The sequence below is a fragment of the Cupressus sempervirens genome, chromosome 4 (assembly GCF_028749045.1).
Source record: "Cupressus sempervirens isolate cs-2001-9-10 chromosome 4, ASM2874904v1, whole genome shotgun sequence".
NCBI lineage: Eukaryota > Viridiplantae > Streptophyta > Pinopsida > Cupressales > Cupressaceae > Cupressus > Cupressus sempervirens.
In genome coordinates this window covers 373003892-373148070 of record NC_143121.1, presented here as the reverse complement: position 1 = coordinate 373148070, position 144179 = coordinate 373003892, and positions in this window count along the sequence as shown.

Here is a 144179-nt window from a genome sequence, read left to right as displayed (position 1 = left end):
AAATCTTATCATTACTATGTCGTTCATTTGGAAAATGATTATGCAAAGGGTAAAATGTATGTTCTAATAGATTACCTTTTTGTTACTTGTTCTTGTTTCATTTATGCTTTCTAGTCTATTAAGTCTACTCATAGGACTTCCCATGACTTGTTTACTTTGTCAAGATTGACTTTGTAAACAACTACGACATCTCCTTCAATTCTACTTCTAATTTTTCTTGCATTTAGTTCCTCCACTATAATAGAGCTGGTACCACCTTTTACTTTTGACCTATAAATCTTATCATTACTATGTCATTCATTTGGAAAACGATTATGCAAAGGGTAAAATGTATGTTCTAATAGATTACCTTTTTGTTACTTTTTCTTGTTTCATTTGTGTAATCTTTGTTTTTCTTTTAGTTGCCTCCATCGTGTCCTGTAATGAGTATTAGAAAGATGGAAAATTGTATAATGACAGTATTGGAAAATGAAAACATGGAGAATTTGATTAATTAATAAGATCTAGTTAGTGTGTTTGTCAATAGCATTGTGCAATAATATGTGCACTTTCGATATATAGTCATTCGTCTAATTATCTTTTGGTTTGCAAATTGTACTTTTTTTTGTGTCTTAATCAATTATCTAGTTATATTGCATGAATTTGCATAAATGTGGAGAAGTGGTCTAACCAATATGCCTTGGATTTATAAATAGAGTGAATGCTTGATGTTCTACTTGACCAAATGTGATCAATGAGTGGCCTATTTAAACTATGTGATTGGTTGAGAAGAAACTTAAGATTGTGGTTTTTCATGTGACTTTTTATAGTTTGTGTTTTCCTGTTTGATGACAGCATGTCAATGTTGAAATCTCCAAGGACATAAATGGTGCTATTTGGGTCTATTTTGCTCACTATATTGTCTATTGCATTTGTTATCTCTATTAGGGGAGCATTTGGTGTTGTATAGATATTGTAAATGTTGAATAGATTGTTTGTGTGAATTATTATTGATGTCATTGCTTCAACATAATTTGAAATATGTTGTGTTTTTCTAGTAACTATAATGTTTTTTCTTGTCAATGTCATTATCCATGTATACCATGTATTGAGTAATAGTTGAATTGTGAAAAGTTAACATTATCTTCTATTATTTTCATATGGACTTCTTGCAAGCATATTATATCACATGATATAATTTCATTGTCACAGACTAGGTCATTTGCATGTGCATGTAGGTTTCTAGTGTTTAATGTGCATATGATAAAATGTAATGTTGTTTATGTACAAGTATTGTTATTGTCAAATTGCCAATGTGCAACTGATTTCAGCCGTTCCATTTCAATGTTTATTTATGGGTTGAATCTAAAAAAATTAAATGTAAAGAGTGTTTAGGAGATACAATCCTTCCATTTTTCTTGTATGTGATAGAGCTATATAGGTTAAACCAAACCATGTTGTCTAATACCAGTTGGATCGAATACTACCTCGTTCATCATTAGACCTTGCGATCGACAAATTATATAGACACATGCAAGTTGAATAGGAAATTGTTTCCTAATAGTAATCTTTTTTCTAGATGAAATTTTTTGTATTGGCCTTGTAATGTGTAGAATTGGATCTCAGTCTTTTGGTATATCATCATTATAACATTGTTCATATTTCACTCTTTTTTGTTGACCTATGTTTGAATTAGTAAATTTAATCCAGAAAATGTCAAAGTTTTCATTTTTGTATATGCTTTAAAGATTCCATCAAAACCATTCAGTAATCAATCTTGTGTATTGTAGTTTCTTGAGTATATTTTGACAATGACATTTGGCTTTACAAGAATTTCAGGAGGGAGAGATGTTGTTTGGGCATATAGTTGTATGGAAGTAAAGTTATCATTATATTCATCAAGTAATTTTAGTACAATTATGTCTCTTGACAAATTTGTTAGTTTTTTATATTATGTGTATCTACATCATTTTTCCTATAGAATAGAAAAGGTAGAGCTGGGTTGTTTGGGATTGCTTGCAGACATTGTTCATTAAAGTAATCTATATCGTTACTTGTTTGTTGACCTATGAAAACTCTACTGAGAGTTTGAATGAATCACTAATATCTTTGTCTCATTGTCATTTGCAATGAATAACATTTGATCTTGTCTTGCTAGAAATTATAAGGTTATAAATCTTTCTTTGAAGGCCTATTGTCAAATTCAATAGAGTCAAGAACAGGTTGTGCTTGGTAAAGGTCTCCACAAAATATTTTGTCTAAATTGCCAAAGTATAAAGTTGGCCTACACATAATGTATCTTATATGCTTATCTACGCAACACAAAAATGTTGAGCCTACCAAAGAGATCTCATCTATTAAGAGCACTCAAAGTTGATTGTAATGTTTTGACATTATGTCTAATGTATCCCTATTTAGAGGTAAGATTTTTGATTTGTTGAAGGGAATATGAAATGCTGAGTGCAATGTAGCATCGCCAATATTATATGATACTTTTCCTTTATATGCAATAGCTATTCATTTTGGTTTATCAGGATCACTATCTATAGTGTTGTTGTACAAACATAAAAATGCTTGACAAATGAGTTTTTTTGTAAATGTCTTCCCACTGCCTACTCTTGTAGTGAGAAATAAGTTGATTGGAGTAGTAATGTTTCTTGTTTTCTTTAGGATGATGTCTTTGACTATTGTTTGTTTCTCCTTGTTCAAAATTGAGTTTTCAATTAATTGTGGATGCTTTCCTATTTCAAATGCACAATATGATAGATTTCCAAATTTCTTGGGTGCATTTGTTTTAATATCTACACATATGTTGTAGAGCTCATTGGACCTTTGCTTCTTTGTAATGTCATTTTGATCATTTTTTTTTCTAATAATTTAAGATTAGTTTCATTTTCCTCTTTACCAATGTTGCCCCATGTGCTATTGACAGTTTTGTAAAATTTAGATAGATTTATCTTGATTGTCTTTTCATGATGAGTATATGTTGATTCCCAAGAGTCATAATTTTGCTTCAACATTGACTCATTATCCATGAACGAGATAGTAGTTGTTCTCAACAGTAGTTTTCAAGACCAGTGTCTATTGTAATTCATGAACCATATTATATTTGGTTTTTCCTTTCATTTCCTTTGGAAACCTCTTTACGTATATTTAGAAAAAAAATCAACTAAACATATGTGCGATATACTATGAGGGCAATTTAAGTAGTAGTCTAATAGGGAATTCACCATAACATTTTTAGAGTCATCAGGCTCATTGTTTAACTCTTTGACAGATTTTAGTACAAATATTCTATCATTGTCTCCTCTTGTATCAATGAATATACATTTTGGTGAGCTATAATTTAATGGAAGTGACAAAACCAAATGCACAACTTGTTGTGCTGACATTTGTTGCAAGTTCAATAGAGCATTTCCAAGCTTACTTATCATTCATATAGCATCTATATTGTCTCTTTGATGGTCATCTCATATTCTTTTGAATGCACCTGTCATAGACTTATCTACTTTTCCCATGTATGAGCTATAGTACATTATGGAAACATATGCATTCAGGACAAATTATACATTTGTGTTAGCTCTCCATAGAGTTGGCATTTGAATTGAAAAACTATTATTCCATATCTTAGATGGTTTTCTTCAAAGGAAAAGGGTGGGTTTATCTACATTAGACCTTAGACAACTGATATAATCATTTTCTGAAATGTCAATGTCTACTAGAAAAATTTCAAAACTTATTCTTGCATCATATTCTAATGTTTGCAATACTGACAAAATTTGGGAGACTTTTGCATAGATACTATCAGTTTTTTGAGGCAACGGTTCTAGTATCATTGTATTGGGTAGTGGAGGAATTGGTAAATTATATCTACATTTTTTCTTTGAAGATCTCCTACATTGTCTTGTATGGTGATGCTTGTGGAGAGCAACTAAAGTAGGATGCAAGTGGTTTGAACTACATGCGATATAGTTATCAATAAATATTGTGATTTCATTGTTTCCATTATTTCCAAAAATTCGTGCATTATCAACCCATAGAAGTAAATGGTCATGCTCATTTCCCCTATTCTGAAATTCAATAACTAAGAAATAGTCAACAACTTTTCCAAAAAAGGAGTTGTCTTCTAGGATTAATTTTTTGACTACATTAATTCTATGTTGATAGTATTATGCATAGGTCACTAGATCTCATTTGATTAATAAGTACTTATTATTTTTGCTAGAGGAAAATGTCTCATCATTTTTGTATCTTTCTTGACATAAATTGTGGAGGTATTCAAGAGTGGTTGTAAGAGGTTCCCAATTATGTTCTACAATTGTAAATGTGATAAAAAAGGTTGGTGGTCCAAGTTGTTGAATCATTGCAAAAATATTTTTTTCAAAGTTGTGAATATAGTCAGGAGAAATTCTAATTCTTTTGAAATCAACATATATCCAATGTCAGATTTTAAGATCTTTTCTAAATTTGGTTTGTGTTTTACTTCTTTCACAAGAAGCTTTCTTCCTTTTGATTGACCTTTTCTTATTCTTATCCATATTGTAGACATATTTTGGTGTATTACTATCTTAATTATTTTGAAAAAAAAGATTAGTTGTGTGAAGAAAAAAATCTTGGTGACAATGTTGTAGTTCCCATTGTGCAATTTTTTGGTATGATAAGTGCTTGACAATATCACCATTATGTGGCTCACCAAAGAATACTGTGGGAAAATTCATCTCTTCTACATATTTGTCTTTGAAAATTTCAACTAGATAACTATCTCGGTCGGGAGCAATTTCTATAATTTTATATTGCATATTTCGTATACAACTAGATTTTGTATATCCATGTATGAATGTTTGATTTGGAATGTCATTTTCAACATCGCTTTGTGCATCAAAATCACTAGAGTTATTGTCATCAATGCTATTGTCATTACCAAAGTCTTCTAGCAAGTGTATCCAATTTTCATTTATTTTGACATTTTGCAATTTGTATAGTGACGTGTTCCTCAATTTGTATAGAGCTTACATTATAACAGTTGGCCTTACCATTTCTTTTTTAAATTCATTTTTATATTCCAAATGTCTCTTCAATGAGATGACAATTGTTGAAGTGTTCAAAATAGATTGTGGTAAAGCATCTTGGACAATGTTCATGTTTACATGGACATTTATGATAGAGCCAGTGAGGCCAACTTGTACTCTCTTATAACCTAGTTCCCAAATTTGGGCAAATGTAATTCTTAGAGACACTAATCTTTCTTCTAGTTGACTTAAGACTCTGACATGCTTCAAAGATTTATTAGTTCGTATATTTTGAGGAGTAGCATACTTTGGGAGAGTAAATTGTTTAAGACTCAAAGCACACATTTGGCAGACATTGTCATTGTATATTTGATGTTCAAATTTATCAATTTGTAGTATGTATTTTTTTGTTTTTCTTTCAAATGGACCATGCATTTCTTAAAATGCAACAACTGACAAATTGTTCAACAATAACTAGGTGTGTCTTCTATTGTGAGTTTAAATTATTCTATTGGTGTCAGACTTGTTCTATATGTCTTTATTTTTAATTTTTTTGTAATGTAGTAATCTTGTGTTTTGTCTTTTATGTTAATTTTGTTCTTCATTAGTTCTATGCATTCAATGTCTTCTCTATCCCCCCCCCCCCGTCTAATTGCTTTCTTGATCTTTCATAGACTAGATGTCTTTTCTATACTCACAATCTCCTTTTTCTCATTTTCTTTCCAACCATTGCAAGTTGTTGCAAATTCTTTCAAAATTATGTTGTTCAATGGATAAAGTTTACTATTTTCTCTAATCATTTACTTTAGTTTACATAATTTAACACATCTTGCAATTGACTATACATTAGAGACCTTATATAGTGGCTCAAAATGTCCATTTAGAGAATTTCTATCATGGAAGAGGATATTGTATGGCTCTATGTCAAGATTGTGATTGAAGTCTAGATGTTTTTTCCCTCTAGTTATTGACCAAACGCGAATGCAAATGTTCAACCACTTTGATATCCATTTGATACAAAATATATCACCCCAGAGACCTATTTCATCACATGGTTCTGTTGGTTTTGTAGATAGTCTCATTCTTTGCAAGTAAACATTGGGATCTTGTATATCGTGTACTTCCTTCAAACTCTCAGGATGCAATTCAAGGTTGTATGAACAATTCGGGAAGAAATCAATTGTTCCATTATAGAGTTCAGTTGATATATACTAGTAATTGAGTAAGACTTGTATTGAATCAAACAAAAAATCACCTACATTGTATTTAAATGAACTTAGTCTACATAGTCCCTTGCTTTCCAAAGTTTTGTCAATATCATATTCCTCCTTTTTTTTTTTCAAAAAGTAGATCCTTCAACCTCCATTGTAGTCAACTATATAGATTATAATGATTTGTTCATCTATTTCTTTGTAATTTGTGAAGACTAGCTTATCAAATTTGGTTTCCTACAATTTGAAATTGTACTATGGTTTGTTTCTTTGGTAATTATATTTATATTTTTGGCATTTATTTATGTACAAAATTATTTGAAATTTTTTTTAAATATGCAATTAAGTTGTGCACACAAAACCAATCTCCACTACAAAGCATAAATTGAAACCTATTGTTAGTTGTTTGAATTTTATATGATATTTTCAAATTATTCTATATACCAATATGTTTTTCATTGGTCGACATATTATTTTTCAGAAGCACACACAATAGTATTATAGAAATGATAGAAATATTATAGAAATGATAGTATTATAGTATTATAGTAATATTATATTTTTCCAAAACAAACTAAGCTCTTAATTTTTCAGAAGCACACACAATATTATTATAGAAATGATAGAAATATTATAGAAATGATAGTATTATAGTATTATAGTAATATTATATTTTTCCAAAACAAACTAAGCTCTTAATTTTTCAGAAGCACACACAATATTATGATAGAAATGAATTTTTGAATTGGAAAGGAGAGTTTAAAGTTCTCCATGTTATCATTTATATAGAAATAGTAAATAGTAAATTGTAAAACATAATATAATCAAACAAGAAATTTGAAAATCCCTTGATGTTTTCTTACATATAAGACAACCCAAAATTTAAACAACAAAAACAAAAACTCAAATTTTGAACTTATGTACAAATGTTTACCATTTGAGACTTATGTAGCTCTATTCATTTTAGTTCTTAGTTTCCAATGACCTTGATTTTTTTCTCCAAATCCAAAAGCTTCCTCTTTAAGCTAGAAATTTCTAGCAAATTTTTTTGGTAAGATAAACAATTTGTAGGTTCCCCTTTGCATGCAGTTTCACATTTTACTAGCTTGCCTACTTTCAACTTGTATTCTCAACTTCATAGCCATTTACCATACACGATTCTTGTACAATATTTTGAAGGTTCCTTTCACCATTACTTTGACATATACCCAATTCTAGCATTTTTGACCTTTTGAAAGGTGTAGCCGAATTTGAACACAACTGGATGTTTTGCTCAATTCCTACATGTCATATAGTAGACTATTACAAACTCTATCTAAAGTAATTGTATTCAAAATTTCTCCAAATGATTCATTTGTATATGAAGAAAGCAACATAAACTAAAAGTTCACATGAATCATACCACTGCATAGTGGAAATTGTTGACAAGTAGAAGCTGCATCTATCAATATATTCATGCATGATGTTAGCTAGCTATGTCTACTGACTTTGGATCTAGAAGAAGAAATTGGATCAATTTGAGATATTGACAAAGATTTAACATGGTTGTTGTCTCTAAAACTGTCCTTTTTACAACTCTCTAACTCATGCTTTGGCATAAATCTATCAACAACATTGTCTAATAGTTCCAAATATCTACAAGTATAGAATAATAATGAAGCATTAGGTACAATATTTGTGCATTTTTGAGTATATACTTTCTCACTTCTAAAATCCATTGGGCTTGACCCCTTTTCACAATGTTGACCATCAAGCTTACAAGGAGATGACAAAATAACCATAGAATCAACTACCTTATTAGGACTAATTTGACAAAGCTTATTAGATTGACTTGTAGAATGTTCCAAATATCCAATGGAATGAGAAACTAATGGAATGGAACTTGTACTTCTTGTACTCTCTAGCTTAGTGTTATCCATAGAGACCATTGGTTCAGTGAATTTTTCATCTCCACACAAGTTTTTGTCAAGTGCTAGACTGTTATAGTTTGAATAAGGCAGTTCTTTGTTTCCTCTCATCATAAATGTAACTCTTACATATGCAAAGGCTACTTCCTTAGCTGTTGCAAAAGTCCCCAACCAACAACGTTGTTTGGTTTTTGGGTCCCTTATTTCTGTAGCGTAATGCCCCTAGGGACATCTTCTTACACCTTTGTACTGTCAATAGTTGGGTTGCTCACTATAGTTGTTTGATGATATATGTCCATAATCACACATGTACTTGTACTTCTTGCACATGGTACATGTTGACTTTTCCAATATATTACTCATAACTGAAATCAATTCTAGAATTTAAACAAACATTTTAAGAAAATGAAATAGGAGATAACTATCAATTATATGTGACATTTATATTTATATGTTCCCTACAAATTTAATTTACATTTTCTCTACAATTATATAGTATCTGAGCACCATTAGTAGCAACAACAAATTCCACCAACTTTTTGTATTGTACTGTGGAGCTTATTTTACTTTTAGTTCTTCAAGCTAGTAAAATTTCTCTATGATATACAATATCATGTAAAATAATATTACATTTAAAGCCAACAATACAATGAATACAAGAGTTTTCTCCACCTTGAGAGATAGCACCAAAATAATCCATATTTTTATTAGCATGATTAATTCGAGGAGACACATTTTACTTTTAGAAACTAGGACCTTGAATTGTAAAGACAATAGTTGTATTTCAAGGTAACTAGCCAAATTCAAAACCACTTATGTGTCTGCATGGCATGACCACCCTACACCATGTGTATTTAAACTATGCATTAATAACTACAATATGTTGATGACTTCAAAGAAATCAAAACTTTAGAAAATAAATAAAATGAAGACAACTTTAAGATACAATATTTACAAAATAATTAGTATTCCACTTGCAATTTATTGACAAACAATGCTAGTTACATGACTAAACACTAGTTACTACATATATTTTTTACCATGTACAAATATACATCATATGGTCATTTAGGAAAACCATTTTTTGTGTATTCTTTGACAACTTATACAATCTCCCTACTAGAGGACACGATCTCTAAGCAATTTGTGGGTACATAGGTTAAAACTCCAACATGAGACATATGAATTTGTAGGAATATCATTGCATTGCAAACATCTGAAATGTGACCCACAAATTGTTCAAAAAAATATGAACGTTGTGCATGCAATGCATGATCTAAAATAGATTTGTACTTACCGCTACTCATAATTTTTAAGGAATTATAGACACAAGTTGTAACACCACAAGAACTTAGAGATTCAAGGGAGAACAAGCCACCTATGGGAGCATTACTCATCTCAATTACGTACGCATCAATGTATGCATCATAGTCTTTAGGAGGCCTAAAGTAATCCTTTACATATGCATTTGCCATTTTCTTTACAATTTCCTTATTCTCGAAAAGATCCATGCAATTGGTGAGGAATTTAGAAGTAATGTTTGCATAAAGTCTTGATCTAGATTTGTTTTCCAAGAATTACTCACCAAGAATAATGCACAATAACTTGTTAACATTTGGACATTCTATGATGAGCACATTTTCCAAAGTTTGTGTTTCAATCACACCAATAATTGGACATTCCCACTGAGCACTTGGAGTAGGAATATAAACTCAATCACACATTCTCAAATGTAAAAATCTATCACAATTTGCTACATAATCAGATAAAAACAATATGATGTATGATATCTATCATTTTGTTAAATTTTTCAAATATAGGCTCTTAAAATTATATGCAACTTTATATTAGGGAGTATTGCGTCTAACCCTAATGAAGAATACAAATATTTTACAACAAAGTTTAACGCTAAATTTGTTTTACTAATAATTGAATAATTTTAGACCATAAAAATGTTATAAAGTCAAGTAGTAAGATAGAAAATATAAATTAGAAAAGTGATGATATTTTTAAATATATAGTCAACTTAGCACATATCAACATAATATATGAATACTTATGCTTGAAAATAATAAAAAATTGTCATAGTCGTTACTTTTTTTTACGAAATCAATTTGCAAAAAAAATTAATATCACTCTTATATTATTGAAAAGAATAAAGTCATCAGAATTTCCTATAAAAGATGATACGGTATTTTAAAGATTATAATTGAAAAAATGAATAGCATTAATGATAGTTATATTTTCAAGATTTTGTATAAATCATATTTTTAAATAAACCTATTACTTTAATATGACATTCCTATATAAAGCCTATTCTAAAATATATACACATATTTTATTTTCTTTTGAATTGCTAAAATATATATCCCTAAGAATTACTTTAAAAAAAACTTACTAAGTCTTAAAATAAATGAATAAATTAGAATCTATAAAGATGTATAAAATAATGATTACCAATTCTAATGGTAATCTTTATTTCTTATATTTTAATCTTACATCATTTCTTTTTGGTCTAAGAATTTAAAATTTAAGAGAATGACACATAATAATAATAAAAATTGTATTGTTTAAATTATATTAGTCCAAAAAAGAAATGAAAGGATACACTCTGGATTAAGTAAGCAATACTTCAGGCATCAGTTACTATCACTGTAATACTAGTTTTGACATAAATAATCTTAAGGTTCTTTGGGAAAATCATTTGCAATAAATGGTCCTGAAGCCTCTCAACTATTACCATACTTGCCCAAGTTAGGGCTCCAAATGAAGATAGGCACTTCATACACTAGTTATTTCATAGTGCTATGTAAGTGTGATCAGATCAAAAGACTCAAATTTAGGAAGGTAAAGGGGTTCCTCCATAGGAGAGTTTAGGAAATGGTTGTAAATGTGTTCGTCCTTTAATTAATAAGATGACAAACATAAAATCATCTTCTACTTCTACTACCTTCAAATTTTTGCTCAAGGCATGCTTTGAACCCTAAAACCAGCCCTAAAGTTAAAATAGGGAAAAAAGCCTAATACAACCATCAAATTCTAGCCCTCGAGGAAACTATGAAAATCAATGATAGAAATAATCTTTGCTACTAGTGAATGAAAACAATATTTCAATTGAAAATTATATTTAGGCTTTAAATTGTATTCTTAATTTTTATACTTATTAATTGCACTTATACTGACACTGCTAAAAGACTGACCGCGTTGAGCAAGTTCATCCAAGTTGTAGGCATGGCAACATGTATGGACAATGGGTGTTGGACATAGGCATGGTATCCATTTTAGTTTAATTGCCTGCAACTTGCAGGGTCGTGCATTTGAATTTTTGTCTATCAAAATTGAAATGAAACACATATGCCATGGAAGGACATTTACTAACACATAAGGACAATATCTCTCATCATTAAATATTAGAGATTGGGTTTTTCTTCACATCTCTTTAAAACATGGATGTAAAAGGTGTCCCTATTTTGCATGGATTTTTAACATTGGGGATGTGGGTCATTTCACCATTGAGTTTGAGTGAATCACTTCATGTTTCAAATTTTCCACAAGGTAGATCAGATTTTGATATGCAAGTGATATAAGGTCTATTGGAAATCCAAATTGGGCCCAAAGACCACAAGTTTATTTCATAAAGAGTACTACTAAATTCACTCTTTATTGTAGACCACAGTAAGGTGGAGCAATTATGATATTCAGAGTACTACTAAATTCATTCTTCATTGTAGATCATAGTAAGGTGAAGTAATTATGAAAATAGGTGAAAATAGGTGAGACAATTTTAGCTACAGAGGCAACTATAGCATTGTAAACACACTACTTGCTCAGGTGACAAAGAAAGGGGACGTGTATTTTGTTGAAAGGCTCCTAAAAAGTGGGCTACAACCCTCTAAAACAGATGACAAAAGAGAAAAAATAGCATTGCACCATGCGCCAAAGCTGTGTGATGCATTGAAGGGACTTGATATTGTAGCAAAGCCACTTTTGAAAGAAAGTAGTCTCGCAAACATCGTTGACTAGAAATAGAGAACTCCTGCATAGAGCCACTTTTTGTGGAAATGCGAGAATGGTGGACTCCTCCTCCTCCAAAAAAAGGAAAGTCTGAGATCTAGGGAAGAGAATGACCAGACTCTGCTACACCATGCACTTGTGTGCAAGTAGCAAAATGAAGAGGTTGTTCATGTTTTGATTTCAGCGAAGGTAGAAGATAGTGTTGAAGGGAGACCTTGGTTGGTAGGTGTGAAGGACAATAATGGAAAAATTAATAAATGAAAAATAGTTATTGGAATATGCATTCCTAAATTAAATTACATGACCATGGATAACTACCAATAGTTATAGAAAATTATGACATAACTGAATAACAACAAATGATTCAAAATAGAGAAAAACACAAGGAAAAGGATTTAAAATGGAAATACCTACCTTACAGTTGTGTACGTTTTCAAACAGGATAATTGATTGATCATAAGTTGTTTTCTACAAGAGAGGCAATGCATAAAACCTTTCAATCAACTTGTTAGTCCAAAAATATAAAGAAGGAAACTAAAGATAAATGCATTTGAATATTCAAATTGAATAAATAAAAGTGGATTTACTAAGAACAAATACCTTTCTCCCAAAGTACCAAATTAGATTGTTTCACAATCATGCTTCACTTTGTGAAAAATCCAACAAATACGTAAAAAATGTAATGCAAATAGGTTTTAGATTTAAAAAATGCATCATGTTCTCAATAGAAGAAATATTTACCTACAACAACAACAAAATTCTCAAAGCACTACTTTCTGCAAATTGATATCAAAGCAATGTATAGAACAAATAGCATCTCTCTTTAAAGACAACAACTATAAAATTAATTTGACTATCACCATCATAAATGAAATAGTCAATGCTCAACAAGTAACACTCCCCTATGATATGGTTAAATGTGCCAATGTGCTTAAAAGTTTTCTTTGATTAAATGTGCCAATGTGTGGAACAATTGCTTCAAGACATACTCTGCTATACAAAAAGTAGAGATGAAGATGAGAATGAAATTTGTATCCACAAGAAATTTGACATGTAATTGATTTTTATCTAGAAAAAAAATGAACATTGATTACAAAATATGGAAGAAATCTATATTGACGTACTACAAGGCAGTTACTTTTAACTTTAGCAAGCCAATAATTGTACCAAATACTACTGTTGGCATAGCTTTATTAACTTCTTACAGGATTTCGCAAGATATAGTAATGAATACCAACATTTTAGGTTATAGACTACCTATCTAAACACAACCTACACTTTATTATTATTACAAAAAATAAATAGTATGCAAAAAAAATTGTAATGGCACAATGACTATTCAATGTACAAACCAATTAGAAAGAAGAAAAATACATATTTTCCTATTTCTAAAAAAAAATTGAAATTCAAAAATTACAAAAGAAAGATCCATAACATTAATTATTTTTTCTCATTGGTCAAAGAGAAATGCAAATAGCATCTAGTGGATGTTTTAGTTTCCTACCATTCGGCAAGAACTAATAATGTTTCTTTTATCTAAATTAAGTAGTTTAAATAAATAAAATAATGCTTAATTAATTTTGATTTTACTGCAAGTATATTAGGTTAAGAAATAACTGATACTTATGATGTTCAAGCGAAGGAATACATGTATTTAGTTTTCAAAATATTGATTAAAAGTAACTATTGATTTTAGCTCTTATGAGTAGAAGAGCTGGTTTGGGTTATGTACTTATTTTTCATTAGACCTATAATTGACTATGAGGTTCAAATTCACATGATATACGTGATTTGGAGAGTGTACATCTCCAAAGGAATACACTTGCCTCAACTCATCTCTCACCCTTTTCCAATGTAAGACCAAGGTAAGGTAGACTAGGCACTAGGCTATGTCACAAGGATATTGTAACGCTCCAAAAGAACAAAATAAAACTAAACCATGAGCAAACATAAAGAACCTAAGAATTTTTTTTTTAATCATCATATTGCCAGATCAAGTACAAAGATTGAATAATTCTCAGAATTGTAGACCTCAACGTAAAATAATATATCATCTAAATGAATTTCCATAAAGATGTCTATACATAATGAGTTCAGTACAATATTGATGAACATTATCATTCAAAGATGCCTAGGTCCAACAAATGAATTTTACAAGTATCAAATTTAGTTCAAGAAGTAACTTCAACAGTCTTCCTTCACACTAGTTATTCAACTTGAACACCTAAAAATTACACAAACATGCAACACAACACACAAAGGGCTCAGTACACACTGAGTTAAAAAGCGTAGTCCACTTGCATACATGTCAGAATACACACACACACACACACACACACACACACACACACACACACACACACACACACACACACACACACACACACACAAAACCTTAATGCATATATCTAACCACATAACATAGTGCAATTCTAATATTACTATGCAAGAAGTAACATCTTCTAAACAATGCAAAATTAAACTCGCACTAAGAATAACCAGTTAATGAACCATATATATACTAAGGTGTCATCACTATGGTGCTAAGATACTACATTCGTATATGGTAAACCCTTAGACAACACATAGTGGGATTCTCTATAATACTCGTGAAATGACGCAATAGAGACCTGCCTTGTTCTCCGTACTTAACCCTACTGGTTTAAGTCCTAGGTAAGGCCAATTATCTTTTATTTATAATTAACCCTCCCAATTCATTTTTACATTATCACTGAATTTAATTAACTAAATAGAATAAATTGATATTTAGCCACCTCGATATACGTTCACTATAGCTATCCTTAAAATACACATTAAACAGATATTCTAAGAATGCACATGTAACTAATAACAAGTTAGTTTTCTCATGATATTACATTCTTCATCTTTTAAAACTCTCATCTTCTACTGTCAAATTTGAAAGTAAACTTAGGTTATTTCAATAACAGAAATAAAAACTACAATATTACAATCTCATAAATCTAACTAAACTGCTACAAAAGTTTAATTACATTTACCAGTCGTAGTACTATACTACTTATCTCTACTATTATAACAAGCTAAGCGTATCCTTTGAATTGACCAAGATAATAAACAATACACCTATGATAATCTTACTTCAATTGACAAATCTTCAAACATATATCATAAATCTGCTTCACAAAAAGAAATACTTACATTTCAATCACAAACTAAAACATATCTGTATGTAAAGAATTCCGTTTCAAACACTTAATCTCTAAACAATCCCTAAATTCTATAAGGTACTTCATATCCTAAACTAAAAATAATTGAATCCAAATGCAGCCAAAAGATCCTTGCAATATCATAGGATATTCAAATATCTGTAGAGATTTTACCACTGTTTAATAATAAAATTCCACCTAGTTTTAACTACAATCAGCAATTATCAGGAAAATAAAATATAATATCTGAGATTAATTCAAAATAAACTTCACCAATATGCAAAGTAACTTACATCATGCTAATAGCCAGAAATAATTAAGATGTAAATCCCTAAGCTAACAGAAGCACACAATCTCTTCACATAATGATTTTGTCGATATAACAGCATCTATCTATACCCATGTTTTTGAAAAGAATGCCTTATTCATTTGCAACTAATTTCACAACAATAGTTATTAAATTATTGGATAAATTATGCTGTCGCAGGAAATTCCGTATTTGAACCAAGCTTTCTTTTAGAATTTTTGACAAAATGTCATTTCCAAAACCATCACAAACCGTTTGCAAAGTTATTGTTTTCAGTAAATAATTTAACCATGCTATCGGATTCGACATACTATTCTCATTTAAAAATAATGACAAAACCCTCATTTTTTTTTTCTCATTAACATCATAAAACAAAGTAACTGTCATAAAGGAATTCGAAGTAACAATGTCCAGACAGAGTATCAGTTATGATTCATAAATATTTTTAAACATTTCATTACCCATAAAATTTCTATGCAAATAACATGATAATTTAACATTGTTATGGTTTCACATTATCCATTTGACAAGATGCCTCTGCCCTTGACAGCAGACACAAGCCCATTATTTTAAAGCATACTCAAGTCTGAGGCCAAGCCACTCACATTTTGTTATAAAATAACAAGTAAGATGAAGGTATGGGTTCTCACAAAGCTCATACCAATGGAAGCACAAAAACCTATTTGCCATTAACACAACAACCAGCATGCTTACTGCCGCTACCGTATGTTTCTCACCAGACTCAACCTGGAGGTAAACATATGTTTGGGGCAAAGCCAATTAAACATACATGAAGCAACATCCAGTTATATTTCTCCATAACTTCCACATTCAAAGGTGGATATATGCAAAAATATGCATCACACACAGTGCCATGCTCTGCATATACTCATCCTTGAATGTAAATTTCACAATATGTAAATCTAATAACTACTTACATTATGCTAAATGAAAATAATATGGCATTTGCAAATAGAGTGAAAGAGTAGGGTAAGAAATTTCCCCCTACTTGTAAAACTTAAGATGGAAGATTGTTCTTCAATCCAACTTGGTGCCAAAGCCCCAAAAGCAGAATCCAAAATCGAAAGCAAAATCTACAATGCTGAATCACACAACTCACAAAAGACTTCACAATGGGGTGAAGCAGAAAACCCATAAACAACAACAGCCAACTTTTGAGGAATAACTCCATCGAGCTAAACCTAGTATGCAAGTTTACCTTCCAACCAACTCCCATAAAAATGCCGATATCTTAGCACAAAGTCACAGATGTAAAACCAAATAGAATAATGTGGCCGAGAACTCAGCCCACAATCTGCAAAAACCCAAGTCACAACACAAAATGGCCGACTTAACCATTGGTGCCATAAAACCCCATAACAAGCATTTGTTACACCATAAAAATTTCAGTGCCATAAGTTCGGCAGTACCAAGTCCACCGCCATGAATTTGGCTCAAACAAAATAACTATGTTTTCCTCCTTCTTTGGAATCGATACCCATTTAGGGTTACATTAATGCTTAATGCTTAAGAGGTGATTTAACTTTTTAAAACAAATAGAAATGTATATGCCAACCTCCACTAAGGTGTTAGACCTTTTAACAAAAGAAAACACATACATATATATATATATATATATATATATATATATATATATATATATATATATATATATATATATATATATATATATATATATATATATATATATATATATATATATATATATATATGAATGCAAACTATGGTTCCCTCAAATAAAAAGTTAATATAAGTCATGAAACAAAACCATCTCAAGGGTTAACATGATATAATTATTTAATCCCTGTATAGTTACATATATGAAAGTACAATGAAGGATTTTGAATGCATACAACATATTACCATTTAAGTGTATCTGCAACATCAAGTTAACATACAACATGAAACAGAATGCAGAAAACAAAGAGTTAAAAACATAATAACATAATCAATAATCTATCAACATGCAATCAATGATATGCCAAATTCAATTCATAAAATCCTAAATCAAATTTATTGCTAAAAACATAGTTCTTCACAGAAAATACGTTCAGCATCAGTCTCATGATTCAACAATAGTATTATAACCAAGTTCTTCAGAAATTCAAACATAACATCAGAACAAAATCTTATAACAGCAAGGTCCTAATTTGTAGAAAAACCTAAAGTAGTGGTCAGGCATGACACCCTCCCCCACTAGGTTTCAACTTTCTCCTGGAAGTCAGTAAAGAAGAATGGATGAGTTGTTCTCATCATTTCAGTGTCCTCCCAAGTAGCAGATGTTTCATCATTGGAGTCCCATAGGACCTTTACCTACCTTATTTCTCTCCCTCTTAAACTCATAGTTTTGCTTTGAATGATCTGCACTGGTTCCAGCATGATTTGTCCATCCATAATCTGCAAATTTTTCCAATCAAGAACGTGAGCAATATCAGGTTTATACTTATGCAGAACTGAAACATGAAATACATTATGAATGTGTAAAAGACTCGATGACAAGGAAAGTTTATAGGAAACTGGTCCAACCCATTCCAATATTTCAAATGGACCCAAAAATCGAGGTGCTAACTTGGATCCCTTTCCATAACAAATTGGAATTTTATGCAGTCTTACCCAGAGAAACACTTTATCACCTACCAAGAATTGATGGTCAATTCTATGCTTATCAACATATTTCTTCTGTCTATCTTGAGCAGTAATAATGTGCTCTTTGATCCTTTATACTTGCTGCTCCAAATCTAGCAACATATCAGGTCCTAAAAGAGTCCTGTCCTCCAAATTATCCCAACTGAGAGGCGTCCTACAAGGTCTACCATACAATGCTTGAAATGGTGCCATACTTATCAAACTGTGATAACCATTATTATAAGCGAACTCTACCAAATGTAGATACTCCTCCCATTTATTCTGTCTATCCATTACGTACATCCTAAGCATGTCTTCCAGAATCTGGTTGACACGTTTAGTTTGTTCGTCTATCTCTGGGTGATAAGCTGAACCAAATTTCAGCTGAGTACCTAACTCTCATTGCATGGATCTCCAAAGAGAAGATGTAAACACTGGATCCCTATCAGAAATAATCTTTTTAGGAATACCATGTAACTTAACTACTTGCTCCATATATATCTTGGCAATTGTTGCTGCATTATAGGATGATCTAGCTGGGATAAAGTGGGCTACCTTAGATAAACCATCCACTACCACCATAATAGCATCATGCCTACGAGCTGTAATAGGCAATCCAGTAATAAAATCTATAGAAATGGTGTCCCATTTCCATTCTGGTATATCATGTGGTTGTAAAAGTCTCGCAGGGTGCTAATGTTCAGCCTTAACTCGCTGACAATCCAAGCATCGAGCCACAAAATCTGCTATGTCTCTCTTCATTCTAGGTCAATAATAATGCTACTTAAGGTCAGCATGCATTTTCTTGACACTCGGGTGAGCTGAATATGGTGCTTTGCGGGCCTCAAACATAACTAGATTTCTCAAATCACCCGACTCAGGAACGTACACACTCCCTCTAAAAAGCAGTAAACCTTCAAAATTTACTGAATACCCCTCAAAATGCCCTTCCAAGATGCTGCCACTGTCAATAATAGCCTTAACATCCTGAAACCAATGATCTGTGGAAATGTTCTATAAAATTTTATCCTTAAGATCCACTAGGATCAAAGAAGATAATTCATGTTGCCTTCTACTAAGTGCTTCAGCAACAACGTTCTCCTTCCCTTGCACATAACTAATCCCAAAGTCATATTCACACAGGAACTCCATCCATCTTCGTTAAGGCTTTGGTGATCAGTATGTAACTCAAATCGTTGACCCAAAAGAAAATGTCACCACTTGGTCAAAGCATGCATGATCGCTGCAAGTTCGAGATCATGAGCAGGGTAATTCACCTCATGACTCTTAAGCTTTCTGGACTCATAAGCTATAACACTTCCTTCCTACATCAACGCTACCCCTAAGCCATCCAAAGGTGCATCAGTGCAAACCACGAACTCCTTAGCTAATTTAGGGACTGCCAGAACGGGTGCACTGGTCAAACATTCCTTAAGTTTTTGAAATGCTACCTCGCACTCCTCTGTCCACGCAAATTTCTTCCCTTTTCTCTGAAGAGACATGATAGGATTCGCTATTCTGGAAAAGTTTGACACAAATTTGTGGTAATAGCTTGCTAAGCCCATTAAACTTCAGACCTCAGACACATTCGCAGGTGTTGGTCAATCTACAATAGCCCAAATTTTGGATGGATCTACAGAAATTCCATCCCCAGAAATGATGTGACCTAAGTAACAAATCTCTGACTTGAAGAATTTTCACTTCAAAGGATTGGCATACAATTTGTTCCTATGAAGGCACTCCAAAACTTTCTTTAAATGCTGGTCATGCTCCTCAACAGTGTAAGAATACACTAAAATATCATCTAGAAAAACCACAATGAACTTATCTAGGAAAGTTCTAAGCACACCATTCATTAGGCTCATAAAGATAGAAGGTGCATTTGTTAACCCAAAATGTACTACCATGAATTTGTAGTGCCCATACCTGGTGCAAAAAGTTGTCTTATGAATATCAGCTTCCTGGATTCTAAGTTGATGATATTCGAATTTTAAATCAATCTTTAAAAAGACTCGAGCACCCTTGACTTGATCAAACAAGTCATCAATTCTAGGAAAAGGATACCTATTCTTAACAGTGACCTTGTTTAACTGTCTATAGTCTATACAAAGTCTTAAGGAGTTGTCTTTCTTCTTGACAAAGATTACTGGAGCACCCCAAGGTGATACACTAGGACGAATCAAACCTTTCTCCAAAAGCTCCTCCAACTGAAATTTAAGTTCAACCACAAAGAACCAAATCCCCTCAAATGCATAAACGTCCATCTTACTTTCACGTTACTCAAGTAATGGTGTAAGATAAAGCACTGCTCAATATTTAGCAGCCAAGCCTCTGCTGCTGTACCTTGTTCTGTACCATAAAATAGCAACCCTTTTACCTTGGAAAGATCCTTGAGCTAAGCTCTAGCCACTGGATCATCCTCTACAAGAAGATTAATACCCTGCATAAGAGGTACCCACACATTTGCACCCCCACCAGGAATCTGGTTGTTAGTTTCAATATTATCGAGATGTTCTAGTATTCGTTGAAGTACCATAGCTTGATCTGCCTAGTTATCTTGATTGTTTCCAACCCCGACATTCTGATCAAACTGATCATGCCCAACATTTCTCTAGTGCCTAGGACCTCTACCATGGCCCCTGCCTCTACCTCTGCCTTTGGCAGCAAGATCATCTTTAGGAATATCACGACCTCGAGTTTCTCTAGTAATGGGAGGCATGATAACAACCTAAAAACAATTAACTGTTAATAACGCATCAAAGACGAGAAAAACCCTAAAACCCATAAGTCCTGGTTAATATAACCGCGCTTTGATACCAAATGTAACACTCCAAAAGAACAAAATAAAACTAAACCATGAGAGAACATAAAGAACCTAAGAATTTTTTTTTTAATCATCATATTGCAAGATCAAGTACAAAGATTGAATCATTCTCAGAATTGTAGACCTCAATGTAAAAGAATATATCATCTAAATAAATTTCCATAAAGATGTCTATACATAATGAGTTTAGTACAATATTGATGAATAGTATCATTCAAAGATGCCTAGGTCCAATAAATGTATTTTACAAGTATCAAATTTAGTTCAAGAAGTAACTTCAACAGTCTTCCTTCACACTAGTTATTCAATTTGAACACCTGAAAATTACACAAACATGCAACACAACACACAAAGGGCTCAGTACACACTGAGTTAAAAAGCGTAGTCCAGCTACATACATGTCTGAATACACATATATATATAAAACCTTAATGCAGATATCTAACCACATAACATAGTGCAATTCTAATATTACTATGCAAGAAGTAACGTCTTCTAAACAATGGAAAATTAAACTCGCACTAAGAATAACCAGTTAATGAACCATATATATACTGAGGTGTCATCACTATGGTGCTAAGATACTGCATCCATATATGGTAAGCCCTTAGACAACACATAGTGAGATTCTCTATAATACTCGTGAAATGATGCAATAGAGACCTGCCTTGTTCTCCATACTTAACCCTATTGGTTTAAGTCATAGGTAAGGAAAATTATCTTTTATTTATAATTAACCCTCCTAATTCATTTTTAAATTATCACTAAATTTAATTAACTGAATAGAATAAATTGATATTCAGCCACCTCGATATACATTCACTACAGCTATCCTTAACATACACATTAAACAGATATTCTAAGAATGCACATGTAACTAATAACAAGTCAGTTTTCTCATGATATTACATTCTTCATCTTTTAAAACTCTCATCTTCTACTGTCAAATTTGGAAGTAAACTTAGGTTATTTTAATAACAGAAATAAATACTACAATATTACTTAATCTCGTAAATATAATTAAACTACTACAGAAGTTTAATTACATTTACCAGTCATAGTACTATACTACTTATCTCTACTATTATAACAAGCTAAGCGTATCCTTTGAATTGACCAAGATAATAAACAATAAACCTATGATAATCTTACTTCAATTGACAAATCTTCAAACGTATATCATAAATCTGCTTCACAAAAAGAAATACTTACATTTCAATCACAAACTAAAATATATCTGTATGTAAAGAATTCCGTTTCAAACACTTAATCTCTAAAAAATCCCTAAATTCTATAAGGTACTTCATATCCTAAACTAAACATAATTGAATCCAAATGTAGCCAAAAGATCCTTGCAATATCATAGGATATTCAAATGTCTGTAGAGATTTTACCGCTGTTTAATAATAAAATTCCACCTAGTTTTAACTACAATCAGCAATTATCAGGAAAATAAAATATAATATCTAAGATTAATTCAAAATAAACTTCACCAATATGCAAAGTAACTTACATCATGCTAATAGCCGAAAATAATTAAGATGTAAATCCCTAAGCTAACAGAAGCACAAAATCTCTTCACATAATGATCTTGTCAATATAACAGCATCTATCTATACCTATGTTTTTGAAAAGAATGCCTTATTCATTTGCAACTAATTTCACAACAATAGTTATTAAATTATGGGATAAATTATGCTGTAACAGGAAATTCCTTATTTGAACCAAGCTTTCTTTTAGAATTTTTGACAAAATGTCATTTCCAAAACCATCACAAACCGTTTGCAAAGTTATTGTTTTCAGTAAATAATTTAACCATGCTATCGGATTCGACATACTATTCTCATTTAAAAATAACGACAGAACCCTCATTTTTTTTTTCTCATTAACATCATAAAACAAAGTAACTGTCATAAATGAATTTGAAGTAACAATGTTCAGACAGAGTATCAGTTATGATTCATAAATATTTTCAAACATTTCATTACCCATAACATTGCTATGCAAATAACATGATAGTTTAACATTTTTATGGTTTCACACTATCTGTTTGACAAAATGCCTCTACCCATGATATTTTAAAGCATACTCAAGTCTGAGGCTGAGCCACTCACATTTTTTTATAAAATACCAAGTAAGATGAAGGTATGGGTTCTCACAAAGCTCATACCAATGGAAGCACAAAAACCTGTTTGCCATTAACGCAACAACCAGCATGCTTACTGCCGCAACCATATGTTTCTCACCAGACTCAACTTGGAGGTAAACATATGTTTGGAGTAAAGCCAATTAAACATACATGAAGCAACATCCATTTATATTTGTCCATAACTTCCACATTCAAAGGTGGATATATGCAGAACTATGCATCACATGCAGTGCCATGCTCTGCATATACTCATCCTTGAATCTAAATTTCACAATATGTAAATTTGATAACTACTTACATTATGCTAAATGAAAATAATATGGCATTTGCAAACAGAGTGAAAGAGTAGGGCAAGAAATTTCCCCCTACTTGTAAAATTGAAGATGGAAGATTGTTCTTCAATCCAACTCGGTGCCAAAGCCCCAAAAGCTGAATCCAAAATCAGAAGCAAACTCTACAATGCTAACTCACACAACTCGCAGAAGACTTCACAATGGGGTGAAGCAAAAAACCCATAAACAAAAACAACCAACTTCTAAGGAATAACTCCATCGAGTTAAACCCAATATGCATGTTTACCTTCCAACCATCTCCCATAAAAATGTTGATATCTCAGCACAAAGTCACAGATGTAAAACCAAATAGAATAATGTGGCCCAGAACTCGGCCCATAATCTGCAAAAACCCCAAGTCACAACACAAAATGGCCGACTTAACCATTGGTGCCATAAAACCCCATAACAAGCATTCATTACACCATAAGAATGTCAGTGCCATAAGTTTGGTAGTACCAAGTCCACCGCCATGAATTTGGCTCAAAAAAAAAAACTATGTTTCCCTCCTTCTTTGCAATCGATACCCATTTAGGGTTACATTAATGCTTAATGCTTAAGAGGTGATTTAACTTTTTAAAACAAATAGAAATGTATATGCCAAATTCCACTAAGGTGTTAGACCTTTTAACAAAAGAAACCATCTCAAGGGTTAACATGATATAATTATTTAATCCCTATATAGTTACATATATGAAAGTATAATGAAGGATTCTGAATGCATACAACATATTACCATTTAAGTGTATCTGCAACATCAAGTTAACATATAGCATGAAATAGAATGCAAAAAACAAAGAGTTAAAAACATAATAACATAATCGATAATCTATAAACATGCAATCAATGATATGCCAAATTCAATTCATAAAATCCTAAATCACATTTATTGCTAAAAACATAGTTCTTCACAGAAAATACATTCAACATCAGTCTCATGATTCAACAACAGTATTATAACCAAGTTCTTCAGAAATTCAAACATAACATCAGAACAAAATCTTATAATAGCAAGGTCCTAATTTGCAGAAAAACTCAAAGTAGTGGTCAGGCATGACAGATATCCTTATCATTAAGAAATAAAACATTGATTTTTTTAACATAATTTTTTGATACAAAGTTAATGTTATAGTTAGAATCTTTTTAAATTTCTAAGACATACAAATAATTCATAAATATGTTTTTTTGTTGGAATGTGAAGTCATCGTGGATGGTTGAGTCATCAATTGGGGTTGATTTTCCATTGAGACTCATCTAGTTTGACATTTAGGTGCAAATATTTTTGAGACTAACTATAAATAGATGGTTTTATAAGTACATTTACTATAAATAGTAAGTCATTTTTGTGGCTTACCAAAAATAGTAATTTTGACAAGTGTTGTACATATAATTTTACGAGTCATATTATTAAATTTAATAAGTGGTTTGTAATTAGGAATCCACAACTCGATTGTTATATGAAACTTGAAGTCATGTTTTGAAGGACAATTTGAACATTATTGTAACTATAAAGTTCTTAAACAATAAATTTGAAACATGTGTGCCCATGACTTTTTCTCTTGATATAATTTTACTAGCTTTACAAAGTAAAATTATGTGTTGTATATTTTCTCTTCTTTGCAATTTTCTACACTAATAATTTTCATTACATGTTTCATGTCAACTCTAATGATGAATGAAAAGGATTGGAACATTGGAATTTAAATATTAGAGTCACTTTTGAGACACTTTGGATTGACCCAAGATATGTAAAGGCTCTAGTTTTGAGGCAACGATAATTTTGTTGGTAAAGAAATAGATATAAGTATGAATGATAAATAAATAGAAAATATATAAAATACGTATAAGTAGGGTAAGATAAGTTTGAAAGCATAGAAGTGCATGTATATAGATGGAAATTCGATAGCAATAAGAGTTAGGTCATGAGAAATACTTATTACATGAGTGTGACACTTGCTAATAGGGACAAATGTTTGAAAATTCAAGGGAAAAAGAGTGTCAAAAGTGGCTACATTTTATTTTCTTGAATTTGTCTAAACTTGAACTTTAACAAAACAAAAATATATGCCTACACTAGAATCTAGAAAACACCATAACAAAAAGTGTAGTATCCACATCTAAGTTTTAATCATCTACAACATTTTAAAAATGATTAAAATCAAATAGTTCAAAGTATACGCATTAAAAACATATTTTTTTATTTATTACTAAAATGCCACATAGTATCTAATCTATGTTTCTTCTTATTTTGGTTTAAATGTGTACACCCACATTTGGAATTTTTGAAAGTGGATGTATTTTGAAATTTTTGATAATTGTATCACAAGAGTGTGTTATGATGAGAGCTATTTATGCCCCATTTTTATGTGATATTTTAACCTTTTATATGCCTTCAAGCATATTCTAATATTATATTTTTGTATAATTCCATACGAGTCTATCATTGTACACTACATACAATTACTTATATATAAGTGGTATTTACTACATTTTTTTGATAAATATGGGGAATAAGTATAAACTTGTGTCACCTTTTAGGCTAACTTTGTAGGTCCATTTGAATAGGTTTTAGGTGAAGGGGTTTTAGCTGAAACATGTTCAACTATACACATGTGGCACCAATTGTATGTAATGTCCCGCCCAAAAATCCTTGGAAAAAAGGATATAACATACACTAACATTTTTTTTTTGTTTGAATAAAGCATAAACACATGTATATATTAATCATAAAGATTGAACAAATGAAAGACTTAACCAAATAACTAAAGATCCCCAAGTGTTTCATTACTTACAAAATGCATACTTTTCCATCCAGGTGATTAATACTACAATTTATTAACCATATTAACATTACATGAGATGTTGACTTTAATAGCCAAATACAAATTCCTAAATGATTAAACATACAAAGTTCATTTCTAGGCAAAATGTAGAGATAACATGAAATTTTTTCTAACCAATCCAAAAGTGTGCGATCATCGATATATTTTGACTTGGGAAGCTACAACTTGCAAATGGGTATCTGAATAACCAAATAACATACTTTGAAAAAGTCTCTAAATGCTTTATGTCTTGTTGGGTCTCAAAACTACAACTTGGGAAATATAATTTCAAATACTTATCAAATCCTCTATTCTTTTGGTTTTGTTATACTAAGGAAGATGTACCATTGCATTTTACTACTTTCTAAGAAGATTTAACTAAATTGTAACACAATCCCATACTTGAAAATGCACTTCAAAATTATTACCAAGCACTTTTTCTTTTTTAAAGAAAATAAAATCTATCATATGTCAGTCCCTTATCCATTTCAAACTCAGAGTTAACATCCTCCAAGGATTCAAGCATTTTTACAACACAGTCTAGGGATTTTATGAACCATCAACCAGAAAACCCTATCAATGCAAGCAAATTGTATCTATAGTATTAACCAATCTAATTGCATTTAATCATCTCAGAACCAAATAGATAGGAAACAACCAAACAACAATTTGTAATTGCTACCTATTTACTCTAACTAATACCACATGAATTTAATTGATTGCACATGTTTCAAAGGTGATGATTAAATTTACCATTTAATTATTGTAACATATAGAAGTTAAAGAAAAGAAAACACATTGCATCCAAAATATAAAAAAGGGTTTGCATATTACAAATTCATACACACACACGTGCACGTGCACACACACATATATCTACATATACATATATATCAACATCTACATCTACATTATATATATGTTTGTGTGTATACATGTATGTATGTATGTATGTATATACACACACATGTATATACATATATATACACACAGATGTACATATATATATACATATGTATATGTATATATGTATATACATATATATACATATATACATATATATATATATATATATATATATATACATATACATATATATATACATATACATATACATATATATATACATATACATATATATATACATACATACCTATATATATATATACATATATATATATATATATATATATATATGTATACATATATACATGTATATGTATATATATATATATGTATACATATATATCTATATATATGTATATATATATGTATGTATATATGTGTGTGTGTGTGTGTGTGTGTGTGTGTATATAAAATCTATTATACATATAGATATATATTATATACATACACACCCACACACACACATATATAATTTACATCATTTTCATATATATATATATATATATATCTTCAATGTGCTCCTCAAAGTTAGTGGGTCCATTTTGAAGTCAACGAAGAGGGCTTGAAGCTTTACTTTTTCTTGTTCTTTCTCAAGTATAGCCACATCCTCTTAGAATTAGCAAAAATAATTTGTGAAGTCACCATAAGAATGGTCACAATATATTTTTTCTCTTCGTTTTCTTCTTCATTAAATTATGGTTGAAGAACAGGACGTGGGTCTTTGTTTGAAGATTCTTCAACCATTAGGAAACCCATCCTATTCATTAAGATATCTATTTGAGGAAAGAATTGACATGTCTATACATCTAAATAATATTTCTTCATTAACCCCTATCTACCATAAATGATGAAAGATGTTTTAATGGAGTGCCTATCCTTAGGAATGAAATTTACAACGCACCACCCTTGACATGTCATCCACCTATTATTAAATCTTGTTCATCATAATTAATGATCTTATGTTCAATATACATTATAATCTACTATAGAATATAATTGTTGGCACAATTTAATCTAATTTGATTTGCACCATCTATTTACCTTTTTATCACATGCTACCAGTTAGAGAAGTGACACCTTTGAAGTATCGCAATACCGTTCTACTCCTTTTTTGTGAAATATATCATATCACTATATTAAAAGCTTAAAAAAGGCTATCCTGTGATATAGTGATGGTCTCTATTTGTGTGTGCACACTAATTTGGTGTACAAAAAAATGGACACCACCCCACAAAAATCTAGATTTTTCGATAACCCGATCAGGTTCCTTTGAATTTCAAAAAGACACTAACCTTGGTTATCAAGCCTAGTGATAATTCATTAAATAAAAAATCAAAGTTAGTTTTTATGTTGTATAAAACTTGATTAGGTTTTTAATAAAAATATCTTCTTTAAAACCTAATTAGATTTTTCATAAAACTATCTTTTTTAAAACCCAATTGGGTTTTAAAGAAGGTAATTTATTTTACCTTGCATGCAAGTTTGGCATTTTTAACACTACAAAGCATAGAGAAGCAGCAAGGGGATCCATTAAAAAGCCATAAATCGGTCAAGTTTTGCCAAAATATTACTTTTTCAGTGTTAGAATCAATTTGCAACAATGACACCCCATGAACAAGGTATTTTGTCAATTATTTTATCATTTATTTTTGTATTTCTTAATAAATTAAGGTTTGTAATTAGTTTTTATTTTATTTTGTAAATTTTTAAATCAGATGCTTCAAAGAATCCAAGAAAATGACATAGAGCTATGTTATGGTTACACAACACACGCCCCATTTTTTACTTCAAATATGGGACCCCCATTCTTTTTTCATTCTAGATTCAAACATCCTAGCTTTCAGATTAAGGCCTCTCCTCAGGGGTCTTGATAATTATGACATCTAGTTTATTAGTTGGAAAGTCTTTGAGTTATTTTTTGATTTATTTTTTCCTATGTTAAGGATTTTTGCATAGGTGCACACTTGTACACATACACAAATGCACAACACCCTTGTCCACTTTGTTTTTTCACACCTTGAGCATGTGTGCACTTGTGCACCTACACATGTATGCTTTTCCATTAAGGCCAGTGGACCCTAAATAGATATAAATATAGGGGGGTTCATTTTATGCCTATTTTTTTCAATGAGCCTCTAATTGCACATGTCTATAAGTGCTTTAGCATGCAAGTGAACAATCTTTCTTCTTTCATTGTCTATCTCCTTTGCACATGTGCACACTTGCACACTTGCACACTTACACATGTTTGCAAGTGCACAAATTGTGCACTTCCACCTTCCACATCCATGGTATGCATCCATTACAATCAATTGCACCTACTATATAGTTGTGCACTTGTGTAGGTGCACAACCTATGCACTTCCTACACCATGTCTTCCCCACCTCTTTTTCATTTCTTCTTTTACAAATGTTTCATAGGTTGCACACCCATGCAACCTGCACACCTCCCCTCTTTTATGTGTTTTTTCTTTCAATTATCCTTCTAGTCTTGCCAATTGATTTTTTGGTGTATTTTAGAGTTTTAATTTTTCCTAAACTTTTAACTAAGAAACTAACAACATCTTTTGATGTAGGTTATAAAGGCATCCTCACTGTCAATAACAATAAGATTTAATCTATCCCTCAAGCTAGTGACTTTCAAATTTAAAGTTTTTAAAAATAAGTCAAGGTTCATACACCTCCATTTTGAAATTGAAGATAGTGAATTGGGTCAAATAGATAGGAACAAATTCTTGGTCATTTGCAAAAAAGCACATTAGATATCTGAGATGATCTCTTCTTTAATTCAAAATGGGCTTAAAAATGTTGCATCACATCCTACTTCAGTCCAATCATCACAATTAATCATGACTCTCATCAACCTCTATGTTTCCAAATGAAAGAGTGGTGAAAAGAAACATAGAACAGATTGTCTTGGATATTAGGCGAGACAACATACAAAATTTATTTCCCTTGTCTATATGAGATGAGTACTACATGATCTTGTATGAGAGAACTAAGAAATGGTATTGAGAGAATAAGGATAAAGTTGATGATATTATATAGAAGAAGTACTTAATTGCCTAGACTCTTCACAATAATCTTGATGGAGTCAACATGACACATGGTTATATTATAATATATTTTGGATACTGCATCATGTTTCTAAGTAGAGTTATGGGTCTCCTTGGTGTTGACCATTTCAAGACTTGGATTGTACACTTTATTGAGAAGATAAGAACTAGAGCTAACAAGATTGACTTGGATGATCTCATATGTATTTTATTGTCAGCAAGGAAGAATATTCTGGACTAGCTAGTAGCTAGGAAAGGGAACCTACAAGACCCAAATGTATGACCATACATAGTGTACCCATAGTTGGTACATAAGAAATTACAGAAGGAAAGCCTTGAATATGTGATTGTAAATGACACATTCATTTTTAGTTTTCATAAGGTTTATAGAATAAGATTATGAAAAGAGGATGTCAGTGGAGGCATCTACAAAGGTAACCCAAGTTGGGGCCTATTTTATCCAATTTAATACCTTCACTTATATCTAGGTAATGACTAGCATATCCTTATGCCAAAAGAAATTGCCTCACCATCCTTCAAACAAGTTGATTCTACTAGAGGTAAGTAGGAAACCAAGATTGACCTATGATAGAATCATAGGTAAGTACCAAAAAACATGGAAATGACCTATTTTTTGGATTAACGTTAGACAAAAATAATAGTTACATGCAAATATAAACAATACCATAAAATAATAGATTGCACAGAAGAGAACACAAGACACCATGATTTAACATGGTTCACTCAATCCCTAGGCTATGCCCACCAACAACAAGTCCAATCTTATTATTATCTAGTGATTATAATCTACAATCCCTTATAGCTCAATACTGCCACAAGAAGCTACAATATCACCATTACATTATGAAATCCCTAACCCTAAGCCTTTTTATACAATTTTTTTTACCACTTACAAAATTAGGGCTAGAATAGGTCATCCAATCAAAAAATAGAAATTGATGCCTTTTACAATATAAGATCATTTTTGGCTTCGAGGCCACTGCCCCCCAAAACCCTCATGGGGGCATTGCCCCTTGACACCACCCTATACTGTGACAAGGAACACACCTAGGGCATTGCCCCTTGAACCCATCTTGGGGGTGCTTCCCCCAAACCCCTATAGAAATAATATGGGGAAAAAATTGTACCAAATCAACCTTCGAGTCAGATTAGGCTCCACATCACAAAACCTATTTGCATAGGACCTTATGAGGTCAGGGAGAAGATATATATTATCCCTTATGAGATCTAGTGGAGGAAATATCCCTTAGAAGAGTTCCTAGTGGTTTGCCCATATTTTGATCCCACGGACATGTTTAAGCATGTTATAAGATGTAGGTTTGTCCCTAATGCCTCCTGAAGACCATAAGATCAATTATGTGGATGACAGTGATGTTCGTACTAGGTGACTACTATAAGATGGCTTTGGCTCTGGCAAAAAACTTTTTAGGGTTTCATATATCCATTAAAATGTGGAATAAGGATACTCCTAATATCCTTGATCCCTCTTACACTAAGGATAAGATATTTGACTAAACAGTGATGAATGCAAAGGAGAAAAAAGAAGAAAATGATGATCTCTAGAATTGTACTTAACATGTGGTCAAGCTGAAAAATGGCTAGTTTCATAGACCCTTCCCACTAGATCCATTGTCAAAGGTACCATCACTCAAAGTGCCAGCATGACTAAATAAAGGGAAAGGAGTTAAAGTAACTTCTCCTATATGGAAGTCATCATCTCTGATGAGGCCATTAATAGTGTACCAACATTATTCTTCCAAAGGGATAAAAGGAGAAAGAGTAAGAAGAGAAATTTTATGGTAATTGAAGATGAAGAGAATCTAGAAGAACCCCAAACACAAGAAGAGGTCACCCTGTTGGTCCTAAAGAAGAAGAGAACATAGACTATAGTGAGTAAGAAAAATGAGAAAGGTTGAAGAAGATGATAAGTAGCACTATTTCACCCTCTATGCTCAAGACTATATTGGAAGACTTAGAAGAAGGCAAAGAGGATCTAGTTGACTGCATGCCTCTTGATAGGAGAAAACACTCAACTAAGGAAGAAAAAGAAAAGAAAAGGAGAATAAGTCAAACCCAAAATCTACTAAACACATAAGAGAAATTTATTCAGATAGAATAATCCATGGATCAAGAGAGGGAGGGTGGGAAGAAGACTACAAATGGGAATGAATCTAATATGTTTTGTCTTTTAGATTTTTAATGCTAGTGGGAATACATTTGGAGGAAATAGAGATAAAGGATACACTATGCAAGGATCCAAAAGGAAATGACCTAAGTAGCATTCCTCTTTTTCCATAAGTATAGGTAGATATACCTCTACCACCCTTGAGAAAGCTAGAGTTGCCACCTCTGCCTCCTTTGGAACATGACACTATACTCATGCATCCTCCTATTGTAGAAGAAAAAACTCAAGAGATAGAGGGAGAGGTAGATACACATCAAAGAGTTCCAAAAGCAAAAATAGAACAAATTATTGCTAGGGAGAAAACTCCTTCAATAGTGGTGCCACCTCTATCTCCTCTAAATAAAATAATAACCATGCAAGTAGCAAAAAAATAGAGAGTGGAGAAAATTCTAGAGAGGAGCATAGAGAAAGGTAAAGGGTTAGCCTCTATGACCACCCATTCACCTCAACAACTAGCATCCTCACATGGTACATCTCCAAATTGGTTATCCTCAATAGTACATTCCAAGAAAATGACATATATTAGTCAATAAGTTTGAAGGTGCATCAACTTTGATTCAAGCTCTATAGATTTTCATACAACCACAAGAAGATCACCAATAATTATCTTTTTTGATGAGGGATAACTAATCTAATCTAGTTGTAGAAGTGGCTATTCCTCTAACACACTTAGTTTCTTTGAGCATAACTCTATAAGACTACCACATATAGGAGACTATACTGGGGAAGCCCACCAAGGATTTATGGGAAGTTTTTGAACATTCACCACACATATATATATGTGAAATTGGGGCCCTCTGATCCTCACATACACTTCAACATGGTCATTATTTGCGAGATCATCCTAAAATAAACATTGTATTGTTTATCCAAAAATGATCAAATAAAATGACCTATTGCCTTCTAACTAGAAGGATTTTGTCTATTTTCTCTCAGACCAAGAAGTAGGCAACTAGACCTTTTAGGATAAAGGATTTTATGCAACTGTATGACCATGCAATTAATCTAAATGAGAAATGATGTTTAATCTAAGAAATGAAGAAGCATAGTATGCTAAATGGATACATATTTAAAATCTAAATGATATTACAATGAAAGAAATAAAGCTATGAAAATGTGAGCAAAGTGATTAAGAATTTTAGCATAAGTTCAATGCAAATTCAAAAATTCATCCTCTATAATGAGGAATGGAGAGCTTCTTTTATAGAATCCAAGAGGTGATCAACAGTTGAGATTAATTAGAATGGATGGTCAAGATTGAAGACGAGAGCCATTCATAAAGGAAACTTCCTCATGAAAAGGGAGTTAACTAGTTCCTTTTTGAGTGAATATTTAATTTAATAAAAGAGAATAAAACCTCATACATGGGTAACTTTAACTAATTAAATAATTAAATTCAATAATTAAAAAGAGAAGATATCTTATTAAATTAAATGTATTTAATTCCTTTGTATATTAGCTAAAGAGGTAATTTTAATTTAATTAAAGTAGAACACTTATATTTAAATTAAATTAAATCAATAGGTTTATGTAGCTAATTTGAGTTGATATTTAGGAATTAAATAAATAATATGATTAATGTAGATAAGGATTTTCTGCATTTGACACCTAGGTTGAGTAGCAATTATTAAAATTAGAATTGCCTAGTAAAATAGGACTTAGGAATAATTGAATAAACTAAAGTTGGTTAATATGGCAATGTGCCAATTTTGGGGTATTACATCTGCCCCTCTTTGAATGAATGTGCGAGCAACACATTTGATTCAAAGAAATTAGAAATATAGATCAAGAAATGAGATTGGTTTTGAAATTGATGATACAGAGACCAATTGATTAGCTTTTTAAGGCTATCTCCAGAGAAAAATTTAACCTTAAGGGATCTAGATAGAACAACTAGATACCAAAGTTGATTGCATAAAGATTGTCAAATTTTATAGAATTGTTCCTAGAATGAGACTCAATTCTTAGGAGTTGGGGTTTAGACTGTCCTGATACCTATCCATTAAAAGATGACAAGATTAAAAATGATTCATAGAATTATCCCTAGAATGAGGCTTAATCCTTAGAAAAAGTTAGGATTATCTCCAAATCAAAGCTTAATCCTTAGCAAGAATTTGGAATTATCTCTAGAACAAAGCTTAATTCCCTAGAGTCCAAATAGAACACATAAATACTGGTCCATAAAAGATAGTAAGATCCAATCATGAGTCATAGAATCATCTTCAGAATGAGGCTTGATCCTTAAGAGCCAGGGTTTAGACTGTCTTGATACCTATCTATCAAACTTTGACTAGAAATGTTATAAGATGTGATCAGCTGACCAAAAGATGAGATAGATAACATAGACCTTAGATAGAAGGGAGCAAGATGCCCTGAGTGATGAGGACATAATATTTATATTTAGTTGAAATTTAGATTCAATAATGTAATCATACTGCCCCATCGAGAGCAAAATCAAAAGATGACACACCAAAAATGTGATGTAACATAGTATGTTAAAAGATACTGAAGAAATCTAAGGTTTAGAAGAACATAAAAGAGATCAAAATGATCAAAAGAAATAAAGAAGAGATTAGAATGATTAGAAGAATTTAGAAGAGATCAAAATGATCAAAATAAATATAGAAGCCAATTTGAAGTGATTTCGAGTTCTAAAAGATTAATTTTGACCAAAGTTTTACTAGATTTGGCTTTTTCTAGAAATTTTGGAAAATTTGAAGAAGGTATCATTTGAGAAGATTTCAAGATGCATAAAGTACAAAAAAAAATTGGACTACACAAGTGTTTGATCGCGTCAATCCCAAAATTTTAAAATGCGATTTTGAGCTATTTAAGTGTGTCAGATTTTGAATTCAATCTCGAAAATGGATTCAAAGCAGTCAAAGTAGCCAAGAGGGTGATTAATCAATTAGTTGTATAGCCATGAAGAAACATGATACTTTGAAGAAGCCAACAATCCCACATCACAAAGGATGCAAGTAAATCAATGATTGAACTTATGCAAGTAGAATACGCAATGTAGCCCTATGCTAGATGTAACCTTAAACTAGATGCAACCCTAGGTCTAGTTACCAAGCTTCAAAAATATTCATCACTGGGCATATAGAGAAACCCCATACATCATACAATTCCCACTGATATTGCAATCATGGAAATATGAATAGGACATATGTTCTAGTTTTGTCAAGATTAAATGTAAGCATTCAAGGCACAAGAAGCTAGAATGACTAGAACATTTTCCCCTTTTAATATAGCAAGTGAACATAAGCATCAGAGCATAAATGCTAGGATGACCAGAATGTTTCTTGCATGTAGACACACCAAACACATGGGAGATATCTCTTATGCTAAGTAATAAGTAAGTATTCTATCTGTAATGACCCTTATGTCCATAACCTAAGATAGAAGTTGCCATATATACTCATAGTGAGTCGTACGTTCACTTAGCAAGACAAGTATTGGTATTTACTGTAGCATAAAGAGTTCACTCCAACAAGAAAGGAGAAGAACCAACCTCATTGATTTATCCATATAAAAGGAGTCAAGGTACACACAACCATCCAATACAAGATGGAGGCTCTTATAGTGGACACCCCATTTATATGTATGCCTTAGATCATTGGAACTAAACCACAAATAGAAAGAAAAGAAAAGATCATGCCCCTAGTCCTTGCTTCTTTAGTCAAAAATGTCATCATCGAGTCACTCGAAGAGACATGATAAAGTAAAAGAAAAACAAACAAAGAACATCTCAGCATATCTCAAACAAATTTAGCATTTTGAGTTCATTTTCTATGTTGTAGGATTGATGTCAAGTGTCAATGTGAAAAACATGTATAAAATAAATCTCTTTAGTAGGGTGACAATAGTAGACAGACACAGTTAGAATAACTGGTGACTAAAGTCAAAGAGGAGTCTTCAGTAAGAAGAACCTTGGTAGGAACTGAGTGACAGTAGACACAGTTAGGAAAAATGGTGACTAGCGTGAGAGAGATCTTCCATGAGAGGAATCTCAAAAGTGACACAAGCAGTAGTAGGAAGATGTAGTTACAATAATTAGTGACTATCATGAGAGATGTTCCATGAGAGGAATCTCAAAAGTGACATGAGTGATAGTAGGCAGATGCAATTAGAACAACTAGCGACTGACACTAGAGAGATGTTTCATGAGTAGAATCTCTAAGTGACATTAGTGATAGTAGGAAGGCATAGTTAAAATAACTGGTGATGGTCACAAGAGAGATTCCATGAGAGGAATCTCAATAGTGACACAAGTAACAATAGGCAGACACAGTTAGAACAACTGGTGACTATCACAAGAGATTCCTATGACATTGTAGGGTGTTGCCCCCAAGTTATGACAAGATTCAATCCATGGATACATGAGTGAAAGGAAAAAACTAAAGTATGAAAGCAATTTTACATGATCCAAAAGATGCATTGTAAGATATAGCATTGGGAACAAGAGGTGCCTATTTACTAGGTTTTCACCTTCTTGGTAGAAATTCTATTTTTGCTATCATGATGCCTATTTCCAAGTTTCCATCAATGACACTTTTCTTTGTTTTTCGATTTTTTTGTATTTTTCTCTTCTTCTTCTTTTTTGTATTTTTGTATTTTTCAAATGTTTTTTGTATTACCAAGACACCTATTGCTAGGTTCTCACCAAGATAATGATTTTTTTAAGGACTTTTTGCAATTTTTGCAATTTTTTTTTAGGACATTTAAATATATACAGAGAGGTTCCGTGATCAGATCAGCTATAGAACCACTTTAGGTGGAGAGTGTTGATGGGCTCTTTGAGCAGCTCTCCCTCGTCTATAGAAATTTTGTAAGCACTAGATCCAAACACCATAGTGACTATGTACAGACCAAGCCAGTTAGGTTCAAACTTCCCCTTTTGTACTCTTTGTTGTTGATTCTTAGGGTTTTCTCTTAGAATGAGATCATCCAGTTGGAAGTCACGTGGCTTAACTTTCTTATTGTAACTTCTAGACATACATTATTGATAAGCTTAGAGATGACCACACACCACTTGCCAACATTCATCTAACAATTCTAGCTCTTGAAGCTGAGCTATTCTATAGTGTTCATTAGTGATGAGGCCCTTCATGGAGATTCTCAAAGTAGGAATCTTGACCTCAATGTGAAGCATAGCATCTGCTCCATATACTAAAGAAAAGGGTGTTGTACCCATTGGATTTCTAATACTTGTTCTGTAAGCCCATAAATATGGATTAATCTGAAGGTGCTAGTTCCTTCCAGATTTACTAACTGTATGATGCAAAATCTTAAGGATCACCTTGTTGGATGCTTCCACTTGACCACTACCTTGGGGGTAATAAATAGAAGATCAATGTTGCATGATTCTAAACCTTTTACGTAACTCCTTAAGATCCTTTTTTCTAAACTATACTCCATTGTCAATAATAATGAAGGAAGCTACACCATACTTGCATATGATGTAATTCAAAATGAACAAAGCTACACTTTTTCCATTTGCTATGGAAAGAGGGACTGCCTCTACCCACTTAGCGAAGTAGTCTATAGTGGTAATGACAAACTTATGTCCATTTGAAGAAGATGGGTGAATTTGACCCACAAGATCAAAGGCCCGTTGTTGAAATGGCCATAGTCTAACAAATGGAATTAGATCTCTAGACAGAACATGAATTAGATTCCCATGGATCTGACATTTCTTACATGACTTAGCATATTTGATCGCCTCTTGCTCCATATTTGGCCAATAGTAACCAACTCTAATAAGTTTACAAGCTAGTGTCAAGCCATTTAAGTGAGATCCACAAATGCCTTCATGTACATCTACTAAGGTGTGTTTGGACTCATCAAGTTCTAGACACCTAAGAAGTGTTCCATTGAGACCTCTCTTAAACAAGTCATTAGCAATAATAACATACCATGAAGCATTATGGATAAGGTGATGCCTTTCATTTTGGGTAAGATTTTCTAGAATGGTTTGTTCATGTAAGTAAGAGAATATGTGGTGGTAGCAAGATGAATCATGTCCTACAATAGAAAAAAAATCATCCTAGATTTGAGAGATTCATAGGTAGGGTTTCCACCAAGAACTCATGTCAGAGATCATTTTTTGGCATCTGTAAGAAGGAAGCAAGAGTAGCCATGACATCAGCCACTTTGTTGTCTACCTGAGGAATCTATTAAAAAGTGATGTGAGCAAAGTATTTCTTCAAGTAATCCACCATGCTATATAAGGAATCAATTTCTCATCCTTTTTCTGATATACATCATTGACCTGGTTGATTATAAGCTATGAATCACCAAAGATGTTTAATTGATACACTCTCTATTCAACTGCAATCTTCATGCCATTAATGAGAGCTTCATACTTTGTGATATTATTTTTACAAGGAAACTAGTGCTTGTATGCCTTACACAGTGAGTACCTCTGTGGTGTAATGAACAAGAGTCTAGTACCCGATCCTTGTTGTGTGAATGAACCATAGAAGAGCATCATCCAAGTTTGATGTGTAATTTTTAGAATTGATTCATCAAGAAAGTCAATGTTGAGTGGAAAAATACTCTCCATTGGTGCTTTTGCTAATTGATTAGCAATTGCTTGTCCTTTGATAGCCTTTCGTTCAACATACTGATTGTTAAACTTTCTTAGTATCATGAACCACTTAGCCAATCATCCTATTAGAGCTACTTTACTGAGTAAGTACTTTAGTGGATCAATTTTAGCAACAAGTCATGTAGTATGAGAAAAAATGTAGTGTCTCAACTTTTGAGAAGCAAAGACAACTACTAGGCAAGCTTTCTCAATGATACTATAATTCATTTCATAAAAAATGAGCGTGCGACTTAGATAGTAGATAGCTCTTTCTTTGTTATCATTATCTTCTTGTGCTAGCAAGATACCTAGAGATGATTCTGTTGCTAAAATATACAAGAGGCTTCCTATGAATAGGAGGCATCAAGATTGGTGGATTGGCAAGGTATTACTTTATTTGTGTTAAGCTTTGCTCACAATCTTGACTCCAGTTGTATTTCACATTTTTATGCAATGTCTTGGTAAAAGGTTGTGACCTATCTGCCAGATGTGAGATGAATCTACGGATGGATTGAAGTCTACCTTGTAAGGCCATCATCTAACTAATATTACAAGGTAGAGGCATGTCCATGATTGCTTGAACTTTCTCTGGATCAACCACAATTCCTTTTGCAGACATAATGTATCCAAGTAGTTTCCTAGATGTCACACTGAATGCACACTTCTTGGGTTTAAGTCTCAAACTAAACTTTTCCATGTGATCTAAGATAGGTCCCAAATCTTGAAGATGAGTATTGTGTTTTTCACTCTTACCTAAGGTATCATCAACATAATCCTCAATTTTTTTATGCATCATGTCATGAAAAATTATAGTAAATGCCCCCTAATATGTAGCACCAACATTTTTCAAGCCAAATGGCATCACATTCCAATAGAAAGTTCCCCATGCACAAGTGAAAGCAATCTTTTCCTGATTTTATAGTGCAATTTTGATTTGATTATAACTAGAAAATCTGTCCATGAGTGAGTACATTTCATATCCTACCATCATATCCACTATCATAACAATGTTGGGGAGTGGAAAATCATCCTTTAGACATGATAAGTTTATATCTCAAAAATTTGTATAGACTCTAATAGATTTGTTATGCTTGGAGACTGGAATGATGTTTGATATCCATTCAGCATAATCAACAGCTCAGATGAAACCAACTTTCAAAAGCTTTTCTAGTTCAATTTTGACAAGAAATGCAACATGAGGATGCATTTTTCTAAGTTTTTGTTTGCTTGGTTTAACTCCTGGTGTAATGGACAAGTGATGCATTATGAGATCAAAATATAATCCTAGCATGTCTGAATATGTCCATGAAAGTTTTATCTTTTCTCTTGGAAGAAGGCAATGGATTCTTCCTTTTCCTCTAGAGACAATGACTGTGCAAGATGTATCATGTGAGGATGTTCTTCTATTCCCAAGTTGACTAGTTGTGTTGGTCCTATCAACACTAATGATCTTTCCTAAAAATGACTAGGAAGTGCATCAAATATCTCATCTGTAGTCACCTTTGAGAGGTTTTCACCCTTGGATACATCTTCTATTTTTACCTTTTTATGTTTCGACACTGCCATAATGTGGTTTTCACCATCGAGCCTTTTATTTCTTTTCTTTTTGATTGTATGACTAAGATATTTGATGTCATCTTTAGTCATTTTGATAATTTATTCATTGGTGGAAGACGTTATAGGTTCAACAGCATTTAAGTAACAGGAAAGAGCATAGTCATTCTGGAATGTAGGGACTTCACTAGATGCATTAGAATTCTAGTATATGAGCTTGGGATAGGTGAGTGAAAGAGAAGTGATAGGTTTAATAGCATTCACAATATAATCATCAAATTCTTTGACAAGTAATTCAAGACCTAGAGCAGCTTTTTTTGTAAGTGTGTTCAAATATCTCTAAGTTCTAACATCATTAATTAAAGACTCAATGACACTAGTTGGATAAGACTCATCCGACCTAACCCTAGACACTTCATCGAATTCAAGGAAGTTTTCATAGACATGAACTTGATCTATATCTTTGTTTGTAGTTTCCTTTGAGAGAGAGTCAAATTCGTATTCCTTAGAATCTATGCTACATGGTGACAGACTATAAAATTCCCCAACAGTGATAGGTACAAACTCTCCATCATCTAGATTTTTACAAAGATACTCAATGTATAAAGCATGACTAAACTCTTTTGGCTCTTGTTGGGTATTATGTGAATTAGTAGTATCATTAGAAGAATCACCATCACCATCCATGGTGCTGAAACTTGGTATAAAATCATTAGGTTTAGTAAAGAATTTAGCAAGATCATTAGGAATGGGATAAGGATAAGGATCCTCATCATCAACATCATCTTCATGATCATTAGACTCAACTTGTGACTAATTTTTAGATGAATTTTTAGGTTTTGGCACAAATATGTTGTTCCCTAGATGGAACGCAATCTTCTTGAAGCTTAGACCAAATGTGTCTCAGTTCCTCCTAGCTATCGCTTTGGCCAGATCAATTAGATCATTTTTATTACATCCAATAGGACTAGTTCCCTTGTAGCCAAAGTGTTTCATGAATTTAAGACTCAGACCATACTTCTCTTGAATAATTTCACAAGACTATTTTATGAGGTCAACTGGAGTTTCTTCTTTATAAATCCATGCAACAATAGCTCTATTTTCACTTTCCTCCCCAAGAGGGATAGGAGCTTTGAAAAATGTACCATTATACTTGGTTTGAGGTTTCAACAGAAAAGGTCTCTTTTCTTCAGAGGGTCTCATAATGACAGGGTGATTTAGGAAGAGATGTTAATGATAGAATAGGTTTCACTTGATATTCATCCATTCCAATTTCTTTACGCTTTAGTGACTGCTTGATTTGATTCATCTGTTATCATGATAATCTATAGACTCTCTATTAGTAGATATGAAGTTTGTAGTAGAGTTCAACATGTTATAGGTATAGCTAGTACTTGTAGGTATAGTGACTTCAAAGCCATTAAATGGAAACTTTAAGCATTGATGATAAGTGGAAGGTACAACCTTCATCTCATGTATCCACAGTCTTCCTAGCATAATATTATAAGATAAGGGAATGTCCAAGACTTGACAAGTGACATCATTTTTGACAAGACCTACCTGGAGAGGTAACACAACAAGACCCAAAGATTTTTGCTTGACTTTATCATACACATTGATAGTTATCTTGTGTCAAGGGTCAATAGACTCTTCAAAATATTCTAATTGTCTGAGCAAAGTAGTAGAGACAATATTCAAACCAGCTCTGTTATCGATAAGCACATGCTGGACATGTTTCTAGTGTATCAAAATCTCAATCTATAGAGGTTCATTATGCGGGTGATTCAGTGAATTATCATCTTCCTCAGAGAAGGTCATATAGTAAGGTGAAGTCAAATGACCTACCATAGATTGGAACCTCTCAATATCAAGATCTTGAGGGAAACTTGCCATAGTGAGGGCTTTGTCGAGAATCTACCTATGAGTAGGTGAGATTTTGAGTAGTTCAAAGATTGTGATTTGAAAATTTTTTTTTTGTAACTGATTGAGTATGCTGTAACTAGCAAGTTTTGTTCCTTTGCCGGATGGACCAGCAAGAGGTTTGTCTTTGTGTTGTTCTATCTCAAGAGTAGAAGGCACAAGGCCTTTGAGTACTCACTTGGCACAATCATGTGTAACAGCATTGGCACAAGTTTGTAACGACTTGATTTTAGATGTGTTGGAAGTACGACTCCGTAATACAAATGGTGTCTTAGGTTAAGTTTTGTCTTGTTTACCCTTGATGGTGATAATGTCACAATACTCAACACATACTAGTTCAACCATATGGACTATCTCATCATCATTGTTAGAGTATGTATAGTTGACCTTTTTGTTAGGCTTTGGTTTCAAGTTTTCTCCTTTTTTGTATTTAGGGAATGGCTCCTTTAAAGCCTTGTGATCTGAGTTCTTGTTATGTCCATCCACCACAATGCCACCATCATCGATTAAATCTTGGATTTTCTAATGCAACTTGATATAGTTACTAGTTTTATGACCTTTTTTTTGGTGGTATTCACAAAATGAAGTTTCATTCCACCATGGTGGTTGTGGTTGTGGATCATAAGGACAAGAATTGTCCAATGGAGAAATGAGTTTTTTTTGTAACAAGGTCTTGTAAACCACATCCAAAGGTTCACCAAGAGGTGTAAAATCTTGTTTAGGGCATGCAGCCCATGAGTTCCTTGGTTTGTTTTCATATGTCTTAGTGCTAAGAGGAGGTTTCTCAACATTCTTGGATGCTCTGAGATTATCTATAAGATTAAACACTACCTTGGCAGGTATAGGAGTAATGTTGTCAACAACTCTTTCATGTACAACCTCTCAATTTTTTTTCACATATCTAGACTTGTCTTTATTAGAGGTTGACCCTTGTTTAGTGTCCTTTTGAAGGGTTATTTCACCCTTTTTGACCATAAATTCCTTTATCCAAATAGCTTGTGTGATAATGTCTTCAAAGGAATGTGGACCTTTAAGTTGAAATCTATGCCCAAAATTAGGTAGGAGGTTATCCATAAAGATGTCAAGTTTCTCTGTTTCTGTGATTTTGCATGAGTATTTGGTGTAAAGTTGTCTCCATCTTTGAAGGAATGTGAGGAAAGGCTCTCCAACTCTCTGTTTAAGGTTGCACAAGTCTTGAATATTAACTGGGTGTTGTATGTTGTGAGAGTAATGTTGGACAGACAAGTTAGCAATTTTATCGAATATTTTGATACCAAGGGGAAAGTGTGAAAACCACTCCATAGCTTGACCACCTAGACTTATTGGAAATAGATGCATAAGATATGTTTGATTATGCATAAATTCCATAGACAAGGCTCCATATTCTTGCAAAATGATCTTGGGGATCAGTGGTTCCAAAGTATTTATCATACTTAGGCAATTCAACTCCACTTGGAAAAGGAGGCATGTTTATACTCTTATCAAAGGGGAATGCACAAAGAGCATCTAAAGTGTACATTTTTTTAGGTTTTTCTTTGTCACTCATTATTTGAGCTAGTTGGTCTTGCATGATTTTTAGTTGTTTTTACAATTTGGAAGTCTCAAATTCCTCTTCATGTGTAATGATAGTTTCAATGTTGAAATGATGAGGCAACTTGATTTCCTCTTTGGCAAGTTTGAGAAACTATTTCTCTTTCTCTTCATTAAGCAAGATTTCCATGACCTTTTGGAAGTTTTTGTCTTTATCACACTTTAATATATATTTAGTAAGTATTTCCACCTTTTCCTCATCTTCATCAGTATAAGGGTCTTTCTCTTTGTCATTCCTAGGTTGGTCTTGGTTTTAGCTATGTTCACCATGTTCAAGTTTATAATCAATCATTGTAGGAAGGTGTTTAGTTTCCATATGTTGTGATTGGAAAGGTCCCTTGTAAAAAAAATTAGAAGTATTGTTTGGAGATGTGGGACCTTTGCTAGTTTTAGGATCCTCTTGATACAAGGGGTTCTTGGTTTTTTGTAAGTTTATATAGAAAATTCTATAGACTCAAGGTGATCTAACGGTGAGGGGGATTGTGAAGATTCCCCACTAGATGAACTAGAGATAGACTGTGTATGGACTAAAGAGTGATCTCTGTCATGATTAGTACCCCTAGCTCCACCTTGTCTAGATCTTTGGGGATAAAACACATTACCACTTCTTGTTTCCATAGTCATAGACAAGGACAAAAAGTGAAAGTTTAAACAAGGACCACACTAGAACATAGTCTCAAAAACAAAGCAAGATAAGGGTACTGTATACTAAGGTACGAGTCATCTGAGTAATGACTAGAACAACCAAAGATTACGACTATCATGACACAGAGTATGAAAAGCACCAAAGACCAAAGAAAAAGTGAACAAGAGACAAGACTAGTTTATGTATAGGTCACAAGCCATTAGCTAAGTAAGAAGCCATTGTTTGACATTGTTTACAGATAGAAAAGAGGTAAAATGTTGAAGATAACAGACTAGATTTAGAGCTCAAGTAGTTCTGATAGACAAGATACTAAATTTTGAAGCAATTACAAGTTTCAAACTATTCTAGATAGATTGTTGGTTGTTTTGATAGATTTTAGATAGGTAGTAAGACTATTTTCAAGTTTTGGACAACATTTTGGTTGTTTTGAACAAGACAATTGGTTTTCAAATAAGCATAGGAAGCAAGTAGTAGTTTCAAACAACCCAAACAAGGACAAAGCAAATCAAAGGGGTGGAGGAGTCTTGACATTTAGTTTGTTTGAAATGTTTGGACAATGTTTAAAGACTCAATAACAAACATGCTTTTATCCCTAAAATAGAAAATTAGTAGAGAAGGAAAAACCTTTGCCCCACAACTAATGTGCATGTGTGCACCTCACATAGTCATGTCACCTCATAGAGGATGCCTATGTTTTTGGTGTATTCAAAGGGCTCAATAACATATACGCTAAATGAACACCCTTGTGGCAGGAGTCAAGCACATATACCACCTTCCAATGCCTAGTTGCATGCCTATGGTGAGTTCTATAGAAGAGATTCTTCCCCCTCCTTGCACAAAGATTATGCCTCCTTTTGGAGGTAAACCAGGTAGCAACTAAGAGGTTTTTACTTGGCTTCCATTCATACTAATCCCCAGTGGCTTCACAAGCAAAGTTGAGGCTAGCAACCCACACTAGCATTTGTAAGTGCACACACTTGACAAGGAAGACTTGGGCCGAGGCCGACCAGTGTAGTTTACAGAGCCTCTTCTTGATATGTGATATTAGAATGAAGAAGAGGAAATTATATGGCTTTGGAGTCTTTCAATCAACAAAGCTTCTTTATTAGCATGAGGTGGAATCTCTAGCAAAAGGAGTGTGCTTACTTGGGTCATCCCCAGAGGTTGGATCACTCTAACAAGCCCTCTAAAGGATGACTCAGACTGGTGGTTCAGATTTAAGGGTCAAAGTTTCTGATTTCCCTCAAGGGGAAAGAGCATACTCCTCTACCTCATTTCCTTGCCCAAACATGCAAGACATGTTAGTCACTGAGTTAGCTTAATCGATCCCACCTTGGCCTATTCCAAGGCTTTGATCCCTTAAAATTAAATCATCATCTCTTCATTAAAGGCTTTGTTTGGGAGAACCACTAAATTTCTTGCCTCCCTTGGATGCCATCTTTTAGAGGCTTCTAGATTTTTGATTTACTGTTGGTCATGACCTCCAAGTGGTAAAGAGCATATTCCCCTATCCCCCTATCTTGTACCTGATGAAGTTCACAAGCCCTATTTATACTATGTGTGAAAAGAAATAAAAGAAGACACAATGTTTATGTGGGTTTGAAACAAGTCTTTGTCATGCGTATTTTTGACAAGCATCCTATATTCACATAGTTAGTATATGTTTGAATTATTTGGATAAAAGGTGTCTTTGTTAAGTGTCCTACAAACCTCTATTAAGCTATTGAAAACTAGAAATCCAAGTGAAAATGCTTTAGAAAACACCATTAGTCAAATAGAAGCTTGACTATGGGAAAATAAAATTTAACTTTTTTGTTCCTTTTTATACCCATAAAACAACTTAGAAAAATTCAAAACCTATGAAAACCTCAAAAGTCAAAATTCATTTTATAATCCTTTTTTTTTTCAAATATATTTTTTTAAAAATGTCCTGTAAACCATTGTTAAGATGCAAAAAATAAAAAGAAATTAGAAATAAAAATAGAAAAATAGAAATACAAAATAAAATGCTTTAGAGAAAACTATTAGTCAAACAAACATCTTAATAAACTGGAATCTAAAAAACCAGATTTCGCATTGCTGTTGCAAAATTTTGTGTGAAATCATGCATAGACCCGTGCAAAGAAATGATGTCCACCATGTGAGATTCTGCATGATTATGCATTTTTTCACTCGAGAAACTATAGAGGAAGACACAAAATCTTCAGGTCTTTGCACAAAAATTAGATTTTTTGCACAAAAATCTAGAAACCTATACAGATAGAATAATAAAAAATGTAGAAAATATAGAAAATGAGGCCAAAAAAATTGATTTTTTGAACCCCATGGTGGGCACCAGAAATGTATATGCAAAATTGGAGGCCTCTAATCCTCACATACACTTCAATATGGTCATTACCTATGAGATCATCCCGAAATAAACATTGTATTGTTTATCCAAAAAGGATCCAATGGAATGGCCTGTTGCCTTCTAACTAGAAGGATTTTGCCTATTTGCTCTTAGACTGAGAAGTAGGCAACCGGAAATTTTAGTACAAAGGATTTTATGCAACTGTATGATCATGCAATTAATCTAAATGAGAAATGTAGTTTAATCTAAGAAATGAAGAAGCATAGTATGCTAAATGGATGCATATTTAAAATCTAAATGATATTACAATGAAAGAAATAAAGCTATGGAAATGTGAGAAAAGTGAGTAAGAATTTCAGCAAAAGTTTGATGAAAATTTAAAATTTTATCCTCTGTAATTAGGAATGGAGAGCTTCTTTTATAGAATCCAAGAGGTGATCAATGGTCGAGATTAATCAGAATGGACGGTCAAAATTGAAGAGGAGAGCCAATCATAAAGGAAACTTCCTCATGAAAAAGGAGTTAATTGGTTGCCTTTGAGTGATAAAAGGAGTTAACTAGTTCCTTTTTGAGTGAATATTTATTTTAATAAAAGAGAATATGACCTCATAAATGGATAACTTTAACTAATTGAATAATTAAAAAGAGGAGATATCTTATTAAATTAAATGTATTTAATTCCTTTATATATTAGCTAAAGAGGCAATCTTAAATTAATTAAAGTAGAACACTTATAATTAAATTAAATTAAATCAATAGGTTTATGTAGCTAATTTGAGTTGATATTTAGGAATTAAATAAATAATATGATTAATGTAGATTAGGATTTTCTACATTTGATACCTAGGTCAAGAAGCAATTATCAGAATTATAATTGTCTAATAAAATGGGACTTAGGAATAATTGAATAAACCAAAATTGATTAATATGGCAATGTGCCAATTTTGAGGTATTACAACATCCATCTCATAATTTAGAATGTAAAGTGAAATAGATGACTACAAATGTTCATCCATAGCATGAAACAAATAACACATAACACAATAAGCTTATTACCTAGAAACCCTCCAATGAGAAGGTAAATTTGGAGTGGGGATGATACTCACAAATCATCACTATTGTAGTTGTAAAGTGTATCGAATGATGGTTACAATTGTTTGATCATAAACTATGATCTACCTTGTGAAGGTATGCCCTATTAAAGACTTACAAAGATTGTTAAATCTTACCCCATTAAAGGATTTCAACACCCTACTAAAAGTGTGCCTTAATAGAGGACTTAAACTTGCAATAAAACAAGCACTTGGTTAAGAGATTTACACAAGCCTATTAAGACTACTCTGTTAGGAGATTTTCACTAATTCACCTATTAAAATGTTTCAACATTGATCCTTCAATTAGCACCTCTTTTCTCAATATAAGATCTTCTCTTTCCAAGTAAATCCTTGATCCTCTTGATTAGATATGTCTCCTCTATCCTTTAACTACTATGTTCTATTCTCTCTAACTAATTGTGTAATTCATAACATTATTGCAACCTCCATAGACACCATGAATGCTCTCTACACTTAGCATGCCTCCTTCTCTTTTCATTTGCACACCTAAACCCTTTATGGTTTTCCCTCCTCAAGAAGACTTAAGTGAGCTAGGGTTAGGTAGGAATCAATGATTGTGATTCATCCATTTTGCTGCTTAATATATCCCTTTTTCTAATTGGTTGCATGTACCACATAAGGATTCTCAATATACACTTGTACATATCTTTAGTTGGCCCAAAAATGGTTTACATAGGATTTTGTGCCATTACAAACAAGTATGCCAAAAATTATTTACTTGGCACTTGAAAACTCTTTAGGGTTTTCCCTCAAGAAGACTTAGGTGATCTGGGGTTAGGTATGAATCAAGGATTGTGATTCATCCATTTTGCTACTTAATACATCCCTTGTTCTGATTGGCTGTATGTACTACATAGGGATTCTCAATATACCTTCATATATATCTTGTAGAATCATAAAAAAATCCTTAAGTCAGCCCAAAAATGGTTTATATAGGAGTCTATGTTATTACAAACAGCTATGCCAAAAATTGTTTACTTGGAACTTAAAAACTTTGACCCTCGACATTCACTATATCCTTAATGTTGTAGCTTGGTTCCTAAATGACTTGGCATCCACAGTTTTACTTGGTATCTAAATCACTTGGCATATATGACTTGCTCAACACTTGAGTGACTTGGCACATACCATTTGTTGGTACTCGACACTAATTGTGTATTGCTCAACATACTCTACTTACTCGATACATAGTGAGTTATGTTAAGTAATGACCTAAATGTTTTGTCACTACCTTGTCAAAACCAAAATGAGATAAAAAATCTCCCCCTTTGACATGAATGGTAAAAATACTTTTTCATGCATATAAAACCTAACTTATGTGCATAACTAAGATAATCTATATGCATTACTTGGCTCTCATACAAAATTAAAAAAATTTGCAAAACTGATGACATGACTATTATACCTTGTTGCACCAAAATTTTATAACTCCCTTTAAGTTGATATTTCCTTTCTGTAACTTAATTTTGTACTCTTTTTGAGTAAGTGTGTGATCTTTTTTTGTCTCCTATTTCTACATGAGTACTCTCCTTGACTCAAAATTGTACTCCTCTTCATTGCAAAAAAGTTAATCCCCCTTTTTTGACACTTGTTCCATTTGGGTGGTACACTAATAGTGTGTTGGTCCAAAAATGATTTGTGGATCTCCATAATTATCTTCAATGTTGCATCCTATTTATTGCATGCTACCTCTAGAGAGTGGTATTGAACATCTAGCTAGGTAGCAAGGTCAACTAGGCCATCATCTGTTGATTGTTGATTAGATTTCTACATCAATGTTTTAGTGAAGGCTAGTTTCTTATGCAATACTTCCATCTATGGGGTCAACATAGAATGGATACTAATTAAGGTAGCCCTTATGTTTGCATCTTATGTTTGTAGTTGGGTTAGCTTACCTTGAGTATATAGTAGTCTCTGAAAATGAGTCTAGCTTTGACTAGGAGATAGTTTCAATGTTGTAATAGTGGATTGTAGATCTTCTTGAAGCCAGTAAATAACCATCCATACTTCTTGTGTGAATAAATTCATGTCACAAAGCTTTGTGTATAGAGAAAAGATATTCTCCAACACCTTTTTCGCATCCTCCATGTTAGTTTCCAAGTCAACCTATCTGAGTTCAATAGTACTAAAAATATTTTCAAGTACTTTAGAGTGAAACTTATTTTCATACCATTCTAGAAGTTTAACATTGTAATCTAGATGTTCATCCCTAATATTATTAGCTATGTTTACTAGTTGCTCAATGATTGGTTTCTCCTCACTCAACTCAGGTAGACTAAATGCATCAAGAAATATCTCTTTGATGTCATGAAGTAATTTCTTCTACTTATGCTCTCATCTAAGAAACTCTTGTTGTTTCTTCCTTTCAAGAACTTCCTATAAAATACTCATTTTTTCTATGGTTAATGTTGCAAGATCAAACTTTGGTAGTTCAATCACCTCATCTAAGTTTACATTGTCATAAGATGTACCTTCAACATACTTATATGTGCTATGACTAGGCCTTGATATTTGTAGGGATGTAGCATTTATACTCAGTCATTGAAGAGTTTGAAAAGTAGGAGGTGATACAAAAACTAGTAGGGTAACCAAGGTTTGTATAGTAATTTGTTCCTCTATCTTAGTAGTCAAAATTGAACCTTTAGTCCTATCCTTCTCCTTCACTTTGTTGTCATCTTCACCTTGAAATTGTGAGGTAGGTGTAGGGCTAGCTTCTTGACCTATGTGGAATGTTGTACCATCCTTCTCAATAGCTAATACTACTTATATTAAAGGACTTGGCACTAATGTGTTGATATTTGGTGTTAGTGCATTCTTTGCCTAATATACCACAATGAGCAATGCAATTTGTGTATAAGTTGTGACACTTTCTTGTTCTTGTCCTTCTGTAGATTAAGGGGGAACTTTGGATGATTCTTGTGATTTCTCCCCTGCGAATTCAAATTCTTCCTTCTTAATGTCATATACTCTCACCAATATAAGATGACTACATAATTTAGTTGTAGTGATGGAGTCAATCAAAATTTTCTTCATGTCTTCCTCTATCAAGGGATTGATGTTCTAAGAAGAGTTGTTAGGAAGATCCTTTATTTTTATTGAGTTTTGGTGACTCAGTTAGTCTAAATGTGGGGGACTAGCACTCGATAATTGTACCTCTAGTATATTTTGATCATCTTGCTGCTCTTCATCAGATGTTCCCTCTACTACTGCTATTGTTTAAGTACCTCCCACATGACCATCCTTGACTTGGACTTCTTTTCCTTTTTCATCTTTCTTATCTCCAACTTCCTCAGGAACTTGATCACTTGGCTTTTCTATTGTCAACCCATAGATGACTTTCCATATCTAGGTGCTCTACTAGACAACCTCTTCAATGTTATTTTGCAAAATTTTAAAGGATCTATATTTGGGGCCAAATATCCCCTTGAATTTATTTATAGATTTGTTCATCATTGAGTTATCTAAAGCAAACATAACTCTGGCAAGTGTAGTCTCCCTAATTTGTCTTTCCACTGTCAAAGTATACTACCACTTCTTCTCAATTTAGTCATTAAAATGCTTTGGTAGAGAGTTGGAAATCTCTATAGGTGTGGTCTTAAATGTAGCCATCATCACATATATGGCTTCTTCCATCTTATTCTGATCAATATTTCCTAACTTATCAAATACAACATGTGCAAAACTAGACAAATCTATATTATTCTTAACATATTCACACAAGTTGTCTATATCTAATGATGGATTGTGGCTTACCACCTAAAATTGACTAATGTCATCTGATTCTATCCTCTCCTCATCTAAATTAGCTACTAGAGTCTATTTTCTACTTGCATATATCTTCTTTGCAAGTTGGCTTAGCTTTATTGAGGCAATAGTCCTCTTTCCTTTTGGCTTATCTGCCTCCTTTACTTGCTTGGTGGCTTCCCTTGTTCTAGACTTGGTAGTAGGTAATGCTAGCTTCTATTGTGAAAGTTTCACAATCTTCTTCTTGGGTTTCTCTACTTTAGGCTCCTTTTCTTCCCTCTTCTTTTTAGCTATCTTAGATGCTTCCTCGGATTCTTCTTCCTCAACACCTTTAGTATTCTCTTCTTGATCTTCTACTTGGCCTTGAGTGAGCACCAATGGGGCTTCAAATTGATGTTCTTCTTCATCATTTTCATCTTTGTCTTCTTCCTCCCCCCTTCACCAAATATCTCCTTGAGCTTCTTTACAAGCTTTTTTATCTTCCTTATCACAGTAGTTGTCTTCAAATCAATAGTGATTTTTGATTTTTCTTCCTCGTAGTTTCCAAATGAGGTGGCACTCTTGTCAATTTCTTCTACCAATAAAGCTATAATAGCTACAAATTCCCCATCTACATTTATTTCTTAAGGTAAGGGCTTCAACCATCTGACCCTAGGTATGGATACCTGTGCATGTGTAATCTACATCAACTAGAAATAAAACATCATTGTAGTATTGTTCAACTAGTGATGCAAGAATCCTTAGCCTTTGTTTCATAGAGTTCTTAAAGTTCTCAAAGTATCTTGTAGTACTATTTCAAAATTGTCTCCAAGCTTCTCAATTAGATTTGCAATTTGTGATGCCACTAGCCTATTGGTCTTCCATGCTATTTGACCAAATGTTGGAAAAGTATTCTAGATAGAAGAATATGCAAACAAGTAGTGAACCAAATTTTCATTATGCAATCTTTGTCTTTCTTATGGCCTCCAAGCTTTTTGATAATTGTTGAAGTTGTAACTCGACAAGATCATAAGTGTAGTATTTCTTCACTATCTTATATCCTAAATCCATAGCTATGCAAGATACACTATTCAATTTTCTTGATTGAAAGAATTTGTGAGTAAATACTCTCACTGCAAAGTCAATTAGGGGATCTAAAATTGTGTCTATGGTCGACACTCTCTTATTCCATATTGCCCCTATATTTTTGAAATTACCTCCTTTGCATCACTCCTCATAGTTTATGTCTATTTAGGGTTAGATACCCTGTCACTTGGTTGACTATCCTTTTGGTGATCTTAATGGGTCCATTTTCAAACCAAATGAAATTGTTATGAATACAACTCAGAACAATGCATATCCAATCATTCTTGAAGACTTGAGGAAAATATAGGTTATGATTTAACCCTTTCAATTCAACAATATTGTACTATTCCCTCAAAGCTCCATTATCATATAATTTTTAGTATGCATCTCTTATTTCTATGTCTCTATCATCTTGTATCATTAAAACTTTTGGTTGTATCATTGATAGCACACTAGATGGGTCTCCCTTACATTTTATATTAGGAATAGCTTGGAAGGGAAGTTGTCTAATTTCATTACTAATTAATCACACATTAAAAACCTTTTTTCCTTCCTTCCTAACATTTGAAAAAGAGCTATATGCCATTTTATGTAACTAGGGTTCACAAAAATTCAAACAACAAAACTTGGCACTAGTGATATACCTTTTGATTCTAATGAATGATAATGAGTACTAGCTGAATCCAATTTGTAAACACTTGAATCTTTCTCCTTAGTTTTCCTTAAGCTCTTTGTGCACTCTTCAACCTCTGATGAATGCAAATGAATCAAAAATTCACTATATAACCCTTAATATTTGACAATAAATGTTTAATTCTTATACAACTATATGATTGATTATCATAGGATTTCCCACTCACTCGACTTATACATGATTTACACTATGCTTAAAAACCATAGCAATCTTGGGAATTACTAACATAATTCTATTCACTCAGAAACAATATGAAAACTAACAAAACTATAGGTTTCTTCTAGATTCTAACCAATACATTACATCTTAATTCAGGCATATATTATCTTTTCAGAACTCAGATTCTTGGAACTAATGTATGAAATAACTTTGAAATATCAATCCTGCACATACCTTATGATTTCTTATTTGGGGATGATGTGATGGCTTGATCCATTGGATGAAGTGACTTCATATGAACTTGATGTGTTGTAATCCTTTTTCTCCTACCATGGTTTTTTCATCTACAATTTGAGCTTCTTAACATTGTCCTTTTCTTTTCCTTTATTGTTACCATTACTCAACATTGGTGGTTTGGTTGGATAGTTTCTACTGATATGACCAGTCTTCAAACAACTAAAGCATGTAGCCTCACTCAACCATCTATTGTAGTTGCCTCTAAAATGTGTTCTAATGCAATTCTCTGGAACATGTCCATACTCTTAAATATAGTGACAACCGTACCTTGTGTTGTAATCCCAATTGTAGGATTTTCTATTGTGTTGTACCTTTGTTTTCTTGTTTGATATCCACTTGGCATTATATTTTCATTCAAATGTTTTATGTCCATACTACTGACAATTATGAAAATCCTTCAAATCTTTGTGTGCTTGAGGTCTTGGTCTTGCATTCATGTGTTTAGCATCCTTTCTTGTTGCACTTAAAACAAAAACCCTTGAATTTCTACTTAGGGTTTTGATTTGCATTGTTGCTTCTACAAACATTTGCCATATGACCTAACTTTCCACAATTATGAAAAGTAGGTTTATAGTTCTTACCTTTTTTGTTTCTTTTTTCACCACTTTTAGATGATTCTCCTTCCTCGGTGGTTGTGTATCCTAATCCAATAGTATCATTTTTGGATCTAGGAGATCTCATCAATTTCTCAAAGTATTTGATGGCTTCACTACATTTTTTGAAACTTTCAGTGAATTCCTTTTCTTTTCTCAGTTTGTTCCTCAATTTTTCATTTTGTAACTTCATGGTTGTGATATAAATATCCTTTCCATCTAATTCATGATTAGGAATCATCACTTGATTCATTGTTTCCAGTTGCATGTGAGAAATCCTATTTACACTAATGTCTTCTCTTTAAGTCTGTTGGTTGGTGTTCTTTTGTCATCTTCAATCATGACTTTCTCTTCCCCAACTTTATTTTTCTACTCAATCACCTTACATAGCAATACTAATTGGACTTCTTGTTCTATCTTTAGATTTTTGACCTCTTCAGTTAGGGCACCATTCTATTCCATTAGATCTGCAGCTGTTGCATCAAACTCACTTGAGTTTCCATTTTCAAATAATCTAGTACTGTCTTCCTCTTGGTAATGAGTGCCATTTTACTCAATAGCTATCTCTTTCCTTCTTCTTAATGAATAATGTAGTTCACCTCTTGCTTCCATGAGTTGGTTAGTGCAAGTTTGATTTCAATCTTCAGGTTCTCAATAGTCTTTTCCAATTTGTAGACTTCCATCTTCAAGATCTTTCTTCAAAGATGTAAAACTTTCTTTTCCATAGAAAAAACCTCTAATACCAATCACTGGAAATAAAAATGGGAAAGTAAACTCTGAGAGGGGTGGTGGTGGTGAATCAATATTTCAAAACTTTAACCATAAAACATTCACCACACATCCATCTCATAATTTTGCATATAAATCAAAATAGATAACTACACATGTTCGTCCATAGTAAGAAATGAATAACACATAACACAATAAATTTTTTACCCAAAAACCCTCCAATGAGAAGGGAAAACTAGAGTGGGGATGACACCAACAAATCTTCACTACTACAGTTGTAAAGTGTATCTAATGAAGGTTACAATTGTTTGATCATAAATTATGATCTACCCTATGAAAGGTCTACCTCGTTAAAGGCTTACAAAGATTGTTAAATCTTACCCTACTAAAGGATTTAAACACCTTGCTAAAAGTGTTCCTTAATAGATGAATTAAAGTTGCAATAAAAAAAAAACTTGTTTAAGAGATTTACACAAGACTGTTAAGACTACTCTGTTAGGAGATTTTCACTTATTCACTAGTTAGAATGTTTCAACATTGATCCTTTGGTTAGCACCTCTCTGCTAGATATTAGATCTTCTCTTTCCAATTATATCATTGATCCTCCTAATTAGATATATCACCTCTATCCTTTAACTTGTATGTTCTATTCTCTCTAGCTAATTCTACAAATTATAGCATTATCAAAACCTCCATAACCACCATGAATGCTCTTGTTAGCATGTATGCTAATTCTATGGGGGAATATTGTAGAACATTGTTATGATGTAATTATAACTATGTTTTTAATTGATGAAAACATAGTAATAAGTTTGTGAAAGACTAAAAATGCATTAGACTATGATTCTTTTATTAAGGACAATACATTGCATATCTTCTCATTCAAAGTTACTAGTATATACTATAGCATGTATGTAACATGTGGACAAGTGTGTAGAACTTGAATCAACAACATAAGAAAGTTGTTAATGATTTACAAAGAATCATAGGGAAATAGAGCATTGGGAAAATAATTTCTATTGTATGGTTGATATAGCACATTGTGTTTGGAAGGAAGGGTTGCATAGTTAACCAGAGGTAGTATACTAATCACTGATGATGTCAGCAAGTGTGCAAGTATGGAAGTCACACATGTGGAAGATTGTGTATAACTGTAAGCTGACAACATTAAGTAAATATGTATTTCATTTAATTACCTTATGATAAAATATGGAGCTGACTCAAGGAATTAATATTGAAGTATGGTATAAAGGAAAGATGTTTTTCAAGTTTCATACATGATTGATATTGAAGAGTAGAGAAAGGTTGTGAATTGAGAAGCAAAAAAGTAGAGTGATTTTCTAATGCATGTAAGTGACCTTAAGGGTTACTGGTGATACATACAAAGTTCCATATCTAATTGCATGATTTGAAGGTGAAGAAGTATAATGTACTAGAAAAAGGAAGAAGCTAAAGATGATTTCACATCTATTATTCTAAAAGGAATAGTATCGATATCAATTGGACACTGGGTTCATTGATCTAATCTTGAAGCTGTTTGGACAATGGGTTCAACTACTTTATTTAACTCCTAATAGGGTTGGAATCTCCTAATAGGGACTCATTGTAATAAGTGTTGTAATAGACTCTTAATAAGGTACATCCTCTAACCATGAATATTTAGATTAGTACATTATTTTGTGGGCATCATTCCCACTAGGGTTTTCCCTAGTCAACATATATGGTGTTATTGTGTATGTGCATTCCTTTATGATTGTTGCTTACTTGGTTGAATATTAAAGAATTTGATCAAGATTAATATATAATTGATTCACCCCCCCTCCCCCCCTAGTTATATTGGTGATATATTATTTCTAACAATTAGTATCAGAGATTCATGTCCTTGAAAGGAAGTTTAACAACTTTGGGAGATCCATGGTGAATATGTTTAGAAAGGAAAGTCCTAGATTCAATGGCACAAAATATGATATTTGGAAGGATAAAATGAAGACTCATCTCTTGTGCATGGGTCTAGGATATTGGCTTGTAACCAAGATATCAAAAAATATTGCAGAGGAAGACAATCTTGAAACTTGTACCAAGGAATAGAGAGAACTGCTTATGTGCAACATAAGGGAAAGAGAAGCAATACTATCAATGTTACGTAAAAGTGAGTATATGAGGAAAAATATCATGAAATTTGCAAAAATTTAGAGGCTAATATGAGGGTGATAGACATGTAAAAAGTGTTAGATTGAAAAATTTGCATTGCACTTTCCAAGATACTAGAATGATGGAAGATGAATATGTAAGAAGCTATGTTGGGAGAATATTTGAGATTGTTGCAGGAATCACATCTCTTGATGGAAAGAAATCTGATGATGAATTATATGGAAGATTTTGAAAAATCTAACATCATCTTTCAAGATAGTAGCACAAATGATTTAGCTAATGATACCCTATACTACTAATTTCACCAAAGAGACATTGCTTGGTAGATTGGAAGCTGCAAAATTTGTTCTAGAATAGTCTAGAGAATTGGCAAAAGTTGAGAAAACATTCAGTGCACTAAACATCAAACTTGGTCTAGCAAGAAGCATAAAAGCACAAGGAGACATTGCTAGCAGCAATAAGACCATTAAAGAAAAGATCCAAGAGGCGGTAGCTCTTCTTCTAGAAAGAGAAAAAGATGGTAAGAATATCTTTAAATGTTGGACATGTAATGAATATGGTCATTATGCATCTAAGTGTCCTAAAAGAGATAGAAAGTATAAGGGAAGGTTCAAGTCTAGAAGATCTAGAAATTGTTTGTATGCTAATGAAGAAGAAGAAGAAGAAGAATCTGATCAAAATATGAGTGAAGACAAATTAGGATTCATAGCTATAAAGGAGGATGATCTTGACAGAAAAATTAGTGAAGAAAGTGCATTGATTTCACAAGTTGAAAAGAAAAATTGGATCATCGAAGTTGTTGTTCACATCACATGACTGGTGATATGAACAAGTTTGTCAAATTCAAAAGCCATGATGGAGGAATTGTCAGAGTAGGGAGAAATATAGCCTGTCATATTATAGGAATTAGATCTATCACACTTGATGGAAAAACATACACTAACGATGTTTACTTTGTTGGTGGACTAAATCATAACCTATTAAGCATTGGAAAACTTATGGACAAGGGCTACCAACTACAATTTGTTAAAAAACACATGCATTATCAAAAATAAGGAAGGAAAATTTTTTGGTACTGGTACAAGAACCAGAGATAATGTATTTCAGTTAAAATCCATTGAAATAACATGTTTGGTAGCTAAGATTGACAACAATTAGCTATGACATAGAAGATTTTATCACATTAACTTTGATAACATTGTGAAGGCCAGTAATACACTTGCTATAATAGATTTACCTAAGATCACTAAGCCCACTTATACTATTTGTAAGGAATGTATTTTGGCTAAGTAGAAGAGAGTCTCATTTCCTAGCAAGAATTTTTGTGCTACACAAAAGTTAGAACCAATTCATACGGATCTAAGTGGTCCCACAAGAACAAGAGGATACTAGGGAGAAAGGTACTTCATGATTTTTGTTGATGATTTCACTAGAATGATGTGGGTAGCTTTTCTTAAAGAAAAATTAGAAGCATTTGAGAAATTCAAGATATTTAAGAACAAAGTTGAGAATGAATTTAGAGTCAAAATCAAGAGCTTAAGGTCAGATAGAGGAGGAGAATTCACCTCTAGAGAATTCAATATCCATTGTGAAGAGCATGGTATCAGAAGACAACTATCTTCACCCCATACACCCAAGTAGAATGGGATTGCTCAAAGAAGAAACAAATCAATTGCTAAAGTAGCAAGGGCTATGTTGTTTGAGAATGATGTACCAGAGACCTTCTAGAGAGAAGTAGTCAATACTGCAATATATACATTGAACATAGTACAAATTAGGAAAGGTATGGAAAAAACATGTTATGAGTTATGGTTTGGTCACTCATCATTAGTCAAGTACTTCATGATATTTGGATGAAAATTTTACATCAAAAGAGATGATGATATCAATAAGTTTGATCCAAGGAGTGATGAAGGTATGTTTCTTAGCTATTTATTAAAAGGTAAAGCTTACAGATGCTTCAACTATAGAACAAAAACCAAAGTAGAGAGTGCAAATGTTAAAATTGATGAAAAATTTTGCATCAAGGAAAGCATGATGGATTATAACTCTAATGGAGATGATTATTCTGGAATGACTAATAGAAGTAATGAATAATTTCTCAAGACTAACAATGACTTGCATATTAATGTGCAAATTGAAGATGCAAGAGAAGAACAGAGCACAGTGCCTAAAATAAGAATTGAAGTAGCAACTCCTACTCCAAATAAGAACATGATAATACATCATCCTACTAACCAAATAATAGGAAGTAAGGAAAAGGGAGTAATGACTAGGAGCAGAATTAATGAAGAACTATGTCTGATATCTCAAGTAGAACAAAGAAGCAGAAATGAAGCAATCAAAGATGATCATTGGATAAGAGTAATGGAGGAAGAACTCTAGTAGATAATTAAAAATGACACATGTGAGTTAGTTCCTAGACCTAAGGACAAAAATGTAATTGGCACAAAATGGGTATTTAGAAACAAAATGAATGAAAAAAGAGAAGTAATAAGGAATAAAGTGAGACTTGTATGCAAAGGCTACTCTTAGTAAGAATGAATTGATTACGAGGAAACATATGCACTTGTAGCAAGGATGGAAGTAGTTAGAATGTTCTTGGCATATGTAGCAAACAAGAATTTCAAGGTATATCAGATGGATGTTAAATCAACATTCTTGAATGGAGAACTTGAAGAAGAAGTTTACATTGAACAACTAGAGCATTTTCCTTTAACAAAAGAGAAGGATATGGTTTGTAAACTAAAGAAAACATTGTATGGATTAAAGCAAGCACCAAGAACCTAGTATGCAAGGTTGGACAAATTCTTAGCAAAGCTTGGATTTGCTAAAGGAACAATAGATAGTAACTTGTACTTGAAGAAAATAGGAGATGATTTGCTAATAATTATTGTATTTGTTGATGACATCATTTTTCGTGGAAATGATGAAGCCAATAACAAATTCTCAGAAGACATGAAGAATGAGTTTGAGATGAGCATGATAGGAGAAATGAAATTCTTCTTAGGATTGCAAATTGTTCAAAACAAGGAAGGTATCTTTATCTCTCAAACCAAATACTTAAAAGATTTGCTAAAAAGATTTGGTCTAGAAAATTGCAAACCTATTGGAACTCCTATGGTAATTGGACACAAGTTATTAAGCAAGGATGAGACACCTGCTATTGAATAAATGAAGTACAAATCTATAATCAGAGGATTGTAGTATCTAACTCATAGCAGACCAGATATAGCCAATGCAGTCAGAATTATGCAGCAGTAAAAAGGATATTCATATATTTGAAAGGAACATTAGATTACAACATTTGGTATGATAGAAGTAATGAATTTACTCTTTGTACTTATATAGATGTTGATTGGGCTGGAGATCGGGATGATAGAAAAGCACTAGTGGAGGAGCATTTTTCCTTGGAGGAAGACTAGTTTCTTGGCTCAATAGGAAGTAAAATTGTACCTCACAAAATATTGCAGAGGTAGAATATTTTGCAACAACAAACAATTGTAATCAAGTCATATGGATGAAGTAGATGATGAAGTATATTGGAATTACATTCACAGAATTTGTTATTATTTATTGTGATAACACAAGTACTATCAACATGTCTAAGAATCCTATTTTGCATTCTAAGACTAAACAATTGCCATTAAATATCATGTGTTGAGAGAGAAATTTGTTGAGAAATAAATCAGACTAGAGTACATTAATACTAAGGAGTAGATTGTAGACATTTTCACAAAGGCCTTGCTAAAGAATACATTTGAGTACCTGAGAGGTATGCTTGGGGTTATGCCCTACCTACCTTAGAATAGAAGATGCAAAAAGTGCATCAATCTAGGGTATATAGCACCATTATTTGACTGGATTGTATGTTGATGCTTCCTTAATGGGGGAGTATCTGTAATGAACAAAGTTAGTCAAGGACTCTTGGAAATAGGTAATTGGTGTGCAATAGTGTCTTTAGACACTTGTGTTGTTTAGAGAACTATATGAAAAATTTAAAAAGAAACAAACTAGCTTGTGGTCATCCTGATAAATTTTTGTACAATCTTTGACATTGATGTCAATGGGGGAGAGAGTGACATGAAAAAAATTAGAGAAAGTTTGTATTTTGGGGGAGAAGTATTCTTACAAAATATTTGCATGAAGAAACTTGAGTGATAAAGAAACTTGGTGGTATTCTTGGAACTAGATGTTTTTCATCTATGTTGCCATCAATGGTAAAGGGGGAGATCATTAACATGTATGCTGATTCTATGGGGGAGTATTGCAGAAAATTGTTATGATGTATTTATAACTATGTTTGTCATTAATGACAACATAGTAATAAGTTTGTGAAAGACTAACAATGCAGTAGACTAACCAACAGACTGCAATTTTTGTATTAAGGATAATACATTTCATATCTACTTATGTGCAGTTACCAGTATATACTACAACATGTATGTGACACGTGGGAAAGTGCGCAAAACCTAAATTGAAATTGTACGAAAGTTATTAATGATTTATAGAGAACCGCAAGGAAACAAAACATTGGGAAAATAGTTTCTATTGTGTGATCAATATAGCACATTGTGTTTGGAATGAAGGGTTGCATAGTTAACCATAGGTAGTACACTAACCACTGATGACATTAGCAAGTGCATAGGTATGGAAGTTGCACGTGTAGAAGATTGTGTATAACTGTGAGTAGACAACATTAAGTAAATATGTATTTAATTTAATTAACTTATGTTAAAATATGGAGCCGACTCAAGGAATTACTATTGAAGTGCAGTATAAAGGAAAGTTGTTGTTTGAGTTTCATTCATAATTGAGATTGAATAGTAGAGAAGGGTTGCAAATTGAGAAGAAAAAAAGTAGAGTGATTTGCTAATACATGTAAGTGACCTTAAGGGTTATTGTTGATGGATATAGAGTTCTAGATCTGATTGCATGATCTAAAGGTGAAGAAGTCTGACATACTAGACATAGGAAGAAGCTAAAGATTATTTCACATCTATTATTTTGAAAGGAATAGTACCAAGATCAATTGGACAACAGGTTCGTTGATCTAATCCTGAAGTTGTTTGGATAGTGGGTTTAGCTACTTTCTTCAACTCCTAATAGGGTTGGAATCTCCTAATAGGGATTCAAAATCTCCTAATAGGGAATCATTGTACTAAGTGTTGTAATAGACTCCTAACAAAGTCTATCCTCTAACCAAGAATATTTAGATTAGTACATTATTTTGTGGGCATCATTCCCATTGGGGTTTTCCCTTTGATCAAGGGTTTCCCTAGTCAACATATTTGGTGTTATTATGTATGCACATTCCTTTATGATTGTTGTTTTCTTGGTTGAATATTAAAGAATTTCTCAAGATTAATATATAACTTATTCGCACCCCCTCCCACCCCCCCCAAGTTATATTGGTGATATATTATTTCTAACAACTCTCTAAACTTAGCATTCATCCTTCTCTTCTCATCCACACACCTAAACTCTTTAGGGGTTTCCCTCCTTAAGATGACTTAGGTGAGCTAGGGTTAGGTATGATTCAACAATTGTGATTCATCCATTTTGCCAATTAATACATCCCTTTTCTTGATTGGTTTCATGTACTACATAGGGATTCTAAATATACTTTTGTATATGTCTTATGGAATCATAAAACAATCCTTAAGTTGACCCAAAAATGGTTTACATTGGAGTTCTTGCCATTACAAACAACTATTTGGCACTTGAAAAATTGGATTCTTAGCATTCACTGTATCCTTAATGTTGTAGCTTAGCTCCTAAATGACTTAGCATCCACTATTTTACTTGGTATCTAAATCAGTTAGCATACATGACTTTCTTGACACTTATGTGACTCGACACACACCATCTACTTGGCACATACTAGTGCTCAACACTAACTATGTATATTTCTCAGCATACACTACTTACTCGGCACATATTGAGTTCTATTGAGTAACAACTTAAGTGTTTTGTCATTGCCTTATCTAAACCAAACTAAGATCAACAATTTTGACTACCATTGGTTTGTAGGAATTATTTTTCCAATTGGATCAAAGTGAAGAGGAGATCCAAGTTTTGACAAGGAAAAATGAAGCATTATGGGAGTTTGTCAAAGAGGCATGACATCCCATTAACCATTCTGACCCTAATATTTATTTAAAAGCTACCCTCAAGAAATGAGCTCTAGCCTTGTCCTAGATAGATTTATTTGTGGATGAATACTATATAAAACATCACATTTTTGAATCATAGGGAGTAAAAATTATTGAAGATAATATATGGATATCATGTGTCATTAAAAGGAATGTGAAGAAATTAGGAGATATACTAAATTAATATTTTGTTTTAGTTGATGAGGTGTCTACAATTTCTAATGATATGACAAGATTACAAAAAATTAAAGGACATAGGTATAAAATGTTGTTGTCCATTTTGATTGGCAAAGAATTAGAAAAATTCAATGACTAGATTGAAAAGATACAAGTAGGGAACAAGATTATGTTATTCATGTTAAAGATATTTAAGAGATAAAAAAGAAAGCCCACATCAAGAAACTGGAAGCCAATAAGCACTATAGTGGGATGAGATTAGAGATTTTTGATGATGACTCTAGAGTAGACATATGCTTGATAGAGGAAGTGGTACAAAAATTTGAAGTGTCTATTGAAGGAGTATCCTCCGAGGATGATATAAGGACAATTTTCAACGCTGAGGAGACAATAAGTTAGACAATAATATGGAAATTTTTGATGAATTTTTAAAAGAGGTTTGTAAATTTCATAGAGGTATAAGGGATAAATACAAAGTACTAGAATTTTGGATCCTCAAGAAGTCACTGTGGCGACAAAGAAGTTTAAGACATCTCATCTAGACATCATCTTTGTCAAGCAATAAGAAGACCCATATGTTGAAAATTAAGATTTTGACTCTGAGAGAAGTCTACCAGTTTTTTCTCTCAATACCTCACATGTGCACCTCTACAATTGCACATATTTTCAACTCCATTGTTTTGCAATTTTTGAGTATTCCCAATTTCACCTCCATAACTCTACATGTGCACATGTTTGCAAGTCCACAATTCTAAATGTGTGATGATTTCTAACAACTTTCAACTTTGTCACCACTTGTTAAATTGGGCACTTTTATGCTCTGATTCTACATTTTCTGAGTTCACCAATAGTTAACTAATGGGTGTGCATGGAGAAGGTCAAGATCTCAATATTAGAAGGCCTCAAAGCTCGAGTTTCTTCTAGATGTCTCCTATATTATCTTCTTCTTCTATTTATTGTTTTGAGTCATGTAAAGAACCATGCACCATTTAATAAATAAAAATAATAGCACATTCCTACTTAGCACCATATTAGGAGTCAATTCATACATAATTAGCTTTATTTTAATAGTTTATCATACTTTTTGTATGGTAAAAACCCAACCTCCAAAAATTACATGATAGAGAGGGTTCCTTATAAATACATGATGTATCATGTATTCAAGGCCAATATTTTATGCAATAACATATGTTTTTGGTGCTCTAATTCCATGTGTATTAATTCTTGTTGGAATGTGTGTTCTCATTATGAATTTATGTTCATGAATAATGAAGGACCTAATAGTCTTATTATTTTTCAATGCTTGTGCAATTTTATTTTTATTGGAGTTTATCACGATTAGCTGCATAATACCTCTCTAGTTATGAACTAGAGAAGGGAAATTCTACAAGTACATTTATAGAAATTTGTCTCATGTGTGTGTACTTCCATGGCTACATTATTTGATAAGTTGTAAAAAATCATATAGTCTTACAAAGTTCTATCGATGATTGCATCGATGAGATAACAATTATACAACTCTAAATTTTGTTGGTGTCCTACTATACCCTTTGAAGGTTTAATTTGTAGATGCCTTGCCATTGTGGTTTATATCTGTTCAAATTTCATTTTCATCAAGAAATGTTTATTTCCTTATTATCCTATCTCTTTACAAATTTCTTTCACAAAATATAGTTAAGTTAGAAACTCATATTAGTTTCACATTAAAATTGCATGCATAAAAAATTAGAAAATCCAAAAAACACAGTTTTCTATTAAATATTTTCCAAGTATCATAGAATTACATACTAGGATTCACAAAACTAGCAAGGCCTCCTCATTAAACTAAATCTTTTTATCTTCAATTAAGTTACAAATTTGATTGAAAAATAACCTCCCAGAACCTTGGACTTGGTATTTTTCAAGTTAGAGAATCTCACTAATTTTTTCCATTGTCATCACACAATTCAACAGTCAATAGAAGTTGTTATAGAAGAAGGGCCTTAATTTAGTTTGAAACTTTGAGAAAGAGTGAAAATTTTGATCAACTATCCCTTTTGCAATGAGTACTAAGGTCATCTTCAAATAAACAGGAGGTCCTAGAGCTCGATCAATTCTCTAGGCCTCGTAGTGATAAAGGCATTAATCCAATTGATGACCATATGTTTCCATGCATCCTATAGCCCCAAATGACAAAAAAAATAGTTTTCTCACCCATCAATAAATTTCTTTGCTAATACTAAAGATTAACAAATTAACCTAAAAGGACAACTCCATGAACTCCCTAAGAATCCAAAGAAATTATCCCCAAGGTTCATTTATGAAGAAACAAAAACAACAAAATACCATGCTAAAGTTTTCAAAGAAATATGCAATAAGAAGTATATTCAACATGAGGATGTCATTATCCATTTTATCCCCTATACCTTGGGCAAGACATCATTTAGATGCTATGTTAATATGCTACCAAAATTTGTCATAGATTGGGTATCTTTTGAAAGCATGTTTCTAGATAAATTCAGGGCATTTATCAATCCACCTATCTTACACCACTAGTTTCTTTCCATTAAGAGGGACCCCTAAGAGACTATTTCTAGATTCAATCATCACTTCCATATGATGTATCAAAGAATTGAGTCCCCTTATATAGTACCACTTGAGGCTTTAATATATATCTAGCTCAATATTATGGATCATCTCACAACCATTTTTCTAAGGAGGCTTCCAAGCACAAACATTAATACATTAGAGAATATTTTCTAGGAAGTGCTCACATTCACAAAACAAGATAATCTTAATGGAGGAGGGTATATGGAAGTCCCCTTGGAAGAAAACACCATAGGAGTGATACCACTATATCTAGTAGGACTACAGGCTGCTCCACATCAATTTCAGCCACTATATACATTTCCTATGCAAAAAATTTTGCTTCTCCACCAACATCTATTAAATATCTTAGGTATGAACCCCCAAAAATGATATTATTTCTACAAAAAATTGCTCCACCAACTGACCCCAAGAACAATAACATGGCTAATGAATTTTAAGTAATAAAGAAAACAATTTTACAACTCTTGAATGAGCTCACAAGAATTAAATTTTCCCAAGGAAACACTCATAATTACCAATGCCAAGATGGTGCCAAATACAACAATAATGATGCATGGAACCAAAATAGAACATATGGTTCCTTTAATAACAATAGTGGTGGGATCACCTATAATGTACAATAATTAATGATAGGAATACCAAAGAAAAAATTCAATAGAACACCCATCCCAAAAATGGTAGAATTCCCATCAGTAATGGTAACCTTGTCAACTTTGCTAAGGCACTCTTTCTAGGAATTCCTAGAAATGCACAAAATAGTAGGGATAACTACTATTATGATGACCATAATTTCCAAAATCAACATCCTCGAGATGCAAGTAACTTCCCTCTCTAGTTCAGTACTACAGTGTTGGAATCTTTTTATACACCTTCAATAGAGGATGAAAATTCAACAAATGAGGAGTTTGTGCTCCCTTTTAACCAAGAAGATGAACCAAAGGTTGTTGAAATGTTTGCCTTGCACAACGATAAAAGGAACACCAATGAATTGCATAATAGGAGAGAACCACTAACTGATGGTAACTGTAGGATTTGAGCAAAAGTGCACAAAAAATCCACGAAGCCCAAGAAAACCTGCATGCAGAAAACTTGTCATAGAGAAGAAAAAGACAAGAAGAGGCAAGGGTTTGATCTAAAAAACTTAGACGAAGAAAATATTATTCAACAGATCTTTATAATGAAAAATACAAAGAGATCAATCCTTATAAATGGAGATCAAAACCTGAAAAGGGTAACCTAAAGCCTAAAAAAGCTAGGTTGCAAAATATAATTAATAAAATATTAATTATATGCACCTACAAAAGATAGCTTAAGAAAACTAGAGTAATAGGTAACTTATTTAATTAAATCAAAGTGATTTAATTAATAAGTGAAAACAACAAATTACTCTAACACCCTGCCTTAAGCGAAGCTTAGGAGGTAAGATAACCTAGCACAACTATGAAAGCAAAGAGATGGGTCCCAACAACAAGGCTTGATCAGGTACCCACTCACAAAAAAATCTCTATAAAGAGGAGAAATAGAGAAAACCACATGGGAAAAACCCTACTCCAAAAAGAGATAGCAAAGAATGTTCTAGAAGAAGGAACAAAGAGATTAGAAGAGAATCACTGAAGCATGAAGAATCAAAAAACTCTGTCAAAATGCTGATCTATAGAACTTCCATGGAAATAGAAGGCACAAACTGAGCATGTCTATATGGTAGATGATCCATCTCACCAAAATGCATAGGTAGCTAGCCACTGCAATTGCCTAGTATGTAGGATCAGGTACTAAATACATAGCTCATACTAATGAACCATCAACCAAGGAAGCATAGAACAAAAATATAACCCCCCCCCTAATGCAAGTGAGGTGATAGGCAGCTGAAAAGGTGGGCCAAAGAATCTCCTACAACACAGGAACCATACACATTGAGAGTGAGGTACATACACCAATAAAGGCACGTGTCATCGACACTACATGAGGCAAAAGAGAAAGAGGGCTTATAAGCGGCAAACAACTATCCCCCTATGGCACTTTATAAAATAGTGTGAGTACAATGAATCACAATGATGAAAAGGATCCTGAAACACAAGAGTGGCACTTTATCTCAGTGCATTTCATAAAGATGCTTACAATGAATATCAACAATGATCAAAAAAAATATAAGGCTGAAACAACAGAAGGTAGAGCCCAAAATGAAGCATCCAAAGCAACAAAATTGATCCCCAGACTTGAAACAAACAGAATATCGACCAGAATGCTAAAACACAAAAGACTAAATAGGATGTGCCTATAATAGAATCTAGAACAAAAAGTAGGATCACTAGAAAGAGCATAGAAAGAGCTTTCTAGTAATATAAAGAAGTCCAAAAATGAAGATCGGATGCTCAAGATATGCCTACCGGAGTGCAAAATAGAACATCTAGCTTTGAATACCAAAACAGGCAACCAAACTATATCAAAACCCAAAAAAACCTATACCAAAATTTCCATCTTGGAACTAGCTTTCCAGAAGATTTTTTAGATTGAAAAAATACGTCTATATGCTCAAGTTATAGAAAAAAAACCTCTAGGGCCTCCAGAATGCAAGAAAAATTATTATTTTTTAATAAAAAAACAAAAATCTCATAAAACCATTACACCGTCGGCAGAGCTGTGGTCGGGTGGTGGGTGGGCAGTTGTCGGACAGTGCTATGGTGGGCTGCAAGCAGAGCTGCCATGGGAGGCTAGTGGACAGACGATTAACGGAGCCACTGGCGGGCTGCTAAGTGGTAACTGCTAGCAAAAACTGCAGCGGCGACCACAGTGGTTCTACTATGGTTAAAAAATCACCGGCGGGTTAAAAAAATGTCAATTTTTTTTTTTGTTTTTGCGATTTTAAAAAAATTATCACCTCGTAACGCATGCAGGGGGCCGTATGGCCCAACAAGAAAATTTTTTTTGCCTCCCGGACCAACGTTGTCCAAATTAGACAAATTTTATATCAAAATGGGGGTTTTGACACTTTCTGGATCCATCCGTGATGTTCATTTGGCCTCAAATTGCTCTGAAAATTAGTAAGCTCCCTATTTTCTCAAAAAAACTTGAAAAAACACCAGATCTGATCCACCAAACCCTTGTTCTCCCTTTTTATTGAAACATCAAACAAGTTATAACAGATCTAGCTCTGATACCATGTAGGATTTGAGAAAAAGTGCACAATAAATCCATGAAGCCCAAGAAAACCTACATGCAGAAAACCTATCATGAAGAAGAAAAAGACAAGAAGAGGCAAGGGTTTGATCTGAAAAAATCAGACGAAGAAAATATTATTCATTAGATCTTTATAATGAAAAATACAAAGAGATCAATCCTTATAAAAGGAGATCGAAACCCAAAAAGGGTAACCTAAAGCCTAAAAAATCTAGGTTGCACAATATAATTAATAAAATATTAATAATTTGCACCTACAAGATAGCTTAAGCAAACTAGAGTAATAGGTAACTTATTTAATTAAATCAAAGTGATTTAATTATTAAGTGAAAATAACTAATTACTCTAACAGTAACCCTATAGGGTTGCACCCCACTCCTCTATATCCTCAATAAAGTAATAATCTAGTATCACCCAAGGGACCAATGCAAGGGAAAAAGACATTCAATACCCCTCCTAAAATGATGAGGAATCCACCTTGGTCTTGAAAAAAAATATAACACAATCAAAGAGTTGAAGAAAGAAAAAGATAATATATCCATGTTTGACATACTATGAATTTGTCCCATCCAAAGGGAATATTTATTGAAAATACTAAACCATAAAAACCCCACTATAACCCCTAACACTAAAAAAAAACCCATTCCTAACATTAACATAGTAGAGGCTATGCCTACTATGTTTAAAGACAAGTTAGAGGTATATCTATTCTTACTATGTCTTAGGATTTTCTAGAGGAACTTACAAAACTATTTGATAGACTCAAGTGCTATCTTCAATGCCATGCCACTCTCGATTTCCCAAAGGTTAGGTGTGATACCACAACCTACAAATAAATTGGTGATACAACTGGATAATACAAAAGTCATAGTGGTTGGTGTGCTGAAAGATGTATGCATACAACAACAACCAACCCAAGTATTTTTGATGTAATTGATATACACGTATAGTTATTATTGAGATGTATGAGATTATTTAAAGTAGAGAATGGATAAAATAATTAAGAGGATGGTTATCTATGGATTTTAGGCAACTATAGATGTCATGGAAGTGATTGAACAACCAAATCAAGATCGTATTAGAGCCTAAGTAAAAGACAATGGTTAGATAATATAATTCTCCCAATGAGGTCTTCTTGAATCAGTTTGATCTAGCATCATACAATGTGTTGGCATTCAACTTACAAGAAACATTTGATGAAAATTCCATAGAAGGATTGAAACAATTCTCACACAATGATAGTAGTTTCAAGAAGTTTATTGATGACATGATATCCAACCTAAAATATCTTAAAGAAGATTCTGATCCCAATATACTCTTATAACCTAGTTTTTGTTGCCTTCACTAAGAAATCCATTCAGAATTTGAGTGCCCTTATTGCCAAGATGTTGTGTCACAAATGCTAGCAAAGGTATCATCATAAAAAAAATCAGCCCAAAAACCTGAGATCCCAAAAAATATTATCCTAGCAACCATGTAGTAGGTACTGCTAGCTAAGAATTAGAAAATTCCTAGAGACGTTGACATTGTTGATAGTGTAAAATTTTATGATGATCCAAACATCCTAGGAAATGAATTAGATAGTAATAATATTGTCCTATTATTAGAAAAATTATTTCCCAAAGGAATCCTCTCATAAGAGGATCTTGCATCTTATAGTGACACCTCCTTTGATGGAGAAGGGCACGTGCCAAGTTATTAAGGGTTGATAACTATTCATAGTAGATGATGCTTTTTCAAAGGTGAAGGTTGGAAATCTATCATTTTTAAAATATGAGGGTGAAACTTTTTGAAATCATGGAGATGATATGTGAACTCTATAAGAAACATCAAGAATGCACCAAGCCTCTATCTAGAATTAGCTCTAAATGCATAGCTATAGAAGAAAAAAATGTTTCTCAAAGAAAAATGGACAGAGACCTAAGCTCAAATATTTCAATGACAAGGTAAAAGCCAAGAAAAAATGCAAGGTGAAGAATGAATAAGAAGGAGATAGAGATGGAGTGTGGATGTTATGATTTGATAGTTCCTATTGTAAAAGAGCTAGAATGGAACTAATCATATCTAGAGGCAAGTATTACTATGTTTCCTATCACTTACAACTTTTGTGCACTAATAATGTTGTATAATATGAGGATTTAGTATGAGGTCTTTTATTTTCCTTATAAAAGGATGTAAAGATAGTCATAGTTGAAGGTGATTCCAAATTAGTAATTAGATAAATCAAGGGGACATAATAATGCCATGATAAGAGATTGTAGGTTTACATGAAAAGGGTTATGGATTTAATGATGATTTTTAGGCCTTTAACATAAGATCCACACCCTGAAGGAGGAATTCTATTTTTGATGCATTGGCCACATCTTCTAGTGCATTAAAACCAATGGAATGAACTAGACCAAAACAATTCTTCATAGAATTGGTGATAGTCCCATTCATCCCTAACAATATAATGAACTTCCAACTCTATCAAGACAATCAACATAAACCAAAATTGGTCATGATTAATAGAATGTTTAAAGGAAAGATGATAGATAATGAGCCAAAGGAAGCCAAAGATAAAGAAGAAGTTAAGGATGAGGATGAAGTCATAAGTTTGAAAACAAACAACATCCTAAGAGGATTGGTTAAACTTGAGAAAAATATTTAAAAAGGATGAATACAAATGATATAAAATATCTCCTCCCAAGGAGGGAAATGATGATTGCAATTCATACAATTTGGGTTCTACAAAAGACCCTAAAATGATAAAAATAAGGAGATTTGGTAATCAATAAGAAATGAAAGAGATGTCACAACAATAGGCTGAGTACAAAGATTTCATAACATGGAGTTATGAAGACATTAAAACATATGGTCCAGATATACTAGTGAATGATATACCTCTCAAACTAGATGTAAAACCATTCTATCAAAGATAGAAGCCCATCAATATGGTCATTTAGCTAGGCTTGTAGAAATTTTTTGACACAAAGATCATTTTTCCAATTTTGCATTGCACATGGGTCGTAAATTTGGTGAACTAGTATGTAAGAAAACTAGGGAAATCAAACTATGTGGATTTCATAAACTTGAATCAGTCCTTAGAAAAAGATAACTACATGTTGCTCTCTCTTAATGAGTTTCTTCAAATTTTGAGTAAGTCTAAGATGATGTTATTTCTATATGGTTATGCAAGTTACAACCACATGATGGTTCAAGAAGAAGATAGAATGAAAACCACCTTTACAACTAAGTGGGATACATTGCATATAGATGCCCTAGTGCTCATGAGTTCATATTACCAGTTACTGTTAAGGTATATTTCAATACTTTAGAACATTCATGTGGTAACATACTTACCCAAAAGAAAGATGGTGAAGATGAAAGACACATATTTTATTAGTTACCCTATAAAAACATCAAGCTAAACTACTCAAAACTGGATAAACAACCCTTTTCCTTAGTAAAATATGTTAATAAATTTAAGCATTGTATCGTGTGAAGAAAAATATATGTCACCACACCTGACCCAATAGTCAAGTCACTGCTAATGTAAAATGAAATAGCAAAAAAGAGAGCAAAATGGGTTGCTGTACTAAAAGAATTTGAACTGGAGATCTAACTTGTAAAACTATCTTGAGGAAAAGGTCTAACCAAGATTATTTCCACCATAGAGAAAGAAAATGGGATGGTTTCATACACCCATACCAATTAAGGAGTCATTTCATATATTTATTATCAAGATATACTCTACCATTTACTACAGACAACTAGATGTACCAAAGGAATGAAGACTCCCAAAATAAATCTCTAAGGATGAAATGTGCATCATAAATGCTAAAGGATGTACATCCATAAAAAAAGAATTATGAGGGTATATAACTAAAATGTGTGAACCATGATGAGGAAAAGGAGGTACCAAAGTAGTTTTAGTACAAATATGGCATGAAACATGGCTCAACGAAAGCTAATACAAATCATCTCTTCATGTTAGGATACTATTTCCTTACATTATTCAAAGATACATGAGTGTGTTTTTTCTCTTACTATGTACATGAAAAAGGTACAAATAGAGAAAGAAACTATGTAATGTAGTTACAATTAGTGCATGAGGTACACCCCTTTGTCAAGTGGGGAATTGATTTTATTGGGCCTATTAATCCACCTTCTTCAATGGGGCACAATTATATTCTTATGACCATAGATTACTACACCTAGTGGACTAAAGCATAAAAATTCCACAATTGCACTACTCAATTTTTCACTAGTTTCCTAGAACACATCATAATAAGGTTTGGGATGCCCTTTTTTCTGGTATGTGATAACATAACCTCTTTTGCATCTTTGATTCTCATGCAAGGGGCCTTAGGAAATTAGGTAATCATAAAGTTCTCTATTAATTATTATTTGTAAGGAAACTATTGACTCTAAAGGTAATATTAGTATTTTTTATCAGTGTAAAATACTTAGTCATTAACAAGGAGGAGTTGGTTGGTCAACACTGAGATTGATCCATAATGAAGGCCAAGCTATAAAGAGAAGTACACAAGTTTAGTATGTGCCAAGGAAAACATAGTTTCCAAGAGCATTAGCCATCTTCAAACATTTTAGTTGTTGCCAAGATAAAATTTGAGCCAAGAAGTTTAGAGGTTAAATCAATTTAAGCTAAGTGTAGTTCATGTCGAGGAACAATATGAAGAAACAAGCACAAATGAGCATTAGGAAGGTATAAGTTTTCTATTACATATTTTAAGTGTATGATTTTGAAATGACACAAAATCTTAGGTAAACCATTTTTATGAGCATAAATAATGCTTCTAATTATAGGGATATAATAAAGGAGGTAATTATGCATCATTAATCCTTATGTAGTATGATGGACCAATTAGAAAATTGGAAGGATCAAGTAGCAAAAGGATGAATATGGATCATTTATTTTGATGTAAAAACTTCTTAATATGGATATTCAAGAATGGTTTTAAGTTAGAGGAACGCATGTATGTAAAGATGAAGGAGAATCAACAAGTTATGAAGTAGTAAGGCGAGCGAGTAGTGTAATGAGGAGATATTGCAAATCAATCATAGTGAGGTGATTACAATTTGGATAGAGAAGATATTTTATCATAATTTTAGTGTATATTGAAGGATCAAGGTACTCTTACATTCTAACAAGTGTATTAGGTGAGTCTCTTAACAGAGTGATCCTAAGAAACCTATTGTAAATCTCTTAATAGAGTGCTCACTTAACTGTGTAGTTAAATCCTTTTGTAAAGGTAGATTTTATAGTCTTGTAATATTTTAATAGAGTAGATCCCTCATAGGGTAGATCATTAGAAGTGATCAAAATTGTATCCCTAAGAGGCACTTTGTTCCTACAATAGTGAAGATTTTGTGGGCCCCATCCCCACCACAATTTTACCTTCACCTTTGAGGGTTTCTATATTACCAAATATTGTGTCATTTATTGATTACTTGTTTATATGTTTCATTTATTCTAGTGGATGTTATATTTGGTATTAGATGTTATTAGATGATGGTGCATTACTAAAGTTAATGTGGTGAATTAAGTCTAATAGGGTTTATGTTTGAAGTGATAATTTTTTTAAAGATTCTAATTCACCCCCCTCTCAACATCTCACTTTCCCATTAGATTTCCAAGCTTGATACCAAAGGTTAGATCTCTAAATAAGGAGTCTAACCACTTGAGATTACAAGGCCCTAAAGATGTCAGCATACAGACTAGGAAAGGTGTTTGATAATCAAAATCTTGATTTATAGATTGCATTGGAATAAGCTAAGGCTACAAAGGAGGAACTAAATAAATCCTTGAAAATAAGGAAGGAGATGGTAATATAGAAATTAAAATGACACACAATATGAGGAAGAAATCATTGAGGACTTATGTGATGAAGGAAGATCCTATGAAATTGATGCAACAATAATAGATCTATTGGAGAAGGCAATGGGTGATGAAGACAAGAGAAAAATAGCTACAAGACTTGATGAAAGGATAACCAAAGTATAAAGGCTAATACACAATCAATTTGATATAGTAAATTAATTATTAAATTCCAAACATGAAATATCAAGGAAGGTGGAATAGATTGCATATTTGAGATCAAAGAACAATGAACTGGGAGATGAAAAGAAAATCATTGACGGAATGAATAGATTTGAAGAGTCCATGAGACAACTTCATAAATAGTTGAGAGCACAAAGAAGACCTCATGATACTAAGGGACTAGGCTACACCAAGTTCATAGCATCTACCAAGGAAGGTGAGTCATCAAAGCATGTAGACCAAAGAAATTCAAAACCAAATAAAAAGAAACCTACATGCTATTAATGTGGAAAACCAAGTCATATAAAAAATATCTACAGGAGAAAAATTGGCAAGTTCAATCCTAAGCCAAAATCTAATGATTATTTCTTTAATTGAAACAAGCATGAACATCAAGCATATGAGTGTAGATAAAGTATCAATAAGGTAATAGTTGCATCTTTATTTGAAGGTTATTGCTACACATGTGAGAAGTATGGTCACAAGGCACAAGATTGCAAATCTAATGCAAAGCATATTTGGACACCCAAAGGGCAAGACAACACAACTAGGTAAGGAAATGCAATAAATTTAGATTATAATACTTGGGCCACTTGTCATTTACATGGAAAGTATAGACATATTGCAACAAATTGTACAAGGATAAATCTTAGAGGAAGATCAAGAAATTGGAAGAACTTTGGTCTACTATTAGAAAATTAATCACCTAAGTAGAGATTTTAGGAACTAAGCAATAGTACCTAATGATGAAGAGAACAAAGGAAAAAATAAATGTTAATGATAAAGAAGTGAACATCCAGATGAATCAAACTTGGAAGAAGAATTATGAAGGAGGCAACAATGCAAATGATAAAGTTGTGATCACCCAATACAATGAATTTGGTGGTTCCAACACCACAAACTAAGGAAAGACTTATGTATGGAATTGTATTTAAAATTTTTAAATCATTCATGAGTTCCTAATATCAAATGCATACAATTCCAAATTAGAAACATATTAAATGCATAAGGATAGATTTGTAGAGTGAATTTGTTTGGATGCCAAGTTGAAAATTTAGTAATGATAGAGTGTTGGTGTTGAAGTTTCAAAGGTGTTAAGTGGTCAAGTGAACTATTGAGTGCCTAAGTCATAATTTTGGTTGAGTTCAAGTTAGAGTTTGTGAAGCATTACTGTCGATTTTTGTAGTAGTGGCTAAGATAGTTGTATTGCACCCACTATAGGTATGGAGCATTAGTGAGGACCTAAAATAAAATTTATGACCTATATAGAAAGTTTTTTCAATCATTTTGGTCACACTACATTTGAGTTTTCAAGAGCATATAGATATGTATGAGATATTTTGAGAAGATATGTTGTGTGTCATCAAAATTTAGAGAAGAATTGTGATATTTGTGTTGAAACTAAGTAAAGTAGAGTTTAGTTGATCAAACCCTAAGAAAGATAATGGCATCCAGTTCATCAGATGCAGAGGAGAAGATGACATCAAAGGTTAGGAGAGTTGAACTAGTAAGAAATGAAATTTTTAATCCACCTAAGTTTGAAGCTTATCTAGAGATTGTGGAGAAGGGAGAAACATTAGGTTCCCTACCCTCGATACCAATTAGAATAATCTTGATTCATGATTTAATATCATGAGAAGTTGTGCATAGAGAAGAAACCGAAGGAAGAACACAAACACATTACCAAGAAAGGGTTAACACATGCTCTAAATTTTCTCAAGGTTTTAAAAATAGAATGGATAAAGCTTGTGCTTAGCTAAGATCATAACATGAAGCAATGGCTGGAAGGAGGTCCACTTGAGACTACTAGGTAGATACTTTACCAAGTCACTTGATACTCTATCACAAACAAGGTTAAGACAATTCATTGCCAAAGAAAGGATATTATTGAGGAAAACACATTGATAGTTTGGTACAAACATGTAATGATCATTTATACCATTATAGATCCAAAATTTGAGTTTGCAATAAGGGTTATAGGAAATAAATTATACTAGTCTAGCCAACTAGATAGTGTATCCTATGTTGTTGTAGATGTAGCATGAAAAGTTGGGAAGAAATATCACAACTACACTCTTGCCAACTTATAATTGAGGCATTTGGCCAAAAAAATGGAGAGAATCAGGAAAGCAAAGAATAGTATGTGCAAATTTGGCTCATTACTTGTTTTTATTTTCTTTTATGTTCAAAATTATTTCCCCACCATTAGTGATGTCACATGGAGCAAAAACAAACCAATAACTCAACAAATTTATGAGTTCATTAATCAATTGGGAGATAAATTCGATAAAGGTATGGATGGATACTTTAAGGAATTTAAATAGAATATGAAGAAATTTTCAAGGATTACCCAATCCTTAGTAAATGAATACTATGATGATGATGATTTTGCTTCTGAATTTGATTGTGTATGTTTGATTTACTAAGATGATGTCTATTTCCTAGTTTACACATACTGGACATATATCCAGGTAGTAATTCCTATAATTACATGGATAAGACCATTGACATATGAGATAAATATAGATGAATCTACTGTAGCTATTACAACTTTTTTGGATGAACCTATTAATAAGGATGATGATTCATTTGACAGATATAAAATTGCCAAAGTGAAGATCATTGTGTAGATAAATGCTCCCAAAATAGAGAAAAAAAGAAAAATAATGATATAAAACATGGAAATAATATTTGGTGGAGCTAAACAAGAATTACCATTGCAGATTACTAAGTTTAAACTTGAATATGTTTCTAGTGATGAGGAATAAGGGAATGAAGAAGTGGAAGGAAAAGGTAAAGAGATAGTGGTTTCTAAGCCTCAGGAAAGAAAGAGCTGCTGCAGGAGCATCAAGCTTGGATTTTGGTGGAGCTATGATTTTCATGGTTAGGGATGTGTTGAAGACACATTGGGGAACCTTTACTCATGATTTCATAGAGATTGGATGGATTGAGTTGAAGTTTGAGTTGTTTGAACCTTGCTATTGAAACTATGTTTGTTTGGTTTCTAGGTACCTGCTGCTGAATGTATAACTAATTATAATCAATGAATGAGAGGCTTTGCACTTAAAAAATTTAAGATCTCCTAGATTAATTCCTTCTATAAAGAGAAAAATTCTTGATTCATTATAGGTTGGGAGATATGGGAATTCTCCCAAAGTATCAATTTCTGGTAGTTTTACATGATTGTTTGTTGTATGTGACTTTTAGGATGGATGCATACTTTTCCTTGGGGAATCAACCTTTTTGAATTTAACAAGTTTTAGAGGACCTAGGTTTCTACCTATGATTAAAAGCATAATTTCTAATTCAATTAGAGCTAGGAGATATCACAATTTTACTTAGATATCAATTTTGGGCATTTAATTGCTATTGTAGGTTGACTTGTGGCATTTAATTAATGTATTTGTATTTAATTTATGTTTTAGGCTGAATTTTGGCTTAGATTGGTATAAGTAGGGGTTTTGGGGAAGTTTTTTGTCATTATAATTCATTTAGGAGAAAAGGAGGTAGTTGAAGAGCAAGTTTTTCTTGAGTCTGTGAGCAAAGCACTGAATGTGAGCCAGTAGCAAGATTGTGATGGAGTTGTGAATATGTAGATAGAGCATCGAATGAGGTAGTTTACACTTGAATCTTGGATCTTGGATAAGAGTTAAGTGTGTGTATAGAAATAAGGAGATTTATTGGTGGGCTTGTGAGCACAAGTTGAGATTTCCATGGTGGTTTCTTCCAGATTGTTGTTATGTTATAGATCTAAGCTAGCTAGGATTGGTTTTCTAAGTTGGATCTTGAGGGGTCTTGTAGAACTAATTTTGTAAATGTTATTTGTAATTGGCCCTAACTTGTAAGGCCTTACAATGAGGCATATTGCATGTAATCAGTTATATATCTATGAATCAAGAATTGTAATTTGGCATCAGATCTTGCATTTGATGCTTCTTGCTATTATGTTTCTACTATGTGGTTATATTACCGAGGGCTAGGACATCTACTTTAGGGACTATCCTACCTTGTGCTACATCAAGAGCACAAATAAGGTCACCAAGCTAGTCCCTACAACACAAATAGTATCATGAAAAAGGACTAGGGAAACTACTATAGTAGGGACTCAACCCAAAAGGGAAGTAGCTAATGCTACAAAGCATGCTCAAAGAAAAATATGCAAAAAGAGGATGAATACCAAAGAAGAAACTAAACTAAGTAAAATAAAAAAGAAACAAAAGAGAAAATTTATCATGCAAAATTATGATGAAGATGATGAAGAAAAAACTGAGTAAGAAGACAACAAGTAAATTCAAAATTGTAGTGCATAAGCCACCCTAGACTATATATGACTTGTGTGAAAATAAAAAGGTGAGTGTAGGTATGACATGTTTCAAGTACATAAATTATGATATGTTGGCTATTGTAGATAAAGCCAAGGTTGAGGAGATAGTTCTAGATATGATGGTAACATTCAAGTATACGCCAATGGAATTAGGTAACTTGGTACCTAATGAATTGTATAGTAGGATTGACGAAAGATGGAAATATGGATTAAAGACTAAGACATAGATAAGAGAAAGCACATTTGCAAATGTTATGCCTAAGATAACTGGGAAAAAAAAATTCCAAAGCCATGAGTGAGTATAACAAAAAATTTATTCCTAGGATGAGAGAATTTCTAATTTTGAAAAGTATAATAGAAAATGTAGTGGAAGAGAGAAAGATTATATGGAAGATCTAAGGACTAGTGATTGATGATGAGGACAAGGATGAGAATGAGAAACTTGAGTCTGAAATTGTTGAGTTAGATAACAAAGAGGATATCAATAATGATCCAACATATATGGTTCAACAAGGTGGAGAACAAATTGATATAGGTACAATCAAGGAAAAGCTAGAGGTTAGCTTAGTTAAAGATGTGAGAAATGAGGAAAATATAAAGGATGAACTAGAAAAGAAGTTTATGCTGATTAAACTTGAAAAGAAGTCTATGTTGACTGAACCTAAAAAGGAGGAGGCTCCATCATCAAAGTCAACACATTAGATTTTTTTTGAATCCTAAGGTGTGTTAGAACAAGTGAAGGATTATCCAAATATTGATGCACATGTGAGTACAAAACATGTAGACTCAATACGTATTATTCCCATTATTCCTAATGTTTCATTAAGTCTAGATGTCATTCAAGGTGATGTTATGTTAGTGAAGCCAATAAGTAGAGTTATCCAACTAATGAAGGTGAAAAAAAACAAGTGTCTGAATAAAAAGATAATGCCAGAGGGAAATACCAATGTTAATATAAATGGAGATAAAATTAAAGAAGACAAAGTAGATCAATCTTCTACTTGTGAAAGATCAAGTACCTCAGGGCCTTTTATTGAGGGAGAAAAGGAGGCTAGAAAACAAAGTTCAACTAGTGAGTTGAAAATTGGTGATGAAGATGAGAAGGAAAATGAGCCAACATAACAAGAGAGCAAAGCTAAGGAAAAAAAGAAAGATGAAGAGCCTAAGTAGGGTGGGGAGACTAGAGAGGAGACAAAAAGGTTAAGTCTAGAAGTTCCTACATAAGAACATCAAATAATCTTGAGCTCTAGTACACCATATTCTAAAGGAAAGAAGATGAAGCAGTCCCCACAAGCCATGACGGGAAAAGTTGTTACTCTTCATTAAGAGATTGTGATTTCAAACTAAGAAACTTCTAAATTTAATGTTGTGTAACTAAAAATACTCAATGACTTGCTAGATAGGAAGGAAAAGCAAGAGGAGATGAGGAAAGAACATAAGAAAGGACAAGTAATATATGACATCAGAGATATATTTCTTGATACTATTGTTATAGATGATTCAAATGAGAAGACCCACTTAATTGAACAATTTATCAAGATTGTGAAGAAGCTTAACAACCTTGATATAGAAACTCAATAAAAATTCATGCAGTGTTAAAAAAGGAAGTTTGAGAATAAAATATTGGAGAAGGTGGTAACAAAGATTACAATTAAGAACATTGAGCTCTCCATTCTAATTATGGACTTGGAGCAATTAGTAAATAATGATTTTTTTTTTTGCTAAGATATGTAATGTCCTTGCATTTAGCAAAGAAGTAAAGGAGAAAATGGATAAAATTGATGCATATTTTTTGAAGAGTGGATTAGATTTAAACTTGGATCCCAATTGTAGTTCAATTTATTCTCAAAGATTAGGTTTTTGTAAGGCAAGTAGTCAAAATTATTGCATGATGAGTGTAACATCAAAATTGAGGTCTCTTCTATATAGGCCTTATTGTTATCTCACATGAAGTGATGCAAAGGTATCTAAAAGTTGATAAGGACCTTATAAACAGTCAAAAAATATCAATAGCAGACAACATAGTGGAGCTTATAGCCAAATTTGAGATTGAAAGACAAATTTTGAGACACTTAAGAGCAATTATTGTAAAACAATGGCTATTGTCATGAGATTGTACCACCCATTTTATAATGAGTTTTGTATAATCCATGAGCCACTATTGAATGCCACTACTTGGCATAAGTGACACAAATAAGGGGGAAATAATGTATGAAATGTCAACTATGAGTATGAAGGGTGACAAATTTGAAAGGAGAAAGTGTAAATGCTATGTATATTATGATGAAGAACCACAAGGGGTAATTGGATTAATAAGGAGATAAAGTTTTACAAAATTTTATTGGAAAATATTTTGTAAATGTAAGTTACAATGTACTACATGATGACTGAGCTATAGGTACTAAGTATAGCCTAATGAGGACTTGAAAATTTTGAATTTTTTGTTGTGTCATATTTTGACCATGATAGTATTTTTTACAACTAATGCTAAATGGGATGATTGTTTACCCTAAAAGAAATCTTAATATTGTCTATTAGTGCAAAAGACTTAGTCATACACAAGGAAGAGTTGGTTGGTCAACACTGTGACCAAGCCAAAATGATCGTCAAGCTATAAAGAGTAGAAGTACACAAGTTTAGTATTTGCTAAGGAAAACATAGTTGTCGATATCTTATGAGTCACTAAACATTTCAACTATTGCCAAGATAGCATTTGAGCCAATCAATTTAGAGGATAAGTTAGTTTAAGTTGAATGTAGTTTATGCAAAGGGATAACATGAAGAAAAATGCATGACTAAGTGGTAAGAAGGTATAAGTGTTAAGTTACATAGTTTGAGTATATGAGTTTGGAATGACACAAAATCATAGGTAAACCATTTTTCCAAGCATGAATCATGTTTCTAAGTCCAAGGATCTAATCAAGGATGTAATTATGCTTGTGATTACACATCATTAATCCCTATCTAGTATGATGGACCAGTCAAAAAATTGGAAAGGTCAAGTGGCAAAAATAATGAGTGTGGATCATTCATTATGATCTAGAAACTTCTTAAGATGGCTATTTATGAAGGGTTTCATGATAGAAACTATTGTTGTAAGTTTATGGATTGCATGTGTGCAAAGATGAAGGGAATCAACAAGCTATGAAGATGTAAGGAGACCAAGTAGTATAATGCGGAGATATTACAAATCAGTCACAATGAGGTGATTATAGTTTGGCTGAAGAAGATTTGTTATCAACATTTTAGTGCAAACCAAAAGATCAAGGTACTATTACATTCTAACAAGTGTACTAGGTGAATCTCTCAATAGAGTGGTCCTAACATACCTATTATAAATCTCTTAACAAAGTGCTCACTTAGTTATGTAGTGAAACCATTTTGTAAAGTTATACTCAACAATCTTTTAAGGTTTTAAAAGAGTAGACCCCACATAGGGTAGACCATTAGAAGTGATCCAAATTATATCCCTAATAGGCACTTTGTTATTGCAGTAGTGAAGATTTTTTGGATGCCACCCCCACCATAGTTTTACCTTCACATTGAAGGGTTTTTGTGTTATCAAATATTGTATCATGTGTTGATTACTTGTTTATGTCTTTCATTCATGCTAGTGGATGTTAGATTTGGTATAACATGTTATTATATGATGATGCATGACTAAAGTTAATGTGGTGAATAAATTCTAATAAGGTTTATGTTTGAAGTGGTAATTTTTTTGGAGATTATGATTCACCCCTACTCCTCTTAGCATCTTATTTTATCATTAGATTCCCTATAGAAATAAAGTTTCTAAGTCTATTAACAAAAACCTAATTTTTGTAGTCAAATGTTTGCTTGATGAAAACCCAAAAGATTGGAACACACATTTAAAATATGTATTGTGAGATGCACATATCCTATTTGTTGATCTGCGGTCAGAAATTTTCTTCCTTGTAAACATGAAAATTCTCATTTTCAAGTTCATGAGAGAGTATACCAAAAATTAAGATAAGGTCTGATTCAGGCCGATGAACCTTTTGGAATAGGATGAAAATGAATTATTTCACTAGAGCACATGGCTAGACATCAAGCTATTGTCAAGTGTTTGTTTGACAATAGAGAAACTTTAAAAGCTCTTAGGATATTTGACCTTTTCCTCATGTGGGAAAAGGAAAAAGAAAAACTAGGTAGTCATACCAAGTTTTAATTCTTATGGATTGGCCCCCATTAGATTGGAGAGATATTAGAGAAAATATTTTCAAGTTATATTAGAGAAATTTTTTAAAAATATTAAGTTGGTTTTTTTAAAGTGTGTTTTGAGTCCTTAAGTTAGGGAGTCAACATATTCTTGGGATTTTACTCAATAAGTGGTCCATCCCAATTGATCTTGATTTTGGGAAGAGATGTTTCTTTGTCAAAGAAATTGAATGACCTTATTTCTTGCAAAAACCTACATGCATATGTCATATATAGACGATGATGTTTTTTTAGTCACCAAGCTCAAATTTTGAGTTGATCATTCTCAACACTTCACACATTTAAAAGAAAATAATTATATAGGTTGTTGTCAATTTAGGTATGTAGTAGCTAAGGGTAGTCAAAACCAACCAACATGAGCAATGGTTTCCTCCAAAATCTCTTAAATTTACCTTTTGTCATGTGAGCTTCCCCACAATTCATAAAAAGTGGAATATGAGAGTCAGAAAGATGGTAAATCCAAGGAAAGTTTTCCAAAGTTCCAAAATCATCTTATTACTATCCTAACATTAAAAAGGACTCGAATGAATACCCTTTCAAAGAGATTTGGAGGATCTTTTGTGCTCATCTAAGGTGAGGTCTTCGGAGGAGGCATTATTGGAAGGGGAAATTGAGGTATCCCACTCTCTTCCAGGTTTCTCAACAACTCAAAAAGGGGATGGCCAGCAACATACTCATTCCAAGGAGATGGGGGTATCCCACTTTCTCTTGGGCTCCTCAAAAACAAATATTGGGGATTGCCAGCTGATAACGCCTTACAAGGGATGTGAAAATAGGGAGACGGTTTGTACCCCTTTCAGGATGGTTAAAGCTTCTCAGGCCGAGATAGTTGTGAAAGTACTAGCAAGTATTGATAAGATGGATAAGGATATGAGCCCTTCTTCACCTCAGGAGGAGGATAATGGAGAATGGGAAGTGCAGAAGAAGAAGAGGAGGAGGGGGGGAGGGGAGAAAACTAGATATCGATGCCTCAGGGACATCTAGAAGACCATCAAGTAGAGTAACCAAGACAAAGAAAACTACTAGGGATGTGGCCAGTGGTAAGAAACTTACAATGGAGATAGTAACAAAAGGTAAAAAATGAAATTCCTTTCCTAGAATATGAGGGGATTAAATATTCCCCAGAAGCAATATGCTCTCAAACAAATTATTTCTCAGGAAAAAATTGACTGTGTGCAAATACAAGAAACAAAAACGTCTAGTGCAAGTTTTGTTAAAATAGCAAATTATATCTGGTTGGGGGCTGGGTACTTACATATGGATGTGGATGGAGCCTCGGGGGGTATTAACACCATGTGGAACCTAAACTCCATGAAGGGGTATGAGGTCTGGAAGGAAAAAAATTTCATTATCAACTATTTCCAATCTAATAGTCATTGTTGGAGGCTAATTAATATCTATGCCTCTAATAGAAAAATTGGGAGGAAGGAAACATATGGTAAGCTAACTAGGATTACTAAAAATATGAAGGAAGAGAAATGGATGTGTATGGGTGATTTCAATACTCCCCTTTACCATTCAGAAAAGATGGGTGGTAATAGAGAATGTTTGGAGAGCTTGCAAGACCTTAATGAATTCATGAGGAAGTTGGATTTGATGGATGTGGAGTTGCAAGGAAACCCATATACTTGGACTAATAATAGGAAAGGAGAGGATCTTATCCAAGTTAAGCTAGATAGACTATTAGTTTCAAGGAATTGGAGCAGAATGGATAATTCCTATCTTGAGAACCTCACTAGAATGATTTTAGACCACTCCCCCATTTTATTCCATTGGGAGGATGGTTTTAAAGGGGGACAAAAACCTTTTAGATATGAAATAATGTGGGATTCTCACCCAAAATTTAGAGAAAGAATTCAGGATTGGTGGAACATAAGGATGGATGGTATTGTGATGTATAGGCTTACTCAGAAACTTGATAATATTCAAAGGAATGTTAGAGCTTGGGTTAAAAGTTCATTTGGTGACTTATTTAAAACTAAAGGTGAAGTGGAGGAAAAGCTCAAAAAACTCAAAGGTGTCATTACAGAAGGAAATAATTCAGAGGAGAATATTCAGGAAGAAGGGAGGTATAGAAAGAAGTGGAAAGAGATCCTTCAAAGGGAGGAAATCTTCTAGAAACAAAGATCTAGAATCCAATGGCTAAAGGAAGGGGATAAAATACTACTTTTTTTCACAGGTCAGCATCCAACCACAGAAGAAGAAACACTATATCAAGACTGAATGATGTAGGGGGAAGGGCTTTGAAAGAGTAGGAGGAGATGGGTAAACATGTGGTAGAGCACTTCAGTAAAGTGCTTGAGAAGGACAACTTTAATAGGAACCCGATTATTAGGAGAAGTTTTATTAATTCTATCTCAAGGATTCTTGGAGAAGAGGAAAATAGTCTGATCCTTGGTAATATCACAGAACAAGAAGTGAAAAGGGCTATGTTTTCTATGAAAGCCTTTAAGGCCTCAGGACCAAATGGATTCCCTTTGACATTTTTCTAGCATTTCAAGGAGGTGGTTAAATCATATGTGATTTGGGCCACTAGGGATTTTTTAAGAATAGGTAAACTATTAAGGAGAATAAATAAGACCTTTATTGCCTTGGTTCCAGAAAATGCAAATCATCTGAGTTCTCTTGACTTTAGACCTATAATTTTATGTAATACTATTTATAAGATCTTTGCCAAGGTTTTAGTGAATAGATTAAAGCCTTTCTTGGAAAGAATCACTAGAAGTCCTCGTAAGGGATTTGTGCCAGGAAGATAGATACTGGATGCGGCTATAACCACCCATGAGGTTATCCATTCAATGGACAAGAATAGCAACTTGGGATGGCATTCAAGTTGGACATTTCCAAAGTGTATGATAAGGTCAATTGGGACTTCCTTCATGATGTGCTAGAAAGAATAGGATTTAGTAATAGGATCATTAACTTGATCATGATGATGGTGGGCTCGGTACAATATTATGTCCTGCTAAATGGTTCCCCCTGGGGTAACTTGATTGCAAAGAAAGGCTTAAGACAGGGAGGCCCACTCTCTCCTTATCTTTTTATTATGATAGCTGAAGTTTTGGGAAGGTCTTTCTTGAAATTAGTTAATATGGGCTGTATTAAAGGTGTTAAACTAGCTACTAATTCTATTACGGAGGTTATACAGTAGTTTGTGGATGATACCTTCCTATTTGGGGAATCTTCACTTATGGAGGCAGAAGCTTGGAAGATGATTTTACACAATTACAAAGAAAGCTCAGGGCATCAGGTGAATTACCATAAGAGTAAGATTTATTTCTTTAATGTTGAAGCCTTGCTTCAAAGAAGAATTAGGAAAATCTTGGATTTCCAATCTGCTTGCCTATCGGACACTTATCTAGGTCTTCCCTTTACTACTAAGGAAGTAACTAATGAATTTTGGAACATGATTGTGGAGAGAATTTAGAGGAAGCTTGTAGGTTGGAAAGGAAAGATATTAAGTAATGCTAGAAAATTACAACTACTCATTACTGCTCTTTAGGGAATCCCTATCTACTTCTTATCCATTTTCAAAATCAACCAAAACATGGCAGAGAAAATTGAGAGAATTCAAAGGAATTTCTTGTGGTCAGGGACATAGGAGAAAAATAAATTGAGTCTAGTCAATTGGGAGGAGGTGTGTAAACCAAAATTTAAGGGGGGGTTAGGGGTTAGAAGGCTAAATGATCTTAATAAAGATCTCCTCACAAAAATTGGTTGGAGACTAGCAGAAGGAAACACGGGATGGGGAAATATCATGAAGGCTAAATATTTGTCTAATACCTCCTTTAGGTGGAACCTATATAATAATGACCTCCCTGGAGGTTCAAAGATTTGGCAGAATATTGTTTGGAATAGAGGTTTTCTGAGAGAAGGATTGAGGTGGATTGTGGGGAATGGCTTCAATATTAGATTTTGGGAAGACAAATGGATGGATGGGAAACCATTGGCCTTGAGTAAATATAGTGGTTTAATGGAACTTCTCAAAGAGGATATAGGGGGAAAAGTTGGGGACTATATTGATCAGGGGAGGAGGTGGAAGAAGCTTCATAAGGAGGGTTACTCACATGAGGTGGTGTTCTCTTAAAGGAACTAGAAGAATAGATAAAAGAATAGAGACCCCCCTTACTACCTCAGGAGGATATTATGGCTTGGGACTTAACCCCAAATGGGAACTTCATTGTAAAATTTGCATATACTTTCATGTTCAGTAAGTATCCTAGCCCAATTCTATGGCATAAGGTATGGATTACTAACCTTATTCCTAAAATCAATTTCTTTTGGTGGACGACACAACATGACAAAATTTTAACACTTGACAATTTGAAAAAAAGGGGGTTCTATATAACAAACTGTTGTTGTTTGTGTAAGGAAAAGGAAGAAAGTATTTTCCACCTTTTCATAGAATGTCAGTTTGCTTTAGGGATCTATACTAGGGTTTGGGAAAGATTTGGTGTGGCTTAGGTTATGAAGGATAACTTGGGCCAATTTGTGGAGTGCTAGGATTGCCCCTTTTACCACCCAAGATTAGTTTTTTTTATGGAATATTATTCCACCATATGTTTTTTGGTACATATGGAAAGAAAGAAATAATAGGATATTTAGGGAGGAAAGTAAGATAGTAGAAGTGGTTTTTGGAATAATGAATAAATTGTTAAAGGAAAATTTAAGAGTGGCTAAATACAAAATGCCAAAGGAGGGGCTAGGTAGACTTGAAGGCCTGGTGGTTGAAAATTGGGGTTGTCAAGAGGATTTCTTCCTTTTTGATAACTTAGCTAGGAGGAGGAGACAACAAGAAAAATGGATACCTCCCGCCATAACACAATATAAACTAAACTTTGATGGTGCTGCAAAAGGAGGATCTGGAGTGGATGGAGGTGTGGTAAGGGACAGGAATGGTGATGTGTTGTTGGTTTTGCAGGTAAGGTGGGGAACGGTAGCAATAATGTGGCTGAGGCTATGGTGTTATTATGGGGTCTTCAACTCTCTAGGAAAAGACAAATTATGGAGTTAACAATAGAAGGGGACTCCAAATTAGAGATTGATTTGGTTAAGGGGGAGGCTAAATCAGGATGGAAGATTAGAAATATCATCTTGGATATTAAGAAAATCTTGAATGAAATTTAAATGGCCCACCTATAGCACATCTACAAGAAGGGAAATTAGGTGGCAGACATGGCAGCTACCATGGGGTTTAATGCAATGACAATCACATGTTGGGAGAATTTAGCTGATCTCAATGAAGATTTAAGGGTGTTAATATCCAAGGAAAAAGGCATGATAAATTTAAGATGAAGTCTATAAACTTTAAAAGTAAGGCCAAATTTGGCAAGACGACAATTTTAGTCACTAAATTAAACTATTGCATTTTGGAAATAAAGGGTAGATGTGGCCATACAAATGGCAAGTGGAGTGATTATGAATTAAGAAAAATGTTTTTTCATAATTATGGAAACCTGTTGTGAGTTTCAAATTTCTCTCCAAAGGGAAGTACGAAGGATATTATTAATCAGGGTGTTAGATATCGTCGAGGTGAGAAAATTATGATTTTTCACATCCACGAATCCCATCATAACTTGGTATGGGATTTTGGAGCTCATCAAACATAGGTCTACACTTTTTATTTTCATCTTTTCAAAAGAGTTAAGGAGAGTAGTCACAGAAAGATCAAAGTTGAAAAAATTCAAATGCTTATTTCTAAAGAAGGGGAGTTAGAAATTGGAGAAATTGAAAGGGGGGGACCTAAATAGGTTGGAGCCAACAAAAATTGAGAACTTTAAGAACAGAATGGCTACCTAGTTTTTACGGAAGGAAGGGGGTTTTTTTCCCTACATGATGTCAATGGCTAGATATGATGAGAATTGCACACACTAGTTTGTGAATAGCTAGAATGATAGGAAGGTTACCATCAATGGTATCACCTTCCTAGTCACAGATGAAGTAATTTCCATGGCAACCGGTCTCTCCATGAAGGGAAAAAAATGGAGGAAAGTTACCAAAATTACTGATGAGGCCAACATGAATAGCTTTTTCGCGAAGGGTGAGGAGCTGATTTGTTACAGAGGTGGGTTTAAAAGAGATAAGTTACCTATTCCTTGGGATGATGTTTGCTTGGTCCTTATGAGGTATCTAATGCTGGAGGGTAGGTTTGGTGTATGCTATTAATACCATTTTCCTCTATTGAATCATTTCAAAAATAGGGAATTCATTTCTATTCCTATTTTTCTTATGCACTCTCTTGAAAACATGGTTGCTAATGTTAGGGAAAAAAAGAGTAAAGGTTTAAATTTTACCATAATTCATCAAGGCTTAATTTTTTGCCTTTATCGGTTTCACCTCGCCTTGTGTCCCCCAGAGAGGTGGTTGTGGAAAACCCACACCATGGTCAGAACCCTCCCCCGAGCTCAAGTACAAGGATGAAAATGCACACCCCCAGGCCATCCCCTAGTAAGGAAACTAAGAAAAAGAAAAATTCTGACATAGCCTTAGAACAAAAGGGAAACAAGAAGATTAAAATTGAAAAATTAGTGGAGGTTGTTGGAGAGGATTCGGGGGAGCATAATGGGGGTAAATCTAGAAGGAGGTCTAGTAGGCTTGCCAAATCCAAGGCTAGGTGCAAATAGAAGTCCCTTAGATACCTAGTAGAGGAGGTTGAAGAAGATAGCTCTAGCAACAATAGTGATAGAAGGGAGGAGGAAGATATTGCAAGCTCCAAGAAGGATGATGGTAATGAGGAGGGGAGAAATTTTTTAACTCTGGGAACAATTCGGTGGATGATACTCAAACCCAGGCGTCTGATGGAAAAGTGAGGAAAAGTGAGACCACCCATGTGTCTGTCAACTTCTCCCTCAAACCTATTACCTTTTGTGAAAAGAATAGCAAGAAGGATAATTTCCCTATAACGATTTCATCCTTTGTTAAGGAGAATTCAAAGGTATCCTCTAACCCATAGGTTTTACAGGATAAATCACAAGTGCAAAAAAGTAAGGAGGTTGTTGCAAAGGGAGACAAGGGCCCTAAAGATAGGACCAAGGTGATGGACAAGTGATACATGCATCTCGAAAGAAGGGTCAAAGGTTTGGAGGAGGGGTTCTTCATCTTCTCCAAATTTGGCCTTAAAGTTACACATGTTGCAACAACAACCCTTCAATTGCTGGCACATGAAAAGGAGGATGTGGGCTTGGAGATGGAGGACCATAAGTTGCTCTTCAAGTTTCTTGATGATGACAAGGCCCATATCCTACTACATGCAAAGGGGAAAGGGAAAAAGGAAAACTAAGTTTTTTAATGTTCTTATCAGTTACTAGGATCTTTGGATCCAAAGACTTTTAATACTTTAATGGAAGTATTGGTTTTGTTGGTTATCAGTTGTAATTAAGACTTGGGTTGGCTTGGGTACCTTTTTGGACAGTGTCAAAATCTAGTAGTTAGTTTTTCACCTTTTTGGTTTTAGCTTAGTTGTTGGTCTTTGTTCATGGTTGCAAACTTTCGGATCTTTCCTTAATTAATTTTTTGACTACTAGTGTTTCTAGCTGGTAATGTGCTAGTTACCAGCTTTTTGATTGTATTTGGGCTAATCCCCTTGCTTTTGGTCACTTTTAATTTCGAAAACATTAAAAAGAATATAACTTTAGCACTATGAAGGAAGTAAAAGAAAGGAAATATTATGTGATGGTAGCAAAACTTAATTAACTTTAGCACTATGAAGGAAGGAAAAGAAAGGAAATATCATGTGATGGTAGCACAACTTAATTTCTACCTCATCAAAATAGGGAAATTCAAAGAGGAATCAAATGGAAATATGCAAGCTTTGGAAGGCTATTAATTCGATCACCAAATTTCAAAGGAAAAGTATAATGACTCATAAAAGAGAACTTCAAATGGATTCTCACATACAGTTAAAGGTGATATAAATTGGTTCATGGGGATTATTGAATCACTTGTTGGTTAGTGAAAGATTAGTACAATGCTATTGCTCACTTGTGGTGGTCTATAGCTAAAAATTGGAAGGAACTACGGTATTGAGCACACAATGAATGTTAAAACTAAAGTTTGAATTATTGACTAGGATATTCTACAACCTCTTGTGACATTTAACTTTGGGTTACTACCTAATTGGGTTTTAGATTTCTTGTTGACAAAGAAATGCCTTTGCCATTTCTTCTTTTCATCAAGGCTATTTATTGTGGTTCCACAACATGTGCCCCATTTTTGAATTCAAAAATTGGGACCCACATTCTTTTTCCATTTCAAACTTAGGAATTATGGCTTTTAGATTAAGGCCTCTTTTGGGGGGGCTTCATAATCAAGACACTTAGTTTATGGATTGGGAAGTCTTAAAGTCATGTTTTTGGTCATTTTTTAATTTTATGTTAATTGGTTTTTTTGCACAGTTGTGCACTTGTTTATGTGCGTTCATGCACAAATATGAAAACTCCTTGCCTTCTTTGTTTTTTGTGCACCCTATTTAGGTCTGATAAGGTTAGTAAACCTTGGGTAGCTAAAAATATAGGGAGTCCTTTTATGCTCTTTTGTCTTTAGTAAGCCTCCGATTGTGCACATTTTTATGTTCATAGGTGCCTAGGTGTGTAGTATTTCTTCCTCTTCCATCTATCTCATTTGAGCATGTGTGCACTTGCGTACGTTAGCAAGTGCACACAATTTTCATGTCCACCTTCAACACCCATGGTTTGCATCCATTTCAATCACTTACACATGTTGTACATTTGCATAGGTGTGCAACCTACACAATTTGTCCACCATGTCTTTCCACATCTTTTTTAGTGTTTCTTTTGCACACGTTGCACAACTAATCAACCTACCTACATACCCTCTTTTATGTGTTTTTTATTTCAATCATCATTCAAGTCTCACCAATTTTTTAATGTCTTTTAGAGTCTTCTTTCCACCTAAAATCTTAATCAAGACATTGAAAACATCTTTTGGTGTATGTTATAATGTCTTTCTCATAAATAATAGTTACAAAATCCAAGATCTCTCCCAAGCCAATTACCTTCAAATTCAAAGGCATTCTAAAGAATTCAAGGTTCATAGACCCCCATTATGAAATTAGAGATGCTAAATTGGGCCATATAGATTGGAATGAATTCTTGGTCATCAAAAAAACCAAATGAAAGATCCTAGTATTGGAAATATATGTTATAGGCTAAGTTACTGAAAAGGGAGGGGTATATCAGTAACCTATAAAAATTAATCCTTTTTGTATATGCTGATCTAATAGCATGCATGAAAAACTAAAAACATCAAAACACTCATAACACCTTTGACACACAATATGGTGACCCAAAAACCTTCCAAATAGAAAGTAAAATTGTGGTGGGGATGATACCCACAAGCTTTACTACTGCAATATAAAGTTGGCTTGTTAAGGGTTACAATATTCACTTTTTATGATCTTCCATGTTAGGAGCAATAAGGACTACTAGGTCTATCTTGCAAAAGGATTTATAAACATACAATGAAGTATGCACTTAGTAAAGAGATTTACAAAAGTTTGTTAAGTCTAGAACCTTGTGAAAGGATTTAACTAATCCACCTTTTAGGATGAAATAGTGGTTGATCTCTAATTTTCAACTTGGTTTTCTAAGTGAGATTCCTTTGAGTGTAATGATTAGCTTGCTGTGATAGATAAATCTTTGCTTCTCCTTATATTGGTGTAGCCTTTGTACATTGCACTTTTGTTCATCTCTACTTGTTACATTACTTCCATACTATATAGTGGATGTGATACAATATATTACATATATACCAATCCAAATTACAACTCAACAAAGTCAGCTACAATACAAGTTTACACAAAATACACAAAGTCAGCCCAACTACAAGAACTTGAGTTCTGAAGACTAGCTTGGTGAGGTTTTGATACTCAACATCATCATGCATTTAGTAGACATACAAGCTTAGTCCATAATGATCACTTTCAATTATTCTAAACTCAATCTATACTGGTGACTTGGTGAATAATATGAAACTTAGTATATAAACTAAATCACTTGATTCACACTACATAGCTCAGTCAATGCTATCACAATGAGCTCGGTATAAACTAAATCACTTGGTTAACATTGAGTAACTTGGGTCATGTTGCAACTATTGTGCACTTTCCTTTAGATCTTCATCAATATTTCAAAGCTTATCTTTGACTTCCTTAGTGAAAATTGAAGTATCATAGAGTTTTTTGAATAATGAAGTCACATTGTTGCAAGAGGTCTCCAATGAGCTTAGAATAGTAGATAGATCTACTTGATGAATTGCAATGTTTTGTGCAATTAACTCAAAAAATTTATTCTCAAATTTCTTCTCCACTCTTTGCAACAATTTCTCCTAGCTATTTAAATATTTATTGAATTTCTAGACTACCTCTGCTAACTAATCTAAAATTGGTTGAGAAGTGTCAACCTCCGTGCTAAGTGCCTCTGCTAGAATATTCTTTACATCTTCAAGCACATGAAATTCTTTATTTCTTTCTTCTCTAAGCCTTTGTTGCTTAGATTTCTTCTAAAGTAGCTCTCCAAATATATGCATTTGATCAAGATTAAGATTGGAGATGTCCCAATTTGGAATATCAATCTCCTCATCATGATAAATTTCCTCTTCTTTCTCTTTGCCTTTACTCAAAAAATTTGTACTCAGTTGAGGCTTTGTCAACTATCTTTGTACTTATTATTTGCATGCTAGGAATGGAAATTATGGTAGAAATAGTAGGACTAGCTGAAAAAGTAGATACTATAGTTATGGATGAAATACCATGTGCAACCAAAATTGATCAAGGAGGAGGTGCTAATTATTTGGTAGATAAAGTGCTTGTCACTTTTGTCAATGAAGTATGGAGTTGAATAGGTGCAAAAATTGATTGAATGTTGGTACTTGCAATGTTTGACACTATCAATCCTATAGTAGCTTTCTCTAGGCTTGATGTTTTCAATGCTTCACTCAGAGAATGAGGAAGTGAGGCTATGAATACTGCTGTAATTTTCTTTCGTTCATTTTTCTCAGTACTTTAAAATTCAAGTAGATATTCCTTGGTAGCTTCCTATTCCCATTCCTATTCCTCATCATCTATGTTATCATTATTTTTTTCCTCTTCATCATTATTACCTTCTTCTTCCTTGTCAACATCATCACCTTCATCATCATCCTTTTCACTAACATTAACAAAAAAATTACTCTTCTTATGAAGATTATAGATATTTTTCCATTTGTCATTTTTCACTACATGTTCAATGTCATTGATTAAAATTAGACAAGTGCTAAACCTCAAGGTAAGTTTTTCTTCATTCTTCTTTAAGGATTCTTTTACTTCCTTGTCACTTAAACTTGGCATGAGTTGCCTCAGTGTCTACTCATATACGTCTTTAGCAATTTTCCTTGCATGCTCCCATCTTGCCTTTATCTTTTCCATTAGATCATTTGGAATTTATTGAGTAAGTTGATCTAGAGAATATTTCCATTTTCTCAGTTTAGATATGACCATGTCTTCAACTTGCTTCTTCTCTTTTGCAATCTTGGTTTCATACCATAATGCTTTGAATTTTTCCATACCAACTCTAGTGTCAATTTCTTTCAATTTTTCTTGGGAAGAGGGTCGTGGCTTTTTGAAGATTACATCTCCAATTTGTTTCTTCCTGGATGTCCTCCTTGTGATCACAACAATAGATGGTTTGGTAGGTTTGGTTATAATAACCTTAACTTTATTCTTTATAGGTTCTTCTTTTTACTTTTCTTCATCTTTTGCTTCATCACCCTCAATGTAATCTCATTTGTCTTTAGTCAATAGAAGAGTGGAGCTGGTTTTCAAATTTACAATTATGTTCTTTCCTTTGTTGACTACCTAAGGGAGTTTTATTTCAAGTTCTATTCTTGCCCTCACTTCATCATAAGTGCCAAAATATGAAACTTTTGGGTCAAGAGGCTCATTTAGTAGTGCTTCAATAATGTCCTTGATTTCATCAATGTTAACCTCATAACCAAGAGGCTTGATCTATACATTTCTTGGTCTAACTACTTGAATACATACTTTATCACAATCAACCATAAAACAAATATCACCTTCTTAATAATCAACAAGTTTCTTTGGTATCTTGAATCTATTATTCATCTTTTCCTTAAATGCATCAAAGTAGTTATCCATAATACTAGTATAGTTTTCTCCCATTTCAACTATATATCATTGATTTGATAAAGAATAGGTCTATCCTTCCTTCATACAACAATACCTTTAGATGGGAAAAAAATTTTCACATAGAAAAATAGACAATTTAAGAGTGAACCAAACTTACAGGGATTGTTCTTTGAAGTTCTTATACTCTTTATATTTTTGTTGAGTTGATTCAATATTAACTCAACAATGTCAAGAGACAAGTTATTTTTGACCACTTTGTATGTGAGATCCACTGCTTTACATAATACACTATTGAGTCTACTCAAGCTATATATTTTGTACATGATGACATGTATCCCAAACTCCAATTCCATAGTTGTAACACAATTGATCTTCATTCCCCTTCCATCCCACTTGGCAAGGGTTTTCTTTTCTAGCTCAACCTAACTTAGGGTTTTGGTCATTTTAGCTTTTGCCAACATTGGAAGACCAATGATCTTATGGATCATCTTCTTAGTTATCACAATAGGTTTCTCTAATCATAACTAAATATTATGCACATGGCTAAGGATAAATTTTATCCATTTGATCTGAAAAATCTTGTGACATGTGTGGAATGTGAGTCAAACCCTTCACTTCAAGGTGTTGATGCTCTAGTTTTAACACACCATTCACACACAATTCTCTCAAGGATTCATCCATTTCCAAAGTTCCAATAACTTGAATAGCACACTGAAAATGTGAACAGATATTAACAATAGCTTTGATGGAGTTTGAGATTGTGCTCTACTTGGATCTAGGGTTTCTGTGACAGTCAAAATCAACTTGAAGTCTAGTGCCTTCCATTCCACACCTTGAACTAACATTTTAAACCCTTTCTTAGATTTTCTACTAGTGGATTCCATTTTTCTCAGTAGAGTCTTCAAAGTTACAAAAATCTTCAACAATAATATTCTTAGATTGCTCGGATGCTCAGAAATTGCTTTCCACAGATGGCTCTAAAAAATTCATGGGGACAAATGACTTTGATTTCACCCTTTTTATCATTTTTTTCCTTTCAATTTCTTTAAATTCTTGGTATGATTGTTTTCTCGAATGATAGATTGACTTCCACTTCACTTGCATTATGTGCTCAGCAAAGTCATCCATGACTTGGTGACCACATAACAATTTTAGTAGTTCTCGACCTTACTCGGTAGGGTCTGCAACCCAACTTCACTCAGTAATGACTGGCACCTCCTTGAATTCTTAGTGATCTCTTTTCATCTTGAATGCTGATATGGATCTTTCATTCTATTGACTAGAACTAATGTGAGATGTCTTCTTTAGAATTCTAGTTCTAGTTCTCCTTGCAAGAGATCAAGTGTAAATGCTCAAGTCACCCAATTCTTGAGTGACATGTTCATCATTTCTTAGACTTGAATTCTCAAAATATTTTGGAATCCATTGCTGTCTCATCTACTTTGTGATGTTATTAGCCTTGGCTTTCTTTTTATTTTCAATTCTTCCAATATACATACAATTCGTGGAAAGATGACCAAGTTCTGTACAAATGAAATATCTTCTGGTAGTGTCTCTTGTCCTCATGTGATGTTTTACACAATTCATTCCAATTTATCCAAATTCTCCATAGTAATGACATCTACACCAAGTATTATAGTCCCAACCGAATATAGCTTTTACAATCTATTATATTGGGTTCAATATCTTAGTTTTGCATTCTGAAGGTTTTTGCCCATGCTTCTTACATTTGTGACATTTGCCTTCAAATTTAGGTTTCTCTTTGCATTCATTAGCTCTATGACCATGCTGATTGCAATTGTAAAATTTTCCATTGAATTTAGCTTTCCCATTTCTCTAACATTTGTTTGATGTATGGCCTATCTTACCATAGTGGCTACAAGTTGGTCTTTGATTCTTTCGTGCTTGTTGCTTGGATGATTCACCTTCTTCTATATATCCAATTCCTACTTTTCATTTTTTTCTATAATGGCTTTGCTCATTTAATAGATCCATTTCTTCTTGAGATTTCATCATCCTCACATTGGTTTTCTTTTTAGTATTTGGTTAATTCAACAATCTTTCATTTTCTGATCTTAGATTCATGATTTCTTCATTTACATTGGTGAGCTGATTAATGCACTCTACCTACTGAAGGGATAAGTGCTAAATTTCATTCTTATTTCCTTCTATCTCTTCTTTTGTCTTGTTTTTATCTTCCACAACTTCACACAATCTTACTAATTGAATTTCTTGCTCTCTTCTTATTTTTCTTAGTTCTTCTTGAAGGTTACCATTTTTTTCTATTAATTCTTTGATTGCTTCATTGGGTTCATCTGAATTTCTTGAATGGATGTCTTCAATTCTTTCTTTAATGTAGAGTTTTTTAGTCATCCAAATTTCAAGATCTTTTCTCCTTTTTAGGGATTGAGAGAGTTGTTCCTTTTCTTTCTTGAGTTGTCCAATAGCCAATTCCAAATCTATCTTCTCATTTTCAACAACCTTATCAAGTTTGAATACCTCCATAGCCACTAATCTTTGCTCAAGCTATTAAACTTATTTCCTGAGAACCATAATGCTCTGATACCAATTGTTGGAAATATATGTTATAGGCTAACTTACTGAGAGGGGAGGGGTGAATCAGTAACCTATAAAAATTAATCCTTCTTATATATTCTGATCTAATTGCATGCATGAAAAAATAAAAGAATCAAAATATTCATAAAAATTTTGATACACAATATGGTGACTCAAAAACCTTTCGAATATAAAGTAAAAATAGTGTGGGGATGATACCCACAAGCTTTAGTACTGCAGTATAAAGTTGGCCTGTTAAGGCTTACAATGATCACTTCTAATGATCTACCCTATTAGGAGCAATAAGGACTACAAGGTCCACCTTGTAAAATGATTTACAAACATACAATGAAGTATGCACTTAGTAAAGAGATTTACAAAAGACTATTAAGTCTACCTTGTGAAAGGATTTAACTAATCCACCTATCAGGATGAAATAGTGGCTAACCTCTGATCTACAACTTGGCTTACTAAGTAAGATTCCTTTGAGTGTAATGATCACCTTGTTGTGATAGATAAATCTTTGCTACTCCTTATACTACTATAGCCTTTGTACTTCACACTTTTTTTCTTCTCTACTTCTTACATTACTTCCATACTATATATTGGATGTGACACAATACATTTCCTTGAACTCAATGGGAATTGTAGAACTCAGTAAAGCCTAAAATTCATGGTTAATACTCTTAACTATACAATAAGCTTGATAGGTACTATTTGTCTAAATAAGTGTGAGTCACTAATAAAAAACATGACTGTAATGTCAACACCTAGATGATCTCTTATTTAATTTAGAATGGGTTCATTAATGCTACATCACATCCTACTTGTTGGATAATGCTGTCCTTGATGTCACACAAATGTCATATCAGTCATTAGTCTCAAGTTCACCGAGCTTAGACAGTCTGCAATGCAATTTACAGTACCAACCAAGCTCACTCGGTCATCAAAGGAAACGTGGAAGACAGTGTTAACCGAGCTAACTCGGTCAACGAAGGAAATGTGAAAAGCTAGTGTTAACCGAGCTTCACTTTGTCTCCAAACAGTAGTTTCCACCGATCTCACTCGGTCATCAAATGAATTATGGAAAAGTCAGTGTTAACCAAGCTTCACTCGGTCTCCAAAGGTTAGTTTCCATCGAGCTCACTCGGTCATTAAATGAATTATGGAAAAGTCAGCGTTAACCGAGCTTCACTCGGTATCCAAAGATTACTTTCCACCGAGCTCACTCGGTTATCTCAGGAAACTCAGTAATTACTAAGTTCTCCTAACGATTGATGGGTTGTCATGAAGTTCGCTGTATCAACCAAGCTCAGTTGGTTAATACAGGAATTATTTTCTGAACAAAGTTCACCGTGCAGGGTCGGCCAGTATAGGGATTTGCTAATTAATTACTTTTAGCCGACTATTGTAATTGTTTGTTTTAGTCAGTGATTTGAGCCGACTAAGATAATCTGAAAGGTATATATGGTCATTCAAGGTATGAATTAAAGTGTGTGATTATGAAAAAGCTATGAATGCAAATTATAGTATGAAGCGGCGAATGTTGAGAAAAGTCTGATGGAGGATCAGATGTGTTAAAGGAGCTACAAAGTTGTATTTGATCAGTAAGGATCTAGTCAAGCATAACAGAGATCTGCAATCAGCAAAGATAAGTTGCACATTATATCAGGTCATTTCATTGTTGCTTTCTAACCATTTTAACAGTGTATTCAAAATCTCTTAACAGAGTTGGTTTAAAAACCATTCAATAAATCCTCTAACAAGGTGGCAGTTCAGTTGAATTGTTCTAAAGACCTCTAGCAAGGCCTCTCCTAATAGGGTGATTAAATCCTTTAACAGGGTCACACCTAATAGTGTGTTTTTGTAACCTTTAATAGGGTTGGCTCCTAATAGGGCTCACTTTAGAAGAGTGAAAAAGTTACATTGGTGGTTTTTCCCATATTGGGTTTCCACGTTAAAATCTGGTGTCTCTTGTGTTCTTAATTGCTAAATTACTTTGTGCATGATATCATATCAGTTCTTAATATTTATCATTTGTTGCATTATCAAGTTTCAACATTTTATTAATTAGATCAAAGGTATATTCAGACATCTTAGGGACTATGGAAAGTTTTTTGTAGTAACCGATTCACCCCCTCCCCCTCTCAGTTACTCTATTCACATTTCCAACAATTGGTATCGGATCTTTTGGTGCTTGCAAGAAAATATTTCAAGGATCTAAGCCTAAGATCAAGATATCTTACAAAAGAGAAATTGATGAGACTTCATCTGGCTACTGTTGGTGATACTGGACTAAAATACCTTGAAGAAAAATATGAAGAACCTCCTAGCACATTGTCTGTCAATAACATTGCTGAAAAGAAGACTCGCAACAATATGATGATAGACATAGCATCGGTTCTCAGTTATGAAGAATTTGATGACATTAAGGAATGCAAAAGTACCTTTGAGATGTGGAAAAAGCTAAAAGAAATCTATGGAGGAGATGATAATGTAAGAAGAGCAAAAGCAAAAAGTCTAAGAGGGCAATTTGATCAAATGAGGATGAAAGAGGATGAAAACATTGCAAAATATGTTGAAAGAGTTAAAGCATGTGTGAGTGCAATCAGAGCATCTGGAGGTGATATCAAAGGAGAAACAGTTATAAGAAAAGTTCTCAGAACCTTGCTTCCTGTTTATGCAATCAGAGTTTCTGCAATTCAGGAAAGAAGGTGTGAAGCAAATCATCAGATAAATCTTGAGGCCATAGTTGGAAGACTAACTGCATTTGAACTAGATAACTTTGACAAGTATGTTCTAGCCTCCAAAAATATTGAATTAGCATTTCAAGCCAAGTTCTCACTCAAAGGGAAAAACAAAAAGGAGAAGGAATCTCAGACAGAAAGTGAAGATGAATCAAGCCAAAGTTCAGACAGTGATCTCAAAGTGATTGAAGCTCTATTAGCAAGAAAATACTCTAGAAGTAGAGGAAAATACAAAGGTAAAGTACCTCTAATCTGTTTTTCTTGTGAAGAAATTGGTCATATTGCAGCAAGGTGTCCAAACAAGAAAAACAATGATGAAAAGAAAGATTACAAATGGAATGGCAAGAAAGACTTCAAAACATCCAAGAACAAAGGTAAGAAATCATGTTTCATGGCTGAAAATTCTAAAGATTCTGATAATAGTGAGGATGAAATTGTTTATATTGCTGTTAAAGATGATTCTGACAGTGATGAGGAAGATAAAATGGCACTTGTCTCTCATGTAAGTAAGAATGATACATGGATTATAGATAGTGGTTGCTCACATCATATGACTGGTGATAAAACTAAGTTTGATCAGTTTGAAGACTATGATGGTGGCAGTGTAAGGTTTGGTAATAATGAACCTTGTTTCATAAAAGGAAGAGGAAGAATCTGTCTAACCAAAGAACTTGTATGTAATAATGTCTATTGGGTTGAAGGTCTTAAACATAATTTGCTAAGTGTGGCACAGTTACTCAATACTAGATTCAAGGTGGAATTCATGCATGGAAAAGCAAGACTATTCAATGAGCAAGGAAAGCTGATAGGATCTGGCACCCAAACTAAAGGTAACTTGTTCTATCTAGAACTTGGTGAATGCTCATGTTTTATTGCTCAAATTGAAGAAAGTTGGTTATGGCATAAAAGGTTGTGTCATGTCAATTTTGATAACCTGGTAAAAATAAGCAAATTCAAAAAGGTAAGAGGCATTCCTAACATTAAGAAACCTGAGGTTGGACTATGCAAGAATTGTCAGATTGGTAAAATGGGAAAGACAAGTTTTAAAAGTAAGAACTATCAGTCTGAAGATATATTGGAAATTGTGCATACTGATTTATGTGGACCCATTGGAATAGAAAGCTATACTGGAGAAAAGTTTTTCATTATTTTTGTTGATGACTACTTAAGAATGATGACTGTCGTGTATCTAAGGAACAAATCAGAAGCATTTGAGAAATTCAAATGGTATTTAGCAAGAGTAGAAAAAGAAACAGGAAAAAGACTAAAATGCTTAAAGTCGGATAGAGGTGGTGAATTCATCTCACATGAATTCAACAACTTCTACATTGAAAAAGGTATTAAAAGACAAGTCTCAACACCAAGAACTCCTGAAAAAATGGAATAGCTGAAAGAAGAAACAGATCTATCATGGATTGTGCAAGAACCTTAATGATAGAAAAGAAGGTTTCTATCAAATACTGGAAGGAAGCCATCAGCACTGCAGTTCATACCTTAAATCGAGTACAATTGAAGAAGGACTCATTCAAAACTCCCTATGAATTATGTTATGGCTACAAACCCAATATAAGTTATCTAAAAGTATTTGGAAGCAAATATTATATTTTGAAAGAATCAAGAAAAGGAAAATTTGATGTAAAAGGTGATGAAGGAATATTTTTAGGATATTCTTGCAAAAGAAAAGCATATAGATGTTTAAATCTATCCACTCACAAAGTTATAGAAAGTGCACATGTGAAAGTTGATGAGTTTGAAGACAAATTTGAAAAAGAAAACAATAGGGTACCTGAAGATTACAGAATATTTGTTTACATTAAACCAGATACTATACCAAGCATATCGTTCACTCAAGAATCCTCAACTCCTGAGTCATCAGTAACCAAGCTGCAAAAAGTTCAAACCAAGCCAGATCAACATTCAGATACTACCGAGCAAGTATCTACCAAGTCTGAAGCACTTGAGCCAATTCTTATCAAACCAGAATAACCTGAACATGAAATTGAAGCACAAGGAGATAGCAATGAAACAGATTTAAAAGGCAAAGAACCTATATTAGCTAAATATGTCAAAAGGCATCATGCACTAGATCAGATCATTGGAGACAAGTCTGAAGGAACTTTGACAAGAAGCAAACTGAAAAATACTTGTTTACTTGCTGATTTTGAACCTAGAAGCATTAAAGATGCATTAACAAATGATAGTTGGATTGAGGCAATGAACAAGGAAATAGAATAGATAGAAAAGAACAAGACATGGACTCTAGTACCCAGGCCTAAAAATAAGAATGTAATTGGAACCAAGTGGGTATTCAGAAACAAGTTGACTGAAGATGGTAAAGTATCCAGAAACAAAACTAGATTGGTATGCAAAGGATACTCTCAAGAAGAAGGCAAAGATTATGGAGAAACCTTTGCTCCTATTGCAAGATTGGAAGGAGTCAGAACCTTACTTGCATATGCTGCTCACAAAGGATTCAGAGTTTATTAGATGGATGTAAAGTCAGCATTCCTCAATGGAATATTGGATGAAGAGGTTTACATTGAACAACCTGAAGGCTTTGTTGATCCAAATAAAAGGGACATGGTCTACAAATTACACAAGGCACTGTATGGTCTAAAACAAGCCCCTAGAGCATGGTATGAAAGATTGCATAAACAAGCCCCTAGAGCATGGTATGAAAGATTGCATAACTATCTTATTCAAATTGGTTTTAAAAGAACTAATGATAATAGTAGCTTGTATATAAAGGAAGGACCACATAATAAGATTGTCTTAGCAAAAATATTTGTAGATGATACTGTTTTCACAGGGCATGATGATCTTTGCAAAGAATTTTTAGAAAAAATGAACAAGGAATTTGAAATGTCTATGTTTGGTGAAATAAAATTCTTTGTTGGTCTTCAAATTCAACAAAATAAGAATGGCATCTACATCACTCAATCAAAATACATCAAGGAGATATTGAAAAGGTTTGGTATGGAGGACTGTAAACCTGTTAGAACTCCAATGTGTACTAGATTAAAACTTACCAAAGATGATGAATCCAAAGAGGTAGATCAAACATTGTATAGATCTATGATTGGAAAATTGCAATACGTAGTTCATACTAGGCCAGATATTGCCTTTGCAGTTGGTATTATTGCAAGATTCTCAGCAAAGCCTAGAGAAACTCACTTGATGGAAATCAAAAGAATAATGAAATATTTGAAAGGAACTGAAGATTATGGCTTATGGTACAAATTTGGAGGTAATTTGGATTTGAAAGTGTTTACTGATACTGATTGGGCAGGAAACCTTGATGACAGAAAAAGCACAAGTGGAGGAGCATTCTTTCTTGGAAAAAGATTGGTTTCCTGGACAAGCAAAAAGTAGAATTGTACATCCCAATCTACAGCAAAGGCAGAGTATGTTGCTGCAGCAGTAAACTGTTCAAATATTGTTTGGTTTAAGCAGTTATTGCAAGGAATGAAGATGGAAATCAAAGAACCAATTGTCATGTTCTGTGATAATGCTAGTGCAATCAACATATCTAAGAATCTAGTGATGCATTACAAGACCAAGCATATTGCAATAAAATATCATTTTGTTAGAGAGTTGGTACAAGACAAGAGATCAGATTGGAATATGTCCATATAAAAGAACAAATTGCTAACATATTCACAAAGCCTTTACCTAAGGATGCCTTTTTGTATCTCAGAGGTAAGTTAGGGGTCATTCCCCTATCTGAAATCCACTAGAAATAAGTTCTAGTAATGCATCAATGCATACAAGATTGAAGATCTATCTATTGATGCAGCTTCATCAAAAATCATTACATATGAATCAGTACTAAAGGTACATTACAAATCACTTAACTTCTATTGTCTTTGGCATATGTTGTCAAAGAGGGAGAGATTTTACTGTCATATCCTTCTGAAATTTGTGAAGTTTTGAAAAGTTTACCATGAAGTCCCTTAATAGAGGGAGACTATTGAAAGAGGGAGAAGTCTGTTATCTTGTTGAACTTGTTTTCAAAATTTCATTTCTGTTATGACATGTTGTGTTGCCATCAATACCAAAGAAGGAGATTGTTGGATAATGTTGTCCTTGATGTCACACAAATGTCATATCAGTCATTGGTCTCAAGTTCACCGAGCTCAAATAGTCTACAATGCAATTTACAGTACCAACCGAGCTCACTCGGTCATCAAAGGAAATGTGGAAGATAGTGTTAACCAAGCTAACTTAGTCAACAAAGGAAATGTGAAAAGCTAGTGTTAACCGAGCTTCACTCAGTCTCCAAAGAGTAGTTTCCACTAAGCTCACTCGATCATCAAATGAATTATGAAAAAGATAGTGTTAACCAAGCTTCACTCGGTCTCCAAAGGTTAGTTTCCACCGAGCTCACTCAGTCATTAAATGAATTATGGAAAAGTCAGTGTTAACCGAGCTTCACTCGATCTCCAAAGGTTAGTTTCCACCGAGCTTACTCAGTTATCTTAGCAAACTCAATAATTACCAAGTTCTCCTAGCGATTGATGGTTTGTCACGAAGTTTTCTGTATCAATTGAGCTCAGTCGGTTAACACAGGAATTATTTTATGAACAAAGTTCACCGTGCAGGGTCGGCTAGTATAGGGATTTGCTAATTAATTACTTTTAGCCAACTATTGTAATTGTTTGTTTTATTTAGTGATTTGAGCCGACTAAGATAATTTGAAAGGTATATATGGTCATTCAAGGTATGAATTAAAGTGTGTGATTATGAAAAAGCTATGAATGCAAATTATAGTATGAAGAGGCGAATGTTGAGAAAAGTCTGATGGAGGATTAGATGTGTTAAAGGAGCTGCAAAGTTGTATTTGATCAGTAAGGATCCAGTCAAGCATAATAGAGATCTGCAATCAGCAAAGATAAGTTGCACATTATATCAGGTCATTTCATTATTGCTTTCTAACCATTGTAACAGTGTATTCAAAATCTTTTAACAGATTTGGTTTAACAGCCATTCAATAAATCCTCTAACAAGGTGACAGTTCAATTGAATTGTTCTAAAGACCTCTAGCGAGGCCACTCCTAACAGGGTGATTAAATCCTTTAACAGGGTCACACCTAATAGTGTGTTTTTGTAACCTTTAATAGGGTTGGCTCCTAATAGGGCTCACTTTAGAAGAGTGAAAAAGTTACATTGGTGGCTTTTCCCATATTGGGTTTTCATGTTAAAATATGGTGTCTCTTGTGTTCTTAATTGCTAAATTACTTTGTGCATGATATCATATCAGTTCTTAATATTTATCATTTGCTGCATTATCAAGTTTCAACATTTTATTAATCAGATCAAAGTTATATTCAGACATCTTAGGGACTGTGAAAAGTTTTTTATAGTAACTGATTCACCCCCTCCCCCTCTCAGTTACTCTATTCACATTTCCAACACTACTTTAGTGCAATCATTAGAAATAATCATGATTCTCACCAACCACTATGATGTAGATGAAAGAGTGGTGAAAAGTATCACATAAAATATTGTCCTATGTATTAGGCTAGACAACATAGAAAAGGAATTCCACTTTCCTATCTTAGATGATTTCTATGGGATCTCATAGGAGAGTCCCAATAGATGGTACTAGTAGAATACAAATTAAGATGATGTTGTAGTGAAGAAGTACCTGATTTCCTAGGATCCTTACAATAATCTTGATAGTGTCAACATGACACAACAATATATAATAAAAATATTGTATGCTACATCTTGCTTCTAAGTAGAGTAAATTTTGTCCCTACAACTAGCCATCTGGAGACTTGGGTGGTACACTTTATTGAGAAAATAAGAATTAGGGCCAACAAGATTGATTAGGGCACTATCCTCAGTGAATCCTTATACAAACAATTAACTTTGGCCAAGATAGATTTAAGGTTTTGTACAACCTCATATGTAGTCTATTTTCTTGCTACTAGGGTAGAATATCCTAGACTCACCATGAAAGGGAACTTGCAAGACCCAAATTCATGACTATAAATAGTATACCCATTGTTGGCCCCTAATTTGTCAAAATTTTAGTTACCTCTTAGGATGTGAAAAGTACCTAAGAGTTATCTATAGACCAAGCTAGACATTCCCAATCAAGCCAAAAGAACCAGCTAATAAAATAATATAGTCTTCTTCCCTCTGAATTCTACACGATCCAGGTAGGTATGCCTAGGATTAATCAATATTTCCTTTTCTACAACATCTAAAATATTATCCTCATTAAAGTAGATGGTGACCTTTGAATCTTCTAACTTAGAGACAATAATAGATGTGTACGATAGCTATTCTTTCTTCTCCCATATTTCCTAAGTCAAGTATAGATTAGATCTACAAAATAACATGAAATATGAAATTATTGATTAAAGGTTTTATTATTGTGTAACCTTCATGTCTATTTAGAGTAAAACGTGACAAGTGTTTTATCCAATGGGATCTAATTCAAAAATTTGACATCATAACCTATGATCTATTACATTTAATTGCAAGTAAAAATAAATATACCATTAATATCCCATACTTATGATAATCTTTCTATAGAACCCCATGATCCTCTCACACCATTTCTACCAATTACTTAACCCATCAAATTAATAGAAAAATGCAACATGAAATATGATTCAAAATGAATCGTAACTAAAAATTCACATACACTTGATGTTAAACTTATAAATTCAAAGAAAAGACAAAAAGAGACAAGATCCATATGGTATAACCCCATTGATTTCTTCAATTTGTATTAAATTTTCTTGAAAATTATACATAAGTATTCAGATCTATAACTTAAAAAGACCCAAAAATTAGACAAATGTGTTGGAAATGAGAATGAAGTAACTGAGAGGGGGAGGGGGTGAATCAGTTACTACAAAAACATTTCACAGTCCCTTAGATGTCTAAAAGTTTGATCTATTTTACAGATTATTGAAACTTGATATTGCAGCAAATAATAACAATCATTAAGAACTGATATCAAAACAATTCAGCAAACTCAAACACTAGAGACACCAGATTTAACGTGGAAACCCAATATGGGAAAAACCACCAATGTAACTAGTTACTATTTTTCACTCTTCTGAAGTGAGCCCTGTTAGGAGCCAACCCTGTTAAAGGTTACAAAAACACACTATTAGGTGTGACCCTGTTAGAGGATTTAATCACCCTGTTAGGAGTGGCCTTGCTAGAGGTCTTTAGAACAATTCAACTGAACTGTCACCTTGTTAGAGGATTTACAATAGGGTTGTTAAACCCACTTTGTTAAGAGATTTTGAGTTCACTGTTACAATGGTTAGAAAGAAACAATGAAGTGACCTGATATAATGTGCAACTTATCTTTGCTGATTGCAGATCTCTGTTATGCTTTGACTAGATCCTTACTGATCTCATACAACTTTGCAGCTCCTTCAATGCATCTGATCCTTTATCACACTTCTTCAACATTCGCTCTTATGTTCAATATTCGCTCATTCCTTATCCATACATTCGAACTCTTATCCATCCAAATTCTTACATCTCTTGAATTCACAACTTGATCTTTCATATATACCTTACAGATTATCTTAGTCGGCTCTAATCACTGACCAATAATCAAACAAATACAATAGTCGGCAAGAAATAATTAAAATTACAAACCAACAAATCCCTTTACTGGCCGACACTTCTTGGTTAATACTGTTCAGAAAATAATTCCTGTGTTAACCGACTGAGCTCGGTTAATACAGCGAATTTTGTGACATCCCTTCAATCGCCGGGAGAACTCGGTAAGTATAGATGACTGAGTGAGCTCGGTAGAAACTGTCTTTTCCAAATTCCCTTTGGACACCGAGTGAACTCGGTAAACACTGAATTTCCTTTGTTTACCTTCCTAGATCGGTAAACACTAACTTTTCTTCGGTTACCTTCCCAGCTCGGTAAACACTAACTTTTCTTCGGTTACCTTCCCAGCTCGATAAACACTAACTTTTCTTAGCTTACCTTCCCAGCTCGGTAAACACTCTGTCATAGTTTCCTTCGATCATCAAGTGAGCTCAGTAAGTACTGAACTTCCTTCGTTTAACCAAGTTAGCTCGGTAGAAACTATCTTTATAGTGTAATATATAGCAATGCTCGGTAGACTCTGTAAACGACTATGCTTACCTTCTGAGCTCGGTAGACTCTGTCTGATGACTAATATGACATTTTTGTAACATCAAAGACAACACTCAATTAACCAATTGTATCCAACAATCTCCCTCTTTGGCATTGATGGCAACACAACATGTCATAGCAGAATGAAATTTGAAAACAAGTCCTTCTCTTAGTGCAGCACTATATGTCAACATAATACTTCTCCCTCTTAGATAGAAGCTTCTCCCTCTTTTAGTAATCTCCCTCTATAAAGGAATTGTATAACAGAAAGATATGACAGTTTTATTCTCCCTTTACAAATGCTTACAAATTTCAGAATAGGTATTACAATTTTACTCTCCCTCTTTGACAACACATGCCAAAGACAATATAACACAGTAAAAGCTCTTTTCATATGCCAAAAGTACTTCTCAACTGGATTACAGTGTACCTCATGTACAGATTCATATGCAATGACTTCAATACTCTGCTGCATCAACTTGATTGATTTTCAACTTGTCATAGGTTGATGCATCACTTAAAACTTTATTTTAGTGAACTTCAGATAGGGGACTGATCCCTAACTTACGTCTGAGATACAAGAATGTATCCTTAGACAAGGGCTTTGTGAATATATCAGCAATTTGTTCCTTTGTGTGGACATATTCCATTCTGATCTCCTTGTCTTGCACCAATTCTCTGACAAAATGATATTTGATTGCAATATGCTTGGTCTTGGAATGCATCACTGGATTCTTGGATATATTGATTGCACTTGTATTATCACAGAACATAGCAACTAGTTCTTTGATTTCCATCTTCATTCCTTGCAATAGTTGCTTAAACCAAACAATATTAGAACAATTTACTACTGCAGCAACATACTCTACCTCTGCTGTAGATTGGGATGTACAATTTTGCTTTTTGCTTGTCCAAGAAACCAATCTCTTTCCAAGAAAGAATGCTCCTCCACTTGTGCTTTTTCTATCATCAAGGTTCCTTGCCCAATCAGCATCAGTAAAAACTTTCAAATCCAAATTATCTCCAAATGTGTACCATAGCCCATAATCTTCAGTTCTTTTCAAATATCTCATTATTCTATTGATTGCCATCAGGTGAGTTTCTCTTGGTTTTGCTGAAAATCTTGCAACAATACCAACAGCGAGAGCAATATCTGGCCTAGCATGAACTACATACTGCAATTTTCCAATCATAGATCTATACAATGTTTGATCTACCTCTTTGGATTCATCATCTTTTGTAAGTTTCAATCCAGTACACATAGGAGTTCCAACAAGTTTACAGTCCTCCATACCAAACTTTTTCAATATCTCCTTGATGTATTTTGACTGAGTGATGAAGATGCCATTCTTATTTTGTTGGATTTGAAGACCAACAAAGAATTTTATCTCACCAAACATAGACATTTCAAACTCCTTGTTCATTTGTTCTTAAAATTCTTTGCAAAGATCATCATGCCCTGTGAAAACAGTATCATCTACAAATATTTCTGCCAAGACAATCTTATTATCTAGACCTTCCTTTATATACAAGCTACTATTATCATTAGCTCTTTGAAAACCAATCTGAATAAGATAATTATGCAATCTTTCATACCATGCTCTAGGAGCTTGTTTCAGACCATACAGTGCCTTGTGTAATTTGCAGACCATGTTCCTTTTATCTGGATCAACAAAACCTTCAGGTTGTTCAATGTAAACTTCTTCATCCAGTATTCCATTGAGGAATGCTGACTTGATATCCATCTGATAAACTTTGAATCCTTTGTGAGCAGCATATGCAAGTAAGGTTCTGACTCCTTCCAATCTTGCAACAGGAGCAAAAGTTTCTCCACAATCTATACCTTCTTCTTGTGAGTATCCTTTGCATACCAATCTAGCTTTGTTTCTAGATACCTTACCATCTTCAGTCAACTTGTTTCTGAATACCCACTTGGTTCCAATTATATTCTTGTCTTTAGGCCTGGGTACAAGAATCCATGTCTTGTTTTTCTCTATCTGTTCTATTTCCTCATTCATTGCCTCAATCCAACTATCATTTGCCAGTGCATCCTTAATACTTCTAGGTTCAAAATCAGCAAGTAAACAAGTATTTTTCAACTTACTTCTTGTCAGGGTTCCTTCAGAGTTGTCTCCAATGATCTGATCTGGTGCATGATGTCTTCTGATATATTTTTCTAATATAGGTTCCTTGCCTCTTGAATGAATTTCATTTTTATCCTTCTGTACTTCAGATTCTTGCTGTTCTGGCTGGATAGATTCAGACTCGGTTGATTCAGACTCGGTAGACACTTGCTCGGTAGTGTCTAAAAGTTGTTGAGGCTCGGTTTGAACTATTTGCAACTCTGTTACTGAAGACTCAGGAGTTGAGGATTCTTGAGTGAACGGTATACTTGGTATAGTATCTAGTTCAATATAAACAAATCTCTTGTAGTCTTTGGGTACTTTTTTTCTTTCTTCTTCTGATTTGTCTACAAACTCATCAATTTTCACATGTGCACTTTCTATGACCTTTTGAGTGGATAGATTTAAACATCTATATGCTTTGCTTTTGCAAGAATATCCCAAAAATATTCCTTCATCACCTTTTACATCAAATTTTCCTTTTCTAGATTCTTTCAAAATATAACATTTGCTTCCAAATACTTTCAGATAACTTACGTTGGGTTTGTGGCCATACCATAATTCATAGGGAGTCTTGAATGAGTCCTTTTTCAGTTGTACTCAGTTTAATGTATGGACTGCAGTGCTGATGGCTTCCTTCCAGTATTTGATAGCAATGTTCTTTTCTATCATCAGGGTTCTTGCACAATCCATAATGGATCTCTTTCTTCTTTCAGCTATTCCATTTTGTTCTGGAGTTCCTGGTGCTGAAACCTGTCTTTTAATACCTCTTTCAATGCAGAAGTTATTGAATTCTTGTGAAATGAATTCACCACCTCTGTCTGACCTTAAACATTTCAGTCTTTTCCCTATTTCTTTTTCTACTCTTGCCAAATACCATTTGAATTTCTCAAATGCTTTTGATTTATTTCTTAGATACATGACAGTCATCATTCTTGAGTAATCATCGACAAAGAGAATGAAAAATTTCTCTCCAGTATAGCTTTCTATTCCAATAGGTCCACATAAATCAATATGCACAATTTCTAATATATCTTTAGATTGATAGTTTTTACTTTTAAAACTAGTCCTTCCCATTTTACCAATCTGACAGCTCTTGCATAGACCAACCTCAGGTTTCTTAATGTTAGGAATGCCTCTTACTTTCTTGAATTTGCTTATTTTTATCAAATTATCAAAATTGAAATGACACAACCTTTTATGCCATAACCAACTCTCTTCAATTTGAGCAATAAAACATGAGCATTCACCAAGTTCTAGATAGAATAAGTTACCTTTTGTTTGGGTGCCAGATCCTATCAGCTTTCCCTGCTCATTCAACAGTCTTGCCTTTCCATGCATGAATTCCACCTTGAATCCAGTATTGAGTAACTGTGCCACACTTAGCAAATTATGTTTGAGACCTTCAACCCAATAGGCATTATTACAAACAAGTTCTTTGGTTAGACAGATTCTTCCTCTTCTTTTTATGAAACGAGGTTCATTATTACCAAACCTTACACTGCCACCATCATAGTCTTCAAACTGATCAAACTTAGTTTTATCACCAGTCATATGATGTGAGCAACCACTGTCTATAATCCATGTATCATTCTTACTTATATGAGAGATAAGAGCAATTTTATCTTCCTCATCATTGTCAGAATCATCTTTAACAGCAATATAAACAATTTCATCCTCACTATTATCAGAATCTTCAGAATGTTCAGCCATGAAACATGATTTCTTACCTTTGTTCTTGAATGATTTGAAATCTTTCTTGCCATTCCATTTATGATCCTTCTTTTCATCATTGTTCTGCTTGTTCGGGCACCTAGCTGCAATATGACCAATTTCTTCACATGAAAAACATATTAGAGGAACTTTACCTTTATATTTTCCTCTGCCTCTGGAGTATTTTCTTGCTAGAAGAGCTTCAATTACTTCAAGATCACTGTCTGAGCTTAGATCTGATTCATCTTCAATTTTTGACTGAAGTTTCTTTTTTCTTTTCTCCTTGTGTGAAAGTTTGGCCTCAAATGCTGATTCCATGTTCTTGGAAGCTGGAACATAGTTGTTAAAGTTATCTAGTTCAAATGCAGTTAATCTCCCAACTATGGCCTCAAGATTTATCTGATGATTTGCTTCACATCTTCTTTCTTGAATTGCAAACACTTTGATTGCATAAACAGGAAGCAAGGTTCTGAGAACTTTGCTTACAACTATTTCTCCTTTGATGTCACCACCAGCTACCCTGATTGCACTTACACATGCTTTAACTCTTTCAACATATTTTGCAATGTTTTCATCCTCTCTCATCCTCATTTGATCAAATTGTCCTCTTAGATTTTCTGCTTTTGCTCTTCTCACATTGTCATCCCCTCCATAAATTTCTTTTAGCTTGTTCCACATGTCAAAGGCGGTTATGCAGTCCTTAATGTCATCAAATTCTTCATAGCTGAGAGCAGATGCTATGTCTATCATCATGTTGTTGTGAGTTTTCTTTTCAGCAATATCATTGACTGACAGTGTGCCAGACGGTTCTTCATATTCTTCTTCAAGGTATTTCAGTCCAGTATCACCAATACTAGCCAAATGAAGTTTCATCAGTCCTTGCCATGTTGAGAAGTTATCTCTATTAAGTTTTGGAATTTCTCTTTTGTAAGACATCTTGATCTTTTTCTTAGATCCTTGAAATCTTCTCCTGCAAGTACCAAAAGCTTTGATACCAATTTTTGGAAATGAGAATGAAGTAACTAAGAGGGGGAGGGGGTGAATCAGTTACTACAAAAACATTTCATAGTTCCTTAGATGTCTAAAAGTTTGATCTATTTTACAGATTACTGAAACTTGATATTGCAGCAAATAATAACAATCATTAAGAACTGATATCAAAACAATTCAGCAAACTCAAACACTAGAGACACCAGATTTAACGTGGAAACCCAAAATGGGAAAAACCACCAATGTAACTAGTTACTATTTTTCACTCTTCTGAAGTGAGCCCTATTAGGAGCCAACCCTGTTAAAGGTTACAAAAACACACTGTTAGGTGTGACCCTGTTAGAGGATTTAATCACCCTGTTAGGAGTGGCTTTGCTAGAGGTCTTTAGAACAATTCAACTGAACTGTCACCTTGTTAGAGGATTTACAATAGGGTTGTTAAACCCACTTTGTTAAGAGATTTTGAGTTCACTGTTACAATGGTTAGAAAGCAACAATGAAGTGACCTGATATAATGTGCAACTTATCTTTGTTGATTGCATATCTCTATTATGCTTTGACTAGATCCTTACTGATCTCATATAACTTTGCAGCTCCTTCAATGCATCTGATCCTTTATCACACTTCTTCAACATTCGTTCTTGTGTTCAATATTTGCTCATTCCTTATCCATACATTCACACTCTTATCCATCCAAATTCTTACATCTCTCGAATTCACAACTTGATCTTTCATATATACCTTACAGATTATCTTAGTCGGCTCTAATCACTGACCAATAATCAAAAAAATACAATAGTCACCTTGAAATAATTAAAATTACAAACCAAAAAATCCCTTTACTGGCCGACACTTCTTGGTTAATACTGTTCAGAAAATAATCCTTGTGTTAACCGACTGAGCTCGATTAATACAACGAATTCCGTGACATCCCTTCAATCGTCGGGAGAACTCGGTAAGTATAGATGACTGAGTGAGCTCGGTAGAAATTGTCTTTGCCAAATTCCCTTTGGACACCAAGTGAACTCGGTAAACACTAACTTTCCTTTGTTTACCTTCCCAGATTGGTAAACACTAACTTTTCTTTGGTTACCTTCCCAGCTCGGTAAACACTAACTTTTCTTCGGTTACCTTCCCAACTCGGTAAACACTAACTTTTCTTAGCTTACCTTCCCAGCTCGGTAAACACTCTGTCATAGTTTCCTTCGATCATCGAGTGAGCTCGGTAAGTACTAAACTTCCTTCGTTTAACCAAGTTAGCTCGGTAGAAGCTATCTTTACAGTGTAATATATAGCAATGCTCGGTAGACTCTGTAAACGACTATGCTTACCTTCTGAGCTCGGTAGAATCTGTCTGATGACTGATATGACATTTGTGTAACATCAAAGACAACACTCAATTAAGCAATTGTATCCAACAAACTCCCATATAGTTCCTTTTAATCATCAACAACATAAACAATGGATATATAGGAAACTGGATCAACTCAATGAAATTTATTGTTTAGGTCAAAATTTAACCCATAAAATTAATAGAAAAATGCAACATGACATATGATTCAAAATGAATTGTAACTGAAAATTCACATATACTTGATGTTAAACTCATAAATTCAAAGAAAAGACAAAAAGAGACAAGATCCATATGGTATAACCCAATTGATTTCTTCAATTTGTATTAAATTTTCTTGAAAATTATACATAAGTATTCAGATCTATAACTTAAAAAGACCCAAAAATTAGACAACTGCCACATAGTTCCTTTTAATCATCAAGAACATAAACAATGGATACATAGGAAACTTGATCAACTCAATGAAATTTATTGTTTAGGTCAAAATTTGGACTTCCCTTTTAAGTCTTGGGAACTCATTTATAGATATGAGTTACAACAAGATTTAGAATTGAAAGGATAATACACGTGTCTCAAAAATATTGGATACAAAACCTTGTTACATAAAAATAAATTTGTCAACATCTATAATTTGTAAATAGGAGGGAAAAGAGAAAACAGAGTTAGAAAATTTACAATCAATATTCTTAATTTCAAGATCAATTCCTTGTTTCTCATGTAGGTGTATTCGTAGTAGGCGAACCATGAAAGTAAGGTACCCTATTTAAATAACTACCTTTCCTCTTTTGGCATTTTATGTATGTCTCCAACATATTGTCTAACTATCTTCAACTTTTAATTGTGAAACATTCTTAGATAGTAGCATAACCTTTTGTTTTTTGATTTTGATCTTATTCACTAACTGTCACCTATGGATTATATTCCTATGAACCATATCTTGTTACCCATTCATTAAAAATGGTACCATTACATAAGTTAAATTCAATAATCTTCTTTTACTTCTCGATAATATCCTCCTATGTTGCCTTCAACTATTTTATTTCAGACCAAATGAATTTAAAAATATTTCCATCTTTATAATTTCCTCAACAGTTCTTGTAAACAAATAATTATCTTCATTTTCTATAATATCATTCATCCTTTGGTTGAGGGCATTACTTAATTCCACTTCCCATTCCTGATGAACTTTCATACTATTTGTATCTTTTCTAACATAAAGGAACATGTCACAATTCTTATTGACATACTTGGAGAAACAAAATTTACTTCTTCTTTGTAAAATTTATCTTTTTACATCAAATTCCATCAAATTGGCCACTAGATTTTATGTCTTTTCCATTAACTCTTCAACCTATGGTTGCTTCATGGAAGCCAAATAAATTTCATCTAGCTCTTTCTCTCTATTGATCCACTTATTCAAAATATGTCTTAATACATGTTCATTCTTGAAATAATTCTCAATATCAACTACTTTTGACATCCAATAATGAAAAATCATGGTATCAACATTACTTACCAAGAACAATATTGTATCTTAAATCTTCTCTTCATATCTTTATACCACCTCTATTGGCCTAACTTTGAGCTTAGCTTTTTCATCCTCAATTACTTCATAGAAATTTTCTCTAGGAGGCAAGGGAGTTAGAGGGAGTTCAATTATAGGACTAGTAGGAGGGGGTGGAGTTAGTGGTGATGCAATCATTCTATGAGAAGATTCTCCCACCTCCATTTGTCTCACATGTTGATTTTCATACATAGCCACTATTTTTAATAACTCATTGTTTTTTCTTCTCTCTCCATCATAAGATTCCAAGAAATTTTCATACTTGAGATTTAATTCATCCCATTTTTGTATATCTTCTTTAGCTATAGTCAATGTAAAACTTGTAGTCTCATGTACTCTTCTCACCATTAAGCTTCCCACATGATGTATGTCAGATAATTTATGTTGTCTAGACTTATTTTTCTTTTGTAGAGACCATATAACTACTATAGCATGATCATCAGTATACTTTACCCCTCTAGATACTATCTTGGCCTTTTCTCTTGTTCTATACTTAGTGTTTGTTTCTTTTGTAACAACATAAGAAAAACATAGCATCTGTAGTGTCCCATCCAAAAATAATTAGTACTCCTACATATTTTATCATTATGCTTCCTTCTTCTAGGGTAATCTTGCCAAATTCCTCCATCATTTCTTATTTTATTTCATCCTTTATGATAGATTCATCTTTGTTAGGTTACTCTGATTTCCTCTTCCTACATATGGCCTCAAAATCGGATATGCTAAATCTCCAAGAAAACTAGATGAAATCCCTAGATCTAACAAAACTATCATTTGATAAGAATTTCTTACAAGCCTATTCAAAAACAAGGTCTAATTCTTTTCCTTTTAAATCCTCTATAGTGAGGTCCATGACTAGGATTGAGGGCTCTTCTGGCATCCTTTCCTCCAATTTAGCCATTGTGAAAAAAATGTGACCTTGGCTAACCAATTGCATCAATTGATCAACTATTCCTTATTCATTTTCAAGATGCATTGGGGATTGGGAGGTTGAATATACCTCTTTTCCTGATGAAGTAGCCCCTTCCAGTATTTGTTTCTTTGAATAAAATTCCAAAGTAGGAATTTTTGAAAAAGATCTTTTATGTGTTGAGGTAAAGGGGACATTTGTTGAAAGAGGTAATGAAGGCCTACTCTATGTCTTTACCTCTACTAGTAATATCTTCATTTGATCTCATAATAGTATATCACGTCTTCCTTTGGAGATTCCATTGTCCATTATGAATAATAGGGATATGTGAAAGCCTTTGCATTACCTCTCTTGATTTAATAGGATATACATTAACTAGGGCTGGGCCATAGTAATGGTTCACACTTTTCATCATGAAGAAATCACATGAAAAGTGGGAAATTTACAATTTTAAGGTAAGGGCCCGCTAGGGCTTCATTCAAAGCTCATAGGGCCCACTAGAAACAACTTTATAAGCATCGACTTCCCACATAATATATCATTTTCACTAAATCAATTTGGTGGAGGGCCTTAGAGAGAACTATGTGATGTCTGAAGTTGCATCATCATTTTGGTCTACTATTTTCGTCCTCTTTTGAGCATTCAACATACCAGGTACTAGTGTTTTAAAATGTCATGTTTCAAATATCCAATTGAGAACATAATACATCTAAGGGCAGATACTTCCCATCTACAACATACCCTTTTAGACACTAGGCCAACTATAAGGCTAGACCCTTCTTCTACTTTAGGCTTTGCAAAACCTAGTCAGGTGTACCTATAGATTCTTCATATGGTACCAGTCTTAAAAGCATACAACTAAATCTAAAAAAACCAAATAAAACCCTTATGTCTCCTATACTTATGCAATAACAAAGATGTGTAGTAGAAAATTTCAAATCTTATGAAATCCACAAGATGAGCAAGGGAATCCTTTTAGCTCTTAAATAGAAAGGGAAATGGATAATTATAAATTTGATTTCAGTAGTTCCCAAATATACAATAGTAAGAAACATGTTGATCCTATAGCTGATTAGTGCCTTATGCATTGGCTAGTTCCATAAATCACACACATACATCTATGATACTGGTGACATATTCCATACATCAAGATATCAAATCTATCCTATCACTTTGTGAATAATACATTAGCATTCATCAAGACCTCATTCTCATGAAATATCCTTCTCAAATAACCAACAACCCTATCAAATACACCAAGTAGTTACTTGGCTCTTAGTTCCAATAACAAAACATACAAGACATATGACCTTAAGGGGCTAAAAAAGGGCTTAATTTCTTTGTCCCTAAACCAAAACACATTGAAAATTATAGAGATATGAGACAAGAATCAAAATGAAACTAAGACGTTTGCTACTCATTGTATTCATTTCTTTGAAATTGTACATTCAAGATGCATGTAAATAACTCCTAAAACCACTAAATAGATCATAACTATCTATATTGGTTTTAGTACTAATGTTCATACAAGAGAGAATGCTAAAGAATAATGGAATCATAGCTCTAGATCCAACCTTGTAGTATTATAGACAAACTGGAACCCTTACAATAAGAGAGAAAGAGAAAGATATAGGACAGGAAGAAGAAACTATATCTGATCTAGAACTGACATATGTCCACTTGAATCTTCATTTCCTACTACTGCAAAGCTTCTCTCTTCTCTCTATAACTGAAATCTGAAAGGAATCTCATCATTGAGTCTAACAAACTTGACATATCTCTTCTTAGTGATGAAAAACCCTTTTTCTGATAAAATATTAGGTATGCATCTGAAACGCTGATAAAATCATTCATTAAACTAATTTGGAGGTAAGAAAATCCATCCCTAACTACATCCCTACTACTTCTAGTGTTTACCTAGTTCATCATTTTGCCAAAAATAAGATCTAAACTACCCTAATATAATGTCATTGAAAAAAATGCACATGGTACAAAACCCTAAATAACATGAATACATGGTCTCTTGTGCAAAAGAAAACCTCAAATATAAAATCTTTGTTCTCTCCCAATTCCAATGGTATATGATAGTCCCATATCTACTTTTCAGGAATGTGCATAATCTTTATTTGAAAACTAGGCTTATATCATGGCTTTGAGGTTTGCACTTCATGGAAAATATTTAACCATTATTTAAAGTTCAACCTTTATTATATAATCCCTATTTGATTTTAAAAAGATTGTATGCTTAAAAGTAGAGATAATAATAAAAAAATATTTTTCATGAACTTCAAAATTTCCCTCCATTTCCATTTGGGTAAAACCTATTTGATAGAGTTGTGACACATGTACCACTCTAATTGGCCTATTACTCTATCATATATTTTGTTAGTACCTCTGCCACCTAGGTGCCACATGGTACCACTTGATTGGTCCTCACTTTGCTACATCTACATGGGGCCTTCTGCCACATAATGACCTCTGATTATATCACCATGTCACCATGCCTAACCTCCTTACATATTTCCTTAGAAAAATAGTGACAACCATTGATCTTGTGCCATGTGCCACAATCTAGTGTATTTTTCTTGCAACTACCACCTCAACATTGACTGCCACATGTCACTCCTAGATTGTGTCACTATGTCACATGACACCTCATCGCTTTGCCACATCATCATGACATAGCGACATTGTGACACATGGTACCTCTATCCATGTCATCTACTTCATAATCCATGCCATCTACTTCATTATAATTTATGATAAGGAAAAATCTTAATTGTGAATCCCTATGCATTACATCCATCTAATCAGAAAAAGGGAAGGTTTAATTGGCAATATGGGTAAATCAATACCGTTGATTCATATCTATCCCTAAGTCACCTAGGTCTTCTTAAGGAGAACATACCCTAAAAATTTTAAGAATTCTTAAGGAGAATTAGAGAGAGTTTGTATACAAATAGAGCATTCATGGTGACTAAGGTGTTATGATTGAGTTACATTGCAGAATCAGTTAAATGAGAATAGAGGAAAGGAATCAAAGGACAATAGAGATACATCTAATTAGAAAGGATCAAATATACATTAGGATAGAGGTGATCTGACATCAAGTAATAGAGTGCTAACTAAAGGATAATTATTGAGACATTCTAATAGGTGAATCAATTAAATCTCTTTGTAAGAGTCTACCTCAGGGTAGAATTTACCCAAGACCAAGGAACTCAAAAAACAAGCAAAAATTAGACCAGAGTATGATTAGAATAACTGTATAGTATTCAAATCTATGTACAAGTACACTAAGAGTGCCTCAATATAAAGGCCTCTAAGATGCATCTAGAATGCCTCAAAATTAGCATCATGATAAGTCCAACAACTAGGCACATATCCACCAGATATGGGTTATCCTCCATTAAGCATGAAAGTAAGTGTGATGATGAGAGGATAAGCCTATAAAGGTGAAACATGCACATCAGTGTTGTAGACAACATGTGTTATATTAGGAGTGTGAAAAACTATGTTGTCTACATGATAACTCAGTGAATGATGCAAACTCCTGTGGTGTAGATGCCATGTGCATAATTAGAGTTGAGTACTTCTGTGTTGTCTACATAACAACTCTAGAAGGTGTGCACACTCCTAAGTGTCTCATAAAGAGAAATAATAAAATAATGCACTAACCTAAGTAAATTTAAGTAAAGTGTAAATAGTAAATACCTATTTACACCAACACTCTTAATAGAGTAGTCTTGATAGGTTGTTGTAAATCCTTTAATAGGGTTCTTACTTTATTATAAGTTAAAGTCCTTTTACTAGGTACACTTTGAGCAGGGTGTTTAAAAACTTTAATAGGGTAGATCTTTCATAGGGTAGATCATATTCATGATCAAACATTGTAATCTTCATTGGATACACTTTATTACTGCAGTGGTGAAGATTTGTGGGTGTCATCCCTACCCCAATTTTACATTCTCCTTGGAGGGTTTTTGGGTAACCAAATATCTTGTGTCATACATGTGTTGAATATTTTACTTTCATTCTATGGATGTATATGCTTAATTTGGTACTTCAATTTATATGCATAGATTATGAGATGGATGTGTGGTGAATAGTGTTAGAGGTTGAAAGTTTTAAGTGTTGACTCACCCCCCACACCCCCCTGCCAAGAGTTTACTTCCCTATTGTATTTTCAACAATTGGTATTTGGTATTAGAGGGTAGTTCTCCAGAAAGGAAAGCATTACAGATTTCAGGAAAGATTTTGGAGATGGAAGTCTACAAGTTGGGAAAGACTATTGAGAACTAGAAGATTGAAATACAACTTGCCCTACATCAACTAAATGAAGCAAGAAATCATTTGAAGATATCACCGAAGAGAAGGAAGGGAATTACTATTAAAGAGAATGACACATAATACTAAGAGATTGACACTACTGAATTGTTGACAGATGGAAACACTAATGATTTTGATGTAGAAATTGTAGGTTTGATGGAAAAGAATGGAACCCTAACCAAAGAAGTCAAAAATCTTGAAAGAGAACAAGAAGTCCAATCAGTATTACTATGCAAGGTGAGCAAGCAAAAACAGAAATTTGAAGGGGAAAAAGTCATGATTGAAGATGAAAAAAGGATTTTGACCAATAGACTAGAAGAGAAAACATTTGAGGTAAATAGGATTTCTAACATGCAATTGAAAACTTTGGGTCAAATGATGATTTCAAATCATGAATTGAATGAAAATGATATTGAGATCAAAACACTAAAGTTAAACAATGAACAACTAAGAAATGATCTAAAAAGAGAAAAGGACAAACCTAGTGAAGCCATCAAATAATTTGAACAATTGATGAGATCCTCTAGATCCAAAAGTGATACTTTTGGATTGGGTTACACTACTATTGAAGAAGGAGAATCATCCAAAAGTGGTGAAGAAAGAAGTAACAAAGGTAAGAACTCCAAACTCACTTGTCATAATTGTGGTAAGATGGGTCATACTACTAATGTTTATAAGAGAAAGACTACAAATCAGAATCCTAAGCAAAAGTTCATGGGTCATTACCACAAATCCAACAAATAAGGACATTAGGCACATGAATGCAGAACCAGAACAATAAACATACAAATATTTGAAGGATATGGCTATAACTATTAGAAGTATGGAAATAGAGCATATGAGTGTAGATCCAAGCCTAAATGGTCATCAAACAATTAGAAAAAGGATAAGTACAATCAAAACTCTTATAACTGGGATTATAATACAATGTATAGTTTTCACTATTGTCAAGAGTATGGATATATTGCTGAAAATTGCATAAGAACACATTTTAGAAGTGACTACTATAGATGGTTGAGTCAAACCACATGTTTTAGCTATTTGAATATTGGCCACATTAATAGGAATTGTCCAACAAGGTCAAATGCATTGAGAAATGAGTTCAACAAAAGCAAAGGAAAGATAGATGTTGAGAATGTCAGAGATGAGATGAACAAGACATGGAAGAAAAAGGAAGATTGTAACACATCAACTATAGATGGGATCACTTCACCCAATGGGTAAGGTGATCACACCTCCAATTAAGCAATCAAGAGGTATGTGGGACTAATATATAAAAGATATACTATACATTAGTTCCAAGGATTTGGTTTTGAAAAGATTGCATATGCATGAATAAAGATACAAGGTGTTGATTATAACTTTCAAGAAATCTTTAAGTTTTGTTAGTTTTCATGTTACTGCCAAGCATGAAAGTTTTGTTATAATTTTTGAGTGAAATGATAGTTGACATCGAGCTATCAAAGTTGATAGTGTTGATCAAGTTCATAGTGGTTGTTGAGTTGAAAAGGAAACTTCATGGAAGTTGAGTGAGTCAAAATCTTTATTAAAGTCAAGCTTATAGCTATGTAAGCACTAAGCATTAAGTGCAAGGTTTTGAGGTCTATATGATTGATTTCTACTCATTTAACATCATTCAAATTTTAAGGAGAGCACAAAGATTCAAGGAAAAAATTGAAAGAGATCATCCAAGCATTTCCAAGACGAATTCAATAGTCTCTTGACACCATCACAAAAAATTCATAAAGCTATTTATCATGTGTCAAGATATGTAGTTTGAATTTTTACATAACCTAGTTTACATTATGGAATCTACTTCATTAGTTCTTCAGGCTAAAAAGGGTAAAGACATTTTGAATGTGCAATTAATAAGAAATGATATCAGACAATGAAACTTTAGAGCCATACCTAACATCTCTTAGAAGCTAGATCCATCTAGTGCATTGTTGATGATACCACCTCGAGTTTTGATGATTCAAGATGTAAGTCATTGTTACACATGCAAGGTGGGTAGCATAGGAGACATGGAGATTAGGGAAACCTATAGGAAATTAACATGAAAATGGAACATTGAAGGATGAATTCAAAATAATAGAGAGAAAAGGGTTGACCCGTGCCCTAGATTTTCCAAAATGTTTTCAAAACTAAATAGATTAAGATAGTCTTGGGTATAATTCATAATAATTCTATATGGTTGGATAATGGATTAGTGAAGATCACCAAGAAAATTGTACATAGAGTAACAAGCTATCCAACACTTGACTGACCTAAAAGAATGAGAAGTGAATCTAAAGAGGTCATTGAGAAGAATACAAGGGAAATGTGAAACAAACAAGGCATGACAATTGATACTATTTCAGATAGCCTAATTGCATTTTTAGTAAGGATAATAGTACATAAATTCTAGCAATCTAGCAGGTTCAATGGTATACCATGTACTACTATTGACATGGGTTATAAGATAGTCAAGAAGGATCATACTTATGACCTTGCTAAGTTGTAGATGCAACAATTGTTAGAAAATTTGGGAGCTATAAGGAAGACCAAAAGTGCATAATGTAAATTTGGTTCAATTATTGTATGTATGTTCTTTTATGTAAAAAATACATTTCCCACATTTGGTAAAGTTTCCTAGAAAGCAAACAGATCTATTGCGGTATAGATAGGTGAGTTTATCGAGCAACTTGGGAACAATTTTGAGTCAATTATGACATGCTATTTTGAGGAATTCAAATAATCAATGAAGAAGAGACCGAGGATACTAGTTTCACTAATTGAGAAATATTTCAATGATGTTTTTGTTCTAGTTGTTATTGATTATACTTATGTTCAAGCTATTGTTCCAAGGGTAAGGTGGCTAAGGCCACTAGGCTATGAAATCAATGTTGATGAAGTCTTTGCAACAATAAGAACATTATTTGCAGAAGATGTAGATGATAAGGCTACTGCCTTTGGAAAATATGACATGGCCAAATCAAAGATAACTATGGATTTGAAGACTACCTTAGTCATTAGGAAGAAGAACAAAATTGTTAAGAAGCTAAAGCATAAATTTGGTGAAGGAGTATATGAAGAATAAGAAGAAGAAGAATATGATGATAAGGAAGAAACATATATGCTTGCTAAAGCACCACTGGCCTTGACTCAAGGTCAAGGAGAAGACCAAGAAAAATAAGTGGAAATTGAAGAAGGTGTCAAGGGAGAAGAATCTAGTGAAGTAGCTGAGAAAAAGATGAGAAAATCTAAGACAAAAACCAAGGAAGGTTGCAAAATCTAAGCCTATAGTTCCCTCTACAAGAGAAAGCACAAGGGCTACTACAAAGAAGGCTCAAGAATAGTCAAGACAAAAGTGAAGAGAGCTAGAGTAGCTAGCAACGTAGAGGAGCTTGAGAAGAAAACATGGAAAAAATACATAGCTCTAGTTGAATTTGATGAAAAGAAGACTGAATCTAATGACAATAGCCAATTTTAAGTGGTAAGTCACTATCCCTCTTTTGATTTTGACAATATATGTGAGAATATAAGAAACAATGCTGATTTATATGGTCTCTCACATATTAAATTTGATGCACTTGGGAAATTTGAAATGAACCAAGTAGAGGAGTCAATTTATGCCATGATGGAAACATTTAAACAAACTCCAATTGAGATTGTCAACTCTTTACCAAAGGCATTATTTGATAGAGTTGAGCAAAAGTGGCAATATAGTCTAAACATTGAAAGGAAAATTAGAGAGACTACACTTGCTAAAGTGATGCTAGAACTAGATAGAGAGACAATGGTCAAGGCATTGAAGAAACATACTAGAAAATTTGCACCAGAATATAGGGTATTTAACATCTTGCAGAACAAGGTTGAGGATGTTATGCAAAAGATCACTTTGATTTGGAAATCATTATATGTTTTGAAAACACTCAAGGCAATAATTCTACCACCTATTGAGGTAGGTGTAGACAAAGAAGAGAAACAATAGGTAATTGAGGTAATCAAAGTTGACACTGAGACAATTACACAAGTGGAAGGCACATTAACAAATGAAGATACAAAGTCACTAGTTGAAGATGATCAATAGACAAAATAGAGTGTACCAAATACACTAGTGTCGAGTACTAGTCCTCCACATGAGGTGAACACATAAATGATATTGTAAAGATTAAGGATGTTTTTGATACTGTCACTCAGAACATCAATTCGCTCATAGAGGATGACTTGAAGAAGATACTGGTGGAATTCACTACCTAGGCAAAACTCTATGAAAATCCTATACTAGTGAGTGTTGATAAGCTACATCTACAACCCCTCCTCAATTCACCATGATATAACCTACATTACCCCTTATGGTATATCAAAGGAAGGAGAAAACTACTTCTACCATTAGTAAATTGTCACAAAGTACTCCAATCTCAGCCATTATAAAGGAAACTAAAAATGACAAGGGTGAGACAATTGTTGAGTAGAAAGATGAGATAGAAAAGAATGAAGGGACACAAGTTCAAATAGGTCAGGTAGATACTCCTACACCTACAACATAAGACAAAGTCACATCTATGGATACAGAGAAGGAAAAGGATAGGACTAGAGAGCTACGTATGACTACCAAACCTAAGGAGCAATTAGCAATACAAACATTGGTAACTTTACTTGAAACTGCTACTCATCCTAGTCAAGCTCTTCATAGGCTGAGTATAGAAGCTATACCCCTATAATTATCATAGTAAATTCCAAGCACATATAAGGTAGATGAAGTCACATCATTTGTTAATGTGAACTTAGATGAAATGATTATGTTTCCCAAGTTTGATTATGCAACTATCACTCTTGAGAAAATGGGCATACTCTAGGAAACTCTTGCAAAGAAGAACCAAGAACTACTTAGACATGAGCATAGGTAGAAATAAGAATTGATAGATATCAAGGTTATTTTTCTTGATGCATTTAGCCTGCCAGCACTAGAAGCAACAAAGTCAATCTTAAAGCAGCTAACTAGCTTAGTGGAGAAGCTAAATGACATAGACCTAGATTCAAATGTCAAACTACTTGAATGGTCTGAAAGAAAGTTCCAACATAAGTTTGATGAAAAGATATCAAGTTCTATTGCACTATCATATATTGACTTAACAACCAAAATTGACACTATGAAGAAGGTACTAGAGAACATTTTCTCTTTGTAAACCAAATTGTGTAATCCCACACTCTTCACACAAGAAATAAGGAGTCATATTCTAAGTTTGGAAAGTCATATACAATCATCTGGTATAACTCTACCAAAGTCTCCAGCTCAAAATGAGAAGCATTTTAGGAATCTCCTCAACTCCCAAAGTTAGTTAGTAGTATTATACATAGATGATGAAAACATCAAGGCTAAATTGTTGAACATCTAGTCCATTCTAACTCCACATATAGAGATACTGAACAAGGAACTAGCTTTTTCTGAAAAACTCATGAATAATGATCCTCATCTTTCTACTCATGAAGGCTTAGTTCACCTTGCTACTGAGCTGGTCATCTAGATCAAGTCATTGGAGGTAGCTTGTGATAATTGGGATGAAACATTGAAAATCATGCTTGAGGTCCACATATCATTTTGGACAAACACACTATCAATGTACAACCCTTTGACATTAGTGTCAAAATGGGGGAGAAACAAGAAGTATGAGAGAAATAAGAGGTAAGGGGGAGATAATATTTTTGAGGGAGATGCCAAAAATGGAGTACACATAAATTTACATAGAAAGAAGAATAATTTTGAAAGTTTAGATACAAAACAACACAATCAACTTAAGGGGAGTCCTTGAATTTTGAGGTATGACTGACGAGTCATAAGCTTTTGCAAAATTTTGAAGTTTTGAAGTTTTGAATGTATAAGGATATTATCTAAGTTATGCTTGAAAGGATAAAGGTTATTTATACATGATCAAGTATTTTTCCACTCATGTCAAAGGGGGAGATTTTTAATCTTAAATTGGTTTTGACATATGAGTGACAATATACTTAAGTCATTTACTTAGTTCATGCCAAACAAGTAATACATGTCGAGCATAAGTTGTTAGATAGTATATGTTGAGCGATAGATATTTAGCATGAGCTGAGTAACTAGTAAGTGTCAAGTCACTCAAGTGCCAAGAAGATGGTCTGTGCCAAGCTATTCAAATGCCAAGTGATTAGTGGATGCCAAGTCATTTAGAAGTTGAGTTACAACATTGAAGTTGTAGTTGATGCCGAGCATTAGGGACTTCAAGTGCCAAGTTACACAATTTTGATATAGATGTTTGTAATGGCACAAACTTCTATGTAAACCATTTTTGGGATGACTTAAGGATTTATTTATGATATTTGATGATAAGGAAAAATATTAATTGTGAATCCCTATGTATTACATGCATCCAATTAGAAAAAAGGGAAAGTTTAAGTGGTAATATGGATGAACCACTATCATTGACTCATACCTAATCCTAAGTCACCTTGGTCTTCATAAGGAGAAAAAACCCTAAACTTTTTAAGAATGCTTAAGGAGAATTGGAGAGAGTTTGCATGCACAAAAAAAGTAGTCAGGGGGACTAAGGTGTTATGATTGAGTTACATTGTAGAATCAGTTAAAGGAGAATAGAGGAAAGGAATTAGAGTACAAAAAAAACACCTGATCATAAAGGATTAAGTATACATTAGGATAGAGGTGATCTAACATCAAACAACAAAGTCTTAATGGAAGGATCATTTCTGAAACATTCTAATAAGAAAATCAATTAAATCCCTTAATAGAGTAGTCTTTATAGGCTATTGTAAATCCTTTAACAGGGTTCTTACTTTATTGTAAGTTAAAGCCCTTTTACTAGAAAAACTTTTAGCAAGGTGTTTAAAATCATTTAACATGGTAAGATCTAATAATCTTGTATGCCTTTATCAGGGTAGGCATTTCACAAGATAGACCATGTTTCATGATCAAACATTGTAACCTTCATTGGATACACTTTATTACTGCAATAGTGAAGATTTTTGGGTGTCATCCCCACCTCAATTTTACCTTCTCCTTGGAAGGTTTATGGGTAACCAAATAACTTGTGCCATATATGTGTTGAATATTTTACTTTCATGCTATGGATGTATATGCTTAATTTTCGTATTTCAGTTTATATACATAGATTGTGAGATGGATGTGTGGTGAATATTGTTAGAGGTTGAAAGTTTTGAGTGCTGATTCATCTAACCCCGCACCAAACCCCCCCCCCCCCCCCCGCCTTCCTCCATCTTAGAGTTTACTTCCCTATTTTATTTCAACAAGAGCTAAGAAGTCTCTTGTGTCCCTAGTATGGGATAAAATACATGGATATTTCTTTTAACATTGCTCGAGGATTAGTGTTATCAGTCAAGTGTTATGCTAGAAGACTTGTTGTTATGTGTCATTTCCATGCTTCAATGTCTCCACATATGACCAAGACAAGTCAGGGTAACATCATTTCTATTTGGAGATGACATTGGCTAAAATTAGCTTGCAATAATTCAATGTTTTCCTATGTTCTTTTGAGTAGACAAATAGAAGGTGTCAATTAAGATTCCTTAAAACCCTCACACAACCACAAGCACACCTCATCTTGTAAAAGATCTGATATGTCTCCCTAAAATCCATGTTGAAATGATTGAAGAAATTGAATACATTTGGGTTCATGTTAGTGACCTTAAACCAATTCCAAGGAGCTAGACTTGCATCTTGGGCAATTTTACTTTGGCTACCACCTATCTCATTTCATTGTGTAACCTAGAAATTGTTAAATAAATGGTTTTAGATATATCATATTCATAATCTCTTAGGGTAGAAATGAGAGACTTGAATAGCTTATTGAATTTTTGTTTGAGGAGGGGAAAAATAGCCTCTAATTTGTTGAGAGCCAAGGTGAAGGGAAAAGGAAAAGGTGACATCTTCATGTCGTGTATCTTAAAGGAAAGAGTAATGAAAAGGGAAGAGTATACCATGGTGGTGATGACCATTACATGGTTGATGTTGATTACCACTCCCACTTTTTCCTCAATGTTGAGCTTCTCTACCATTTGTCTTAGAATAGACCTACATTTCTTGAGCTAGGCATGTGTGTCCTTCTTCTTGAACATGCTTCCTTCTCACTTAGTTTCACACCTATTAGTAATCTCCAATCACCTATTTTTGATTAATTTTGCAAATCACTTTTCCTATGATCCCATGCCTTTGCTACAAAGATGTCCAACTCTTCATTCCTATAGGCTAAAATCTTTCCTTATCCATTCATTGTTCTTCCCATTTTTAAAATGAAAAGATGATGTGCATTTTGAAATAAATGTCTTCATTACTTGGTTAGAAAAAGTTTATCCTCATGTACCCACCATACCACCATCATCTATATTGCCTTTGGATTGCAACATTTTAATAAATCAAGTTTATTCTAATCCTTCTTAATAACTGATGAATCTAATCAGGCCCTAAAGCAAGTTTAACTAATTTTTTTTTGAACTGAAACACCTAAAATCTCAAAATGATCCAATGAAAATCTGACACTAACCAAAAACAATTTGCATCAGTAATTCAACCTTTATAACTCTTTTTCAACCTTTCATGCAAACTGCCAAATTCATGCCAAGGGGTCCTCTATCTAGCTTTAAAAACTAATAGAAACACCTAACTAATCTTTGAAAAGAAGCATATTGATTCTTTGTTTTACATTCTTGTACCCTATCAAATTTCATCTCATGAAGACACCTAGGTCAAAAGATATTGACCATCAAAGTTGCTCAGTTGAAACTGCCTGCAAACAAACACATTAGAAAACAATAAATCACAGTCAATTTTGGCTCTAAAAACAAGTCAAACTAACACTTGAGGGCACAAAAATTGGGGCACTAGTTCACTATCATGAGAAGAGTATAAATTTTTGATTTAGGCTCATGATGAATAACTAGGAAATTTTTGCAAGTGGTCAAAGTGGGCTACTTGAATTTGTAGGAATGGGAACATTGGCCATGACTATTATTTTTGCAAATGAAATGGACCTAGGAAAGTGTGTAACCGAATTAATCAAGACTTGGAAACTAGCACACTTAAATAATTTTCATAGTAGAATATAGTGGTATAATCCATTTGGTTCAATAAATCATAGAATCAAATTTATGAAATCCTGAACTGGGGTACTAATCAATCTGCACTTTATGACCCTGGTAAAACTTCACAGATCACTTTTAGAATCACATTCAAAACTTGATCAAATGGATTTATCATAGGCTCAAATCTAAAACATAACAAGTATCTAACCTCTAGAATACATTACAAAAGGAATTTTCTCATTTTGGTCAATTGGGTCAATGACATAATAGGTCAAACAGGGCTTACTAGAATTCTGAACAATTAGCATCAACATGACAATAGTAAACAACCAACTTTGAGGGATTCAAAACCTAGTCAAAACATGTCAAAATTACTTGAATTCTAAAACATAGGTTCTTTGATATACATACTAAACTTTTCCAAAGTGGAGAATCATGAAATATTACTGGGTGCAAGAGAGTCAACTGCAAACTAGGCTTCCTGTCATTGTTTGACACTCAAGCAAAAATGCAGAACTAAACATTGCTCAAAGTGAGACTTAACAGAATGATAATTTATCCTCACAGGATTCATGGATATGATGAATGCAAGGTGTTAGAAACATTAAACACCTTTTAAGCATAAAAAGGATAGTCGGGTACACATGCATTAAAGAACTTACAAGGCTCAATTTTTATGATGATACTCAAAATCAGGGCTTCAATTTTGAGTCCCAATATTTTTTCACTTTTTATCTTTTTTTATATACTTAATTACCTCTAATGAATATTTAGTTATTTTTAATTAAATTTTAGTTGTTTTTAATGAATATTTGGTTATTTTAAATGAAACTTTAGTTGTTTTTTTTATGAATATTTAGTTATATTTTATGGGTATTTAGTTATTTTTAGTATATGTTAATTAGTTTTATGTTTTAGCATACATGTTAGAAAATGTTTTAAAAACATTGTTAAAATTGTAGTTGGAAAAATATAACTGGAAGATAGAAAATAAAAAATGCTCTCTAGGTAGATAGAAAACCAAAAAGAAAAATAATAGTAGATAGATCTACAAAACAAAAAGCAATTTAAATATATAGATGAATTTTAAAAAAAACTTATGATGTCTAAAAAACAATTTAGAACAATCATCACCCCTCAATTTTTCTCTCTCCTCACTCACTCACTCTCTCCTTTCTCTCTCCTCACTCAGATCTCACTCTCTCTCACACCCTCTCTCCTCACTTTCTCTCTCCCTACCTTATCTCTCCTCTCTTTCCACTCTCTCTTCTCACTCTTTCTCTCCTTACTTTCTCTCTCCTCTCCTTTTCTCTCTCTCCATTCGCTCTACTTGCTCTCTCTCAAAGAATTTTCTCTCTCCTCTCACTTTCTCACCACTCTCTCTCCTCACTTTCTCAAGCTCCTCTCATTTTATCTCTCCTCACTCATATCTTGTTTCACTCTCCTCACTCTCTCCTCTCCTCTCTCTCCCTCTCTCTCTCTCTCTCTCTCTCTCTCTCTCTCTCTCTCTCTCTCTCTCTCTCTCTCTCTCTCTCTCTCTCTCTCTCTCTCTCTCTCTCTCCCCACTCATGATGTCATGAGCTCAATAGGAAATTAGTGTAATAGGACTTATTATTACCCCTTAAGACATTAGATTACTAAAGTCTTGCAACTATATATATGTACTCAAGTAGTTAGTATTAAGTTGGAATTTAGTTCACGCATGTTACACGTAGATGGCATCCCATGATCAGGATCAAGGACAAGGAGAGGGTCATGGACAACCTTAGCCTTAAGATCAAGGATAGGAAGAGGGTTAGGGACATGGACTTGGAGATGATTAGGGGCATGGGAAAGGGTAGGGGGGGAGGGGGAGGGGCAAGCACATGATCATACTCCTTAGTTGGAGACTGTATTTCAATTTTTCACCTTTGAGATTACTAAATTGAGATCATTGATTGAGAGATCTCATCATCATTTATACATAGACATCTGTTAGTAGATTTTGACTAATCTTGAGGATATTATTACTAGACTTAGATCATAGTCTAGATGGAAAAAATAATTGGAACTCAGAAAACCAAAATGAAAAATAATACTAGGTAGATCAAGAAAAAAAAAAAAATTTAAAACTATAGATGAATAAAAAATTGAAAAATAACCTATGATGTCTAAAAAAATTTAGAACAATTGTCACCCCTTAATTTTTCTCTCTCCTCTCTCTCACTTCTCTCTCTCACTCACATCTCACTTTCTCTCTCCTCACTCTTGCTCTCCTTACTTTCTCTCCTCACTCTCTCTCCAAGAATTTTCTCTCTCCTCCCACTTTACCTCCTCATTCTCTCTCCTCACTTTCTCAAGATCCTCTCACTTTCTCTCTCCTCACTCATATCTTACTTTCTCTCTCCTTACTCTCTCTCCTCTCTCTATCCTCTCCTCACTCTCTCTAACCATTTTATCTTTCCTCTTACTTTCTCTCTCCTCACTCACATATCACTTTCTCTGCCCACTTCCTCTCATCCCTTTCTCTCTCCTCACTTTATCCCCCCTCTCACCTTCTCTCTCCTCACTCTCTTCATTCTCTCACTCTTTCTTTGTCTAAGAATTTTCTCTCCTCTCACTTTTTCAAGCTTGGCTCTCACTTTCTCTCATTTTTAGATGTACGTGTATTAATTTTTTTTGTTATCTATGCTTGTGAAAATTTATTGCATAAGACCTTTAAGACCCACTAAGACCCTAGATTACTAATAAGACCTAATGGTATAGGAGCACCTAGGTAAGGCTAATTGGTAACCTAGGGTTCATAGTTAAGTTTTGGCTTATAGTGGCCTTAGCCAAGTCACTAGTGTAATAAAGGGACTAGTGAGTCCTAGAGTATGTTTTTTCCATTAGGAGGTCTATTTAGCTCCTTATGAATATGAAATATTACTTAGTTGTCCAATGCTGCTAAGTGTGATTCAATTATTGTCATTCTTGTTAAAAGTGGCATTTATGCATTTGGAGGGTTAGATTGGACAAGAAAAAGGTAGAATGGTAGTTTTATGTCCTAAGTGACATGTTAAAGTATATAGTAGAGTTTCAAAAAGCTTTGAGCAAGCCTAGTCCAATTATACAAAAAGTTGTCAAGTTGCATGACAACTTTGCAAAATCACAAAATTTGTAATGACAACTTGTATTGCAAAACGTGCGATTTCAAGCATTGGGCTAAATAAATACCTCAAAGTAGTTGGATAATCTCTATTAGACCTATATAAGGCCTCCCTTTACCTATGATAGGATTTGGATGGCATTTTGATGCAATTTTAGTTAATGAACAAGTATTCTGTTGAGCAATTTTGCCACAATCAGAGCCTTTTTTCTTCATTAATTTAGTTAATGGATTGAACTCTATATTGTGATCAATGAATGTGTAAAATAGATGTGACTAATAAGTTCTATGTGTGGTTAAATAGGTCTTTTTTTTCCATTCCTTTGCACTTTGTAAATATTTTGGTTTTTGCATAGTCGCTAGTTTGAATCAGGCAATTTTGGAAGATGGAGTCTCAACTCACCTTTCCACCATGGAATTTTTATGGGCTCTTGGAATTTGTGAGAATAATCCTTGTACTATAGCATGCGAGTTCTTGGGCCCTAGAAAGTAATTTTAGCATTTTTACAATGATGCCCTTGGCAAGCCAAGTGAGCATGGTTAGGGATCACAAGGATTGAAACAACATTTAATGGGACTGAGTGCAATGAATTCTTTAGTCCAACTAGATGGAGAGAAGGATATGACACTGGAGAGTTCCTATTTCCAAGGTGAAGTCCTGGTGACATGATTTGATAGGAATTTGTACAAACCCTTTTGAACACTGTCAACATATTGGGAAACCCTTGATTTTAGGCTTAAAAATAGCAATCCACTATACAAAGAGATTGGGGAAGTGAGACTAGGTGAATCTCAAAGGTCTCCCAAAAGGGTATCAGAATATGAATTTTTTTTAGCCTTATTAAGACTTTTTCTAAGTTGGGAGCCAAAAAGTGAGTTTGGAGGCCTAATTCTTGAAACAATTTCTTGAAATTGATAGAGATTTTTGTGGATCCTTGGTGGATGAGGGTAGGAATGGCCCCAATGACCTAGGAACAACTCTCCCTCTCCATTTTCAGTAGATTGTGTTCATGTGTGGACATTTGGTGTGGATGAGCTAGTAAGGCATCTAAGGAGTACCGATTAGATGGAGATGAGTTCTATATTGATGTGGAAAAGTTGAATGAAGGGTAGATTAGGAGTGTAATCCTTCTAAGTTAGGGTTGTGAAAGAACCCTAATAAGATAGAGCAGTGGCATAGAGGAGATCTTAGGAGAAGCTACGGCTAAGGAGAAAGACTTTTCCTTTCATCACCTAATAGGACCTATTAGGATCCATTAAGACCTTAGATTATGAATAGAACCTATTATGACCCCTTAAGACCTTAGATTACTAATAAGACCTAATAAGATATAATAGGCCCCCTTAAGACCTTATATTAGTAATAGGACCTAATAGTGTGTAATAATACTCCTTATGACCTTAATAGGACCTATTATTACCCCTTAAGACCTATCTTAATCTCTCTCTCACACACATCTTAGTGTCCCCCCCACCCCTCTATATATCTCTCTCCTCATGACCTTATGACTTTAATAAGACCTTAGTGTTATAGGCCCTATTATGACCCCTTAAGATCTTAGATTACTAAAATCTTGTAACTATATATGTATTTAAGTACTTAGTATTAAGTTAGCATTTACTTCACACATGTTACATGTAGATGACATCCCATGATCATGATTAGGGACAAGTAGAGGGTCATGAACAACCTCAGCCACAAGATTAGAGATAGGGAGAGTGTTAGGGACATGGACATAGACATGATCAGGGGTAGGGGCAAGGACATTATCATACTTCTTAGTTGGAGACTATATTCCAATTCACCACCTTTGTGATTAATAGATTGAGATCATCAATTGAGAGATCTTAGGATCAATTATAGATAGACATCTACCAATTGATTTTTAGTAGTCTCGAGGATCTTATTTCCAAACTTAAATCATAGTCTACATTTGCATGATAGTCCATAGATATGATTTTTTCTGAATTTAGAGCAAAAGTCTTAGATGATATATCCTTAGTGCAGGTTCATAGTCTAGTTTCTAAGGAGACTATCGAACAAGAGATATTATTATTTTATAAGGGGAAGAACCATGTCAAGGTATATCAGGTTACTAAATGTATAGTGCCAAAGATTTCTTGTATCATATACCTTGATTCCTCATATAACATAGTCATTATCCTAGTAACAACGAAATTCCATTATATTTTTCTTAGCAATTAGATACAAAGTTCTATTTGGGGCACTACATCAACTATTTAAATCTTCTAGGATTTTATGGCTAGGGACATAATAGAGTTTGTGATCGTGATCCATATCATGATCAAAATTGTCATGTTATTTCTAATCATTCATTGGTGGATGATAAGACCTCAATAGTAACATGAGTGATGGCTAGTACTATGGATAGAGTTGTTATTGCTTCTCAAAGGGAAGCAATTGATTAGATAGGACACATAGCAGTTGTAACTAGTAGCATTACATCTAACACTTTGAGTATATATATTTTGAGTAGACCAAACCAATGCAAATCATCTTTAGAGGCATCATAGATTACTACATCACCCACTAATGAGGTATATGGAGTTTCACATCTTCCTACCCCAAGAGATGTACAGGGCCTCAATGGAGAGCATAGACATATGGAGATGGCCTTGTATCTTCTAAATGATTTTCCACAGGCATATTTGTACATTGTAGATGCATAGAAGATACCTTTACATGATGTTAGATATAAAATTTTGCATAGGCCTATATTTTGAGTAGCCCATGACATGCCATTAGGTCATGCACATTAGAGAACACAACACTCTGCAAAGGACTTTGGTGTAGAACACTCTACACAAATTTATGGTGCCCAACACTCAACTCAAGATTCAGATGCACAACACTCTATTACAGCTCCGTATGAGGGATCTTAGTAGCTGGTCTAGGTTTCTCTATTTCCACTAATGGACTTGATGTGTTGCATCAGAAATTATGAGATTTGAGTCAGATACATGTTCCAATTGAGATAGGATCATACATGGATATGCTATTTTGCTCTACTGACTCTACACCACTTCCATCCTAGTTTATTACTCTTTTTCACTCCTCATTATTATAAAGGATTGATATTATTGGAGATGGAATTTCTATTGATGAAACCTTAGTACATGTCACTGATGGTTCTCTTGCTCCTCAGACCCAGATACCTCTTTTAATTTTTTTTTAAAATAATAAATTTCTATATACAAGTATATATTCATGTGTTGATACTTTCAAATGAATTATACTTTTGTAGGCATAGATAGTATAGCATGCTTCTTCTAGTGTTGGCTCCAATCATGGTGGGAGGAGAGATGTTGTCGATATGACAACCACTACTTATGGGGGTATAGATCTGATGGATGCCACACCCACTAGTGCTTGGGTGACTTTTAAATAGATTAGAAAATTCTATATATACATATATGTATGTCTAATGAATTGTTGTATTTTAATTTGTAGGGGTTAGTTGATACTTCACAAAATCATTTTGCTCATGAGTCTTGATTAGAGGGTTAATCTACTTGTATGCATCTAGATGACTCTTTAGTTTAGGACATGCACATTCTTACTTTATCATTAATCTTCTTGAGACATACATTTATATGATTATATATATATATATATGTGTGTGTGTGTGTGTGTGTGTGTGTGTGTATTGATCTTTATGTTTATGGTTCATTTATGATAGTTGGCATATTTATATGATTTGATATATAATTTGACACATGTTATATATGTTTCTAGTTTGTATGCTTGATGTCATATATTTCTAGGTTAAATGGTCCATGTGATATATGTTTAGATAGTGTGAGGCCTCACCCCAATCCATCATAGCACATCTGATGCATTTTATTTTGATACATTATGACTCCATATGTTTGAGACATTATTTGATGGATTGGACATTACCTATATTATTAATGTTGCATGATGCTTTGCTTTAAAATGCTTGATTATGCTATTTTAGGTTTTATTTATAGGCATGGATTTTGATGTTGTATTTTAGTAAATGATTCAGGCTTATGAACATGTCAATACCTTAATTATGCAATTAGTGACGTTAAATCTGTGTCTAGAAATGAGAAAAGTTTATTTAAATGAAAGTTATAATATTTTTATAAATTTGATTATGTGAATTTGGGTTATATATCTAAATGTGATTTTATTGAACTACTAATATTTGCATTAAGTATGCAAGAAATTTAACCATGGAATTCATTAGAGAAACAATACCTGACCCTATGTGTAAACTATAAGACCAAGGTTGAATCTAATAACATGATTCAAGCCTCATTGTCAAGTGTTTAATTTGTATTGTAATTTGAATGCATGTGTATCATTCTGCATTTTGTGACATGTCAAATTTTATGCAAAAGTAAATCTTATGGTGTCAGTTGACATTCATTATATGCATATGTTTATTGACACATCAATTAGGGTTGTCAATGTAACCTGTTAACCTAAGAATGATTTAGTCAGTAACCTAAATTAATTTCCCTTGATCAAGGTTTAGTGGAAAGGTTACATCCTTAGGATTTTGAGATCAAATATTTCACGCCACTTGTATAGGCCAAAAAATGATCATAGAAGCCAAATTTGATATAATTCAACTACCCAAGTGGTATGTGTATGGGCTGGGAACTTTTTCCACCCTTCTAGAACTTCCTAACAACATTTATGACCCCTAAAATATCCTAGTTTCCCTTTATTGTGAAAATGTATCATTTCCATGAGGTTACCCAAGGTTACACTATGGATAAGAGGTTGTCTTGATAGAAGGGGAAAGTGAGAAGACCATAGGAGGCTTAAAGCCAAGATTGGAGTTACTTCTATTTGGGTTAGATAACTTTAGAAGCTATTTAGTGGCCATTTTAAAGAGTTGAGGGTTGTTCATCCATTCTCTACATTTAGAGAAGTCAGGTTTGGAATTTCAAGAAGAAGATGATTTATCTCATCTTAAAACTCATTCTTGCCATAACCTTTGCTAAGGTAGGTTCTCTATTGCCATGGATATGTTCATATTGTTCATTTCTTTATTGCGTGTGTAAATCTCTTGCATTTTTGGAATTGTGTTTATGTTGTTATCATGTGATGGATGGGTACTATGGGTTTTTACTTGTTTCCTTTCCATGTTCTTTTCCTTGGTTTTTTGGGAAAATTGTGAAGGGAGTGTTGGAATTACTCACCCTTAGATAGGGTAGAAGTGGCCATGTCTGGGGGAAGCGGTTAGTTGGACACCATGATTATGTAGAGTCTCTCATCATGGTGAGGAGAGGGAAGAAAGGCAAGGTCTATGGACCCTTGCAATCCAATGACATTGATCTTACTTCGGGGGGGGGGGGGGGGGGGGGCGGGGATTAAGGAGGAGAAAATATGGAAGACTATGTGAATTTATTGGCTTGAAAGGGCATGTATATTGTATGTTATTTACATTGAAAAATCTTCTAATTGGTAGTCCACCTTCACCCCTATTTTATGGGTTTGATGTGAATCCAATTGTACAAGCCTAAGAAGGGCATTCTTATGTTGTGTTTTAGATGTGAGTTTGATTTAGTTGTCACTCGATCAGTTAGAGTTTCTCCTAGCTTGATGGGTGGCATTTCAAGGCCTAGGATGGAAGGTGAGATCTCCATGGGACTTTGTATGTATTTGTAGATTCTTAGTTGGATTCAGTTAGGGAGTAAACTTGGAATGGATCATTGGTGCAATTTTTCATGCATCACCTTGTAGTTGGAAAATTCTCCCTTGTATCACCTTCTTGGTTTATCTTGTAATATTGTTTGAAGACAAAGAAATGTATCTTATTGTGATCCTTGAAATGTTCAATATTGCATAACTTACTTTCATTAATAAGAGAAAGATATTTGTTATATGAATTAGTAACAATGGACTATAGTAAAATACAGATTGATTTTCATTCAATTTTACTTTTGAAAAGCATATAAATAGAAAAATATTCAGTGATAATGCAATGAGTAATTCATTCTTATGTAAATTTTTGAATTCAATCATAGATAATGAAGAAGTAGAAACATTGTAATATGGCAATAATTTATTAAGGAATTGAATGGAGAATGCAATGATAATGTTAGTTAAATTGAATACTCAATAAAATGCATTATTTCTTTAGTTTCACCTTAGCTTATTATAGAAAATTTAATGTAAAAAAAAAATCATTGTGAAAAACTCATAGTTGGATCACATCTGAATTCCTAGAAAATTCACTATTAAAAGACCTTAAAAAACTCCAATAATATTGGTTACAAAAAAAGAATTAGTCCAAACAAAAAAAATTATTTTAGAACATTTGCAAGTTCTTAACAAAATGCATTTGAAACGTCAAAATGGCCACCTATAGGATGCTACTAAAGAAATGAGCAAAAAAAATTTTAATTCAACATTCTATGATAGTGATTATTATATAGGTTTAATTATAAAGTCCTTTTCAAATAATAATAATAAAAATATATAATATAATAAATAATAAAATAAACTTGCACCCTCCTAAACATTCTCTCCCTCAATAAAATTTCTCATTTAAAACTTCCACCTTTATCATTGTCCCTCACACTCCACATGCGTTCAACTTGGATGATATCACCCTCCACATTGTATTCCTCCTCTTTGCCATGCATGATGGGTCAACTTGTCTAGTGCATTGACTTGGAGGAAGTAAGTTATGTTTGTTGAAAAATAAAACAAGTAATGTTTCATATTTATTCTTAAAACCATGCTCCTTACTCCTTAAATTTATCCTTTCTTGAATGACCCCATACACACCCTTTTTGGGGTGGTTTCCTTAGGTAGAATGAAAAGGGTCTTAGAGGCTGCCCCAAGGTTTTGGGGAATGGGTTTGACAAGTTGGCAAGTTTCCAAGTGGGCAGGGGGTAGGGTTTAGTGTAGTTTAGGAAATGTTAGTAGTTAACTAGGAATGTTTAAGGTATAACTTGGATAATTAGTAGATAATGAGATTACGTAATTATGATAGTATTTAAAAAAAAAATTGTTATAAAGTTCACGTGCAAAGGTAAATTGACCATTGATCTTTAGATTGATGGGTTAATAGTTAGTATATAAGTGGGTTGAGGATATAGTTAGGAGTTGATGGTTTTGTTCTAAATATGTTTGTTTTAAATATGTTTTTTTAATATAGGGGATAGTTGGAAATTATATTTTATATTAAAGAATATTATGGATTTAATTAAAGTTTGTAATATGGTTAGTGGATATTAGTCTTTAGGTGTAATGTTAAAGTTAAATTGGGATAGAGTCATCATGAGGTAAACTAATGTTTTTTCAATGAATGAGTATAGGTCTAAATAGATTTAACATAGTGGATGAATCCAAATATTATATTATTCTATTAAATATTTAATTAGTTATAATTTTAATGTTTATCAATTTTTGGGTTATGAGGAGTTATTGGGTTTTAACATTCATGTAATGTTTGAAGGTGTTGTAAGTTAGGTTGACTAGACATCTTGATTTAGTAAATTGGATTATGTTTTAAAATGAAATGAATGAAATATAAGGCTTAATGAGGAACATTTAATGATTAAATTATCTTTAACAGAGTATAATTTTAATTGTGACTAAATACTAAGGTCATAGGTAAACCTTTGAAATAATGTACACTAGTGCACTTAGGATTTTGAACCGACATAGTGAAATGAATAGAAGATGATATAATAACCTAATGTAACTTATGAAATTTTTTATGAATCTAACTTATTCAACTAAAAAAATTTAATTCAACTAAAGTAATAAGGAACCCTAGATACTCCTTGATCATGATGTCTCACTTTAGCTATGGTTTAATCAAATCAAATTGTGTAACCCAAACTAGGTGTTCCTGTAGTACTAGAACCTAAGGTCTCATAATGGTGCAATACGTTTGAGATGTCAACTCTACATAATTATGAAATGAAACAAAAAATCACTTCAATATTATTCAACTTCCCATAACATATTCAATGTAGTAAGTGCTAAACATTGTGTTTATTAACTTTTAGAAAAATAATGTTGTGTTTTTGCCCTGATTTTTGGGCATGCCAGATAGTTTATGATTACACATGTGATATACATTTATATTATATTATTAGACACATAACTAGTTCAATTTATGACTCTAAGAAATTCATTTGAGTCAATTGTAGACATGATTGAATATTATATGTACATAATTGGTTTAATTCAAGTGATTCAAAATTGTAGTGCATGATTAAAATCATTAACATGAAATGGGTTCATGCATGTACATACATTGTATATAAGTCCAAAGTTATATTAAATGAATACATGCACTTACACATAATTTTTTCAATTTAGGTGATTCAACATTGGTTTATGTACATACATATATACATATAAAGTCCTAAGTTATATAAAATGAACATTTACATACACATTCATATAATTGCTAAGTTACATAATTTGATGAACATGTGTGTACACTTATAAATCCTAAACATGTTCAATGATCATGTACCCATATATGTATATAAGTCCTAGAAGTTACATAAAATAAACATGTGCACATATAATTGGTTCAATTTAGGTGAATCAACATTGTAGTGCATGAATAAAATGATTACCATGAAATGAGTTCATGTGCATGTACATAGATTGTATATAAGGGTATGTGCGATTGGGAATTAAAAAGTTTCCACTTTTTGTTTTTCCCCCATTTTCCCTCCATCCAAGACACAGTGCATACATAGTATGCTTTGTATTTCCTGAGTCGTAGGCTCACACATGGAAAAACATAGTGTGTTGCACTATAGTGCACACACACTATATATTTTCATAGTGCCTACACACTATAGCATGCATGCACTATGGTTTTTCATTCTGTGTACCCACTATAGTGCATACACACTATTTGAAACTACAATAAAAGTGCCACTTTTTCATATTCAAATAGTTTGTAGACACTATAGTGCATACATGCTATCAAACA